The 110,688-nt window shown below is 34.1% G+C and overlaps 1 protein-coding gene across 3 annotated transcripts; it reads left to right on the top strand.

Moving 5' to 3' along the window:
- The first annotated feature begins 25,302 nt into the window (after window positions 1-25,302).
- LOC148945817 (uncharacterized) lies at window positions 25,303-98,780 on the top strand. Of its 3 annotated transcripts, XM_089098505.1 has the most exons (6): window positions 31,274-31,324; window positions 40,488-40,631; window positions 56,081-56,524; window positions 61,471-61,665; window positions 91,162-91,296; window positions 95,984-98,780. In XM_089098505.1, exons 3-6 carry the CDS (start codon window positions 56,135-56,137, stop codon window positions 96,290-96,292), a joined length of 1,029 nt encoding a protein of 342 aa, XP_088954631.1. In that variant the 5' UTR covers window positions 31,274-31,324; window positions 40,488-40,631; window positions 56,081-56,134; the 3' UTR covers window positions 96,293-98,780. The 3 variants fall into 3 exon arrangements, with proteins under 3 accessions (XP_088954632.1, XP_088954631.1, XP_088954630.1); XM_089098506.1 differs by lacking the exons at window positions 31,274-31,324; window positions 40,488-40,631 and adding an exon at window positions 25,303-25,373; XM_089098504.1 differs by lacking the exon at window positions 40,488-40,631.
- The last annotated feature ends 11,908 nt before the right edge of the window (window positions 98,781-110,688 follow it).

The following is a 110,688-nucleotide window of genomic DNA, read 5'->3' as shown; positions in this document are numbered from 1 at the left end:
TCCAAAATAATTCTTACAAAACAAAAATTATTCTATCGAAATTATTCCTTATAGATTTATAAATTAGATATTGTTTAGTATTGTTTATGCCCCATTTTAATATTAGTCATTTATTCTGTGTCCTTTCCCAAATAACGGGCCATTGAGCCCTTTGGGATATTGTTTTTTTTGGTTATTAATGGAAATAAATGAACTTGAACTTGAGCACTGATTAACTCTAAAATAGTTCTAACAGAATGAAAAATATCGAAAATTCGGACAACATCCCAGATACTTTTTATAGAAAACGACAAGTTCAGACATAATCTAAAATAATTCCTACAGAAAAAACAAATTATTCTTACGAAATACAAATACACTCTGCAAAATTTAAAATAGTTATAACAGAATGAAAAAAAGTTGGTGTGGAACACAAAATACTTGCTAAAAAAAAGAAAATTTTAACAACATTCCAAATAGTTCTTATCAGAGGCAACGCTATAGCGCTGCATATAGTAAAGGCCATATGGCTCCAATGTTTTATTATTTATTTATCTATTATTATTATTTTTTCTCCTGGGACACTTCCAATGGATAGGTTCGTCGTAAAAACTTCAAAGGGGGCTCATTTGATTGAAAATTGAGAGTTCTAGTGCCCTTTTTAACGGTCAAAATCGATTGGAAGGCAACGAACACCCCTTCCACGCCCTCCATTTCCTCAAACACATCGAATCAAAATTTTGAGATAGCCATTTTGTTCTACGCAGTTGATTTCCAGATATAAATTATTTTTTTGAGGATGACACTCCCCCACAGCCCTAAGGGCAAGGGTTGTAAGTTATAGGCCTACCATGAGGGCATATAAGCTTTTAATTGAAAACTTGTCGCAGCAACTTCAAAAAGGGATCATTCGATTGGAAATTCAAAGGGCTAGCACCCTTTTTAACAGTTGAAGGTGAATGGGGGGCAACTAACCCCCCTCTCACGCCCACCTTTTCCCCAAACACATCCAATCAAAGCCCCCCCCCCCCGACGCCTTCTTTTTCCAAAGCCATCTGATGAAAATTTTGAGATAGACATTTTGTTAAAAAAAATAGTTCAAAGGTCGGATAAGAAAAACTCCGGTGTCCATACAACCCCCCAGGGCCCAGGGGAAGGCGTTCTAAGTTATGCCCTAAGAATATGTATGGTTCTTATGAAAGGGTTGCTCGTATAAACATCATAGAGGGCTCATTTGATTGGAAACTGAAAGTTCTAGTTCACTTTTTAAGAGTCAAGAGAGTTAAGGGCAACAAGTCTCCTCATGCCCTTTTTCCCCAAACCCATCCACTACAAATTTTGAGATAGCCAGTTTTAAAATTTTTTTCAATAATTAGATTACAAAAATTCTGGTGTCAATACAGCCCCCCAAGGCCCAGGGGGTAGGCATTGTAAGTGTTGTCCTGGGGGCATGTATGGTTCTTATGAAAGGGATGCTCGTATAAACTTCAAATAGGGCTCATTTGATTTGAAATTGAAAGTTCTAGTTCACTTTTTAAGGGTCAAAAGATAGCCGAGGGCAACTAGCGCCCCCACACACACACCCGTTTTCCCTATTTGATAAAATTTTTAAAATAGCCATTTCATTAAAAATAATTCAAAGGTCAGACAAGAAAAACTCTTGTATCGGCACAACCCCCCATAGCCCGGACGCAGGCATTTTAAGTAATGCTTTGGGGGCATCTATCGTTTTTATGGAAGAGATGCTTGTATAAACCTCAGAGAGGGTTCATTTGATTGGAAATTGTAATGTCTCGTTCACTTTTTAAGAGTCAAAAGAGATAGGAGTGCAACTAGCCCCTCCCCCAACCCCCTCCACTCCCAAAATGCATCTGATAAAAATTTTGAGATAGACATTTTATTAAAAATAGTTTAAAGTTCGTCGTATGAACAGAATGAAAAAATAGTTGGCGCAAAAAACAAAATACTTGCTACAAAACACAAAACTTCTAACAATATCCCAAATACTTCTTATAGAATACAAAAATTTTAAACACAATCCAAATAATTCCTACAAAGATGAAATAATTCTTACAAAACACAAATATACTTTGTAAATTCTAAAATAGTTCATTTTATTCAATAGTTCATTATAATTGTTTATGCCATGTTTTAATATTAGTCATTTATTCTGTGTCCTTTCCCAAATAACGGGCCATTGAGCCCTTTGGGATATTGTTTTTGTTATTGTTATTTATGGAAATAAATGGAACTTCAACTTGAACACTGAACAGCTCTAAAATAGTTCTAACAGAATGAAAAATATCAAAAATTCGGATTACATCCCAGATACTTTTTATAGAAAACGACGAGTTCAGACATAATCTAAAATAATTCCTACAAAAAAAAACAAATTATTCTTACGAAACACAAATACACTCTGCAAAATTTAAAATAGTTATAACAGAATGAAAAAAAGTTGGTGTGGAACACAAAATACTTGCTACAAAAAAAGAAAATTCCAACAACGTTCCAAATACTTCCTATCAGAGGCAACGCTATAGCGTTGCCTATAATAAAGGCCATATGGCTCCAATGTTTTATTATTTATTTATTTATTATTATCATTTTTCTTCCCAGAGGCACTTCATATGGAAGGGGTCGTCGTAAAAACTTCAAAGAGGGCTCATTCGATTGGAAATTGATAGCTCTAGCGCCCTTTTTAAGGGTCAAAAGTGACTGGAAGGCAACAAACACCCTTAAACGCCCACCTTTCCCCAAACACATCCAATCAAAGTTTTGAGAAAGCCATTTTGTTCTGCGTAGTTGATTTCCTGATAGAAATTATGTTTTAGAGGAGGACACTCCCCCACAGTCCACAATGCAAGGGTTGTAAGTTATGCCCTGGGGGTATATAAAGTTTTTATGGAAGTAATGCTCGTATAAACTTCAGAGAGGGCTCATTTGAATGGAAATTGAAAGTTTTAGTTCACTTGTTAAACTCCAAAAGATATTGGAGGGTAACCAGCCCCCCAAGCCCTTTTTTACGAATGCATCCGATAAAAATTTTGAGAGAGCCTTAAGTTAATAATTATTCATAAGTCAGATAACAAAAATTCAGGTGTCGACAAAACCCCCATGACCTGGAGGCAGTCGTTATAAGTTATGCCCTAGGGCACATATGGTTCTTATGAAAGGTATACTCGTATAAACTTCAGATAGGACTCATTTCATTAGAAATCTAAACTTCGAGTTCACTTTTAATAGTCAAAAGAGATCCGAGGGTAACAAGCCCCCCCTCCCCCCCCCCGACACCTTCTTTTTCCAAACCCATCTGATGAAAATTTTGAGAAAGATTTTTTTTTTAAGTCAAAGGTAAGATAAGAAACCTCCGGTGTCAATACAACCCCCCGGGGGAAGGCGTTCTAAGGTATTTCCTATGACAATGTATGGTTATTATGAAAGGGATGTTCGTATAAACATCATAGAGGGCTCATTTGACTGGAAATTGAAAGTTCTAGTTCACTTTATAAGAGTCAAGAGAGTTAAGGGCAACAAGTCCCCCCATGCCCTTTTTTCCTCAAACCCATCCACTAAAAATTTTGAGATAGCCATTTTTTTTAATTGTTCAAAAATTAGATAACAAAAACTCCGGTGTCAACACAACCCCCCAAGGCCCAGGAGGTACACGTTTTAAGTTTTGTCCTGGGGGCGTGTATTGTTATCATGAAAGGGATGCCCGTATAAACTTCAAAGACGGCTCATTTGATTGGACATTGAAATTTCTAGTTCACGTTTTAAGGATCAAAAGATTTCCGAGGGCAACTAGCCCCCCCCCCACACCCCCTACTTCCAAAAGCCTATCCGTTAAAATTTTAAAATAGCAATTTCATTAAAAATAATTCAAAGGTCAGATAAGAAAAACTCCTGTGTCGACGCGACCCCCCATAGCCCAGAGGCAGGCCTTGTATGCAATGCTCTGGGGGCATATATCGTTTTTATGGAAGAGATACTTGTATAAACTTCGGAGAAGGTTCATTTGATTGGAAATTGAAATTTCTCGTTCACTTTTTAAGAGTCAAAAGAGATAGGAGTGCAACTAGTCTCCCCACCCCCCTCCACGCCCTAAATGCATCAGATAAAATTTTTGAGATAGAAATTATCTAGAAAATAGTTAGAAGTTTAGATAACAAAAACTCCGGTGTTGACTCATCCCCCCAGGGCCCGAGGGTAGGTGTTGTAGGTTATTCCCTGGGGGCACATATGGTTGTTATGGAAGGGATGCCCGTAAAAACTTCATAGAAGGTTCATTTGATTGGAAATTGAAAGTTTTAATTCGCTTTTTAAGAGTAAAAAGTGATCAGAGGGAAGCTAGCCCGCCTCCCAACACTCCATTTAGTTTTTCCCAAACACACTTCATATAGAAAGGGGTCGTCGTATAAACTTCAAAGGGGGCTCATTTAAAAGGGGGCAAACTTTTTTCACTTTGATATTGTTACTTTGATACCAGTTTTGATACTTTGATGAAAATTTGATTGTTTTTTTAAGTTTGATTTTGAAATAAGGAATTTTAAAATAGTTTTTGCAATAAAAAACGAACAAAAATTAACTAAAAAACTTTCCGAAAATAAGTTTTTAAACGAAAAGTAACGGCCATTTTAAACTTAAGCTCAGCAGATACAAATACCTGTTAAAATTGAAACTCAAAACGACCAGAAATTACTATTAAAGAATAAATGAAACCCAAAAACGAACATACATTAAATAAACAATCATAGGAAAAACATACAACAAGTAATAATATAAATGATTAAATAGATCTTAAAGCGAGTAAGGCTTAGATTGAATATGAAAATCAATCTTAAAACGAAAAAAATATTTTGCTATTGAAGTATAAATGCAACTTAATAATCGAACAGAAATTAAATATACAATCTCTGCAAACAAACGTAGAATAGATATTAATGTAAATTAATAAATAATTCTTAAAACGAGTAAAACTTAAATTGAATATGCAAATCCAGCTTGGAACGAACAAAAACCACTACAAACAAGAGTTTGTGTATCGCCTCCTTCTCTAACTGTAAAAGTCTAAAACCTACTGAGTCATTGGCGCTTTACTGAAAACTATATGCGTCTTGAACAGTCATGGAAAGTATAAAAATCATCAAATTCAATATTTGATATATAATGATATTAGTTGTAAAAAGATGCATAGGTTCAAGAATTTATTTCACTCTAATTTAGTTTTTATTTTCAATGCTGTAAGAACTGGAAAAGAAAATATTTGTAATATAATTCGTTCTCAGTGAAGCGCCAATGATACAGTACGCTTTTGGTTTTTATTTACAGTTAAGGAAGGGGGCAGTATCCAAACTCTTATTTGTAGTGAAACTATGCTCGTCTTGAACAACTTCAGAAAAAAAACTAATAAATTAAACTGAATATTTCATGTATGATGATATTAATTGCTGAAAGCTCATCAGTTCAAAATTTTACTATAATTTCAATGTTTATTTTCAATATTAAGTACAAAAGACAATATTTGTAAGAAAAACTGCTTTTCAGAAAAGCGCCCATGACGCAGTAGGTTTTATACTTTTACAGTGGGAGAAGGAAGCTATACCCAAGCTCTTGTTTTTAGTGATTTTTGTTCGTTTCAAGATTGATTTGCATATTTAATTTAAGTTTCACTCGTTTTAAGATTTATTTATTAATTTACATTAATATATATTGTATGTTTTGTTCGCATTGATTGTTTATTTAATTTCTGTTTGTTTATTAAGTTTCATTTATACTTCAATAGAAAAATATTTTTTTCGTTTTAAGATTGATTTTCATATTCAATCTAAGCCTTACTCGCTTCAAGATCGATTTATTCATTTATATTATTACTCGTTGTATGTTTTTCCTATGACTGTTTATGTAATTTCTGTTCGTTTTTGCGTTCATTTATTCTTTAAAAGTAATTTCTGGTCGTTTTGAGTTTGAATTTTAACAGGTATTTGTATCTGCTGAGCTTAAGTTTAAAATGGCCTTTTACTTTTCTTTGAAAGACTTATTTTTCTGAAAGTTTTTTAGTTAATTTTTGTTCGTTTTTTATTGCAAAAACTATTTAATAAGTCCTTATTTCAAAATCAAACTTTAAAAAAAAAATCTTCATCAAAGAATCAAAACTGGTATTGTACGTTTGTTTACATTGATTGTTTATTTAAGTTCTGTTCCTTTTAAGTTTCATTTATATTTCAATAGCAAAATACTTTTTTTTTCTTTTTAAGCTTGATTTTCATATTCAATCTAAGCCTTACTCGCTTTAAGATCTATTTATTCATTTATATTATTACTTGTTGTATTTTCTTTCCTATGATTGTTTATTTATTTTCTGTTCGTTTTGGGTTTCATTAATTCTTTAATAGCAATTTCTGGTCGTTTTGAGTTTGAATTTTAACATGTATTTGTATCTTCTCAGCTTAAGTTTAAAATGGCCTTTACTTTTCTTTGAAAAACTTATTTTTCGAACAGTTTTTTTTAATTAATTTTTATATTATAAAAAGCTCAAATGTAATCCAAAATAATGGCTGAAAAGCAAAAATTATTCTACCGAAATAAAAAATCAATTGAACAATTCTAAAATAGTTCTAACAGAATAAAAAAATAGATGGTGCAGAACACAAAATACTTGCTACAAAACACAAAAATTCTAACAACATCCCAGATACTGCTTATAGAATAGAAAAAAGTTCAAATATAATCTAAAACAAATCACATAAAACAGAAATTATTCTTACAAAATTCAAAAACACTTTCGCGCAATTCTAAAATAGATCTAGCAGAATGAAAAATAGCTGGTGCAGAACACAAAATACTTGCTACAAAACACAATAATTCCAACATCATCCCAATAATTCCTAAAACATAATCCAAAATTATTCCTACAAAACGGAAATGATTCTTACAAAATACAAAATACTTTGCACAATTCTAAAATAGTTGGTACTGAACAATAATACTTGCTACAAAACACAAAAATTATCACAACATCCCAAATGCTTCTTATAGAATACAAAAAGTTCTGACATAGTCCAAAATAATTCCTTCAAAACAAACAAATATCTCTCACGAAATACAAACATACTCTGCAAAATTTAAAATAGTCATAACAAAATTAAAAATAGTTGATGTAGAACACAAAATACTTGCTACAAAACACGGAAATTCTAACAATATCCCAAATACTTCTTATAACTTATAAAAAATTCAAACATAATCCAAAATGTTTCCTAAAAAAAAAAATTATTCTAGTGTGATAAAAAATAAATTGAACAATTCCAAATACATCAGCATCAAAGAGTATCCAAAATACTTCTTATAAAATACAAAAAGTTCAAACATAATTCAAAATAATTTTTAATAGTTACAAAATACAAAATACTTTGCACAATTCTAAAATAGTTCTAACAGAATGAAAGATCCTTGCTAACTGAAATGTCTACTTATTTTAAGCTAGGTTAATTTGTGTTCAGCAAGCGTGCCCGCAAATTTGTTAAACCAAAATGAACCTAGCTTAAAATCAGCTAAAAAAAAGGATTTTTGTATTTCGTAAGAATATTTTTTATGTTTTGTAGGAATTATTTCGGATAATATTTGAAGTTTTTCTATTCTATAAGAAGCATTAGGGATGTTGTTAAAATTTTTGTATTTTGTAGTAAGTGTTTTATGTTCTGCAGCAACTGTTTTCATTCTGTTAGAACTATTTTAGAATTGTGCAGAGTATTTTTGTATTGTGTAAGAATTGTTTCTGTTTTGTAGGAATTATTTTGTATTTTGTTTGAACTTTTTGTATTTTATAAGAATTATTTGTGATTTTTTTAGAATTTTGCGTTTTGTAGCAAGTATTTTGTGTTTTGCACCATTTTTTTTCATTTTTTTACAAGTATTTAGAATTGTGCAATGTACTTTTGTATTTCGGTAGAATAATTTTTGTTTTATAGCAATTATTTAGGAGGTGTTTGAATTTTTGTATTTTATAAGAAGTATTTTGGATGTTTTTGTTATTTGTAGCAAGTGTTTTGTGTTCTCCATTAACAGTTTTTCATTCTGTTATAACTATTTTGGAATTTTGCAGAGTATTTTTGTATTTCATAAGAATAATTTGTTTATTTTGAAGGAATTATTTTGGGCTTTGTTTGAAATTTTTTTATTCTATAAGAAGTATATGGGATGTTTTCAGAATTTTTGTGTTTTGCAGCAAGTATTTTATGTTCTGCACCACCTATTTTTTTATTCTATTAGAACTATTTTAAGATTTTGTAAAGCAGTTTTGTATTTTGTAAGGATTATTTCTGTTTTGTAGGATTTATTTTGGATTTTGTTCGAATTTTCTGTATTCTATAAAAAGTATTTGGGATGTTTTCAGAATTTTTATATTTTGTAGCTAGTGTTTCGTGTTCTGCACCACCTATTTTTTAATTCTGTTAGAACTATTTTAAGATTTTGCAAAGCATTTTTGTATTTTGTAAGAATTATTTCTGTTTTATAGAATTCATTTTGGATTATATTTGAACTTTTTGTATTCTGTAGGAAGTATTTGAGGTATTGTGGGAATTTTGCGTTTCGTAACAAGTATTTTATGTTTTAGATCAACTATTTTTCATTCTGTTAGAGCTACATTAGATTTGTGCAAACTATTTTTGTATTTTGTAAGAATTATTTCGGTTTTGCATGCATTATTTCGGATTGTGTTTGAATTTTCTTTTTGTATTGTATTGTAGTATAGCATAAAATCCAGGTGGCTTAATAACATATTGAGGGGCTAATAGCTCCAATAGTATATCCGTGAATGGGCGTTATCAAATCCATAACCCCTTCACGACTAGATTTCTATGTATTGGTTTTGATTTCTAAGGATCGTTCTGGATTTGTACGTGCTGTGGGAATAAGGAAACGGTTTATTCAAGAAAATATTTTAAACTCTATCTCTTTTTTAAGAATATTTTTTTTTAATCACTGGAAATAAGGAGAAGGGTTCATGAAATGCCAAGAAATATCACAATATAACAATTAAATGGCAAGTTCCCGCAGTTCAAATAAAAACGATGGTCATTTTAAGTTTGTAAGATTATTTTTGTGGAGAAAACGTTGAAAATGTCTTAGGTTTGATAGTACCCCCCAGAGGTTGCCATCAGACGGGTACATTGTACCACGCTGGATTCAACTGCCACGGTTCGTCAAAAGAAACACTATTGGGAAATTGTTTTTCATTTTAAACGAACAATTCTAGTGTAAACGGACATTTTTGCCAGAAAATGCATGCAATATTGTCTTATGTTTGATAATGGATGCCAAAGGGTACCGTGTGCCATATTTTTGTGGGAAAAGGGTTGAAAATGCCTTAAATGTGATAATGTATGCCAGACAGTGCCGTGTGCCATATTTTTGTTGGAAAAGGCTTGAATATGCCTGAGGCATGATAATATGCGCCAGAAGGCTGCCATGTGTCATAGCTATTGTCGATGACCAGCCATAGATTACCACGGAGGCAGCCACAAAAAAAATCTTCGAATCGGCAAAACTTGGAATAGAATTGGTGGGGGGGGGGCAGAAGGGAGGGATCCGGAACTGACGCAACAAGAGCTGGATTTGGAGCTGGGATTGGAGCGGGCATAGTGGGAACTGGGACCCATTCAACCGGGGAGAAGGCAGCAGAATTGGAGGTGGAACCGTTGCAACCGGTGGGCAGAAGCAGGAGAAGCGGAATTGGATATCATATCATTAAAATATTATCTGAAAAATGTCTTAACTATGATGAGGGGTACCAGAGGGTCATCATAGTGTGGCGTAAATTGACATGGTTTATCATGTAGGGTTAGCTTACGAAAACTTGAACTAATGGATTTAAAACATATTTTTTAACAAGAAAATATCTGGAAATTGTCTTAGAAATGATAATATGTATCACAGAGATGTCACAGGGGCAGCCATTTCTTATGTTTTAAGCAAGCTTAGATCATTCTCTATATATCCAAATCATAGCTAGCGCAATGGAAATGCCTAAGTAAAGAACGATGTTGGCACAATGCATTATTTTTTGGTTATTGGTTTTAGACCAGGACACTTTGAATCGAAGGAGTAGTCGGAGAAACTTCAAAAAGGGCTCATTCGATTGAAAATTGGAGTGGCTTATGCCCTTTTTAATAGTCAAAAGTGATAGGAAATCAACTAACACCCCTTCCACGCCCACCATTTCCCCAAACACGTCCAATAAAAATTTTGAGACTGTCGTTTTGTTCAGCGTAGTTAATTCATAGATAGAAACTATGTTTTTGAGGAGGACACTCCCCCACAACCCTCAGGGAAAGGGCTGTAAGTTATGCCCTGGGGACATAATAGCTTTTTTTTAGAAGGCGTTGTCGTAGAAAATTCAAAAAAGGCTCGTTTGATTGGAAATTCAAAAGGGCTAGTGCTCTTTTTAATAGTCGAAAGTGATTGGAGGGCAACTAACCCCCTCTCACGCCCACCGTTTCCACCAACACATCCAATAAAACAAAAAATTGCGAAGAAAGGAAGAAAACGAGGACAATTAACAGCCAGTGAAAAAATTGAAAAATTATGCAAATATTTCGGTCAAGACCTCCGCTTGACCGTCCTCAGTGCAGAATAAAACTGATAAAAATATAAAAACCAAACCTTAAAATAAAAGCACCAAACTAAAATTGGACGACACTTTCCTAGTAACGGTGAAAGGGTAACTGAATAAAAAACAAGTTTAAATGGCATTTCAGAATTTCATTTTGCGTAAAGTACTTTTAAAGGCTGATCGCTTCCCAGTTTGATTGTTATCGGAAACTCTATTCGATTGCACAATATAACTTTATGGATGTATGTAAAAACGATCAGAATTAATAATTTTGTCATAAATAGGACTTAGAAAAATTTCTCCAGTATCCCTATTGAGAGCTACCTTTTGGTGAATGTGCTTTTTTATTTCAACTGCCTCCCTGAAAACTTGCGTGAGACCTTTATCGGGGGCAACGATGGAGGCCTCGTCAAACAAAACGAAATGGTGTGGACTCTCCTATACAAGTTGCGCCAAGGCGGAATCAAAAACCTCAGGCCTTTGGCGTAGCCTCATTGCCTTGTCGATTGAGGACTTATGCTCAGATAACCTCTCCCCCAATTGCTGTTGGGTTCTACCAACATAAAAACAGCTACAAGAACAAGGAATTCTATAAACACCACTACCCAGAATGGGGCTGGTTTTATCTTTGCCGTTGTTAAAAAAGTTCTGTGTAATATTTGAATTTTTAAAGGCGACGCTAAGTTTATGTTTTTTAAGGATTCTTTTCAATTTGTCACTCAATTTTGGAATTAAGGGTAGAACAGTGAAAATTTTCTTATCATCCACCAATGGGACAGTATCTGTTGGAGTTTGTGGACCTGATGCCCTCCCCTCTGCCTTTTTTCGTCTTCTGTATATAATAGTCTCAAGTAATTTTATAGGGTATCCATTGCAAAATAAAATGTCCTTAATATAGTTCAATCCTGAGTCTATGTGAGGCTCTGAGCATATTCTTATTACTCGGTCAACCAAAGAAATACCAACTCCTCTTTTTATGCAGGGAGAGTGGCTGGAGGGAAAATGCAAATACCTATCGTTATGCGTAGGCTTTCTATAAATAGAAAATTCAAGACCAGGAGACTTATTGAAAATTAAATATCTAGGAAAGGAAGTTTGTGGTTATGTTCTAGTTCTCAAGTGAACTGAAGGTTAGAGTCCAAAGTGTTTAGATGAGTTAAGAAGGAGTTAAGTGACTCTCTTCCATGCTCCCACACGGAAATAATATCATCCACAAATCGACCCCAGAACCGGTGTTTCATCGGAAAATTTTCCAGAGCAGAGATTTCAATTAATTCCATATAAAAAGTTGCCAAAAATGGTGAAAGACTTGTACCCATGGATAAACCCCTAATTTGGGTGAAAAATTGATTATTATATCGGAAATATGAGGAAGAACTATTGCAAAGACGGACGAGACGCATAATATTTTCTATATCCAGTGTTTTGTAGTCTATTTGATCAATATTATCTTCTAATTTCCTTTGAAGAGCTAGTTCACATTTTTAATGTCGCAAGACGTATACATAGAAATGGCATCGAAACTGGCCAAAATTGTATCTTTTTTTATTTCAATGTCTTTTAATTTTTCAACAAGGTGAACTGAATTTCTTATGTATGAAGTTTGCGTATGCATAAGGGGGCGAAAAAGTGTTGACAACCATTTGCCCAATCTGGCAGTCGGAGAGCTATAAGAAGCCACAATTGGGCGCAGAAGGACTCCATCTTTGTGGATTTTTGGGAGCCCGTAAAATTTAGGAGCTGAACAACCTTTAGGGTAAAATAATTTATACATTTGTGGAGTAATAAGTCTTTCAATTTGCAAAATTCCTAGCTCCTTTCGTACTAAGCGTGTGAACTTATCGGTGGGGTCTGAATCTATGGACTTGTAAGTATGGATGTCGGATAAAATATCTGTAACTTTTGTATTATATGAAGTTTTATCAAGGATAACAATTTTATTTCCTTTATCAGCCCTGGTGATAATGATGTGTGGGTCTTTTTTTAAATTTTTGAGAGTTTGTGTTTCGTGAAAAATTTCGTGTGTACAACGCTGTAAAAATTATTGTTGATTAATAAGGTTCGCATGTTTTTTAGACAAATCAAAATAATCAAGAACAGACTTGGTCAAAAGCTTCCCGTAAGCCTGTCGTTAATAATTTCTCAGAGCACACTGGCTAAACATGATAAAACAAAAAATCGCGAAGAAAGGAAGAAAACGAAGACAATTAACAGCCAGTGAAAAAATTGAAAATTATGCAGATATTTTGGTCAAGACCTCCGCTTGACCGTCCCCTCTGGCAGAGGGGAGTGCATCAGGTCCACAAGCTCCAACAGATACCTTCCCATTGGTGGATGATAAGAAACTTTTCACTGTTCTACCCTATTTATGTCCCATTTATGACAAAATTATTAATTCTGATCGTTTTTACATACATCCATAAAGTTATATTGTGCAATCGAATAGAGTTTCCGATAACAATCAAACTGGGAAGCGATCAGCCTTTAAAAGTACTTTACGCAAAATGAAATTCTGAAATGCCATTTAAACTTTTTTTTTTTTCAGTTACCCTTTCACCGTTACTAGGAAAGGGTCGTCCAATTTTAGTTTGGTGTTTTTATTTTAAGGTTTGGTTTTTACATTTTTATCAGTTTTATTCGGCACTGAGGACGGTCAAGCGGAGGTCTTGACCAAAATCTTTGCATAATTTTTCAATTTTTTTCACTGGCTGTTAATTGTCCTCGTTTTCTTCCTTTCTTCGCAATTTTTTGTTTTATCATGATTAGCCAGTGTGGTCTCAAAAATTATTTACGACTAGCTTACGGGGAGCTTTTGACCAAGTCTGTTCTTAATTATTTTGATTTGTTTAAAAAACACGCCAACCTTATTAATCAACAAGAATTTTTACAGCATTGTAGAGTAAAGAGAATTCTTCCGAATTCTCTTCGTTTCCGCCTAAGCATAGGTACACAATCCGAAAGGCAATTTAGGGATAGAGTTGGTTTTCAGTCTTTAGTTCACATTTTAAAACACCAAAAAAAACGACGTTTTTTCCTAAGTAATACAATTTCAAAAACTCTACATTTTATACAGCAAAACCTTTCACCGACGGATTTTCAGCAGATTTCTAGAATAGCTCAGAATACATTCCGCCACGACTTTTGTATGGCTAAGGCTCGTTTATCAGAAAAGTTCGAAAAATTACAGTACGAAAAATTTCAGAATTCCAGATGTTTTCTTCCGAGATTTTGTCCTGGTCCGGCCATTGAGAATCTATCTTCTAAAGTTTTTACTCCGGAAGAAACCCATGTTTTGTCCAAGGGACCTAAATTTTGCCTACCTCAAACACAAGTGGATTTCGCAGAGATAGTCTCCAATGTGGAGGCGGGTATATTAGGTTCACGTGGTGCTGTGGAAAATCCAGATTTACTTCGAGGACAGGTGGTTAAGAATATTCTTGATTTCATTCCATATTCCTCAAGGTCAAAAAATCACGAAACACAAACTCTCAAAAATTTAAAAAAAGATCCACACATCATTATCCCCAGGGCTGATAAAGGAAATAAAATTGTTATCCTTGATAAAATTTCATATAATACAAAAGTTACAGATATTTTATCCGACACCCATACTTACAAGCCCATAGATTCAGACCCCACCGATAAGTTCACTCGTTTAGTACGAAAGGAGCTAGGAATTTTGCAAATTGAACGACTTATTACTCCACTAATGTAGAAATTATTTTATCCTAAAGGTTGTTCAGCTCCTAAATTTTACGGGCTCCCAAAAATCCACCAAAATGGAGTCCCTCTACGCCCAATTGTGGCTTCTTATAGCTCTCCGACTACCAGATTGGGGAAATGGCTGTAGACACTATTTTGCTCCCTTATGCAAACACGAACTTAATGCATAAAATATTTATTTCACTTTGTTGAAAAATTACAAAGCATTGAAATAAAAAAAGATACAATTTGGCCAGTTTCAATGACATTTCTATTTATGTGTCTTGTAATATTAAAAAATGTGAACTAGCTCTTCAAATGAAATTAGAAGATAATATTGATCAAATAGACTACAAAACACTGGATATAGAAACTATTATGCGTCTCGTCCGTCTTTGCAATAATTCCTCCTCATATTTCCGATATAATAATCAATTTTTCACCCAAATTAGGGGTACAAGTCTTTCACCATCTTTGGCAACTTTTTATATGGAATTAACTGAAATCTCTGCTCTGGAAAATTTTCCGATGAAACACTGGTTCTGGGGTCGGTTTGTGGATGATGTTATTTCTGTGTGGGAGCATGGAGGAGAGTCACTTAACTCCTTCTTAACTCATCTAAACACTTTGGACTCTAACCTTCAGTTCACTTTAGAACTAGAACATAACCACAAACTTCCTTTTCTAGATGTTTTAATTTTTAATAAGTCTCCTGGCCTTGAATTTTCTATTTATAGAAAGCCTATGCATAATGATAGGTATTTGCATTTTTCCTCCAACCACTCTCCCTGCATAAAAAGAGGAGTTGTTATTTCTTTGGTTGACTGAGTAATAAGAATATGCTCAGAGCCTCACATAGACTCAGAATTGAACTATATTAAGGACATTTTATTTTGCAATGGGTACCCTATAAAATTACTTGAGACCATTATAGACAGAAGACGAAAAAAGGCAGAGGGGAGTGCATCAGGCGCACAAGCTCCAACAGATACCCTCCCATTGGTGGATGATAAGAAACTTTTCACTGTTCTACCCTACATTCCAAAATTGAGTGACAAATTGAAAAGAATCCTTAAAAAACATAAACTTAGCGTCGCCTTTAAAAATTCAAATATTACACAGGACTTTTTTAACAACGGCAAAGATAAAACCAGCCCCATTCTGGGTAGTGGTGTTTATAGAATTCCTTGTTCTTGTGGCTGTTTTTATGTTGGTAGAACCCAACAGCAATTGGGGGAGAGGTTATCTGAGTACAAGTCCTCAATCGACAAGGCAATGAGGTTACGCCAAAAGCCTGAGGTTTTTGATTCCGCCTTGGTGCAACATGTGTACGAGAGTCCATACCATTTCATTTTGTTTGACGAGGCCTCCATCGTTGCCCCCGTTAAAGGTCTCACGCAAGTTTTCAGGGAGGCAGTTGAAATAAAAAAGCACATTCACCAAAAGGTAGATCTCAATAGGGATACTGGAGAAATTTCTCTAAGTCCCATTTATGACAAAATTATTAATTCTGATCGTTTTTACATACATCCCCAAAGTTATATTGTGCAATCGAATAGAGTCTCCGATAACAATCAAACTGGGAAGCGATCAGCCTTTAAAATTGCTTTACGCAAAATGAAATTCTGAAATGCCATTTAAACTTGTTTTTTATTCAGTTACCCTTTCAGCGTTACTAGGAAAGTGTCGTCCAATTTTAGTTTGGTGTTTTTATTTTAAGGTTTGGTTTTTATATTTTTATAAGTTTTATTCTGCACTGAGGACGGTCAATCGGAGGTTTTGACCGAAATATTTGCATAATTTTTCAATTTTTTCACTGGCTGTTAATTGTCCTCGTTTTCTTCCTTTCTTCGCGATTTTTTGTTTTATCATGATTAGCCAGTGTGGTCTCTGAAATTATTTATAACACATCCAATCAAAATTTTGAGATAGCCATTTTGTTCAACGTAGTTGAAAGTTCTGGAAATTAGGTCATTTAGGATGACAACCCCCCACAGCCCTCAGAGTAACGGTTGTAAGTCATGCCCTGGGAGCATATAAGGTTTTTTATAGAGAGCGTTGTCTTACAAACTTCACAAAGGACTCATTTGATTGGAAATTGAAATGGCTAGTGCCCTTTTTAATAGTCGAAAGTGATTGGAAGGCAACTAATACCCCTTTCACGCCCATCATTTATCCAAACACATCCAATCAAAAGTTCCAGATAGACATTTTGTTCAAAGCAGTTGAATGGTCTAGCAACTATATCTTTGAGGATGACACTCCCCCAACAGCCCTCAGGGTAAGGGTTGTAAAGTACAAATTATGTTCTGGCCTTGGAAAGGCATAGGGCGTTTGATCCCTACTCATATTAATTTCTGCTCGTTTTGAGTTTGACTCGGTTATTTAATGCAATTTACGTTTGTTTTGGGTTTCATGTATTTATTAATGCTGATTTGTGGTAGTTTCACGCTTGGTAGATTATTTGATTTTATTTTTGCTCATTTTTGGTTTAATGGAGTTATTTACTTTTCTTTGAAAAACTGAGTTTGTGGAAAAAGGTTTTTTAATTAATTTCTGTTCGTTTAATATTGACATAGTCTTTTCAGGGAAAAAGAAAATAATACTTTAAGTCTTTTCGTTTTTTTAAGACTTTATAGTTTGGCCATCTATTTGTATGCTGGAGAAAATTTTTCAGCAATTTTTAACAATATACACCCTTTTAAAAATCTGGACACAAATAGTAGTGTTTAATTTAGTTTCATACCTCCTCTAGTTGACCTGATATAGAAAACTTGATACCATTCGCAAAAAAAATCTGTTTACTTTCGTTGATACCTTGCATACACTTACGCCTTTTTTGATTTGTCTAAATTTTAAGAGCAGAAGTAGCCCTGAAAGTTTGATCATAATACCCTCAGTCGTTCTTGGGATACTGCTGAGATGCCTTATTGATAATTAACATTAACACAGTGCATTTTGATTTAATCTTACGGCAACATTTATTTTTTAAACATAATGGGCAATGGTAGGCGTGGGAGGGGGACTAGTTTCCCTCCAATTACTTTCAACCATTAAAAAGGGCATTAGCCCTTTCTATTTCCAATCGAATAAGCCCTTTTAAAAGTTCCTAAGACACCTCCTTCGATACAAAGCGCCCTGGTCTAAACAAAAAAAAAAAAAAATATAATAATACAGTGAACCCACATCGATCTTTACTATAAAATGTCGAGCCTTCCAATCACTTTCGACTGTTAAAAAGAGCACTAGCCCTTTCAATTTCCAACCGAATAAGCCCTTTTTGGGTTTCTACTACAACGCTTTCTATAAACACCTTATATATACCCCCAGGGCATAAATTACAACCCTTGCCCTGAGGGCTATGAGGGGTTGTCATCCTCAAAGACCTAATTTCCAGAACTTTCAACTACGTTTAACAAAATGGTTATATCAAAATTGTGACTGGATGTGTCTGGGGAAATGGTGGGCGTGAGAGGGGCTTTAGTTGCTCTCCAATCCCTTTTAACTATTAAAAAAGGCACTAACCCTTTCAATTTCCAATCGAATGAGCCCTTTTGAAGTTTCTACGATAACACTTTCAATAAACACTTATATGCCTCCAGGGCATAACTTACAACCCTTGCCCTGAGGGCTGGGGTGGGGGGGTGGAGGGGTTCTCATCCTCATAGACCTAATTTCCAGAACTTTCAACTACGTTGATGAAAATTGCTATCTCAAAATTTTGGTTGGATGTGTTTAGGGAAATGGTGGGCATGAGAGGGGGGTTTGTTTCCCTCCCTTCACTTTCAACTATTTAAGGGGGCATTAGCCCTTTTAATTTCCAATCGAATGAGACCTTTTGAAGTTTCTACGACAATGGTTTCTATAAAAACCTTATATGCCCCAGCACATAATTTACAACCCTTGACCTGAGGGCTCTGAGGGGGTTGTCATTCTCAAAGACATCATTTTTGGACCTTTGAACTAAGTTGAACAAAATGGTTATCTCAAAATTTTGATTGGATGTGTTTGAGGATATAGTGGGTTTGAGAGGGGTGTTAATTATCCTCCAATCACTTTCAACTATTAAAAAGTGCACTAGTTGTTTCAAATTCCATTTGAATGATTATTTTTTTAATTTTATACGACAACACTTTAGAAAAAAACTTATATGCCCCCAGGGCATAACTTACAACCCTTGCCCTAAGGGCTCGGGGGGGAGGGGGGGTGTCATCCTCAAAAAAATAATTACCAGGCCTTTTAACTATGTCGAACAAAATCGCTATCTCAAAATTTTATTGGATGTGTTTGGGGGAATGGTGGGTGTGAGAAGGGTGTTAGTAATCCTCCAATCACTTTCGACGATTAAAAAGGGCAAAATCCCTTCTAATTTCCAATCGAATGAGCCCTTTTTTTAGTTTCTACGCCACCACTATCTATAAAAAGCCTTATATGCCCCCAGGCCATAACTTACAACCCTTACCCCGAGAGTTCTGAGGGGTTTATCATCCTCAAAGACTTAATTTCTAAAATTTATATCTACGTTGAACAAATTGGCTATCTAAAAAGTTTGATTGGATATATTTGGGGAAAAAGTGGGCGTGAGAGGGGGGTTGGTTGTCCTCAAATCACTTTTGACTATTAAAAAGGCACTAGCCCTTTGAATTTCTAATCGAATGAGCCCTTTTCCCAGTTTCTGCGACAAAGCTTTCAATAAAACCTTATATGCCCCCAGGGCATAACTTACAACCCTTACCCTGAGGGCTGTGGGGGGGTGTGTCATCCTCTTAGATAAAATTTCCAGACCTTTCAACTACTTGGAACAAAATGGCTATCCAAAATTTTGATTGGATGTGTTTGGACAAATAGTGGGCGTGGAAGGGGTTAGTTGCCTTCCAATCAATTTCGACTATTAAAAAAAGCACTAGCCATTTAAATGTCCAACCAAATGAGCCCTTTTTGAAGTTTTTACGACAACAATTCCTTTAAAAAAACTTATCTTCCCCCAGGGCCTAGCTTACAACCCTTGCCCTGAGGACTGGGAGGGGGTTTCGTCATCCTCAAAGACTTAATTTCCAGAACTTTTAACTATGTTGAACAAAATGTCTATCATAAAATTTTGATTGGATGTGTTTGGAGAAAAGGTTGGAGTGAGAGGGGGTTTAGTTCCTCTCCAATCACATTCGACTATTAAAAAGGGCACTAGCCCTTTGAATTTCCAATCGAACGAGCCTTTTTTGAAGTTTCTACGACAACGCTTTCAAGGACCTTGAGTTATTTAAAAGAGTGATCTTAGTTGAGATCGTGTTGAGATCAGAATAGACTTAATGAAATACCTTAATCAATCAGAATGAACAAACTTATAAAAAAAAGAGAATTTTTTTTTAGAATAGTAAACACTGTCAAAATTACTACTCAAATCGAACTTTTTAAAACCTTTTCGCCACTGTTAGGCCAGAAACATCCACCGGACAACTCGAATACACACCTTCTTGCAAGGGAAAAAGGAACTAAATTTGATCAAAAATATTAATTTATTTGTCTTCCCCCACTTAAACGAAATTTCTAACGAACTTAAGTACCGCTGTCATCAGTTATAAGGTTGCCTTGTTCTGAGGGCCAGAAAAACACAGAAATAAACAGGAGGCTCGCTCCTTCAACCCTTTTTAACGTGTGGTTGTTGCCTTAAGCAGACTTTGGGTAACTTACAGTATTTGATTCTCTTCCTTACCGTATCGATTTAAATCTATAAAATTATTTACCCGAAGCTCTTAAGGGAACAATTGAATAATTTGGTAGGGTAATTGACAGAGGCGACTTATTTCTTTCGTGCTCAAAATTCGGTGACAACTTGATTTTATTGTAAAATTTGATATGAGTAAAAAAGTGGAAAAAAGTTGTTTTCCGTCTTATTAAATAGACATTCCCCAGTGGTTTTATTCGGATTTGATTTTTGAGGTATGTTGTGTGCCTTCAGTTCCAAGGAGGATGTCTCTACTGCCCAAACCTCGTCACAAAGAAAAAAGTTTATTGTAAAGATTAGGACTATTGAATAAATCTAATAGAATATACTTGAATAACTAATTAAGGCTTGGGTCTGTGGTATTATAATCCTTAGTCCAAGTTATCAAATAAGGTAAATTCTGCTAATTGGATTAGAAATGAGGGTACTACTATTACAAGTCTTATTTATTCAGTACATGTATTTCAAATAGATGCGATAATAAATTAAATACTTTTAAGGTGAGCTAAGAACTTCGGTGAGGAATAGCCTCGATTGATTAGACACAAATTTATCAGTTCAACACGAAACAAGGTATTTACTAATTATTTGTCTTAACAAGTATAAGTGGTTCTTGGACATTAGATAAACCCTGACTTCAACAGGGAAGACCCTTGACTGAATTTTCCTAGACTATGGGAGGAACTTTAAATTCTTAGCTCGACTGATAACACTTCCCTTTTCCCTAGCCCCTCTGAATATTCCCAATAATAAATAAAACAATGGATAAATTTTATAACTTAAAAAGCTTTCCCCAGGGGCTTTAGGGGGTCATTTTATGTCTAAAGACATATTTATTGGGCCTTTAAAGTATGCTGAAGAAAAAAAGCTATCTCAAAATTTTGATCGGACGATTTTGGGAAAACAGTAGCGTAGGAGGGGGCCTAGTTGCCCTCCAATTATTTTATTCACTTAAAGGGCACTAGAACTTTCATTTCGATTAGAATGAGCCTTCTCTCTATTGTCTAGGCCCACTGGGTCGATACGATCACCCCTGGAGAAAAAAACAAACAAACAAACGCGCATCCATGATTTTTCTTCTGGCAAAAATTACAAAATTCCACATTTTTGCAGATATGAGCTTGAAACCTCTATAGTAAGGTTCTTTGATACGCTGAATCTGATGGTGTGGTTTTCATTATAATTATATGACAGCGGGGGGGGGCCTTTCCCCCTTTTTTAGAAAATCAGACATATTTTCTCAAGCTTGTAGATTTTGATGGGCAAAACTAATTTAAACAATATTAAGCCAGATCGCTCCGTACTTACAGTTCATTACCGTGAATTGTTTGATTACCCATCAAAATCCAAACAGAGATTATTGCAATATTGCTCGTTTTTTCTGCGTTACCAAAAGTACTGTATTCCTAAAACTTTACAGTTTCATGAAATGCAATTAAACAAATAGAAAAGTGTTTTCAATTAAAGTAAGGAGCAAGTATAAAACTTAAAACAAACATAAATTACTCTTTTTATAAGTGGGACTGTCCCCTTCTCATCACCTTGCTCATTGAAAAAAAGTATTTTTAGTGTTTGGAAAAATCTTATCTTTCCAATTACAAAATTTCTTAAAACATTTGGAAAAAAAAACTTCACAGTAAACAGTAAGGAACTAAAAGGAGACAGCCTCCTTCATATAAAGAATAATCTGTTCAAATAGGTTTAAAATCTGTTTCTTGCTTTCAGTTGAAAAGCCCTTTTTTTTAATTTCTGATTGTCTTCCTAATACCCAGGCCTAATAGAGACATAATTTGGGGTACCTGTCCCATACATCCCTTGTTAATTGCTTTTAAAATATGCAAATCCATAATTGAACGTGTATTAGTACCATCCTACGTTGAAATTTTCAATTTAAAATTTGAAAACAATTTTAATTTACTTAAAAAATTGGCGATGAATAGTAGTTTTGGTAAAAAAGTCATTGTTAATATTACTACAAAAGAATTTCGGTTGGGTGAAAAGGAATACTATTGTCTGTGTGGATGGAAATTCTGCGAGACTTAAAATCTTCTGCATAACTGAAGCCATCACAACCCCTACAATAGGATTTTCTTATCGATATATACATTACATAGATTTGTTTAAATACATTGAAATATTTCATATAAATAGAGAAAGAAATTAACACCATTTAGAATTCCTGAAAAAATAAGTTCCTTGCAGTATTTTCCACCCCAAAGCAATTTCTGGCGGGGCTGATGATGACCTATCTTGCCTTTTCCACCTCTGTGCTGGTAGAAATGGGAATGTAACATTTGAGCAGTATAGAGAAAGAATTTAATCAGTTCCTATTCCTCCCATAATCAAAATATATCAATAAATAAATCAATAACTAGAAAATAGTTATTGATACTTTAAAATCAATTAGCTTCTCAGAATTTTAAATTGATTACAAATTCGTCCGCTTTGGGGTAAAGTCGTAGTTTGGTACCCTAGAATGGCAGAAAACAAGACTTTCCCCTGGCCCGATCTTTATAGTCACTTAAAAAAGAGCTTGAAATTTTTGTTTGAATGAGCTCCCTCCCAATTATTTTAGACCTTTGGTTTGATACAATTGCCCCTGGGGAAAAAACAACAAATAAACATCCATCGACAATGTTTTTTCTGAAAAAACAAAAATGTGAAATTCCACATTTTGAAGGTTGAAGTTTGAAACCTCTGTGGCCAGGGTTCTCTTATAGGATATTTCAAAAAGATCGCTAGCTTTTTTCGGGACGTTTCCCTTTTTTTCAAAAATCAGACAAATTTTCTCAGATTTTTGGTTTTGGTTGGGTAACAATAAACTAAAATAATTTTGTATATTGGAACCAGCATAAAAAGTCAATACTGCCAATGTAACAATTGTCATGAGGATTCCATTTTTAGTTTCGGTCACTTTTTCTTCTAATTTTTTTATCACAAACTATTTGATAAGATTATCTTGTGACGAAAATTTTTTTAACCTGTTCATTTTATTTATTTGAATAGGAATATAAAAAGAAAGAGGGTCAATTTGACAGCTGGATAGTAAGTTTAAATTTTGTTTTTCTTTCGCTATTCTATTTTTTTGAATGTCTGAATATATAAGGATTTAAGTTAGAGGGATAATATTGTCTTGTTATGAAAGAGATATATTTTACATGGCCGTTACAAAATCAAAACGTGGTATCTGTGCAGGTAGGATGATTTTGGAGCATCTCTACTCCTTCTGTAAACTATTCTAAGGCGTAGGAAATTGCATTAAGACAAGTCTACATTTGTTATAATCTACGGAAGCAATAAATCTTTCTGTAATTTTGTTTTGATTTTCTTTCAAGATTAAATGCATAATAATTAAATATTTTATTGATTAGATAAATTAATTCCTTTACCAGAAATCATTGTCATTTAAAATATACTGTATTTTGTTCCATTTTGCCTGCAATTTAATTGTTCTGTCTATTGGTGAGTTTTTTCCTGAAAAAATTTAAAAATAAACTTATTCCTACGGGAAAATATCCTGAAATGTATTTCTTGTCACCCAACCACCACTGCTATTTTGCCGTCTGGCCCCCACCTCCCTTGGAAAATTTTCTGCCGGCTCCGCTGTTGTTGTACAAGCCTCTGCCCCTCTCTATTAAATATAAATCATTTTCACTGATATTCCTTGCCGCGTTTCTGATTTTTTTTTCTCTAAAACACCATCATCAACTTCACAAATTATTTACTTAAGATTATTCTATTCATCTTTCATATTCCCAGATTTTAAGCTGTCCGATTTGGTATTAAACGGCTGCTGAAAAAATTTCTCAAATTTTAATTCTGGAGTCTACCAGCGTCCTAGCTTCCTGGAAAGTTGGTACTCTTCCTAGGTTTCAGCCTTAGGTGAATCCTAAGCTCTATTAGATGAGGATCTTTACTTTTAACATCAATCAGGGCACTCCAATATACCCTAGTAGGTTTGATTGATCTGGCCAGTACTCCTTTTAAAACAACTTAATCAATTAGTGTAGCTGGTTTACAATCATGTGAATACTAAGTTAACTTAAGGGCCATTTTATGACCAAATACTGTATTGGTAATAATTAAGTTATTATCCGTAAAAAAACTGCAGAAGTCTATAACAATTACTGCTTTCTTTTACTGCAACGAATTTATATAGGCTAGGATACCATCTATTTCTGTTTGATCGGCCCGGACATTAAAGAAAGCAAGGATTCAAAGAAACAAATTGATATTTTCAAGGATTTAGAGGGGCTTGACCTCATTTTCCAGTCGAGAGATTCTACTAAAATATTATTGAAGATGCTCAATGGTTTGCTCATTAAATTTCTTCAGCAAACTTCATCAACTGGTAGAGTCAACGACGAGTTTTCATGTGTCAGGAAATTTTTTAGACATGCTGTTAATCATAACTTATAAAAAAAAGGGTGTTCAAAAGATTACATTAGGGCAACTACTAGTTTTTACCTCTAAATACCAGTTTTTTGGTTTGTTTTTAAGCAATTCTTCGACCTTATTTTTGTCCCAAGATCAAGCAAATTCTTTTTTTCAATATTTCTCGTAGTTTTTTTTTGTTGTTTCCTGAAAAGTTCATAAGCCTTTATAATTCAAAAATCTTGATTATAGCAAAAAAAAATAATCTGTGATTGTCTTAGATCCAAATCCTTTGAATAATAACAAACACCACATTTACCTAATCTCTGCGGTTTTTCACAAAATTAAAGGCTTATGTCTCTAATTCAACTAAAGTGTCTAAAACTCTTCAAAATTATTCCTAGATCCCTTTTTAGGTTACTTAATAACTGCACAGTTATTTTTCCGATAAACCAGTATAATAAGCATTTGTTTCCAGATAACAAGGAATAAAAGAAAGAGCATTATTTGGGTTTGGGTTGAATCAAACACGTCTGTGAACGCATTCAGCAAATAAATAAAATTAATGCCCCATACCCCCAAACTGTAGTGATGAATGTCATATCTTCTCTTGTCCTCCTGTGGGCTAACAATGCTTTTAAAGTTAGTGACATCACCCTCATCAGCAAGCCCTTGACCTCTTAGGTTCTAGGCAGATTATGATATATTTAATAAGAAAATAGAACTGGTTAAAGCTTTCTCCAGTCGTAGATTAACAAAAACCACATTTTGTACCATTGTTAAGAAGAATAGCCGTCAAATGTTGAAGTTCGTGTTTTTCGCTATTTGGTGCTTTTTCAAGATTTTAGTTATTTAAGTATATGTCATTGCAGCCCTGCGTAGAACTCATCACTATCAATATCTAGTAAAAATAAAACATTAATAATTAGGCAAATCTCTAAGCCTAATTTTGAGCTAAGATATTCTACTTTTCATGCCAAAGTAATTTTATTTGTTCTATTTCACATAATATTACTATTTTTGATTTAATAGTTCTGCTCTGAGCCTTAATTCTGTTATTTTTTGTTTTTATGCCCAGTTTGCTAGATAGGCTAGGCCTTGGGCAAAAGACCTCTTTTTGGGAAAGACCACTTTTCTTTGGCATTCAAGAAGAATAGAGATGAATTTTTGGATAGCAAATTCCTATTAGCCACCTAGTTGACTAGACATTTATTTCTATAGGCTATATAATGTTTGACTAGGTTTTTTTCTCTATATAGGCTATACAAAGTGTAAGCTACTATTTTTTACTGCTCCTAAACACCAGCAACCGTACAAGAAAATCGAAATATATTTTCTTGATTATTATCGCTTCTAATCAGTAGTTGTACCAAACCTATCCTGCTCAAGTCATCCTCAGGGCTATACTGTGGTGTTTATCCTTCCCATAGTATAGTGCAGACGGTTTGATATCTATTTTCCCTTCTTATTTTAGTTTTATATATGTGTTTAAAGCTTTTTCCAATAGGCAATGTTCAGAAGTCCTCCAAAAAAAAACGTCCCCCCAGATCCCAAATCAAATTCCATAGTGAAAGATACCCATCCTGGCTGGTCAAGCACATTATCTGAAAGTTCTAATGATGGCTCAGATTCTGAGAATAGGACAATTATAAATGTAGGTACTAATGCAACCTAATGTAGGTCCTAAATGATGATAATGGGTTTCAAGAGGTCCTCTCTATAAGCTCTAAAAAAAGGAAAAAAATCTCCCCAATTAAAAGCATTTCCCCTCTCCCAGCCCAAAATCCTCCCTCCAAAAACTTACGAATTTACCTTAAAATTACTCCCACTACCCCCTTTGAAATAAAAATGATCACTGCAATAAGAGTTGCAATTTTTAAATTGCTTAAATCAATGTTCTCTCTTAACATTAACCGTGATGGATCTCTGCTTATAGCTGTAGAAGATCAGAAATCAGCAGATACAATAATTAACCTTAAATCCCTTCTGAATATCCCAATTATTGCATCTAATTGGAACCCAAAACAATCACCAACAAAAATTGTAGTTTATAATGTTCCCCCAGAGATATCTACTCAGGAGTTAAAAGAAGGCCTCTCAGATAGGGCTGGAAACACAATCCCAGTTGAGGATGTTACCCAACTTGGAAAACCTAACTCTACTGGCCTAAAAACTAGTAGATCCTTCTTATTCACACTAAAGGATAAAATTGATATCCCAGAAAAATTATTCCTATTTGGGCAAATCAAACCACACAAGGAATACAAACCTAAGCCTATTCAGTGTCAGAAGTGTTTCAAACTGGGACACACAACAAACAAATGCAATGAAATTCTCCAAGAGTGTAGTAGTTGTAAATCTTTCCATCCTAAAGAGCTGACAACTTGCAAAAACACCCAGCCTACATGCATCAATTGCAAAGGTTCACATGAATCTACAAATAAATCATTATGCCCTGCATACAAGAAAAGAGCTCTAACACTCCAAATATCAACAGAGAAGGCCACCCCATACCCCTTTGCAGCAATGGAAGCAAATGCTGCCCAACAATACCAAATAAAGCCTGTAATGAAACCAACGAAAACCCCCAAGTCAAATGCCCCAAATGCATCAAGCACCCCATATAAAACAACATCTTCTAAGCCCCCTAGCTCAAATCCCTATCAGAAGGAATCACCAAGCCAGCAAGCCTTGTTTTCCGGTGAGATGAGGCCAGCCTGGCCCTCCCTCCCAAGAAGAAACAAACCAGAAACACTACCTGGAATCAATCCCTTAACCAACAAACAGGATGCACTACCAAAAATGCAATCCCCAAATATATGCTTATTCATTCTAAACTGTAATGCAGTTCAGGCCATGAACATACATCAACTACAGAAAACAAAAATTATTGCAGAATTGGCAAAAATCTACATCCAAGATGATATGCTCATTCAAGCAAAAAAAGATCTTGCTTTACTTTTAACAAAGCTGAACATTGATACACAGTCATATGAAGAATAAATCAACAACACAACATTTATCAATACTCCATTGGAATGTAAGATCACTCACAGAAAATAAGCTAAATGAACTAATATCATTTATGAATAATAATTCCATTAATATTGCTTGCCTCCAGGAAACTCATTTAACCCAAAATCAACAAATTAAGTCTTTGGGATACACTATCCTGAGAAAGGATAGATCTTCAGAGAGAAAAGGAGGTGGTGTAGCTTTATTAGTTAATAATAATCTAAAATTTTGTGGCATCAATTTTCCAGATTTTGAAAATGATGTTGATGTAATTGGTATAAGTGTGTGGCTGAATAATTTAAAAACCTACATAATAAGCTTTTATAACCCTAATGGCCAAACTTCAGATGCCAAGGATTTCTTTAATTATATAAATAATTCTAATATGATAAAAAACATCATTATTTGTGGTGATTTCAATGCCCACAGCCTTTTGTGGGGGAATAAACCAGCAAATAAAGCTGGTAAATTTATTGAGCATATGATTTCAAATAATAATGAATTAGCTGTTGCTACCCCTCCAAACCTAAATACATATTTTAACCCCAAAAGTGCCAAATTCTCCACAATTGACCTACAAATTGTGTCTTTAAATTTTTTTTACAAAATTTACATAAATAAAATTGATAGTCTGTGTACAGACCACTTTGCTATAGTTTGCTCCCTAAATGAACCTGCTGAAACTTCTTCTCATACTTCCAAATATATCAACACTAAAGCAAATTGGTCTATTTTCCAAAATAAGCTAAATGATGAAATTACAAGTTTCACCCAAAGTTCATGCATTTCTAACACAACAGTTGACACACATGCTGAAGCCTTGACATCTTTACTAATAAATACAGCTAATCATGCTATCCCCAGGACAACACCTAAGAAAACATTCCCTAAACAAATTCCTAAAGCTTGGTGGACAAATGAGTGCCTAAATAAATGGAAGATAAAAAAGGCAGCTAGGACAGAATTCATAAAAAAACCAACACCTACTACATATTTAAAAAAATTACAAGCAGAATCTTATCTAAAAAGGACTATAATAGATGCTAAATATAAATACTGGAATAATTTTGCAAATAATCTCTCCAGAGAAACACATGAGCCAATTATACATAAAGTTATAAGCCACATATGTGGGAAAAAGACTTCTCCCAATTCACTCCTGTATGAGCTTATACATAATAATACCCATTATGACAATGATATTGAAAAGGCTAACCTATTTGCAACTCTTTTTGTTAATAAGCTAACATCAAACAATCAAAGCAATCTGTCCACAATTCCTATGAACCCTAGTTACCAACCACGCCCAGGATCCGAGTACATAACTAATCCATTTTCAATCCAGGAATTGAATAATGCAATACATCATATTAGGTCCAAAACTAGCAGCAGCTATGACAATATACACCCTACATGGATAAAGAATCTCACACCTTCATACAAACAAGAACTGCTAAATTGTTATAATCACGCTTGGGCATCCTCTAGGTTCCCCAATATATGGAAATGTTCGTCCCTCCTACCAATCCTAAAGAAAAATAAACCAAAAGATAACCCTGAGTCTTATAGGCCCATAATGATTACACCTGTGATGGGGAAAATAATGGAGAAAATGATTTATCACAGACTCCTCTGGTTTGTTGAGAAAAATAACATGATCCCACACACTCAAACTGGATTCAGGAAATACCACTCCTCAACAGATGCTTTCATTTTGCTAACAAATGCAATAAATGAATCTTTCTCAAAAAATAATATCCTAGTGGCAGCTTTCCTTGATTTTGAAGGAGCATATGACAATGTGAACCACCAAATCCTTTTAAATAAACTTGCAAACCTTGGAGTACCTCCCAAGCTAGTATCCTTTATTAAATCCTTCATAGAAGTGCGAAGTTTCATTGTTTGTGTTGGTTCAGCCTCTTCACCCCAAAAGACAATATCCAAAGGCCTACCTCAGGGAGCAGTCCTCAGTTGCCTCCCATTTGCCCTATATCTCTGGGACATGAACCTACCCCACACGAATCTACAATATGCTGATGATCTGGTGCTATGGTCATCTGGCAACACCTTTCAGATAGCACAGTCAAATCTGCAAAAGTCACTTTTCCAGTTTGAAAAATTCTCTCAACATTCAGATTTACCCATTGCACCCACCAAGTCAAAAATAATCCAATTTCACAGGAAGCGAAACCATGTTAATGCAAAACTAACTCTAAATAAAACAACTATTCCAGAGGATAATAATATTAATTACCTAGGTCTCATGCTTGACCAAAAACTTAATTTCCACCTCAACATTTCAAACACAATAAAAAAATTTTATAGAAAAGCAAATATACTAAAAAGACTTCTTTCTACACCCTGGGGTTGTAAGGAGAAAACCTTACTCCAGTTTTATAAATCACATATAAGACCCCATATTGACTATGGGCTCATTGTCTATGGTGCATGTGCAAAGACCCAGATGCAAAAAATTGAAACAACACAAAATGATATAATACGTCTCATATTTGGTCTTAGGAAACCCACAAGCACCAAGTTTCTGCTTATGGAGAGTGGATTAACAACAATAAGGGAGAGACGTAGCTTTCTCTTGATAAAACATCTTACAAAAATTGAATCAAATAGCTCACACACATTACATAATTGGTTAAGAAATCCAGCCATGTATAGATGTATTGCAAATGAGTATGCCAATATTCAAAAGAAGTTCCCTGTACCAGCAAAGTCTATTGCACCTACTTTCCCCCAATCCCCTCCATGGAATGGGTCATTTCCCATAATAAATACTGAATTTTCAAAATGGAATAAAGATTTAACCCCCATTGCTTTTGTTCAGAAAAAATTTGCAGAACTTAATACAATTACCTATAAAAATCACTTCCAAATATTTGTTGATGGGTCAAAAATGAATGAGAAGGTTGCAAGTGGTGTTTTCCTTCCTCACCTGAAAATTGCAATGGGCGAGAGATTATTTAATAATTTATCTATAATGTCTGCTGAGTTAAATGCCATAATCATGGCATTAGAACACCTTAAGCAAAACCAATCTTTGATTGAAAATTCGAATAATATTATCATTTATTCCGACTCTTTATCAAGCCTTGAGTTGCTGGCCTCAGCTCCTCAATATAAGTTGGACATTGACACTTATCATTGTCTCAGTATTATTGATAATCTTGCTTCAAGTGGCATAAAAACTTACTTTCAGTACATTCCTAGCCACTCTGGCATAAGTGGTAATCATCAGGTTGATGAAATAGCAAAAAATGCTATAAATATTGACCAGCCAAGTGGGAGACCAATCCCAATTAGAGATATTTACCGATGGAGGCTATCAGATATTAATTTTAATAAGATTAATCCTATCCTTTCCCCCTTTCCCAATAAGTATCTTTCTAAAATTTATCATAGAATTCGTTCTGGAACAAATGGACTAAATTTCCTTGCATTCTCATATAAGCTTTCTAATTCAAGTGGTTCAATTCCCCTGTCCCCTCTTTGCAGGCATTGTAATATGAATAATGAAACAATTGACCATTGCCTATTTGAATGTAATATGCTGACGTCTGCACAACATACCTTGCTTTCTAAACTGTTAAAATACTTCAAACACCACAAAATCCCACTATCAGCCAAGAGCCTAGCCAACTATACCTGCACACAGAGTATAGAAATCGACATCTATCATCTTATATTTGAACTCCTAGAGTCGAAAGATCTGCTGAAAGATATCTGAATATATCTAATAAATATGAGGCAATCAAGCCAGTAGCTCTGTAGCCCACAGAGTGAAGCAAAAGGAAAAGGGCTAAATAGTGTTACTGAAAAGCCGCCTGCTGTTAAATAGAAGAAGAAGAAGAAGGCAAATCTCTAAGCCTAATTTTGAGCTAAGATATTCTACTTTTCATGCCAAAGTAATTTTATTTGTTCTATTTCACATAATATTACTATTTTTGATTTAATAGTTCTGCTCTGAGCCTTAATTCTGTTATTTTTTGTTTTTATGCCCAGTTTGCTAGATAGGCTAGGCCTTGGGCAAAAGACCTCTTTTTGGGAAAGACCACTTTTCTTTGGCATTCAAGAAGAATAGAGATGAATTTTTGGATAGCAAATTCCTATTAGCCACCTAGTTGATTAGACATTTATTTCTATAGGCTATATAATGTTTGACTAGGTTTTTTTCTTTATATAGGCTATACAAAGTGTAAGCTACTATTTTTTATTAGCCATCTGGTGGTATCTCATATTTGAACATATGTGAGGGGGGGGGGTACAGTTCAAGGTAAATTTGCAGTAGGCCATATAATTTATCTAGCATGAAAGTGAAAACATCATTTGATGCTTTTTTTTTGCTCTTTCATAGGGTAAAAGACCTGTTTTGGGGAAAGACCATGGTCAAATTCTACTATAGCTAATTTTGGCTATCTTGGAAAGGGGTTAGGTTAGGAAAATAAAACTTTCAGGGATAGGTCTACAGGCTTAAAGTATGGGTCAATATCTACCAAATCATATTATTGAGCTAGGAATGAAGTGAATATGGTCAATATATAGAAAATCATATTATTGAGTTAGGACTAAAGTGAATACACCATTCAATGCCTTTTTTTTATGCTGATTACAAATATAATAAGCATTTCTCTTAGACATGAATTCCACCCCCCCCCTATATATGCCAATTCAGGGTTAGGTTAGGTATACCTTAATTACCTTAAATCACAGCTTGGAGTGAAATAAGGACTTTCAATCCTGTTGAATCACTCCTTGTGATGGCTGTTGTAGTTGGTTAAGTTCTGGTGGAAGATTCTGGTGCTTCCCAGTCAAACTTCTATGGTGTATCTCCACTCAGCATCCAGATGGCGTTTGAAAGCGTCTGTTGATTCAGCAGCAACAGTGTCCTCCTTGAGGTTATTCCAGAGGTTCTCAATCTGATTCGAGAAGAAATTGCATCTTGCTCCAGTTGTAGCGTGATGTTTGCGGATTCGTCTAAGGTGTCCTCGTGTTTTGTGGGAGGTGTCGATCTCCAGGATCTCATTTTCTTGATTGGTTGAGAGGAGTTTGTGCACCTGGATCATGTCTCCACGTTTCCGTCTGTATACTAAGGAGGGGAGGTTGAGTTCCTTCAGCCGTTCACTGTATGTCTTGTTTTCCATGCCGACAATCATCTTAGTGGCCCTTCATTGGATTTGCTCAAGAACTGTCTTGTCCTTTTTGAATCAAGGGGTGGCCAGTATTGTCCTCACCTCCAGTCTAGGTCTTACTAATCCTTTGTAGAGTTTGGTGATTACGTGTTTACTCCTACTGGTGATGCTGTGTTTGATGATGCCTAGGGCTCTACTAGCATTGGCTGAGATTTTTTGTGAGTGGGAGCTGAATTTCAACTGGGAGTCAACAATGACGCCAAGGTCACTCTCCTCCTGGACAGGCTCAATTGTGTGGTGACTTCCAGAATTTTGGGTCATGAGGTAGAAATGCTTATTATATTTGTAATCAGCATAAAAAAGGCATCAAATGGTGTATTCACTTTAGTCCTAACTCAATAATATGATTTCGTATATATTGACTGTGAATACACCATTCGATGCCCTTTTTTATTCTGATTAAAAATATAATAAGCATTTCTATCGGAAATGAATTTCAGCCCCCCCCCTATATAGGCTATACCGAAACCACCCTAGCCTACCCCTTATTTGGCATATATCGGGGGGGGGGGCTGAAATTCATTTCCGATAGAAATGCTTATTATATTCGTAATAAGCATAAAAAAGGGTTCAAACAATGTATTCACTTTAGTCCTTATTCAATAATATGATTTGGTAGATATTGACCAAAGTATGTCCCAGGAAGGTATTTTGAAGTACCTACCTCCACTCCTTCTCCCTCTAGGGGTCCTGAATTTTGCCTACATGACAGGTCTATTACCTATTGAAATTTTGACAAAACAACATTTTACCTTAATTTTCAGTTATGCCTATCAGTTTCTTTTTCTCTGGTTTTAGTTCTGATATGAGTAGAATTTTAAGTCATATCAATGGTTTTTTTTCAAAATTTAGGAAATGTATTTGCATATCTTTGAAACCTTATAAATTGGGATTGAGCAAAGTTATGAAGCTGAAAACAATTTTGTTGTACTTCATTTGGTATAAATTTAGAATTGTGGCCCATGGTAAGGGGACATGTTAAGAAAACAATTCTTACTTTAAAATATGTATAATGATCCTAGCTAACAAGTTATCCCAGGGAAGGGTAAATTTTTACCAAATCATATTATTGACTTACAAATAAAGTAAACATACCACTCAATGCCTTTTTCATGCTCTTTCCAAATATAATAATCATTTTTGTTAGAAATGAATTTTACCCCCACCCCTATTTATACCAATTCAGGGTATATATTAGCACATTAGGGGGGTAGGGGTAAATTTTATTTCTAATGTAAATAGGAGGTAAGATTAAAATTTCCCCCACCCCCTAATGTTCAAATATATACCCTGAATTGGTATATATAGGGCTGGGGGCTAAAATTTATTTTCAACAAAAATGACTATTAGATTTGTAAAGAGCATAAAAAAAGGCATTGAGTGGTATATTCACTTTATTTGTAAGTCAATAATATGATTTGGTAAAAATTTACCCAGGGGAGAACCTTTATCCTCAAATCTTTCCTCTTCTTCCAACTTCAAAGAAAGAAATTTTTTCCATGCTGTAAAAGAAATCTGTAAATCTTTTGACATTGCTGCTATAAATTGTTAGCATTCATCCTGTATAGATAGCATTCATCTTGGTCATTGTTAATTCTGTTTTTTTTTTACCAATAGATAAAGCAGTGGCAAAAATAAAAAAATTGCTATAAATACACATATGCATACAGAGTATATACCCCACCCCCTAATGTGCAAATATACAGCCAAAATTGCATTTTGATTCTAAATATAACCTTCATTTACATCACAAATAAATTTTGCCTCCACCCCCCTGATGTGCCAATATATACCCTAATTTTGATATATTTAGGGGTTAGGGTACAGTTGATTTGGTTATATTTAGCTTCAGAATGCAATTTTTGTTATATATTTTTGGTGGGGGTATATACTCTGTATTTATATGTATATTTATAGCAATATTTTGTATTTTTGCCACTGCTTTATCTATCATTAAAAAAAAAACAGAATTTACAATGACCAGGATGAATGCTAACAATTTATAGCAGCAATTTCAAAAGATTTACACATTGGTTGAGAGCATGGCAAAAATTGTATTTTTTTTCTTTTAATTTGGAAAAAGAAGAAAAACAGAGGAAAGACTTGATGATAAAGGTTCTCACCTTGGATCATATGTTAACTAGGATCATTATACATATTTTAAAGTAAGAATTGTTTTCTTAACATGTCTCCATAGCAGGGGCCATAATTCTAAATTTATACCCTTCATTTAAGCAGAAGATCTATTTTGCAAAATTTTGCTTTTATAACACACAGATTTTTAAAGGTCATCAAAGGCCACTCCTTCACCCTCTAGAGGGAGAAGGAGTGGAGGTAGGTACTTCAAAATACCTTCCTGAGACATACTTTAGCCTGTAGACCCATCCCTGAAAGTTTCATTTTCCTAACCTACCTCCTTCCCAAGATAGTCAAAAGTAGCTAAAGTAGAATTTAAAAACAATTTTAATAATAACCATATTAATGCATAGCTTAGATTTTTAGCTTTTCTTTGATAATTACAATTCTTCCCAATTCCTCTTTGGTAATAAGATGTGAGGGTTTTAGTTTGACATAATTTTTCTCAATTGGACACTGTTTTTTTTTTTACCCTAATTCATATAAAATACCTTCAGGGCCCCTTTTAGGGCTCAAGATGCAATTTGTGACAGAAGCAATTATTGTATTTTGAGAGAGCATAAAAAAGGCATCAAATGACATTTTCATCTTAGCTAAATTATAGTGCCACCTGCAAATTTACCTTTGAACTACCCCTATTTTACTTCAGCATGACCCAATGGAATTGTGGACCCAATCACCTCTCCCTGGAGCCAGCCCAGTGAGAGTAATTTGTCATCATAAATTCAAAATGTGGTCTCAGTTTTGACTATTTATTAGATAGAAAAGTAAAATTCTAGTTTAGCTATTTTTTGCTATCTTGGAAAGAGGTTAGGTTAGGTAAATGAAACTCAGTAATGAATCCAGGACCAAAAACATACTCTGGGAAGGTATTGCCAGGCTTCCATGTTAACCCTCCTCTGATTTCAAAGTCTTATAAACTTGCCTACTTGACAGGTCTATACAGAGCCTATAAAAATTTTGACAAAACAGCATTTTACCTTAATTTTCAGTTATCAGTTTCTTTTTCTCTGGATTTAGTTCTGCAAATGCAATTCCTATCATTGGAGTAGAATTTTAAGCCATATCAATGGTTTTTTTTTGTAAATTTAGAAAATGTATTTGCAGATCTTTGAAACCTTGTAAATTAGGATTGAGCAGTTGTGAAGCTGAAAACAGTTTCACTTTTATAACACAAAGATTTGAGGTAGATTTTGTAGAAAGATTAGAGATAAGTACTTCAAAATACCTTCCCAGGATATGCTTTAGTCTGTAGATCCATGCCTGAAAGTTTCATTTTCATAACCTTACCCCTTTCCAAGATAGCAAAAAGTAGCTAAACTAGAATTTTACCAAAAGAAAAAAATATGTATTTAATATTTGTGATTGATACAGAATAAATATAAAGCAATAGAAGTTACGTTTTTAGAATCATAATTCTATTAGCTTTCTGTTAATATGCAAATAAAATGGAAAAACTGAAAGTATATATATGGTCCTAGGTAAGTCAATAAACTAATAATTTCAAATGTTTGATATTAAATAATTTTAATAATAACCATGTTGATGGATAGCTTATATTTTTAGCTATTTATTGACATATACAATTCTTTGTAATTCCTATTTGGTAACAAGATATGAAGGTTTGAGTTTTATATAATTTTTCTCAATTGGAAACTGGTTTTTTACCCTAGCAGCTTGATCATCCCACTGCAAAGTTCTTTATTAGGCTTTTATCAATCCATCTATGTTAATTGTTTTGTCAGTAAAATTTGACTGTAGCTACTTTTGGGTACCATGGAAAGGGGTTGGGTTAGGAAAATAAAACTTTCAGGGATGGGTCTACAGGCTAAATTATTTTTCCAGGAAGTTATTTTGAAGTACCTACCTCCATTCCCTCTCCCTCTAGAGGGTCCCGACCTTTGATGACCTTCAAAAATATGTGTTTTATAAAAGTGAAACCATGCAAAATAGATCTTCTTTTTAAATAAAATTATTTTCAATTTCACAACTTTCCTCAATCCCAATTTATAAGGTTTTGAAGATATACAAATACATTTCCTAGATTTTGAAAAAAAGCAATTGATATGGCTTAAAATTATATACAAATAACAGGAAAGCATTTTCAGAACTAAAGCCAGAGAACAAGAAACTGATAGGGTGAACTTGGGTAAGTCTGACCCAGGGGTAACTCTGACACCCCCATCTTATCTGGTTTAGTGATTAAAATGTCTATGGTTCCATATGCAAACTTCTTCCTTTGGCTTGGGTACTTGACAACAGCCTTCAATATTTCCACCATTTTCAATTGTTATATCATAAAGGAATTTCAAAATTTTGTGGAAGGCATTTCTGTTGGCCACAAGCCAGGTAGGAATTTTTAATTGATAGTGGCAAAGAATAGAGAAATGATAAAATGATTCTAAATAGCTGATAAGTTAATAGGATAGTTTAAGTAATTACTGTAATTTATTAGTGTTTTGTTCTCAAATCAGTCAAGAGATACAAGGGGTGTCAGTATTACCCTGGAAAAACACGAATTTGGGGTAAATCTAACATGTTGCACTTACCCCATACAGGATAAATTCCAACACAGGGGTTGGATTTGCCCCAACATGGGGGTTAGATTTGCTCTGTGTATACAATGTGGCTAGTTTTTTGCAATTCTAGCCTAGATATCAGCATATTTGCCAACTATTCATAATGTTGACAATACAGAGTAATCTGACCAGTTGCAGTATTCACTGTGGTTCACTCTTGTTAAATTCTGACTCTATATTTTTTTGTCTCAACATATCATTTTACCTTGGCTGGATCAAACTTTGCCTTGTCAATCACATTGCAGTTGATATGTGCTGGAATAACAATATACATATTTATACATATCATATAGCACACTGCCCTCCTCTTAATGTCTCAGCACCCGGGACATCCAATAGGCAGAGAATTGTTAGGGAAGCTGCAATAATCATTTTTGTAGAGGCTTTGAGAGTGTTTGAACAAAAAGAGAAAGAGAAAAAAGAAAAGCTCTAGAACAAAACAGGGAAAGTAAAAGAGAAGACAATCAAGCCAAGGCTGAAAAAGAAAAAGAAAGATGATCTTCCCATTGAAGACTCTGACATTTCTCTGGGTTCCTCAACTGACCACATGGACATAAGTTATACTAATGATAGTTAGAATGAAGAAGAGCAGCAAAAGAAGCTAAAAATACAGCTAAATGGATACTATGCTGTAGCATACAATAGCAAACATGATCAACAAGGCTGGTATATTGGAAGAGTGCTTGATTTTCCTGACAAAAATCTTGTTTGCATAAAATATCTTTGCTGCCTGATCCTTGCTGACTATTCATATGACTGGCTAGAAAAAGATGACATTGACAAAGTCAAAGAAAAATACATCTTTGCAAGACCATTAAAGCTTTCTGGAGCTGGTCCCTTCACTCTACCATCATTCCAAATTTGGCTTGTCATTACTCTGGACAAGAATCACACTAAGAAGCACAAGTGATCAAAAGTTTGCTTTGTTGACTCTCTCCAATTCTGATTGAAATTGTTTTTTTCAGTAAAAAATTTTTTTGAAGTAAAAAAAAAAATCTTATATTAATTGAAATTACAATTTTTCCCCATTATTTGAAGTACAATTTTACCTTTTTCATATTTACAATAATTCTTCTTCTATTTAACAACAATAAAAATTTGAAAAATACCATTCTCAGATACTTCTTCTATGTATGGGGTAAGAGCAACACTGTCAGAATTACCCCATAGTAAGCAGAAAACCTGTGTTACTCTGTGGCACATTTAAACTAGGCCTAATCAAGAAAGTTTTTGTTTTGTACAGTTTGCCTGTACATAGAGGTATTCTATATTATGTCTTAAGGTGACAAAATTTTTATCTTTTCATATATAGGATCTGCCCAGGGGTGTCAGATTTATCCCAGACTAGGGGGCAAGTCCAACCCCTCTGAGATAAATGTAGTAAGTCACAGAAACAGTAAAACTTGTGAACTTTCTAGATTGTGAAGAATATTACTACTATGACCGAGAACAATGTCAAATAGTTTTTATTGTGCTAGCAACTCCAGAAAATTTTTGGGACCAACTTAAGCCGAAAAAACTCGATAAAGGGTCAAAATTACCCAAGTTAATCCTAACTGAAAATTAAGGTAAAATGATGTTTTGTCAAAATTTCAATAGGTAAGACCTGTCATGTAGGCAAATTTCAGGACCCTCTAGAGAGAGAAGGAATGGAGGTAGGTACTTCAAAATACCTTCCTGGGACATACTTTAGCCTGCAGACCCATCCCTCAAAGTTTCATTTTCCTTACCTAGCCCCTTTCCAAGATAGCCAAAAGTTGCTAAAGTACAATTTTACCATTTTGTCATTAGTTTACAGTTATCACTCCTTAGAGTCTAGTCCTTTACTTTTTATCACTTTCTCCCTAATATGCAAATATAGGCCTAGCTTATAAGCAGAAACATAATTTGCTATGGGAATGGGGGGATTGACAACTGGGTAGTTATCCATATTAACAGAGTATTCAGATAGCTAAGAAACAAGTTTATCCCCAGAATCAGAATTTCATCATGAATCCAAATATGACATTTGGTTTCTGTTGTAAACTTGATTTTAAGGCTTTCACAGACCCTTAAAGATGATAAGTTTTTCTCTTACTTTAGACATGGCTTATATACCTGCGTTATTGTCAATCTTTTTAAAACTGGTTTACCCTTAAATTGAATCAATGGTTACAAAATCAATCAATGGAATCAATGGAAAATGTATAATATAGGCTAGGCTGTATATTAGAGTAAGGTTGGAAAGGATAAATTAGGATAACTTCAGTTAAATCAAACTGAACTTTTGTTGGAAACAATTGTCATAATTTGGGTTCAGGATGAAATTCTGATTCAAGAGGTAGGTTTATTTCTTAGCTATCTGAATACTCTTGATATCAATATTTACTGTCAACTATATTACCCAGACCTTGGTTCAACAGCCCTTCAGACCTCAGTTTGCCCCCCCCCCCAGCTGGAATTTAGTTTCTTCAAAAATCTTATCAAAACTAAGATAGGCCTATTATACTGTTAAATAGATTTCACTGTAAAGAATCTGTGCTGGTATTGATGAAATCCAAAAAGAGAAAAATGCATGGAGAATATATAGGTCTAGTTAATTCATAAAGTCAATAAAAAAAAGAATCAACTTTTGTATCTCTGACATCCCAGCTCATGGTTATATTGGGACCTAATTACATTGTATCACAATTTCCAGCAAGATAAGGTAGTAATGACTTCCTGCAGATTCCTTGCTGATGGTATTACAACTTCAGTTGTCATTTGAGTCCTATTTGAGCTTCCAGTCAACATTGGCCCAATCTTTGTTGATCTGAGGTTTTAATGAGTCTATTGTGACACCTTAGACTGTCTGCAACAAATTGGGCAAACATGCAACTGTATGTGTTTTTTCATGCTTGTTCTGATTATAATAATCACATCAGGCTCCTTGGAAATCCAATTTTAAGCCCTTAGTTGACTCTTAAAAATGATACATTCCCCCCTCCTTTTTGGCTATATACAAAGGTTAAAAGCAAAAATTGCTACTATATTATATACAGAATAATTTAGTTAGTTTATTTTGAATGTAGCTCTGCTATAGTTTACCCTTCTTCCCCTTCTTTAGTATGCAAATATATATCCTAAACTGTATATTTCATATGTTTTCTGGTTCTTGATTTTGTCACAGTTGATTCAATTTACAGGTACATGGGTATAAACAAGAGTGGTACTAAAGGCAAAACACAGCAATTTAAAAAAAAAATTATAAATTGCTTATTCAATTGGATCATGATGAATTATTGCCTACACATTGTATAACTTTAACAAAATGGAATTATAATCAAATAGTAAGTTTTTTTAACCAATATTATAACCCTTTTCAAAATAATAAAAAAATGTCACATCTGTAAGGTTCTATAAAGGGCTTAAAATTGAAAGGTCTAGTACAGTAATTATTATATTTGGAAGGCATTGAGTGGTTTGTTCATCTAATTAATAGTTCAGTATAGAAAAATCTTCAAATTGACATGGAGTCATGGGTGCCTGTGGGGGAGGGGATATTCCTCCGTTCAAATCAGGGACTATAAAGTAATTAGGAGGAACTGAAGGAAAGATGGCAGATTAGGGGAAAATCATGGAAAAGATTTGTGTTGGCCCATGGTTGGCTGCCTGCCAATTGGTTTTGACCCTTGCATGGGCATAGGCAGCATATTGTCTAGGGGGGGGGGCAGTCGAGAGTGTGATGGAGGGCCTTTTATCAATTGCTTTTCCAACCATCTGTTTTTTCAACCATATCTAATGTAAATTTGAAGGTATAGGGGGGGGGGCACCTGCTTCCCCCCTCCCTACGCCCATGGACCCTTGATAGGTGCAATAAAGTTCTAATTTGTGAATGAATGACCTCTTTCTGGCTTTCCACAAACGTGGTGTGGTTGGAGTTAAAAAGAAAAAAAAATCATAATAAATTTGATTACCATGATAATATTTGCTAATCAAAGAGTCAGACCTTTATGGGGGTCTCAAATATGTACTTGTTTTGAATTATAAGTTAAACATCCAAGTGTAGTACATAAGAAAGGTCACTTAACTATATAAAAAGATAGAAAACAACATAATAAGGGGACTTTCTCAATAAAATATGTTGTCAAATTTAGCATGCATGAGTAACCATGCACCAATATCTGAAACCACAATAAGAAGAAATCTTTAATTTTGTATTTTCGCACAAAATAGATATGTTTTTTTTGTGTAATATTATTATTGTTTTTTTATTACTGGGAAGTGATTGCGTTGATCTAGTAACTCACTTCAAATTTTTTTTATTTTTTTATAGTTATGAAGCATAAACTTGTAAAATATATTGGTTTTTATCAATCAAAATTAAAGTATCAATATGACTCAGTACACTTGCAGCCTTTCTCAATAATGCCCAGTACTCTTCTTATTTGGTTTCCTTACTCTTAGTTTCAATTCTTTTTTTTCATCTAACTTCTTGAAAATGCTTTAGTTTTCAAACAGTTTGTGGTATCAAACTGTAAGTAAGGAGCAATGCAGCTCAATAGTAACCAACACTCTAACGAACAGAGTCTTGATAACACTAGATACATCAAGATAATTAAACTTTGATGCTTCTTTGAAATATACAAAATTCATCAGTTCTAATATTTCTCATCAAAAGTTACAAGCTTGAGAAAATCTGCTCAATTTTTGAAAAGGGGGGAAACACCCCAAATTATCAAGTGGTTTTAATGTAGTTCATAACATCAGATTTAGCATATCTGAGAATCCTACTGTAGAGATTTCAAGCTCTTATGTACAAAAATGGGAAATTTTGTATGTTTTTTTTTTTTTGCCAGAAGAAAGATGATGGATGCATATTTATTTTTTTCCAGGAGTAACTGTATCAGACCTGTGATCCTAGAAAATCGGGAGAGGGTACATTTAGTTGGAAACCAAAAATTCTAGTGCTATGTTCAAGTGATCAAGGTATTGGAGGGCAACTAACCCCCTCCCATGCCCCTTCTTTCCTTAAAGTTGTTAATCAAAATTGTGAGATAGTCATTTTGTTCAGCATAGTTGACAGATTTACTTACTATGTCTTTCGGGATGTCTTGACCCCTACAACCCCAGAGGGAAGGGCTGCAAGCTATGAACTGTTTTCGTTCTTTACATATGGAACTAGTTATTGGGAAATATACATGTATTTTTTTGAGAAGGAGGATTTTCTGTGGTGGAGGGATATTGTCTACAGAGAGAATTTTCCGTTTAGAGGGAAGTTTTTGGGGCTGAGCTTTCTGGATTTTTTTTTTAATGAGGGATTATTACCAGGAATAATTTTCAGTGGGGAAATTATATGTAGGACAAACTTTCCATTGGAGGGGGGTCTGAGGAAAACTTTTCTTGCAAAATTTTGTTCTGAAAATTACATTTTTACATCACTAAGTTATCCAGTTACAGCACAGGCTATTGCTTTTTAGAGGAGACAAAGGTACAGTTAGTTGCTGAAAAGAAATTCCCAGGACACAATGAAAGCTCTGGACATATTCCTGAATATTTTTATTTGTCTAAAAATTTTAATTTGTTTTAATGTATCTATTTTTTAAAATTCTATTTTTGTTAATAAATACATAACAAAACTCCAACACCAGATAGCAAAAAGCTTTTAATCTTGAATTTACAATTCAATGTTTGTTTCAAATGTAGTAATTGCTGCCATGTTTTGTTTCTGTCACTGCTAGTGAGACCAGCTATAACTCTAGACTATATTGCTTGTTTGCACAGTTGTTTTTTGAAAGGAATCCAAGTTTTTTAGGACTGGGCAACTTGTTTTCACTGTTTTGTTGCATACCAATCTCTATAAATCTGCTAGTTGAGTATGTTAGGCTTACTTATCTATAGTTTAATCAGATGCCTTCATCAGTCCCTTTGAAAGTTGGCAGTACCTTTGCCACCTTCCATGAGGTGGGTACTGTTTTTTCTGTTATCAAATTATTGAATAAATGAGAAAGTACCTTCTGTCCTATTTTTATCTGTTTAGCTTTACTTCCATCAGGACCAGGAGAAATATCTGTTTGTATTTCTGTGAGAAGTTAAAAAACTTGATGTCTGATATCCCATTAGGGATACAGCAATTGTTAAATTGCTTGTGTAGGTTGTTGAATTGAAGAAATGTATGTGCTAACAAATTACTGAGGAATTCTACCTTCTCTATTGGTGTTAATGTTTTTCCTCCATTAGGTTTGGCAAATTCAGGTACTCCTGCACAACTAAACCATTTTGAATTCACATGTATCTAGAACTTTTTAGGAGCAGTTTTTGCTCGAAGTGCCAGGTGTTTCTCTTGTTGCATTTTCAGCTTTTGAAATTCTACCTGGGAGTTTATTACTAGCTTTGTAATATAGGATCTTTTGTGTTCTGATCTAGTTTCTTTGCATCTTAAGATTATCATTCTTTAGTGGTTGATAAAATTTTCCATGCTTCTCTTCATTTCTAGAGTATTTATTCCTCCTATGTCTGCTTAGTGGTAGTTTCTTCTTTGGCTCCTCCTTCTTGATCTAGTTTCTTTGCATCTTAAGATTATCATTGTTTAGTGGTTAATAAAATTTTCCATGCTTCTGTTCATTTCTAGAGTATTTATTCCTCCTATGTCTTCTTAGTGGTAGTTTCTTGTTTGTCTCCTCCTTCTTGATCTAGTTTCTTTGCATCTTAAGATTATCATTCTTTAGTGGTTAATAAAATTTTCCATGCTTCTCTTCATTTCTAGAGTATTTATTCCTCCTATGTCTGCTTAGTGATAGTTTCTTCTTTGACTCCTCCTTCTTGATCTAGTTTCTTTTCATCTTAAGATTATCATTCTTTAGTGGTTTATAAAATTTTCAATGCTTCTCTTCATTTCTAGAGTATTTATTCCTCCTATGTCTGCTTAGTGTTAGTTTCTTCTTTGACTCCTCCTTCTTGATCTAGTTTCTTTGCATCTTAAGATTATCATTCTTTAGTGGTTAATAAAATTTTACATGCTTCTGTTCATTTCTAGAGTATTTATTCCTCCTATGTCTGCTTAGTGTTAGTTTCTTCTTTGACTCCTCCTTCTTGATCTAGTTTCTTTGCATCTTAAGATTATCATTCTTTAGTGGTTAATAAAATTTTCCATGCTTCTGTTCATTTCTAGAGTATTTATTCCTCCTATGTCTGCTTAGTGGTAGTTTCTTCTTTGAGTCATCCTTCTTGATCTAGTTTCTTTGCATCTTAAGATTATCATTCTTTAGTGGTTAATAAAATTTTCCATGCTTCTGTTCATTTCTAGAGTATTTATTCCTCCTATGTCTGCTTAGTGGTAGTTTCTTCTTTGACTCTTCCTTCTTGATCTAGTTTCTTTGCATCTTAAGATTATCATTCTTTAGTGGTTAATAAAATTTTCCATGCTTCTCTTCATTTCTAGAGTATTTATTCCTCCTATGTCTGCTTAGTGATAGTTTCTTCTTTGACTCCTCCTTCTTGATCTAGTTTCTTTGCATCTTAAGATTATCATTCTTTAGTGGTTAATAAAATTTTCCATGCTTCTGTTCATTTCTAGAGTATTTATTCCTCCTATGTCTGCTTAGTGTTAGTTTCTTCTTTGACTCCTCCTTCTTGATCTAGTTTCTTTGCATCTTAAGATTATCATTCTTTAGTGGTTAATAAAATTTTCCAAGCTTCTCTTCATTTCTAGAGTATTTATTCCTCCTATGTCTGCTTAGTGATAGTTTCTTCTTTGACTCCTCCTTCTTGATCTAGTTTCTTTGCATCTTAAGATTATCATTCTTTAGTGGTTAATAAAATTTTCCAAGCTTCTCTTCATTTCTAGAGTATTTATTCCTCATATGTCTGCTTAGTGTTAGTTTCTTCTTTGACTCCTCCTTCTTGATCTAGTTTCTTTGCATCTTAAGATTATCATTCTTTAGTGGTTAATAAAATTTTCCATGCTTCTGTTCATTTCTAGATTATTTATTCCTCCTATGTCTGCTTAGTGATAGTTTCTTCTTTGACTCCTCCTTCTTGATCTAGTTTCTTTGCATCTTAAGATTATCATTGTTTAGTGGTTAATAAAATTTTCCATGCTTCTGTTCATTTCTAGAGTATTTATTCCTCCTATGTCTGCTTAGTGGTAGTTTCTTCTTTGGCTCATCCTTCATGATCTAGTTTCTTTGCATCTTAAGATTATCATTCTTTAGTGGTTAATAAAATTTTCCATGCTTCTGTTCATTTCTAGAGTATTTATTCCTCCTATGTCTGCTTAGTGGTAGTTTCTTCTTTGTCTCATCCTTCTTGATCTAGTTTCTTTGCATCTTAAGATTATCATTCTTTAGTGGTTAATAAAATTATCCATGATTCTCTTCATTTCTAGAGTATTTATTCCTCCTATGTCTGCTTAGTGATAGTTTCTTCTTTGACTCCTCCTTCTTGATCTAGTTTCTTTGCATCTTAAGATTATCATTGTTTAGTGGTTAATAAAATTTTCCATGCTTCTGTTCATTTCTAGAGTATTTATTCCTCCTATGTCTGCTTAGTGGTAGTTTCTTCTTTGAGTCCTCCTTCTTGATCTAGTTTCTTTGCATCTTAAGATTATCATTCTTTAGTGGTTAATAAAATTTTCCATGCTTCTGTTCATTTCTAGAGTATTTATTCCTCCTATGTCTGCTTAGTGGTAGTTTCTTCTTTGAGTCCTCCTTCTTGATCTAGTTTCTTTGCATCTTAAGATTATCATTCTTTAGTGGTTAATAAAATTTTCCATGCTTCTCTTCATTTCTAGAGTATTTATTCCTCCTATGACTGCTTAGTGGTAGTTTCTTCTTTGACTCCTCCTTCTTGATCTAGTTTCTTTGCATTTTAAGATTATCATTCTTTAGTTGTTAATAAAATTTTCCATGCTTCTCTTCATTTCTAGAGTATTTATTCCTCCTATGTCTGCTTAGTGGTAGTTTCTTCTTTGACTCCTCCTTCTTGATCTAGTTTCTTTGCATCTTAAGATCATCATTCTTTAGTTGTTAATAAAATTTTCCATGCTTCTGTTCATTTCTAGAATATTTATTCCTCCTATGTCTGCTTAGTGGTAGTTTCTTCTTTGGCTCCTCCTTCTTGATCTAGTTTCTTTGCATCTTAAGATTATCATTGTTTAGTGGTTAATAAAATTTTCCATGCTTCTGTTCATTTCTAGAGTATTTATTCCTCCTATGTCTGCTTAGTGGTAGTTTCTTCTTTGACTCCTCCTTCTTGATCTAGTTTCTTTGCATCTTAAGATTATCATTCTTTAGTGGTTAATAAAATTTTCCATGCTTCTGTTCATTTCTAGAATATTTATTCCTCCTATGTCTGCTTAGTGGTAGTTTCTTCTTTGACTCCTCCTTCTTGATCTAGTTTCTTTGCATCTTAAGATTATCATTCTTTAGTGGTTAATAAAATTTTCCATGCTTCTGTTCATTTCTAGAGTATTTATTCCTCCTATGTCTGCTTAGTGGTAGTTTCTTCTTTGACTCCTCCTTCTTGATCTAGTTTCTTTGCATCTTAAGATTTTCATTCTTTAGTGGTTAATAAAACTTTCCATGCTTCTCTTCATTTCTAGAGTATTTATTCCTGCTATGTCTGCTTATTGATAGTTTCTTCTTTGACTCCTCCTTCTTGATCTAGTTTCTTTGCATCTTAAGATTATCATTCTTTAGTGGTTAATAAAATTTTCCATGCTTCTGTTAATTTCTAGAGTATTTATTCCTCCTATGTCTGCTTAGTGTTAGTTTCTTCTTTGACTCCTCCTTCTTGATCTAGTTTCTTTGCATCTTAAGATTATCATTCTTTAGTGGTTAATAAAATTTTCCATGATTCTCTTCATTTCTAGAGTATTTAGTCCTCCTATGTCTGCTTAGTGGTAGTTTCTTCTTTGACTCCTCCTTCTTGATCTAGTTTCTTTGCATCTTAAGATTATCATTCTTTAGTGGTTAATAAAATTTTCCATGCTTCTGTTCATTTCTAGAGTATTTATTCCTCCTATGTCTGCTTAGTGGTAGTTTCTTCTTTGACTCTTCCTTCTTGATCTAGTTTCTTTGCATCTTAAGATTATCATTCTTTAGTGGTTAATAAAATTTTCCATGCTTCTCTTCATTTCTAGAGTATTTATTCCTCCTATGTCTGCTTAGTGATAGTTTCTTCTTTGACTCCTCCTTCTTGATCTAGTTTCTTTGCATCTTAAGATTATCATTCTTTAGTGGTTAATAAAATTTTCCATGCTTCTCTTAATTTCTAGAGTATTTATTCCTCCTATGACTGCTTAGTGGTAGTTTCTTCTTTGACTCCTCCTTCTTGATCTAGTTTCTTTGCATTTTAAGATTATCATTCTTTAGTTGTTAATAAAATTTTCCATGCTTCTCTTCATTTCTAGAGTATTTATTCCTCCTATGTCTGCTTAGTGGTAGTTTCTTCTTTGACTCATCCTTCTTGATCTAGTTTCTTTGCATCTTAAGATTATCATTCTTTAGTGGTTAATAAAATTTTCCATGCTTCTGTTCATTTCTAGAATATTTATTCCTCCTATGTCTGCTTAGTGGTAGTTTCTTCTTTGACTCCTCCTTCTTGATCTAGTTTCTTTGAATCTTAAGATTATCATTCTTTAGTGGTTAATAAAATTTTCCATGCTTCTGTTCATTTCTAGAGTATTTATTCCTCATATGTCTGCTTAGTGGTAGTTTCTTCTTTGACTCCTCCTTCTTGATCTAGTTTCTTTGCATCTTAAGATTATCATTCTTTAGTGGTTAATAAAATTTTCCATGCTTCTGTTCATTTCTAGAATATTTATTCCTCCTATGTCTGCTTAGTGGTAGTTTCTTCTTTGACTCCTCCTTCTTGATCTAGTTTCTTTGCATATTAAGATTATCATTCTTTAGTGGTTAATACAATTTTCCATGCTTCTGTTCATTTCTAGAGTATTTATTCCTCCTATGTCTGCTTAGTGGTAGTTTCTTCTTTGACTCCTCCTTCTTGATCTAGTTTCTTTGCATCTTAAGATTGTCATTCTTTAGTGTTTAATAAAAATTTCCATGCTTCTCTTCATTTCTAGAGTATTTATTCCTCCTATGTCTGCTTAGTGATAGTTTCTTCTTTGACTCCTCCTTCTTGATCTAGTTTCTTTGCATCTTAAGATTATCATTCTTTAGTGGTTAATAAAATTTTCCATTCTTCTGTTCATTTCTAGAGTATTTATTCCTCCTATGTCTGCTTAGTGGTAGTTTCTTCTTTGAGTCATCCTTCTTGATCTAGTTTCTTTGCATTTTAAGATTATCATTCTTTAGTGGTTAATAAAATTTTCCATGCTTCTCTTAATTTCTAGAGTATTTATTCCTCCTATGTCTGCTTAGTGTTAGTTTCTTCTTTGACTCCTCCTTCTTGATCTAGTTTCTTTGCATCTTAAGATTATCATTCTTTAGTGGTTAATAAAATTTTCCATGCTTCTGTTCATTTCTAGAGTATTTATTCCTCCTATGTCTGCTTAGTGGTAGTTTCTTCTTTGACTCTTCCTTCTTGATCTAGTTTCTTTGCATCTTAAGATTATCATTCTTTAGTGGTTAATAAAATTTTCCATTCTTCTGTTCATTTCTAGAGTATTTATTCCTGCTATGACTGCTTAGTGATAGTTTCTTCTTTGACTCCTCCTTCTTGATCTAGTTTCTTTGCATCTTAAGATTATCATTCTTTAGTGGTTAATAAAATTTTCCATGCTTCTGTTCATTTCTAGAGTATTTATTCCTCCTATGTCCGCTTAGTGGTAGTTTCTTCTTTGACTCCTCCTTCTTGATCTAGTTTCTTTGCATCTTAAGATTATCATTCTTTAGTGGTTAATAAAATCTTCCATGCTTCTGTTAATTTCTAGAGTATTTATTCCTCATATGACTGCTTAGTGGTAGTTTCTTCTTTGACTCTTCCTTCTTGATCTAGTTTCTTTGCATATTAAGATTATCATTCTTTAGTGGTTAATAAAATATTCCATGCTTCTCTTCATTTCTAGAGTATTTATTCCTCCTATGACTGCTTAGTGGTAGTTTCTTCTTTGACTCCTCCTTCTTGATCTAGTTTCTTTGCATTTTAAGATTATCATTCTTTAGTGGTTAATAAAATTTTCCATGCTTCTCTTCATTTCTAGAGTATTTATTCCTCCTATGTCTGCTTAGTGGTAGTTTCTTCTTTGACTCCTCCTTCTTGATCTAGTTTCTTTGCATCTTAAGATTATCAATATTTAGTGGTTAATAAAATTTTCCATGCTTCTGTTCATTTCTAGAGTATTTATTCCTCCTATGTCTGCTTAGTGGTAGTTTCTTCTTTGACTCCTCCTTCTTGATCTAGTTTCTTTGCATCTTAAGATTATCATTCTTTAGTGGTTAATAAAATTTTCCATGCCTCTCTTCATTTCTAAAGTATTTATTCCTCCTATGTCTGCTTAGTGGTAGTTTCTTCTTTGACTCCTCCTTCTTGATCTAGTTTCTTTGCATCTTAAGATTATCATTCTTTAGTGGTTAATAAAATTTTCCAAGCTTCTCTTCATTTCTAGAGTATTTATTCCTCCTATGTCTGCTTAGTGATAGTTTCTTCTTTGACTCCTCCTTCTTGATCTAATTTCTTTGCATCTTAAGATTATCATTCTTTAGTGGTTAATAAAATTTTCCATGCTTCTGTTCATTTCTAGAGTATTTATTCCTCCTATGTCTGCTTAGTGGTAGTTTCTTCTTTGAGTCCTCCTTCTTGATCTAGTTTCTTTGCATCTTAAGATTATCATTCTTTAGTGGTTAATAAAATTTTCCATGCTTCTCTTCATTTCTAGAGTATTTATTCCTCCTATGTCTGCTTAGTGTTAGTTTCTTCTTTGACTCCTCCATCTTGATCTATTTTCTTTGCATCTTAAGATTATCATTCTTTAGTGTTTAATAAAATTTTCCATGCTTCTCTTCATTTCTAGAGTATTTATTCCTCCTATGTCTGCTTAGTGATAGTTTCTTCTTTGACTCCTCCTTCTTGATCTAGTTTCTTTGCATCTTAAGATTATCATTCTTTAGTGGTTAATAAAATTTTCCATGCTTCTGTTCATTTCTAGAGTATTTATTCCTCCTATGTCTGCTTAGTGGTAGTTTCTTCTTTGACTCCTCCTTCTTGATCTAGTTTCTTTGCATCTTAAGATTATCATTGTTTAGTTGTTAATAAAATTTTCCATGCTTCTGTTCATTTATAGAGTATGTATTACTCCTATGTCTGCTTAGTGGTAGTTTCTTCTTTGACTCCTCCTTCTTGATCTAGTTTCTTTGCATCTTAAGATTATCATTCTTTAGTGGTTAATAAAATTTTCCATGCTTCTGTTCATTTCTAGAGTATTTATTCCTCCTATTTCTGCTTAGTGGTAGTTTCTTCTTTGACTCTTCCTTCTTGATCTAGTTTCTTTGCATCTTAAGATTATCATTCTTTAGTGGTTAATAAAATTATCCATGCTTCTCTTCATTTCTAGAGTATTTATTCCTGCTATGTCTGCTTAGTGATAGTTTCTTCTTTGACTCCTCCTTCTTGATCTAATTTCTTTGCATCTTAAGATTATCATTGTTTAGTGGTTAATAAAATTGTCCATGCTTCTCTTCATTTCTAGAGTATTTATTCCTCCTATGACTGCTTAGTGGTAGTTTCTTCTTTGACTCCTCCTTCTTGATCTAGTTTCTTTGCATCTTAAGATTATCATTGTTTAGTGGTTAATAAAATTTTCCATGCTTCTGTTCATTTCTAGAGTATTTATTCCTCCTATGTCTGCTTAGTGGTAGTTTCTTCTTTGTCTCCTCCTTCTTGATCTAGTTTCTTTGCATTTTAAGATTATCATTCTTTAGTTGTTAATAAAATTTTCCACGAGTCTCTTCATTTCTAGAATATTTATTAATCCTATGTCTGCTTAGTGATAGTTTATTCTTTGACTCCTCCTTCTTGATCTAGTTTCTTTGCATATTAAGATTATCTTTCTTTATTTGTTAATAAAATTTTCCATGCTTCTCTTCATTTCTAGAGTATTTATTCCTCCTATGTCTGCTTAGTGGTAGTTTCTTCTTTGGCTCCTCCTTCTTGATCTAGTTTCTTTGCATCTTAAGATTATCATTCTTTAGTGGTTAATAAAATTTTCCATGCTTCTGTTCATTTCTAGAGTATTTATTCCTCCTATGTCTGCTTAGTGGTAGTTTCTTCTTTGATTCCTCCTTCTTGATCTAGTTTCTTTGCATCTTAAGATTATCATTCTTTAGTGGTTAATAAAATTTTCCACGCTTCTCTTCATTTCTAGAGTATTTATTCCTCCTATGTCTGCTTAGTGATAGTTTCTTCTTTGACTCCTCCTTCTTGATCTAGTTTCTTTGCATCTTAAGATTATCATTCTTTAGTGGTTAATAAAATTTTCTTTGCATTTATTTATTATGTCTACCACTATGTCTGCTTAGTGGTAGTTTCTTCTTTGACTCCTCCTTCTTGATCTAGTTTCTTTGCATCTTAAGATTATCATTCTTTAGTGGTTAATAAAATTTTCCACGCTTCTGTTCATTTCTAGAATATTTATTCCTCCTATGTCTGCTTAGTGGTAGTTTCTTCTTTGGCTCCTCCTTCTTGATATGGCACATTATTTGTCTTTGACCTCTGTGCCATATGCAATCAGCAAGCTTTTTGCATCTGTCATTGATAATAGTTCTATGAGGTACAGCGAGCTGAGTTCTTTTGCTTGCCTAGCTGTATTTAGTTGTAGTGTCTAGTTATATAGTGGTAACTATTACCATTAGGTAATAGTTACCACAAGTCCAACAAGACAATTTGTTTGACTTAAACTTGTCTGGACTGAGTCAAGAACATTTTCTGCCTGGGTATGCCTTAACAAGTTGGCTCCCTTACCATCTCTGTAAAAAAATTGTCATTTAGGGTTTCATGAACTTCATAGTCCTGTATTGCATCAACAATTTTCTTAAGTGCAGGTAAGCTGAAGATGTTCTTAGTAATTCATTAAACTATTTTCACAATAGGTGCAATGATGTTTACTTCAAATAGGAGTTTCATTGCTTCTTTGTATATACTACTTCCTAACTAATTCATTTTTCTCTTTTGATGCTAGCAAATGGGATTAAGTGAATGTCTTAATTTTTCTACCCTTCACCAGTGCTTTTTTTTAGTACTGCAAGCAAGTTGGCTATTTATTTCTCACCTGAAGTAATGTCCTCCTTTTTGGAAACTCCTTTGCATGGTATGGGGCCTACATAATTGTAGTTACATGGCGTGCCCAAGAACCAAGTAAGAATCTTGGAAAATTGTGTGTGTAGAATTATGTTTGATGCCAGTAGCCATATAAATCCTTTATCTGCCATCCAAATGAAAAAAAAAATGCTTCCTCCAATAATTGCATTTCCACAACCTAATTTACTGTTAACTAACATTGGTAAAAATTTCTCGAACAAATTGGATCATTGTTTGAAAAAGTTGCTGGAGAACCTCAAGGTGGTTAGGTCCTATGCTTACAATTTAAAAAGAGAATTCAGGACTGCTAATATTATTTTACAAATTAGAGACAAAACTTAATCCAGCAAATTGGAAATGGCAACTTTTTCAGCTATTCTAACTTGATCAATGTGTTGATTTCCTTTTTCTGCCTTGAGAGTCCCTTAAACCCACAAACAATCCCTGAAATTCTGCTATCTATGCTTAAGCTTTAATTTGAATTTTCCGCCCAATTATTGCAGTAACCTATTAGCTAAGAATTTTCGTTTTTGCTGTCTTGGCAAAACAGCTATCAATTGGACAACAGAAAAGTCTATCTGCTGTTTTTAGTTTACAAGGCATGTTCATCATTAGTATAATCATTACAATTTCTTTTCTTCTCACTAAATTCCTTGTTTATTGGGGTGCCAGATTGCTATAAATCTTCCTAATTGCGCGGATAAAATTTACTTAGGTCTTCTACACCCTTATTTACTTGACTGAAATAGGCATTGCTAAAATTATAATAAGCTTGGAATCTTAGCTTGATAAAAGTACCTGTCAGAAGCTCATCCGCACAGGGGAAATGAGGAAGACAAGTTCGTTTTTAGGTAGGCCTACTGTGGAAACATTGCCAATTCACAAGCTGTATATCAAACTTGGTTTTAAGTTTATGGAAAATACTTAGCCAATTGGTTAAATGAGTTATGAGTAATGAGATGGAAGTTTTAGAATATGAGTTTATTTCCTGTATTCAGTGAGAGCAAGTCTCAGTGAGAAGAGATCAATAGAAACATGTACAACATATGAATCAAAATATTATCTGAATTTAGTGAAGTAAGAATTTGTTTCTACATTGCAAAATTTAGAAGAGATTATAAAGTCCTCTTTTATCCAGGACATTAATTGTTCTAAGGTTGAGCTTATTTTATTCTAAGTTGATATGTAGCTTGGTCAACGCTTGTTCTTACACTCACTCAGGATTTAGTTTGGTTTAGCTATGAGTGAAGATTCAACTTTCTTTTGCATCAAGCTTTTTTCTAAGGTTGAGCTTATTTTACTCTAAGTTGATATGTAGCTTGGTCAACACTTGTTCTTACACTGACTTAGGATTTAGTTTGGTTTAGCTATGAGTGAAGATTCAACTTTCTTTTGCATCAAGCTAATTTTTAGCAAAATTTGAACATGGCTTTTTTTGTATATCATTAGGTGTTAGCTCAGTGAATAAATCTGTTGCAAGTACATAATGCATTTCCTATGCTATTTGGGACCTGCATTGTTTTTGCATCCCTTTGCAACTTTACTCATGGTTACTCGCATTCAGGACTTAATATTCATTTTGTATTTAGTCACTTTTCAATTCGTTATGACACTTACCCAGGACTATCCTTTGTCCTGGACCTAGATCCATCTTGCACCAAGGTGCAATATACCTACCTTCCTCCTAAAAATTTCATAATTGGGGAGGATGGCTCACACTTCCAAATCGTTTGTTTAGTTGAAAAGATTTAAACTCTTTAAGGATTTAGGTTATAAGAATGTACAACATGTTGTGTCTGTCCTACTAAGATGTGTCAAAAAATTGCCTCGTTGCAGAATTTGACAGAAATTACATTTTTACCCTAAAGGCATAATCGTAAAACCTTTTGATGTCTTAGAATGAAAAAAAAAAATATATCTCGAAATTGCATGTGGGCCTAAATTGCATATTATATATAATGATATGAACATCCATTATAGGGATGTTCATAATTGAAAATAGTAAATATTTTTTGTGACAAACACTGGCCCAAAGGTGTCTTACCTTGAAGTAAAAATTAGAAAGTTATGAAGTGTAAAATGGGATTATCTATTCACTGCTTTAACATTTTGTAATCTGTTTCAGATTGCTTTAGGTATCCCAAATGCAGTATTTGGGTTCAGTATCTTCACTTTTCAATATAATAAATCCTTCTAGTCATTTTCTGAACAGCTTTTTATAGTTGTCTCATTTCATGTTTTATTGCCACATGAATTAACTTTTGGTTTAGATCTCCCACCCAATTTAAACGGAATGGGTGGTTGTAGATACCATACATTGGTATCCAGTTGTAAATACCCAGAAGGTGTAGTTGATTCACTTAACCACCAATTCTAACTCTCACTTCAATTCTTGGAACTTTAAATATAACTGCTCCAGCTCCCAACATTTTCTTCAATCATCCAATACCTCACCATTCCTGTCAAATGTTTATTGTCCTTTTCATGTTCTTAATTCAGGAGGTGTTTGTCTATTTCCTATCAGTTTTGAGTGATCTCATAAAATCTTTTGAAATTCCCATTAATTTGTATTTGCAATAGACAAATTCCTTCACCTTATCTTTGGTAGATCTTTTTAGTATTAACCTTATTGATTTCCCAAAACCCACTACCTAGGGAGCTTTTGAATAATTTTGACATTTGACAAAAACAAGAAAGTACAAAGAAATATAACTAAGACAAAACAAGAAAAAGTTGTCAGCTTGTCGAAAAAAAAAACAAAGTAAAGGGACAATAATTTTGCTCTATCGTATTTTTTGTATAATTTTTTGTTTAATTATATTTTTTATATTTTTTCTCGTTTTTTTTGGTCAAATTTCATGTATAGCCAGAATGGTCTTAGAACATATTTAACATAATCATCTTTTATGGACCTTCTAGCAACAGAATTGTTGCTCTTTCTGCAGTGGTCCTTTTGTGGTAGATTTGAGGATTTTTCCAGGGAAAATGAGTGTGGAAAACAAAACGTTTTGGTCATTATTTCAATTTCGTATTAGAAAATTTTCTGTCTATCAATGCATGCTGTTTCAATTTTTAAATAAATCAGGTAATTAAATAGCTAAGTTTATTTCTGTAAACAATGGAGATCCCCCTCCCATAGAAAAATCCGAAAACCTAGAGTTTTTGTTGTTGTTGATATCTTGGTCAGGAATTACTATCAAGGAATTACTATCAACTCAGCCAGAGTCGACCCAGCTCTAAATGGGTACCCGGAGAAATCTGGGGAAGGTAAGCAGGAAAGATATATGAAAGCACAGGATGGCTGCCCCCCCCCCCCCCCCCACACACACACACACCCATTAAACTTCCTGGCTGAAGACCGCGAAATGGAGATCAGCACCACCGGTTTGGTGCTGACATTAAGGGTCTACTGCGATCATGCTTGCTTACTTACTTACTTTTATGCTTACACAGTTTATGATGCACTGTTAAATGATAATATCTAGCGATAAATATTTTCATGTGTACCACTATCTACTAAATCATTTTCTTTTCATTTCAGAAGAGTATGGTGTTATTGTTCAAGGACATTAACTATTAAGAGAATGACAAGAGAATGTCTAAGGATTTTGTTCCATTTCCTGCAGGAAATCATGTAAATTCTAATAAAGAACCGGTAAGAAATCATAGGTCTTTACATTCTGTGTCAGAGTTATGTGTGAAAGACGAAATAGACGACTTACTAGAGGATATATTGAAGCTACAAGCCAATTATTACATGGAAGGAATTAGTGAGTTTAATATAGCTGGGTCCCAGAATATTGATGGACAACAGAATGAACTAGCTCAACATTCTATGGGTTCTCTTCCATCCTGGGACTCTCATGCTGTGTATAGAGTGGATGGGGATAGCTATGATCATGAGCAAGGTGTTAAAAAACTACATTTGGTGTGTGACGTGGGATCAGTGAAAAATACTCATGGATACCTGAGACTGCTCTTACTTGTAAGTTATTTACTGAGATTTCCATTCATATTTTTACATTGATTTTTTACACTATTTCTTCTCTTCTCCTTTTTTGTTGCTTTTACTTTATTTGTTGTATTTCTTTCTTCTGTTGATTGATTTCCGTTGTTTGAACCTGTTGATTTTTTGCACTATTTCTTCTCTTCTCCTTTTTTGTTGCTTTTACTTTATTTGTTGCATTTCTTTCTTCTGTTGATTGATTTCTGTTGATTGATTCTGTTGATTGAATCTGTTAATTTTATGCACTATTTCTTCTCTTCTCTTTTTTTTGTTGCTATTACTTTATTTGTTGCATTTCTTTCTTCTGTTGATTGAATCTGTTAATTTTTTACACTATTTCTTCTCTTCTCCTTTTTTGTTGCTTTCACTTTATTTGTTGCATTTCTTTCTTCTGTTGATTGATTTCTGTTGATTGAATCTGTTGACTTTTTGTACTATTTCTTCTCTTCTCCATTTTTGTTGCTATTACTTTATTTATTGCATTTGTTTCTTCTGTTGATTTATTTCTGTTGACTGAATCTGTTTATTTTTTGCACCATTTCTTCTCTTCTCCTTTTTTGTTGCTTTTACTTTATTTGTTGCATTTCTTTCTTCTGTTGATTGATGATTTTTTACACTATTTCTTCTCTTCTCCTTTTTTGTTGCTTTCACTTTATTTGTTGCATTTCTTTCTTCTGTTGATTGATTTCTGTTGATTGAATCTGTTGACTTTTTGTACTATTTCTTCTCTTCTCCTTTTTTGTTGCTATTACTTTATTTATTGCATTTGTTTCTTCTGTTGATTTATTTCTGTTGACTGAATCTGTTTATTTTTTGCACCATTTCTTCTCTTCTCCTTTTTTGTTGCTTTTACTTTATTTGTTGCATTTCTTTCTTCTGTTGATTGATGATTTTTTACACTATTTCTTCTCTTTTCCTTTATTGTTGCTTTTACTTTATTTGTTGCATTTCTTTTTTCTGTTGATTCAATCTGTTGATTTTTTGCACTATTTCTTCTCTTCTCCTTTTTTGTTGCTTTTACTTTATCTGTTGCATTTTTTTCTTCTGTTGATTAATTCTGATTGTTGATTGATTCTGTTGATTTTTTGTACTATTTCTTTTCTTCTCCTTTTTTGTTGCTTTTACTTTATAATTTACTTTAAAATAAAGATAGGTATTTACTTTAAAATTAGGGCTACCACCAAGTGAGATTTTCTACAGCAAGTCACAAATTTGGAGAAATGTCAGAAAAGGTCAGATTTTCCTATTTCTTGGCAAGCTCACTGCTGGTAACTAAAATAGGCCGAAATTAAGTTTTTGGCGCGAAAAGTGTCTCATATTCCTTTTTTTCAAAATAAGAATAGATTTTTCTCTTTGTTCCTTTTTGGAAGTTCTCAACAAAACTACCACACCAGAGACAAAACAACCTAGACAAAACTACAACAGGATGACTGAAGACACGTAATTTAAGAATTATTGTTGTAAGATTCGTGTAAAATTCTTACAACCATAATTGTTTGTTTTTATTCGCGTTTTTAAAGATAAAAAAACACTTTAAAAACGCATGTAAAATTTCTTTATTTTCATTTTTTACGTTTTTACAAGTCATATAAACATTTTCTTTTTTTTTCTTGGGGGGGGGGGGCAAGAGGGGTTCGTATCTGGATAGTCAAGAGGCATGAGATATATAGTATTTTTTTTATCAATCTTTTTTTGGGGGTGGGGGCAACTGCCCCCTTGCACCCCCAAACAACGCCCCTCGATATGACGATTAATAAAAAAATGCTGCACATCATAAAGTAAGAATTATGTTGTTTTAGTTTTTTCCGTCTTGTACAGAGCTATATCCAAGGGCTGTAAATGAGACCATAAGGGGGGGGGGTGCATTTGTGAGTGAACCGATTATTTTTTTAGCAAGAGAATAAGAAAAAACATCAATTAACGTAGTCACTATGTCAGTGATGGAATCATGTAGCCTATATCGTTTGCCAAAAATTGTAATGGTGACTCTGGTGCCCTTGTTGAAGCTCTATTTGTTATCCTAAAATATTTTGTTATTAATGATATATGTGTAAATAAGTTTCGAGGTTTTTTTTTTAAGATTTCTTTGTTCTTATTAATCTAAATCTTGTAAGTACTTTCTCAATTTGAGGTTCTTAAACATAATGTAGTAAATACCTCTCATTAATAGGTTGGTAGACATTATATCTACTTTTGGGTACTTGTGTATTATCCTGAACACATTCAAGAAGTGAAGTTAGGTTAATCATAATGAAATATACCAGAATATGATTAAAATATAATACTTTAGTAACAAAATTATGGAAACTACAACAAAGAATAATGGAAAGGTTTCCACCCAGAATGAATTATATTAACTACCTAACCTAATCACCTCTATATATTAAGTATTTAATTAAAATATACCTGCATCGTAGTCTACTTCATGAAATAATAATATAAATTATAACGAATGCTAGACCGGTTTTACTCAGATCAAACAAAGCAAACTTCTTGGGTGTGTTCGGATAATACACAAGTGCCAACTTTTCTTCTGTTTATGTTTTTGTTACTGATGTAAACTACTTTCTGTACTCGGATTCACTCCTAATTCATCACTTGATCAAACAGTTTGTGGTAACGAACTGTAAGTAAGGAGCAATCCGGCTCAAAAGTAACCAAAACTAAAAAAAAAGGAATTTCGATATCAATAGATAATATCAAAAGAATCAACTTGTTATGCTAATTTGAAGTATACGAAATTCATCAAGTTTAGTACTACCCATCAAAAATTAAAAATAGGGAAACAATTTTTACGCTGAATTGTCCGCAAGAATATTTTCGGGGGGGGGGGAGGGGGTTAGTGAGGATGGAACTGTCTGGAAGGAATTTGTGGGGGGTGTTGCACTTTACATTGGATGAAATTTTCATGGAGGAGTTTCCCGTGAGGGAAAGGGGGGCTTAAGTTTTTTATAACTAAAAGTAAGAAGCAACATTAAAACTCAAAACGAACGTAAATTATCCCATATATGACGTGTTGCCCCCTCTTCAATACCTTGCTCTTCACGCTAAAGTTTTACTGTGTACCCTTTTTTTAAAACTGCTACTGAATCACAGGGGCTGTTTATGTAGAATAGGAAGCTTTTTTAAAAGTTCTAACAGCTTTAGCGTAAAGAACAAAGTATTGAGAAGGGGGCCACCCTTCGTGTATGGGATAATTTCTGTTCGTTTTGAGTTCTGTTGGTCCTCCTTACTTTCAGTTAGAAAAACTTTTTTTTTAGTTTAATTTTAAATCTAGGGAGAATGGTTATAGAGAAAAAACAGTGCAAAAGGCAAAAGGGACCAAATGTGAATTGTGTGCCATATCAGGGCGTATCTTGACATTTAAAGTGACGGTTTTTCATTAGCTAAAATTATAAGGAAGTCTTTGCTTCCATAAATTTACTGCAATCTCAAATTATACAGAAGTATTGTGACATAAGATAAGATATAGCCGATATTAAAAAAAAAACACAACAAAAATAACTCGATAAGACAATCACAGATCCCCGCAAAGGCTCCATGGCCCGTAAAGAAGAAGGATCACCGAACAAAACCTTTGAGAGAGAAAAAAGGAAGACAAAAGAGAAAAACAAGCAAACAGAAGGAAAGAGAGTTCATTCAAATATGACAAAACCCACAAATGCAATTAGGCAATGCCAGACCCCACAGACGGGGCGAAAAGAAAGATAAAGAAACAGATCTGCATTCAATAAATTACAGGTTAAAATTAATCTATAGGAAATCAGGTTACTCTTTGCAAGTGTTGAGTTTTTGGGCAGAACTTGAATGTTTACTCTTGTTTACTATTGAAGATTATAATTTGTATTTTCAAATTCACAAGTAAGCAAACAAACAATAGTTATAACAAACAACACTTACAAGAATCAACAAACAACAATCATTTAAGCATATAAAAGGGCAAAACGTCTGCTCACAAAATAGACAGAGAAAAAAGGGAGACAATAGAAAAAAAAACAACCAAACAGAAGAAGAAAAAGGAGGAAAGAGAGTTCATTTAAATATGACAAAACCCACAAATGCAATCAGGCAATGCCAGACCCCACAGACGGGGCGAAAAAGAAAAATAAAGAAAAAGATCTGTATTCAGGTTAAAATTAATCTATATGAAATCAGGTTACTCTTTGCAAGTGTTGAGTTTTTGGGCAGAACTTGAATGTTTACTGTTGTTTACTATTGAAGATTAATATTTGTATTTTCAAATTCACATTTAAACAAATAAACAACACACAGCAAACAACAAGCAAACAAACAACACGCTCTGGAGAAAACATATGAGGTTTTGCTATCGCATGAAAGTCCACGTAACTACTTACCTATTGACACGACTATTTAAAAAAAAAACTCAGTTATTTAAATAATTCTGTTATCAGTAAAACGAAAATAAATAAATCATAATCTTTATATAAAAAATTAAAATAACAGGATTAAAATGATAATAGATAAATAAAAATATAAAAGAAAAAAAAATCCAGTCTCCATTACTCTTCAAAAATCAACTCCCCCTCCCCGTCTGTAAACCATCGTATCTCTTAAATTTTTTTTTATTTGTATCTCTTTAATTGCAAAAAAAAATAGAATCAATCAACAGAAAAAAGAAATGCAACAAATAAAGTAAAAGCAACAAAAAAGGAGAAGAGAAGAAATAGTGCAAAAAATCAACAGAAGAAAGAAATGTAACAAATAAAGTAAAAGCAACAGAAAAGGAGAAGAGAAGAAATAGTGCAGAAAATCAACAGAAAAAAGAATTGTATGCAAAAATAATTTCAAATAAATAATTAGCTCTATTTTATTTAAGGTCGCAATGCGAATTCGGTCCTTCGGGGCTTGTGATAGACGTTTTTTGAAATAACTATCTTAACTCTAATTATAATGTTTTATTGCAGTTTTTTTCTGTCGTTTCACTGACTTACTGCTGTAGCTTGGAAGTGGAAAGCGGTCATATATTTAACTTGCCGTTTGGGATGATTTTCAGATGGTTTGCCATCTTCTGTATATACTCCATATTTTTGGTCATTTTATATTTACTATCAGATCTTTCAGGGTTGTCATTATACCTCGAACTTGACTGGGGATCGGCGGTAAGTAACCCCCATTTTTTACTTGCTATTGATAGGACACCTGAAAGTATATAAGTAAAATCTTAGATGGTGGATGCTAAGTAGGGAGCATTAGCGTTAGTTGACCTGCTTGACTGAAATTATGGCTGATGGAGTAAATTTCTAGAAAACCAAAGCAGAAAGGTATCCCAAGTCTTGGAAAAATCAAATTTTTTGTGCTGAAATTTCTTTCATTCGGCTTTTGTCTATTATTTCGCTTGAAAAAAAAAACAAAAAAATTTGATATATAATATTTCATATATTTTGTATAATGTTTCGTATATTTGATATTTGTTTCATGTATAATTTATAATAATTCAAATATGTATCATATATTTAGAATAATATTTCAAATAATACAGCGGAAAAAAAGCTTTTAGTAATATTAAAGGTAAGAAAAGTTCGGCTTCTGGTCCTGAAGCCTTTATCAATGGAAAAAAAAACGAAATAAATTTAAACAGAACACGCGAAGAAAAAAAAACACAAACGAAAAAAAAGGAATTCAAATCTTATTAATGTCTAGTATGACAAATGTTCGCCTATTCAAATAGCCACACTTCAAACAAAATCTGGAAAACTGTGTTTTCCCTGGTATATCACAATAAAGCGACAAAAGGGACGTGGTTTGGTGCTTGTTTGTCAATGAACAACAAACAAGGAACAGTGTCCCTACTGAAGCTTTATTGTGATTTACCAGGGAAAACTGTGTTTTCCCTGGTATATCACAATAAAGCGACAGAAGGGACGTGGTTTGGTACTTGTTTGTCAATGCACAACCAACAAGGAACAGTGTCCCTACTGAAGCTTTATTGTGATTTACCAGGGGAAACTGTGTTTTCCTGGTATATCACAATAAAGCAACAAAAGGGACGTGGTTTGGTGCTTGTTTGTCAATGAACAACAAACAAGGAACAGTGTCCCTACTGAAGCTTTATTGTGATTTACCCGGGAAAACTGTGTTTTCCCTGGTATATCACAATAAAGCGACAGAAGGGACGTGGTTTGGTACTTGTTTGTCAATGCACAACCAACAAGGAACAGTGTCCCTGCTGAAGCTTTATTGTGATTTACCAGGGGAAACTGTGTTTTCCCTGGTATATCACAATAAAGTGACAAAAGGGACGTGGTTTGGTGCTTGTTTGTCAATGAACAACAAACACGGAACAGTGTCCCTACTGAAGCTTCATTGTGATTTACCAGGGAAAACTGTGTTTTCCATGGTATATCACAATAAAGCGACAAAAGGGATGTGGTTTGGTGCTTGTTTGTCAATGAATAACAAACACGGAACAGTGTCCCTACTGAAGCTTTATTGTGATTTACCAGGGAAAACTGTGTTTTCCCTGGTATATCACAATAAAGTGACAAAAGGGACGTAGTTTTGCTGCTTGTTTGTCAATTAACAACAAACAAGGAACAGTGTCCCTACTGTATCTTTATTGTGATATACCAGGGAAAACTGTGTTTTCCCTGGTATATCACAATAAAGTGTCGAAAGGGACGTGGTTTGGTGCTTGTTTGTCAATGAACAACAAACAAGGAACAGTGTCCCTACTGAATCTTTATTGTGATATAGGCTACCAGAGAAAAAATATAGCTTTTCTGATTTTGTTTGATATGTGACCATTTGAACATTTGTCATATAGGACATTGTTAAAATATTATACTCACAAATAAAGAACAAACTGTGCCCCTGCTATAGCTTTGTTGTGATATGCCAGAGATCAAATATAATTTCTCTGATTTAGGATGGATATGTGGCTATTTAAATGGTGAAAATTTGTCACATTGGGCCTTATTTAGATGTGACTTCTTTTTTTGTTTTCTTTATATATTAAGTTTTTTTTTATTATGTTTTATGTATATGTAATATGTACACATTTATGTATATGTTACGTATATGTAGACTACTGTGTTTTATGTTGTTGTTTTTTCTAATAAGCTTAGATATGTGAAGCTGAAATAGTTTCACCTATATTATTATTGAACAAAAAAAAAAAAAAAAAATTTCAACTAAAAGTAAAGATTGGTATTAAAACTTAAAGCGAACAGAAATTATTCCATATTTAAGAGTGGCTGCCCCCTCCTCAACCCCCTGATCTTTGCGCTAAAGTTTGACTTTTTGTCTCAATTCTTAAAGAACTACTGCTCAAACACAGGGGTTGTTGAATTTGAATGAGAAGTACTTTTAAAGAACTTTACGGCCTCAGCTTAAAGAGTGCGAGTTGAGGCAGGGGCAGTTGCTCTCATATTCAGAAAAATTTCTGTTCTTTCTAAGTTGTTACGTCGCTTTTTACTTTCAGTCGAGACAACTTTTATTTTTATTAAAATTTATAACGAATTTTCAATTCATACCAAGAAATACTCGTCCCTCCCCCTCCCCGTGTAAAATTTCCCCTGGAAAATGCATCCTCCCCGGAAAAGTTCCGTATATTTCCCAATAACAAATACCGCTGCATGTATAAACAATAAGTAAATATCCTAACTTACAGTCATTTCCCCGGGGGCTGTGGGGGTTCATATCATAGCCGAATGCATAGTTATTGGATCTTTCAGCTACATTGAAGAAAATGGCTATTTCAAATTTTGATCAGACGACTTTGGGGAAAAATCGGCTTGGAAGGGGGCTAGTTGCCTCCAATCCTTCTGGTCACTTAGAAGGGCGCTGAAACTTTTAATTTCCCTTCAAATTATCTCCCTTCCGATCTTCAAGGACTATTGGTTCGATAAGATCACCCCTGGAAGAACACAGAAAAAACAACAAAAAACAAACACGCATTCATGATCTTTCTTTTGGTAAATGACCTCTACAGTAGGGTTCCTTGACTTTTGGGTGATATTTCCCCCTTCTTCGAAAATCAGGCACATTTTATCAGGCCCGTAGATTTTGATTGACAATATTAAATTTAATAAATCTTATATATTTGGAATCATCGTAAAAAAACATTGTTTTGGTCTCTCTATTGCTATCAAAATTCTGTTTTTTAGAGTTTCAGTTACTATTAGACCGAATCACTCCTTACTTACTTTAAAAAATATTATTTGAGATATATCCATTTTTCTTTATTTTATTGGCAAATGGAAAGGCATTGGGTTCTAAAAAATTATTTACATTGCAAAACTACATTGGTCTACATTTGTACAGGAGTAATATTTGTTTATTATGACAATTTAGTTGTTAAATTATAAAATTGTATAATCTATGTTAAGCAATTTATTAGTTTAAATAGTCAACTTTTAATTGGCAACTAGACGATTTTTGTATGTAACAGTGACTGTCCTCTAAATTGATAGCTAGGCCTATATTTTTTTTGCTCATTGGTATCAAAATCCACGAAAGAGACAGTCCGCAAATATTATCCATTACAGTAGCTTTTGTTTGTTGAATTTAAATGAAAACCAGATAGAAAGACAGAAAAAAAACGCAAGCATTTCGCATGTTTGAGACAAGGGGTCTTTGGTTTGAAAGAAACCTAAGAAAATAAAAGAAACAAGAAACCAAAAAAAAAAAATTAAAAAAAATAAACTAAAAACCAAAAATTAATTTTTTTTTAATAGGCTACTGTTTTAATTAGGCCTAATTGAAAATTTGCTTGTCTTTTTTTCTACTTTTTCGGTTTCTTTTTTTTTTAGGGTTTTGTCTGTGCTGAAGACACCTTGTTTGTTTGCTGGGATATTCACTTTTGTCTTTCTGTTTTCTTGCCATTCTGCCTTGCTTTATATTCATCATTTTCATCAGTCTGGTTTTACGCTTTTTTATTTCCCGCTTCCTGTTTTCTTTTTCTATGCTAGAACAAACATTTGGATTTGTGTTTGCTTAAGAATAAGATTTAAATGGGTTCCCTCGAAAATGGAGTTATAATGTCTTTTTTAAGCTGTATGCTTGTTTGCAGGATGATAAATCGGATTTGTAAATATGCTTTGAAAGGATTCTGAAATAAAAGGCTTAGTTTGTTTTCATATAATTATTTCAAAGCACCAATTTTATGAAATGATTATAATCTGAAAAATCGATTTCTATTGTGTCCCCCTAGTTTTACAATCAATCCCAGTTGATTGAATTTTACTACTTACCCTCTTAAAATCTCACTGAAGGGCTTCTCTGAATCCCTATCCATTTCTCCTATTTGCCTTTAAGATTGTCAATTTGTTTTCCGATGTAGCCTAATTGTATTGAAAATCTAATGTCTCTCTTCAACAAGAGTTTATTCTACTTCCTCCAATGGGAGGTAAAATTTTGTGAAATCTCTCTGAAATCCATACCTCTATAATAGAGGTAGTATAATATAGGCATTCTTTAACTTTTAAACTTACCCAACAAGAACAGAGGCCCTATTTTAGTTGGGTAGGTTTAAAAGTTAAAGAATGTCAAGTTGCTCAATGCCTATCTTATACTTATACTTATGCTCTTATGCTTCACATGTGAATTCCCTTAGGGAAGAATTTTAAAACTTTATCTATTGATAAATTCGTTTCAAAGGTCATTTTGAAATCTTTGTTCCTTTCTTCTATTCGTTCCTAAAAATAACACTCTGGTCAAAGTGAGAAATTCGGGGTAAAAAGCTAAAATTCGATTTAGTATCAGTGGTGTTATTTTACCAAAATCCTGGGGGGGGGGGGGCAAAGCTCGACCCAATTATCCAAATCGAATGACAGTAAAAACTAAAAAATAAGCCATTTGGTACCATAAAGGTACTGTTTAGTACTAAAAAGGTACTGATCTATTTCTGTTGATGCTTGAATTATGCAGGCCTATCTTAATTTTGACAAGATTTTGGAAGAAACTAAATTTCAGCTGGGGGGGGGGTAAACTGGGGCCTGGGGGCAAACCGAGGTCTGGGAGGGGCAGTTGCCCGCCTGCCCCATAGCAAATTACGCCCCTGTTAATGTTGCTTGTTTGTTTTGGGACGCATTGGGATATTTTTTTATTTTTTTTTTCAAAGCCCTAATATTTTGTCGTTTGCAAGTGAAGAGACTTAGTCGCCTTTTTGTAGTGCAAATCGCCTGAAGGCAACACAGTAGCGTAATGCTTTATCAGTTGCTCAGCTTACTTTGAATATCGGTACTTCTTGAGAAGACGTAGTGGTAATAAATCTCACGTCGCTCGTTCAACAGAGTGTATTCAACTTTTTCAAATAAAATACTTCAATAATAGGTAATACTATACTAGTAATACTATATTATAACTATAGGTAATACTATACTTTAATACTGATAGGTAATACTTTAATGATAGATAATATGTACAAAATGGTATATGTAATACTTTAAAGAAAACTACCAAAAATATACATCTGATTTTCTGAATATCAAGGGTGTCAATATGTGGGAGGGGGGGTTGAAAGGGGTAGCTGCCCCTCCACTGTCCCGGAATTTTCAGCAAAACTGAAATACAATATGTCCCCTACCCTTACACTTTAAAAAATAATGACCCCCCCCCCATTTTCGTGAATCGAAGTCACTGCTGCTGATATATAACTTTACAAATTTAAAACTACGTCGCTAGCCTATTCCCAATGGTGTGACGAAGCAATTCTAAGCTCAGGCGACAAGGGTGTATTTTTTCCCCCATTCCCCGCCTCAAAAAACCCTAACCAGTTTTTTTTTTACTATTGGTTAAGTTTCACATCCTTACCATATACCCTTGCCATATACCATTGCATATATTAAATACGTAATCAAACCTAGGTACCTCCCCCCCCTAAATCCCAAAATACAACAGTTTAAATATAGTTCTCAGATTGAGAAACCTCTGAATACTTGTTTATACAACATCAGATAGCGTCAAATCTTTGCTTTTGTTGAGTGGATGCCTCGGGTTTTCGTGACTGGCTTTTAGAGGTGTCCACATAATGGGAAAGTATCGAAACTTATTTGTCTCTAAAATCACCAATTTGAAACTTTATCCAGTGGGTAGGGTTATATAAAACTATTCCGCTTCTTCAGCAATGCTTTATTCAACTTACTCAAATCCCAGATATCACTTAGGGAAAGTCGTAAGAAATGTTTACTTACTTATTATTGCAAAAAAATCCCTTCTAATCCTAAATCAGGGGTTAACGTACATGTAAGGGTAAAGACTTAGGTGTTCCCGAAATCAAAATATGTGTCCCGGGTTCCCAATCCTTGGGATTTTTCTCTGAGTTTTAGAATTTTAGTCTCTAAGGTAGGGATCTTGGGAATAGTACTTATTAAAAAAAATAAGTTTTTTGAACTGATAGTAAAGAGCAACGTTAAAACTTGAAAAGGCCATAAATTATACCGTATATCAGGGGACTGGTCCTTCCGCAACCTCTTGTTCATTATGCTAAAGTATTGAAGTTTCTTAAAAATGCTTTTCATTAAAATTCAACGGCCCTTGTGAAAAATTGTGGCAAAAAGTCAAACCTTAGTATAAAGAGCGAGGGATTGAGAAGGCAGCCTCCCCTCATATATGGAATAATTTCTGTTTGTTTTAAGTTTTAACGTTGCTCCTTACTTTCAGTTGAAAAAAGCTTGTTTAAAAAAAAAAATTAATTTCTGATCATTTTCTAGTCATGCCATCAAATCCCTATCCCCCTCCGTGGGAAATTTCCACCAGAAACTTCCCTCCCGACAGAAAATTCTCCACGTGAAAAATACCTCCTCCTAAATGCTCCGTATGTTTCCCCAAAACAAATAATATATGTATGCTAAATAATGGGAAAATTGTATAACTTACAACCCCTTCCCCAGGGGCTGTGGGAGTTCATGCCATCCACAGAGACATTACGGTACTGAACATTTCAACTATGCTGAGTCAAATGGCTATCTCAAAATTTTGATCTGACGCCTTCGAGGGGAAAGGGGTGCGGGGGAGGGCTAGTGGCCATCCAATCTTTTAGGTTATTAGAAAAGGCGGTACTCCTATGTTAAACGAACTCTTTTATATACTGCAATGGAAACCAGTCGCGAAAAACCTGTCTTTGACGGGTTAATTCAAGACACCGCTATAGGGTGAGACAATGTATGGCGTGGTTTTCTTTGCGTAGACGATATTTAAACTGTGGTTTTTTGGGGTTTAAGGGGGGAGGTACCTAGGTTAGGTTAGGTTACGTAATAATATATGCTATGCTTTACGCCCCACCCTCCTAACGTGCAAATATATAGCCCAAATTTGTTTCTAAAATATTATATATTCATCCTATTTTATTTCATTTAATTAGCATTAACCAAACTAGCACTATATAAATGAGTCCGTTTAAAATAGGAGTACCGAAAAGGCAATAGAAGTTTTAAATTCTGTTCGAATGAGCATTCTCCCGATCTTCTAGGTCCATTGGTTCCATACGGTCGGCCCGGAGGAAAACAAAACAAACAAGCATACCTGATTTTTCTTCTGGTAAAAGATACAAAATTCCATTTGTTTGTAAATAGGGGCCTTTGCAGTAAAGTTTTGTGATATGCGAAATCTGACAGTGTGATCTTCATTTAGATTTCTTGAATTTTTGGGGGGTGTATCCCCTTTTTTTAAAATCAGGCAAATTTCGTCAAATTTTGCTAGTTTTTAATGCGTAACATTTAACTTAATTAATTAAAATTTTGAATCAGTGTAAAAAGCCAATTTTTGGGATGTGTTAATTGTTGGCAAAATTCCTTTTTTTATTTTGGGTTACTCTTGGGTCGAATCGCTCCTTATTTACCTTTCATTACCGTGAACTCTTTGATATATTACCATTATTCAACATCTTGGAATATTTTTCAACCTTAAATTGTTTTGTGAGTGAATCTCATGATATGGTTAAATCCTCAATAGCTGCCCTGGTGATCGTGGGGATAGGGGAGGGGGATTAAATAGATACGCCAGAAAGTGGATAAATATATGAAACATACTGGACATTATTAGTGTAATCATAAAAAGCTTGAAATATGAGAGGTTGTTAGGCCTACCTGGGCAGGTTTTACCCTCTTCATACTTATCAGTGAGATCTGTTCAAAGTAGCCATTGTCAAAAAATGTTTAAGGCTTTGTGTAATTTGTGAAAAATGAAGAAACTGTTCTTTACATGTAGCCTATTAAAAACTCATCTCTGATTTTGAAAACAATCTATTTGGCATATTTATTCATTAATTAAGGTACATATTCCTTCTGAAGCAAACGATTTTGCGATAAGCCTGCAGCTGGATCTTACACCAAAAGAATAAGATACTTGTAGGCTGTCATTGGATTCATGAATGTCAGATCTATCCATTCACTGAGACAAAATTATGACATTACGTATATTTTTCTATAGAGGAGGACTTGAACTTTAAAAAAGAAAAGAAAATTGTTCTTTTTTTAAACGATTTTCAACCAATTTTCGGTGACTTTTTAATCGAAAAGATAAATTTTGTAGATGGGTAGAATTGAGTCTTAGCTATGGAATGATAATAAAATTGTCATCTTTCGTTGACACACTAAAACCGTAGACAAGGGCGTATCTAGGATGTTTTTTTTTTTTGGGGGGGGGGAGGGACTTACAGAAAAAAAACTTTAAAAACGGGTACTTGTGTCTTATAGCCACCACACTCAAGTTCTGTCGAGAAGTGAAGTTTGGTTAATGCTAACGAAATAAAACAAAATATGATGAAAATATAATACTTTATTAACAAAATTATGAAAACTACAACACAAAATTATGAAGGGGGGAGGGGGCACAACCGTATTATATTAAATACGTGACCTAAATTAACCTAACCAAAATACCCACTAAGTATTTAATTAAAATGTAGCTACAGTGTAGTTTCCCACCGAGCCGGAGCTGATATTGTCTGGTATAAAGATCATGGAAACCAGTTATTGTCTCATGCTCGCGACACAAGATCTTGAGGGCGGTGGTTATAGAACAAAAGTACCCAAAAACGCATCAAAACTTATTTATATGCATTCTTGTTACGTTTTTTACGAGGCGGACAAATATTTCGATTGAGGTTCAAACCCTGTAACCTCTCCCTTGATACGGCCTTGACCGTAGGAGAGAAGAACAATTGCATACCAAAACTGGCACAGGGAACATACGCCTTAAAACAAGGCCGTACCCAGAATTTTTTTCAGAGGGGGTTTTACTCAAGTTTTTTTTTTTAGGGGGGGGGGTTGGGTACACAAAAAACCTCAAAAACGCATACAAAATTTGTTTATGTCCATTTTTGTTATGTTTTTAAGAGTCAGACAGACATTTCGGGGGGTGGGGGGGTCAAACACCCTTACCCCTCCCCCCTGGATACGGCCTTGCCTTAAGACATCAAAATTCATTATCAATATCAATTCTGGACGACCCGTAGGCAATATTGAAACCAGTTCATACCATACTTTTGTATAAACCATTTTGACTTGTACCAAATGGAAACTTGTTTGATTATAGATTAAAAAAAAAGTATTTTTTTATTTCGTTTGTCATGAACAAAGATAGTTTGTAATACATTATAATTACCGTGACACTCGTGATTCCTCAGCTTTGTGCCTCAGTCAAAATAAGAACAATGATGTCTTCTCCGTAGGGAGATCTTCATTAAGTTGCTATCTTACAACAGTTTGATTCTGCTGTAAACCGGCGAAAGAGAAAGTAATTCCTACTTTTAGGATTTGTTCCCTCTTCACTCCTAATGGGATCGATATTCTATATCCCTGGGATTCTTCTTGTGGTTATCTAAATTTCTCTGTTGACTCTTTGGTAGAGTCAGTCAAAACTTAAATTTGGGAAAATTGAGAGGGAAAAAATGGCGGTTTTAAGGTGTTTTTAGATTTGATTTATTAAAACTGGAATTTGTATCGTTCGGAAATTTCTGGGGTGGGTGTATTTCTCATTTCTAAGACAAATCCAAAAATTTCATTTTTTTAAGTATTGCTTAAGGTATAAATTATCTCTGTAATATTTTGGTATGTTACGGTCCTGTACTCATACGATTATAATGCCTCAATATAAGTTGAAAATTTTTGCTGTCACTATCATAGCTATCACTATCATATCACTATCATAGCTGAAATTCAGCTTCGTCCTGTGGTTGAATTCCATTTTCAAAACTACTTTTCGTTTTTGAGATGAAGAACTACATCGAAAAGCGTGTGCAAAATGTAGGGTAAATGAATATTTTGACTGTTTTTTAATCAAGTTTAAATCCCTCTCTAAGAAAAGCGTAAATACTGCCATGATTAATGAATATATCTCAAGTTAATGAATCCAATGATATAGCCTAAGTATCTGTTTCTTAGGGGGCAAGCTATAGATATAGGCTTGTCGCATAAATCGTATTTTTCACACGAGGGGGCTCCCACTTTGAGAAATCACATACACCAGATGGCGGGTGGAATGCGTGGCAAAAGTATGCCAAGTGATTGCGGGAACTGTGCCATGCGAAGTGGAGCTGTGTCCAACTTGGCGGAATTGTTAGGCACACTTGGCGCTCTGAGATGCACACCTGAAGGCGGAAAGTGGGAGACCAGTTCTACAGGGAGCATGAACCTTAAAATACTGAAAGTAAGTTTATACAACGGGGCAAAGTAATACTATCGAAAGCTCATTTTGTTATAAGAAGTGTTTTTCTAGTTATTTTTTTTTTTAATTCCCCTTACAAAATTGTACGTTAGGTCGCTTGTATCCCAATGACAAGAGCTATGGTATCGCGTAGGCCTACTATGCACTATTAAATAAAAAACAAGTTTTTCAGTTGAAAATAAAGAGCAACATGAAAACTTAAAAGAAAGAGAAATTATTCTGTATACGAAGGTGGCTGCCCCTTCCTCAACCCTCGCTCTTTATGCTAAAGTCCTAAAGATCTTTAAAAATACTTGTCATTCAAAATCAATGGATAATATGTTCGAGAAGTCTTTCCTAAAGGACCAGGACAAAAAGTTAAACTTTTTATCGATCATGTGCAATTCCAATAGTGTACTATTCTAGGATCCTATGCCAAACTGCTGATATTTTTTAAAGAATACATATGTGTTCTAACTATCTCAATTCAAATTGGTCTCCTAAAATTATTGTTTTTGAATTAGAAAAGAATGTGCCGTCTCTGAGATATCGCATGTACAACCTTCTGACAACCTTGGATGCACATAGTGTCTTTTAATTTAGCTCAATATCCCCCTCAGCATGCCTTGACAGTTTTATCTTGATGCTCTAAGTAGTTCTTGAGATATTGTAAATACGTTCTTTTTACCATCTGGATGGACATAGTGTCCTTCGGTGGAGTTTAACACCTCCCTCAATTTGCCATGAAAGTTTTAACTCTATACCTTTAGCTATTCTTGAGAAACTGCAGGTACACCCTTTTGACAACCTGGATACACATAGTTTCTTTATTTTTTTTAAATTTCAACATCCCCACTTTATTTCAACATGCCATAAAAGTCTAAATGAACTTATCAGTTCCTTAGGTATGACACTTACACTCTTCTGAAAACCTTAGTTCAACAATAAGTGTCACTGGGATATTCCACTGACGCCCTTTTAGCAGTATGGATACTCATGATTTCGTTTGATTTAGTCAAAGGAAAGAAATTACATATATTCCTTTTACTTAGAAATAAAAAATAAAGTCAATGAAGAGCGAACAGAAATTAATACAACTAAACAACTTTCATAAAAATAAGTTTTTGAAGGAAAAGTAAAGAGCTGCATTACATCTTTGACGAGTAGATTTACTGTCAAATAATAACTCAAACTTAAAACGAACAACTATCGAATTACTATTGATGAATAAAACAGACCCAAAACAACCAGAAATTACATCCGACAGGAGTAGAGCTAAATAAGTCTACTAAAGGCCAGATCGTCATTTTAGCTTTACTGATAAAATTAAATAAAAAAACAAGTTTTTCTTTACTGAAAGTAAGGAGCGACATTAAAACTTAAAACGGACAGAAGTTATTCCGTGTATGAAAGGGGCTGTATCCTCCTCAACGCGTCGCTCTTTACGCTGATGGGGCAGAGGGGACAACTTCCCCTCCGTTCAGTTTTTCCCCAGACTCCAGTTTGGCCCATCCCCCCACCCCTCCCAGCTGAAATTTAGTTTCTCCAAAAATGTTGTAAAAAATAATACAGGCATGCATAATTCAAGCATCCACTGAAACAGGTAAGTTTTCTTTAGTAAATCTTTACCTTTTTTATTACTATACGGCTACTTTTTCAGTTTTCTCTGTCATTTTCACTTGACTTAGGAAAATTGGCTCCACCTTTGCCCCCCCCCCACAGGATTTTGACAAAAGTACGGCATGATGGGATATGGATTTAGAGATCTACTCAGAGTTTCGTTGCAAACATGAACTGGATGACCTCTATTCCCTTTTGAATCAAAATACTTGACCAAATACCTTCCTGGGACATGCTTAAAAAAAATGAGTGCATCACATTTACAAAAAACAGTGAAATAATCTGAAAATTATCGTCTAGAAGGGAGAAAACCATACTTAAAAAAACAACACCCAAGCATGAATCGAATGCAAGACACTATTTCAAAGTCGAACGCTATATCCACAGGTCGACGCCTCTAATAATCGGATTTGATATGTTAGTGCCGTTACCTTAATTGCGTAGCTTATTAAGGGGGCTTGGAGGAGGAACATACGAGAGGTGTTCTTGCAATCCTCCAGTTACGGGCTTTGGACCATAATTATTACAATGATGATTTCGTTTTATACTTCCAAGCTAGAAGTGACATCAAAAATGTATTGTTTTTCGTGCTATATCACAATTACTGATGGTAGAATTGATAAACATTACGTAGATATGAGCAATAGCTTTTAAATGAGCCATTAACGTCACTATAAAAAATGCTGGTAGGCCACTAGCCCCAGCTTTTCCACTTGAGACATGACACCAAAAGTGCCGTTTTTAGTGCCATTTGGAACTTGCTGATAGTTGAATTTATGGGAGGACGTACATACGAGCAATATCTTTTATATGAGTTATTAAAAATATGTCTAAATACCCGCGATAACAATACGCCGATACCGATACGCGTGATTTCAATTTGTCCGATAGTGACACAGTGTGCAGCCCTTTCCCCAGGGACTAAGGAGGGTCATATCATCACCAAAACGAAAGTTATTTGACTTCTGAACCATATTGAACAAAATGGCTATCTCAACATTGGGATTGGATGACTTCGGGGGGAGGGAAAAACAGATGGTTGCAGTTACCGCTGCAACCATGATTAAGGGGGATGGGTGGGGAGGGTAAACAGGAGGGCTTATTGTAAACCTCCAGGGAAGAGTTTGGAACATGATTATTACGATGATACAGTTTTATGCTTCCAAGTTTTTCCACTTAAGAAATGGCACCAAAAGTAATATTTTTAGTGCTATATTTTACTTACGGATGGTAGAATTGATAAAAGCACGTACATATGAGTAATAGCTTTAAAATGCGCCATTAAACACCTCTATAAAAAGTTCTCGTAGCCCATGGGCTCCAACCTTTGCACTTTAGACATGCCACTAAAAGTGCCATTTGGCACTTGCAGATGGTGGAATTTATAAGAAGAACGTAGACATGAGTGATATTAGCTATTAAATATCGGTGTGCAATGTTTTGGTAGCCCGACAGCCCCAACCTTTGAGAAATGGCACAGAAAGTGCCAATTTCAGTGCGATGTGGCACTTGAAGAGTATAGGGAAGGGTTCTTGGAAATCTCCAGATAATGGCTTTGGACCATAATTGTTACAATGGTACCGTTTTATACTTCGAAGTATTTCCACTTAAGAAGTGGGACAAAAGGTGCCGTTTTTTGTGCTATTTGGCACTTACGGATGGCAAAACTGATTAAAAGCACGTAGAAACGAGCGATAGCTTTCAAATCAGCCATTAAACATATCTCTAAGAAGTTCTGGTAGTCCACTAGCCCCTAGCTTTCCCGCTTGAGACATGGCATCAATTGTGCCATTTTTAGTGCCATTTAGCACTTGCAGGCGGTGGAATTTATAAAGAAAATGTAGATATGAGAAATAGCTTTTATGTGAGCTATTAAGCATCTGTCTTTTATAGCCCGCTAGCCCCGTCCCTTAAGCATTTTTGTGCTATATGGCACTTGCAGATAGTGGAATTTATGAAAAGCACGTAGATGTGATAAATAGCTTTTGAATGAGCTATTAAGCATCTCTCTATGATGTTTTGGTAAACCTCTAGCCCTGAAAAAAAGGAGACAGATCAGTGCTACCCATGCAAAAAAGATTTTCCTTGTTGTTCAAGGTTGGAGACTTCCTGAGTCTCCAAGGTAATTTTCCTAAAAAAGGTTTTCAACTATGCTGATTCCAATGGTACAATTTTCATTTTGATCTGACGCCATTTTCAAGGGGTTTCAGGTTTTTTTTCGAAATTACCATAAATTTCTTTTCGCAATAAACTTTTATTTTTAACACGAACGGAAATAAAATCTGATGGTAATTCTGATGTCTTATGGTAATTTTTTGTTTCACTAGGCATTTTTGTTTCTAAACGCGTTTTTTAACTTTTGGTTACTATAGGCTGTTGTTCGCTCTTTACTAGGTTGCAGCTACCGCTGCAACCATGATTAAGCAGTTTACTGTGGTAACGAACTTTACGTAAGGAGTAACTCGAGCGAATGGTAACCGAAGCAATAAATCAATTTATTTTGATAATGATGAGTAGCATACACCATAAAAATTCGATTTTTATGCTGATTCTATAAAAACAATTTAAGTTCAATTTTGCCCATCAAGATACGAGTCAATAAAGTTTGCATGATTTTCGAATAAATCGAGAAACACCCCCCCAACAATACAAAGAAAATCACACCATTAAGTTCAGCGTATCAGAGAATCCTACTGTAGAGGTTTCAATCCCTAGCCACAAAAATTAGAAATTGCGTAATGTTTTCCACCGAAGAAAGGTCACGGATGCGTGTTTATTTTTTGCTTTTTCTCCTTGACATGGAACATCTCGTGTAGTTTTATCAATTCTTGAGTGTGCTTAGAAAACTTCTTTTTCTTCTTAGCATCATCGTGAGGTCACAAATGCTATGAACGAGAGAGTAGCTTAATACAAAATTGAATTTGCCGCTGAAGCGGATCTGGAAGCAATTTTTTGAAGTGCCACTTTGAAATAAAATCGGAAATCTTAGACGATACGTTTAGTATCTGGGAAACGCTAATTGATTTCCGAACTTCAAGTTGAGATTCAATACAACTTTCTTTGGATTCTAGATAAATGGATATCCGGTAACTCGATTGAAATATAATATTCAAGTCAGATGCACAGAAAATCGGAAAAAGCAAAATAAAAGTCGACCATAGAACAAGTTTTATACCGAATTCGGGTGCTATAAACAAGCTCAATGGATTTTGAAAGATATCAGTACAAATTTAAAAAAAAGGACTGAATTTGTTCGTCATCACATAAGCCTTGGCATATATACTTTTGGGTGTGCCCCCTCCCCTTGTCACTTGTAGACACTCTTAAGGTTTTTCAATACTATCTTGTATGTTCTAATAATATTTCTATTTTTTCGTTGTTTTTTTTGTGCCGCCCCCCCCCCCTTCTCGTTTAATTCTCATGTATATTCATTTCAATGGCTAGTTTAGCCAAGTCTAATTTTTACATTTTTGGAGATTTTAGCATCAGATACCCGAAAATGATAACCACTTTTTGTCACCGACCGTAAGATAATTCGTAGGAATCTACTTTGACTAGAATGGGATTCGTTTTCTATAAGAAAGAAAATGCATTCAAATAAACAACAGAAATTAATTTTCCTCAGGATGTTCTTCTTTACTTTAGTTTACTTTATTAATAAACACGATTATAACACTTCACAATTTACAACTACTGAACTAATGAAAAAAGCTAAGTTTTTGCTGGCGTCCAGTAAAACGGCTAGCCATTTAAAAAACACACAAATGAACTAAATAAACTAAAAAATGGAGGGGAAAAGCAAACCAAACTCCTCACTTTATCAATTTCAAATTAACTTCTACCTCCCGACCTCCCTACCCCAGGACCTCCCATCCACCCGTTCCTCCCTACCATCTCCATTCACCCTACCACTCCATCCACCCATTCCTCCCTACCACTCCCATCCACCCATTACTCTCTACCACTTCCATCCACCAGTTACTCCCTGTCACCCCAACCACCCAAACCTCCCAACTACACCTTCCTCATCAAAAAATAAATACTATTAATAATAGTAAATCAAATTAAATTCACACATTTATTAACCATTTTTTAATAGATATTCTTTTACTTCGCTCTGTGTCTGTTTTTATGGACTTGGCCAAACTGGTCTCTGAATGGCTCTTTGTCGTATGTTGTAAGAGAAGACGTCCAGACAAGGTGAGGTCTGATGATGCAAGAAGAGTACAATTGGAATACATTGATTAAATTTGCCATTGAAGGAGATTGTCTGAACCTTTCGGTTATTTCTCACCCTGGTACCCCAATAAACGGCCCAATGTGGTGTCATACCCCTCTTAAATTGACTGTCAAGATACTATCAAGGACTACCCACTTGCTTACTGCCCTAGTACACACTGCTAATAATGCTGCATCAACTCTAAATCAGGATTTCATTCCCCTAGAATTTAGCTCCTTTGTATTCAAGGGAATATGGATAGCTAAAAACCCTTTTGTTAGAGGACGCCGCAAGTAATCAATTGATGTTTATTTAGGTACCAGAAGTGAATCGGCTTTCATTCTGCCATTTAAAAAGTGTAAATAGTTTTCTGTCAATTCTATTCCCTATGATGTCCCCATTTTTTCTTAGTATCGTACGAGGGAGTTCCTCCGCTCGCTTACCCTTAGGGTAGAAGCAGTCAATGCTTAGCCTTTTTAAGGCCAGGTTCTCTTTAAGTAGAAAGCCACACTGCCTTTCCATGACGTATAAACAATAGTTTAATAGGGACAAATCCTTTATTTGACAGTGAAACAACAACAAAATCTTTGAATATTTCAGTCGCATATAGGCTATAGTGACCGTCTTCAGTAGATAAACCGTCTTCAGTCTTCTTCAGAGTATATCTGCTGAAGACGGCCACTGTAGCCTACATGCACGCCTACATGTAACCGATATATCGAGATATTTTGTTGTTCTCACTGTCAAATAGAAGGATTTGTCCCTATTGAACTATATGAACTATATTGTACCTATTGAACTATATTGAACTGTTATTTGTACTCTTCTAAGTTTACTCTGAAGTGAGATTCGAATAAGAATTGGATTAAGAGCTGTCGAGATCCAAATATATAGTGTCAAAACGAGATTAAAAATGAGGAATTCGTTCGAAACTAAAAAAAAGAATTCATTTGAGTTAAGAAAAATCAGAACATTTCTTACCGGCAACTGCTTAATATATTCATAATTCACCAATAGCTCGGTTAGCGTCGCTTCATTTTTCGTTTTTTGAAGTTGCATTGCTGCTCAATTAGTACTAATTTTCAGTGTGCGTCGTTAGGTTTTCGAGGTTGCGTTGTTTTGGAGTCGAGTTTTGAATTTTATTTTGTTTCTAGTCCCTTTTCGTCAGATATTTCCCCTTTTTGTAAACTTAACTTCAACTTTCCTTTTACTTGTTTGGTTTTCTTTAGTTTAATAGAAATCTCCGAAAAACAAAATTTAACTTCAAACGAATTTCCATAGCGACGTGTTTTACTGACGAAGCTATGGAGATTTTTGTTAAAAAATGATCCGGACAGCGGAAGAAGTTTTCAAGTGTCCCAAACGGTAGTTACGAATATCAATTGCTACAAGGAAATTTATTTTGTGTTGAAAAGAAAGCTGTTCAGCAAACACTGGACCAATTTTTTTTTAAAGAAAGCCGACTTACGACAACAACCATTATGGATTCATTAGAATGTGATTAAGTTTGATTTTGTTTTTCTTAAATTAATTGAATATAGTAGTTTATTTTGTTTTAATTGGATACGTTTTTTTTGTTTTTTTTGTATGTATGTAATAAAATTTTACATTATTATTGTTTTTTAATGTTTACTTTGTTAATTTTCTTTTTGAAAATTAGTATTTTCGTAACCCTGTAACCTATCTTCAATCCTTACCACAGTAAAGAGAATTTGAATTCACTGCGTCGTTTCATTTTGCGTCGTGTTTTTTTGGAACGTAACCCCGACGCGAGGTATTGGTATACTTATTACAGACATAAAAGCGTTAGATCATCAGGCTATTTGATGCATGTAGGCATGATTTAAAAGGGCTGAGCTATTTGTCTGTCCAGAAGTAAAGAATAATATTATTGCCTTTTTAAAATGCGTCATAGAAATAAGCCAATAGAATTAAAGACTACTTTTTAGGAAGTTTTTTATTACAGATATTTTTTTACCTTCACTACTTCTAGTTTTTTTTTTTACTCTAAACTACAGAGAAACAGAGGGACTACGTGTAAGATATCTTGAGGCTCAAAAGCTCTTGTTCTCTTTACTGGCTTAAAATATCACGACAAAAAGTTGGGTTTTAAATAGATTGGGCTATTTACCTTTCTTTTCTAAAAGAATAAAACAGTGCGTGATAACGAACTATAATTAAGGAGCGACGCAGTCAGTAGTAGCCGAAACTTCAGAAAACAGAATTCTGATATCAATAGATAAATCAAAGAAATCGGCATATTATGCTGGTTCCAAATATATAAGATTCATCAAGTTCGGTGTTACCTATCAAAAGCTACGAGCCTGAGAGAATTTGCCTGGTTTTTGAAAAGAAACCGAAACCCCCTAAAAGTCAAGGATTCCTAATGAAAATCGCACCGTCAGGCTCAATGTACCAGAGCACCCTACTGTCGAAGTTTCAAGATCCTATATACAAAATGTGGAATTCTGCGTATTTTTTGTTTTTCCCAGGAGTGATCGTATTGAACCAGTAATCCTAGAAGATCTGGAGAGGGCTCATTTGATCGTAAATCAAAGTTCTGGTTCATCTGAGTCTTGGACCAATTATTTTAGTTGTAACTATTATTTTATAACTTTACTTTTAACAATTAACTATTTTACATTATTTTACTAATTTTTCTCGTTAGTTAGTTTATCAATTATGACTCGAAGCGATGACTTTTAGTCCATATGTTTTTTCTACTCCTCTAAGTTAGGAAAAATGGAAAAATTGACGTTCCTGCTTATGTCTTTTTCATGTGTTAGGCTTATGACCGTGCCACATCACAGTCAAATCTATCGATAAAGAACGCCAAATATCATGAATTTATCATGATAAAGAACGCCAAATATCATGATATTTGTAATATCATGATAAAGAACGCCAAATATCAAATATCTACTCCTCTAAGTTATGAAAAATGGAAAAATTAACGTTCCTGCTTATGTCTTTTTCATGTGTTAGGCGTATGACCGTGCCACATCACAGTCAAATCTATCGATAAAGAACGCCAAATATCATGAATGACAAAGTAATTTTCTTGATTTTAGCGTCACACTTGTATTTAAAAGACAAAAAATTAAAACTGCAAGAAATTAGTTTAAAGAGTTTGCACCAACAGTAATTTGTGTCCAACTGTTCTCTACTAATACTAAGTCTTCTTAACTTTTGTCAGATTCCTCTCCCAGATAGAAAAACCGCTGTTCTAAGTTTCCATCTTTTCTGGTTTTAAAAGTTACGCCTTAAACCTTGACTTTGTTTAGTCAGTCAAGAAGTTTATGTTTGAAAGTTGAACAATGGTCAACTCGAGAAATTACGAACGGCGAACATAATTGGCGCTGTAGTCATGCGTAATTTTGATTTTATCGGCAAGTGTGACTATAATGTGGCACGGGCATTAAAGTGAAAACTTATTTGTTTTTGCTACATTCTAGTCAGTTTATCGCGCTTTGTTTCAGCCGTTCTAGCTGAGTGGCTGATAAGCTAGACTTGTCCTTTGGGAAGGGGGCTCGAATCCTGCTTTTACCCATTATTTGGTTTGAAACAAGGGTCAGTAACCAGAGTCAACCCTGGTCCAAACGGGTACCTAGAGAAATTCGGCGAAGTTAAACTGGAAGGGCATTTGAAAGTACAAAATGGTTGGCCCCCTAACCTTCCATTGCACTTCCTGGCTGAAATGCCAGAGAAAGGAGATCAGTATCGCTGGCAAGGCTGGGAAAAAAAACACACTTTAAAAACGCATAAAAAACGTGTTATAAAGCATTTTATTACGTTTTTACGAGTCGGAAAAATATTTTGAGGGGGGGTGCAGGCCTGGAAACGGCCTTGATCGACGGTATGGATTGCTATGAAGGCCGTATCTTATCCTTTACTTTACCTCATATTTTGAGGGGTTTTATGCAAGAAAAATATAAACGAGAAGTATAAGATTATTGTTTTCAGACCGGTTCATACGGTAAGCTAAAAAGGCTGAAATATTTATGATTGATTTTGATTTCGACTGGCCTAGATCGGCTATTGAGATTTTTTGGTTTTCTTCAAAATTATCTTTAAAAGGTAAGAATGCATCTAAGTAGGCGGAGAGTTCGCTTAGTAGCTGGGAAACGCTAATCGATTTCTGAGCTAAGATTGAAAAGTTGATATTGCTTCTTTTCTTGACGTAGCTGTTTGATTCAACCTTTCCTTGATATAGCTTTCTTATATCTTTCAGTTTTAAAATATATAAGTAGTCCAGTTTTGTTGCCATTATAAAATGAATTGCTTTAGGAACTCGTCAAAAGGGCTCTCATTATCGAGATTAAACTAAAGCAAAGAACTTGTCAACAAGGGAGGGGGGTAGCAGCACTAACTTCATTAGTGGTAATTTATATTTATATTAATTTTGACTTAGGTACTTGTTTGTTAAACGAAACACACTCAAGAATTACGGTGTCTAAGATCTGAGAAAAATCGGCTTGTCTCTGGAATCGGTTATGATTTGCTTATTTTGAGTGAGAAAACTACCATGTGGGTATATTCTAATTTACTATTAAGGGGTTAGGTTAAGTTAGGATAGGTTAGGCATTTAATACAATACGTTCTGCGCGGCCTGCTTTCCATAATTTTTTGTAGTAGTTTCCATAATTTGTTTCTAAATTATTCTATTATCGTCATGTTTTGGTATATTTCATTAGGATTAACATAACTTTACTTCTTGGGTGTGTTCCGTTTAACAGACAAGTACCTTGACTTCTTATATGAGTTCACTTTTGCTTGTTTTAAGCTCTAATATCGCATTTTAATTTTCACTGGAAAGTTTATGTGTTTTTTGCAATAATTTGCAATTTAATTTACATTATAATTTAATTTGCAATATAATTTTTGTCATAACGATTAAATTTTATATTGTAACTGGCAATGGTTTATTTTCCGATAATAATTTTGATTCGATGCCTTTTGATTCGGACTCCGCAGGAATAATCAAGTGCATAAATTTAGTAATTCGATTAATTTTAAGGGGTTAGGCTGTGTTCATAAAGAGCTTATATTTTTGAGATTGAAATTATTTGCACTTATTTCGACTTTACTGAAGGTCACTAAGGCTAGGAATAAGTGAAGTTGAAAAGGTGACGTTGGGCAATGAAAAGATTGATCAGGTGGGCAGCTTCACTTACCTTGGTAGTATTATTAGTAAAGATGGTGGGAGCAGTGAAAACGTTAAAAGTAGATTTATTTTTGAAAATTTTCACTTGCAAAAATAGCAGAGGCTAGACTCTGCTACCCCGGATAAACTTATACAAACTAGATTAAAAAATATGGAAGTCAGCTAACAACATGGTTATTTCTTTGTCATCCCTGTCATAGTTGAGTTATTCTCAACGATGTTATTCTTTGTTAATAGTTATTCTTTTATGATGTTTCATAAGCAGGCAGTTGTTGTGCCCATGAGCAGGCAAATTTTGGAGAAGAGGACATTATGTTTCTTCTCTGCTTTGAAAAGAAGCTGGTAAAAAACCAAACGTGTTTTTTTAACTTCTGAGCCTACCTTTCTCTTTAATATTTTTCAAAAATGTAATTTTTCAGCAATTTGTATTTCCGTCTTATTTTTATTATTCCGGTCTTTGAATTCTTATTCTATATTAATCCATTTTGACACTTTTACTGAAATAAATATAAAAAAAACAAGTTTTTTTTAACTGAAAGTAAGGAGCGACATTAAAACTTAAAATGAACATAAATTATTTCGTATATGAAAGGGGTTGTCCCCTCCTTATCGTCTCACTCCTTACTCTAAATTTTTTATTGTTTTAAAAAAACAAAGTTGTGAGAAAGTCAAACTTTAGCATAAACAGGGAGGTGTTGAGGAGGGGACAGCCCCGTTCATATACGGAATAATTTCTGTTCGTTTTAAGTTTTAATGTCGCTCCTTACTTTCAGTTAAAAAAACTTTTTTTTTATTTAATTTTTGAACGTTTTTGAATAAATGCAGGTTTTGATCTTGGCTCACAGTAGGCTACATGAATAATTAAAACAAAATTTTCATATTAATTTACTTTTATTTGGTTAAATGGCTTTCTCGAACCTTGTTTAATTTTATTTACGAACGTTGTTATTAGTAATAAATATATGTCACTTACGAATTAACTTACGTAAAGAAATTATATATTAATATATTTTTATGCGTATATTAGGGGATTCGCACACTAGTCAAAGACTCGATATTTAAGAAAAAGTTCAAATTTTGCTTAAATTCTTTAAAAATGAACGCTTAATAGCAAACGCACTTAATTAGAATAAATAGATATTATGAAGTACTAAAAAATCTCTGGCTTAAAGAGTGAGGTATTGACTAGGGGGTGAACCCAATCATATATGTAATATTTTCTGTTCGTTTAAAGTTTTTATGTTGCTGCTGTTGCAGTTGAAAAACTTGTTTTTTTATATTTAATTTCTGATCATTTTTAAAATGATTCTGGGAAGTCCGGCGTCCCCTTCATAGCAATGTCCCTTCCCCCATGAAAACTTCCTTCATGGAAAGATCCTCCCACATAACCTCCGACCCCTCTCCCACTACCAGGAAAAATATCCCCTGAATACGTCTGTACTGTATACTTCCCAAAAACCAATTCTATATGCTAACATTGGGTAAAGTTCATAACTTTCAGCCCTCCTCCCGGGAGGTTCGGTGGATTAAGTCATCCTAAAAGACATACTTTTAGTATTTTTGAACATGGTGAACAAAATGGCTATCTCAAAATTTTGATCAGGTGACTTTGGGGAAAAAAAGAACGTGGGAGGGGGGCCTAGTTGGCCTTCGAATTTTTTGGTCACTTAAAAAGGGCACTAGAACTTTTAATTTCCATTCCAATGAGCCCTCTCACGATTTTTTAGGACCACTGGGTCGATACGATCAGCCCTGGAAAAAAACAAAAACAAATAAACACGCTCCCGTGATCTTTCTTCTGGCAAAAAATGCAAAATTCCACATTTTTGTAGATAGGAGCTTGAAACCTCTGCAATAGGGTTCTCTGATACGCGGAATAGGATGGTGTGATTTTCATTAAGGTTCTATAATTTTTAGGGGGTCTTTCCCCCTTTTTTCGAAAATTAGCCAAATTTTCTCAGGCGCTTAACTTTTGATAGGTAGGATTAAATTTTGTGAAACTTATATGTTTTAAATCAGCATTAAAATCTGATTCTTTTGATGCATCTATTGGTATCAAAATTCCGTTTTCTAGAGTTTTGGTTACCATTGAGCCGGGTCCCAATAACCAATACTGTATGTTAACATTGGGTAAAGTTCATAACTTTCAGACCTCCCTCTGGGGGCTTCGAGGGTTTAAGTCATCCTAAAAGACATAGTTATAATATTTTCGACCATGCTGAACAAAATGGCTATCTCAACATTTTTATCGGGTGACTGGGAAAAAAATGAGCATAGGAGGGGGCCTAGTTGCCCTCCATTTTTTTGGTCATTTAAAAAGGGCACTAGAACTTTTAATTTCCGTTCCAATGAACCCTCCAACGATATTCTAGGACCACTGGGTCGATACGATCACCCCTGGGGGAAAAAAAAAAAAAATAAACACGCATCCGTGATCTTTCTTCTGACAAAAAATGGAAAATTCCACATTTTTGTAGATAGGAGCTTGAAACCTCTACGGTAGGGTACTCTGATACGCTGAATATGATGGTGTGATTTTCGTTCAGGTTCTATAACTTTTAGGGGGTCTTTCCCCCTTTTTTCGAAAATCAGCCGAATTTTCTCAGGCGCGTAACTTTTGATGGGTAAAACTAAACTTGATGAAACTTGTAATTTTAAAGTCAGCATAGGAATCTAATTGGTCTAATATATTTACTGGTATATAAATTCCGTTTTTTAGACTTTCGGTTACTATTTACCTTGGCTACTCCTTATCCGTAGTTTTGTATCACGATGTGATTGATATAAAATTGTCGCCATTTCACGCTATTTCATGTCATTTCACAAATGAAATGACAATTCGTACTTGTTTAGTGTTGGTTTAATGAGCAAAAATTAATGAATGTTTTTACCCAACAAATTTACAATATTCTACAATTTAAAAGGGAAATAGCAATCAAGATCAGCATGTAAGATAGCGTGCTGCTAGGCCAGGCGAATTTCAACGAAGAATTAAATACGGTCGCATTTTCAATATGTATCATGGACATTTTGTAAAAAACTGCATAAGTCCTGAGATATTGTGGGGGCTAAGACCAAACATTCCCCTCCATTATGTACAAACCAGATTTCGTAAGAAATTTTAGAATTATTTATTCTAAAATAAGTTCTAGCGTCCCTTTTAGGCAACAAAAAAGATACTACTACTTCTAACAGCAAAACTGGGTACTCCACGTGTTTTGACTCATGAGCGCTTGAAAATAAATCACTTATAGTTGTCGCATTGCCAAAAGCAGGGCTTTTTGGCTTCATGGCTCCTCCTGCCGAAATTTATAAGTGTAGATAGATGTCACCTCTTTTGACTTGATTTTGTTCAAAAATTATTCTAGGCATAATTCTAGACGATTATGGTACCGTACTGTCGTATTTTAACATAGTATTAGAAAGAAAAACATAGTATTTTTTTTTTACATAGTATTTTATAGAAAAAACATAGTATTTTCCCCAGAAAAAAGCTGTTTAACAAAAAAACAATATACAAATATAGATTCATACTTACTTATATATTATTACATTCAATTATGTATTCTAAATAGAAATTAATTAATTTATTTATTATTTAAGGGAAAATGCATACATGGGATTGTTTTGCTGCTTCCTGGTATTTTACAAAGTAGTAATCCAACCACAATATTTCGTGTTGATGTGTACATAGATAAAATCTTAGGAAGAAGGAAAAGTTTATACAATTAATTATTATATAGAATTACAATTATTTCCTCGCTACATTAGGTATTTTTTCGCTATGTATTATGTTTCTATGTGCTTTGTAATTTGTTCGATTTGTGATTTCCTTATTTGGTACTTTCGCATTATATGGGCCTCTCTAAAGAAGTCATGTAAGATATACTAGATGCTACAGTCAAACGGGCGTTGAAAAACCCGTTTTGATACAAGATGATTCAAGACACCGCTGAGGGAAATACTTCGTCTAGCGTTGTTTTAATTGCGTATACGATAGTAAACTGTGGGTTTTTTGAGTTTAGATGGGGAAAAAGGTACCTAGGTTAGGTTAGGTTACGTATTTAATGCATGCAATGCTTTGCCCCCCACTCTCCCTAATTTGAAAATACGTTGCTCAAATTTGTTTCTAGAGCATCATATTGCCATGCTCTTTTATTTTATTTCATTATTATTAACCAAACTTGACTTTTTAGAAAGGCCCATATAATGCAAAAGTACCCCTTATTTTTTATAAGTTTTTGTGTGTAGCCTATATGGCCCATGGGTTTTTGAAATATACGATCTATATTGTCTATTCTTCTTCCTTTCTATCTTTCTCTCTTTCTTTCTTTCTTTCTCAAGTGCGTAAATTTAGTAATCTTAAGAAATTTTAATTTCTTAATTCCATTAATTTTTTAATTCCATTAATTTTAAGAAATTAATATCTAATCGCTTGCCATCATTCCACTGCTACAAACAGTTGTTTAGGGAAAAATGTAAATTGCATTTCCTTCTGAAATTCATCCAAAGCCCCCCCCCCTCTTTTGGAAGAATAATGTGATTCCGTTCACCCTGGAAGTGTTGGTATTTTGTGCATCTGTCTCTGTAGTATGGTCGTCAGGATTACCGAGATGGTATGTCTTGACTCCAAATTCCAGTGTTTCTTTACCTTGCATGCATATAATAAACTTGAAAAATCCTCTTAACTTTCTTTCAAAGAGAGAGAAAATACGTGTTTAATCTATCCGCAAATCTCTGTCTATCTATTCTATCAGTAAAAGAATATTATTAAGAGAACAGTTCTAAGATGTTAGAATTTTCTCTTAATACAAGTGACAACAACATGTTTAGAAGCACTTTACTCTGATGACGAAATAAGAGAAAAAAAAGGCTCTTATTGGAATAGGGATGAGATTTATGTTCAGTCGTTTGCAAGAATTAACTCGTCTCGCTCTCATTTATTTCAGGAAAGAGGGAGGAAGGTGACAAAGAAGGGGTACTTTGTTCCAGTCTTCATGTTATCGTGAAGGGGCTTAGTGCGAATAATTGGATTTTCTCCAATAGAATATGATTCAGCAAATTAAGGAAGAGCTATGGAAATTCTATATTAATAAACGAAAAATTTAAGTTAAAAAAAGAAACGATGGGGCTGAGGCAAGGCCGTACTCAGAGGGGAGGGGAGAGTTTAGGGGGTTTGAACCCCTCCCTCCCCGAAATGTTTGTTTGACTCGTAAAAACATAACAAAAATGGATATAAACACATTTTTTATGCGTTTTTTTAGGGTTTTTTTGTGTAACCCCTCCCCCCCCAAAAAAAAATCTTTGAGTAAAACCCCCTCCGAAAAAAAATCCTGGGTACGGCCTTGGGCTGAGGTGGTTTCGTCTTTTCGGTAATTCAAGAAGAAATAGATTGGCACTGAAGACAGTCACAAACGGAAGACAGCCGCCCAAAGTGGTATACAAAAATTTGGGACCTTTGCCATAGGGGCTGCCTGTGTTATATCCCCCTCCGTCTGATGGCACATTTTGTTTGAACATTCGATTTTTGCGAGTGAAATGTCTTATCTTCAAATTTTGATTCGATTCAGTGAGGGGGTTGCAGGAGTACCTGGGTATTAAAAAAGAGCATGGGATGAGGCTATTTGACCTACGATGGCTTTTAAAAATGGCTCTAGAAGTTTCAACCTCCGATCTAATGAGTCCCATTTTAAGTTTCTGCAGCTATTCCTTCTTTACTAGGTGACTGGGGAAAAAATGATACGTGGGATACACGTTGCATTTTACTTATTTAGCGCTACTTAAACCCTTAAACACTGAAACTCTTACTGTTACTTAACTGTTACTTTACTGTTACTTACTGTTACTTTAACACTGAAACTCTACTGTGTTTCAAACAGTGGAAGTTCTTTAAGACAGTGGAACGACATGGTTTCCCAGAAAGATGCTGTCTCGATAAAATAAGCTCTTTTTGCTTCATTTCTTGTTTTGTGTCTACTTCTTTATGCAGAAGATCTCCAAATTGGTTCGAACTTACTCCCCTTGCTGTTGTAATACCACCACTAGCCGTCCTCTTATTCTTCTTTCTTTGTGTATTAATGCGTGTTATATCTACTCTTTTTTGTTCTTTTGTAATTTCTTCTTTATGTAGATGTCTTCTTTACGCCTGTAAATGGGCTCAAATATGTTCGAAACATACTTGCTGATTTTGTAAAACGTTTTGTGTGTGGTCGTATGACCTTCTTCAGCGTAAGTCATGAAACAGCACGCGTATCTTGAAGACGGCTATTCAGAAATGCCCTGTTGTAATTTTCACTAGTAAAAGAAGATTTAGAAGCAAGGTATTTGCTTTTGGTCATAGCACTTTTTTGAAACTTAGCTGGGTCAATTAAAAATATTTTGTTAGACAACATGTAAAATGTTTGTTATTTTATTTACTTCGATCTATCTCTCTCCCTCTTTGCTCACTCTTTTCCTTACTTTCGCTATCTCTCGTTTATTTAGGGGAATTATTTTTTTATATTTTTAATGAAGCGCTGCTGGGCGTTATAAAACTGAAGGACTTGAGTGGTTTCTACCGACATCTATTTCGACAGAAAACATGAGAAGAAATGGAATTAAAAAAGGAATCAGAAGAAATAAAAAAGAAAACAGAATAAATAATAAGGAAAGAAGTTAGAGAAAGGTCCCCAAGACACTCTGGAACTGGAAGTCCCTCGGACAAAAAACGTCAATATCGTCGTCGTAGTAGTGAAAGTTCTACAAGTGACTGTCAAATAAACTCCGAAGATAAAAAATCGACCGAAGCAAGTCGAAGTACGATACTACCGATTTTTGCAGTGATTGAGACATAAGGATAAGAAAGTGACAACAGGAAGAGGGCTCTAGCAGTAGTGACACGGAGGAGAAAAAGTCAATAGAAACAAAGAAAGAGAACGGAGAAGCAAACAAAGAGAAAAACCAAAAGTGTCATTTGGAAGAAAATAACTGTCGTCGATGTTTTTCGTGAAGAACATGAGAAATATTTTAAGAGTTGATCTTTTTGTTTGTGTGTGGCGAAATGGTTTGTAGGTGATACCTCTCTTTTGCAATACAATCCTGGTTCACAACAGAGAGAGTTATCGTCATCCGACAAGTGTACAGCTTAAGTTGACTCGGGAACAGTGACAGGGGGTTCAGGCCTAATTAACAGGCATAAGAAAAGATAATATTTATTTTTAAAGAGTATCAAAAGCTCTAATATATCCGAACTCGCCAGTAAAAGTAAGGAAAACAAAGAAACACATTAGACACCAAGACAAAAGTTAAAAAATCAAACGAGCATAAACATGGTCAATAAAAGGGTAGCACAAATGAATGAAATTTAACATTAAAATAAAAATCCATGTTCAAAAATAATATTTCATAATACTTTATGACAAGCAACTATCAAAAAAAAGAAAGAAAAAAGGCTGAATTTGCATTTCAAGTCAAACACTTAAGGAATCAAAACGATAGAAATCAAAAAGTCAAAATGAAGAATCAGAAATATTGACGATTGAAGAAGGGATTGTAAATTTCAAGATAATTAATTTCTGATTGATCTGACGTGGGGAAATTTAGCCGAAATAGTTTATTACCAAAATTCTTTTGCATGTGTGTACACTCTAAAAGCAACCTAGTTCAGATAAACCGAAAATAATTTATCAGCTTTGTTGCTTTCTTGCAGGATTTGTCTTCCAACTTTTGAACTACTCTAGTTTCTGATGTTTCCATCCAAACAAAAATACAATAGGATATTCAAAAATACATCAATTTATTTCACTTCCAACTTTGGAACTACTTTAACCAAGTGGTTTTCGATGTTTGAATCCAAACAAAAACACTATATGGTATTCAAAAATACTTAGAATTTTCATTCAGGGAACAAGCATTTCGACATTTAGTGCGTCTTTAATCGATTATATTAAAAAATGTCCCATTTATTTCATTTTTCATTTATTGTTATAACCTATTTATATACTCTTGTTTACCCTCTTCTTTTTTCAGAATTGCCTGGTTTTCACATCTCTGAGTGGCTGTTTCATTTTGATTTCAACCCTCATTATTTGTTTCACAATTTACAAAATGGACGGGTATTATTGGCTGCCAGAGCAAGCCAAACATGAATTTTTGGTTACAGCGGTAAGCTTTTCTAATTTTTGAACATGTCAAATGACAAGATTTTATTTCAAAAATCAAATGACAAAGATTTGTATCTTTATTTTAAAGAATATTATGATTTAGCAGTATGTAAGAAACAAACTTACCGTCCTTCTCCATTCACAAAACTGTTTTCCGCAAGTGAAAACGTTTTCAACCCTTAAGAGCGGGGAAGGTATTGGAGCATTTCGTCTACAGCAGTACGGGGTTAAAGTCCACTATTTTTCTTTTTATCCATGGGGGAGAGTGATCACCAACACTTCCCTCCTCCAAACTCTGTTCAGGCGTTGTTAGTCTGTTGTTTATCCGTAGGAGAGGATTTTTATAAATTGCACACTGTTATCTAAATAATTTGTATTAACTTCGAGTTGTGGACCAACACTTTATACTTGTATATAAAATTCTATGAATATCTCTAAAAATGGCTTCCAGGTCCAAGAATTGCTTTGAGATTCTTTGCTCTTTTTTAATATTCAAGCAAAATCTTGTTGTAAGCAATGAAGAATAAATGAAGAAATCCTTGGTACTATGGCCTTTAATATCCCCTAAAATGACGTAATTTAAGCTGTAAAACATTTCAAAAATTAAATGACTTTTGAATTTAACAATACTTGATAAATAATTTAATGTTCACTTTCAACTAAACTACCAAAATTATACCATTGTCCAAAATAAGGCTTTTACCAATGCTTCCGTGTCAAACTCAGCCATAGTCCCAATTTGTCGTATTTCTGGAATACGGTCACGCCCGAGATGCGATTATTTGTGTTGTTCTTTGAACAATAATATTGAAAGAAGGTGTTGGAAATGATTGCTTGGCAACGGAGGTTTCAACTTTTTTTAACTTACAAAACGTGTTTATACACATGTATAAAACGTGTTTTATACAAACGTGTTTGCAATTTAGTCTTCCAGTTCAGCATCTATAGAATCTTTGCTTAACTTTTCGTATTTTTAAAACAAATTTGAAAATGATAAAATATTAAATAAATCTCCAAAATTTATGTCATCTCACAATAATTAATCTCTTGTAGTCTAATTTACAGTCTATTCTGGAAAGTTGCTACAGAGTTCCCTAATCCACGGCCTAAGATGCAAATAAGACTAATAACGCTGCCGGTTTCCACTTGTTCTGTTGACAATACAGAAATTTTTCTTGAATCATAAGGCTTATATTCCCTGTGAAATGCACGGTTTCCCCACAAGGATACTTGCTGTTGGGAGCTACGGCTCCCAACAAGGATACACCAAGGATAAGTTTAGTATAGGAATGTATCCAACAAGGATACAACAAGGATAAGCTCCCAACAAGGATACAACAAGGATAAGTATAGTATAGGAATGTATCCAACAAGGATAAGGTCCCAACAAGGATAGGTTTCCCAACAAGGATAAGTTTAGTATAGGAATGTATCCAACAAGGATACAACAAAGATAAGCTCCCAACAAGGATAGGTTTCCCAACAAGGATACAACAAGGAAACAACAAAAGTACGAAGAACAAAAGGGAAATCTTTTTGTAAGACAGTGGATATAATTTGAATGAATATTACGGCCCTATGTCCAAGGGCCGTCCTCAGCAAGACAAAAAAATATATGAAAGAAAAAAGACTCACAACAAAATGCGACCAATAAAACCAAAAAAGTGAAAAAATTTTCAAAGCAGTCCTAGCATTATTACTTCTGTGAATCTTAACCAGGACTGATAAAAGTTAAGGTGAAACAAAGGCTATTCAATGATAAGAAAGAAAAATAAATTAAACACACGTTCTCATTGCTAATCCAGCTTTTTTGGCAGCTAGCCTTAAAGGTCTTTTTGCGGCCGGTTCTGTGTTCGTGTCTATTGTCTTATTTGAATATTCTGTCAGATAACTTTTAATTAAATTTGTGTATATAGTATTTATTGTTTATTACCCAAATTCCCTATTTGAGTGAATATTTTATATTAAGTCTGATTTCAATTTCTTCTCTGATTACATGTTTTATGCCTAGGTCATTGCTAATAAGGGCGGATTCATCAAAAAGTATATTGTGGTTAGGATTTTCAAAAACATGGCTGCCTAATGCAGAATCAGAGGAAACGGTGGAAACATTAGAATTTAGAGCTTTGACAATATCATCTTTATGCTGTTGTATGCGCTTTTCTAAATTCTGGTGTATTCTACCTATATAATATTTGCCATAATCGCATGGTATTTGATAGACCCCTCTTTGGTGTGTAACTGGGGTTTTATCTTTACCAGAATTTAGAAAATTTATTATTTTAAAATCATTTGTGAATTCTACATACAGATGATTTTTTGTACAAACTTTTTTAAGATTTGTAGTGATTTTTGGAATATAGGGTAGGTAAATTATGCTTAAGGGCTTGTCAAAAATCTCACTCGATCAACTATCATTAAATTTACAGGAATGCCATTTCAGTTTGAAGTTAATTACACTATTAATAATATAGGTTACCCATTTCCAAAACGTATATCCTTGATAAAGTTTAATTCTGCTATGATGTGGGACTCAGAAAAAATATTTAGGGCTTAATCGACGAGGGATATTACAACTGCTCTTTTAACTTGGGGGGGGGGGTTTGATGTAAAATGCAAAGATCTATTATTTTGTGTTGGTTTTCTATAAATAGTAAAATTGAGTTTATAGAAGCTACGAATAACTAACACATCTAGGAATGGGATTTTATTTGCGATTTCGATTTCTAAAGTAAACTGTAAATTTTTTAACAGCTCCCAACAAGGATAGGTTTCCCAACAAGGATACAACAAGGATAAGTATAGTATAGGAATGTATCCAACAAGGATACAACAAGGATAAGCTCCCAACAAGGATTGGTTTCCCAACAAGGATACAACAAGGATAAGTATAGTATAGGAATGTATCCAACAAAGATAAGCTCCCAACAAGGATAGGTTTCCCAACAAGAATACAACAAGGATAAGTATAGTATAGGAATGTATCCAACAAGGATAAGCTCCCAACAAGGATAGGTTTCTCAACAAGGATACAACAAGGATAAGTATAGTATAGGAATGTATCCAACAAGGATAAGCTCCCAACAAGGATAGGTTTCCCAACAAGGATACTTGCAAGTTACGGCCATAACTTGCACCCAAAGGGCGTGATACTTATATATCTGGATTCATTAGTCTCTGATTTATCCTTTCATCATGCCGGAATTATAGCATTACTTTGCCTTTTTTTTCTAGAGAATAGTTTTAGACTTGTTTAAATGGAGGTGGTCCCACTTTCAGAATGCATGCACACCAGGAGGCGCGTGCCAAGGGTGGCGGATTTGCGTGGCACACATGCCGTTATAAGGGTTCTAGGCGTTTACCCACCCGGCGACTACCCCCCCCCCCGGTAAATACCCCCTGAAAAATACCGCCCCCGCGGAAAATACCCCCCCTCCCCGAGGAAAAAAAGGCTTTCCAAATTTGAGAATTTTATTTGAGTTTAATTTTTTTAATTTCCGAAGGGGGGAAGGAATTTTGATACTTACGTAAATTCGAGGACACACCGGTTTTTTCGTTATTTTCTTAGTTACTTTAGAATTAAATTTGGGCTATAGATTTGCACATTAAGGGGGGGGGGGATAAAGTATAGCGGGTCTGCATGCAAAATGTATTTGTTACATTTATTCTGCATATTAGATAAATAGATAAATAAGGGTATTTTAAAACCAAATATACGGTCATAAACACAGTAAAATAACATAAATGAAAGGCACAAATAACATAAACCTTGATCAGCAATCCTCATAAAAAACTTAAATGAAACACTACATTAACCTAATAATAGTATTTAATACTTGGAAAAACAGTCATAAAAAAAACATTTAATACTTGGGAAAAACACTTAAATGAATTTTTTTTTCTGCTTTTTTTTTTAGTTAACAAAATTTCCAGATACCTCGCTATTCTTCTGTAATTTTTTAGTGGCCATATACCTAGAAAGAATTGTTTTCTGACTTCAAACTATCCAAATACTTTATCCCCCCCCCCCCCTTTAGTGCAAATATATAGCCCAAATTATATATTTGCAATATATTCTGTCACTTGTCTTAAGGCATAGTTGCTAGACCTTTCATTTATGCTGACTAAAATGGCTATCTCAAAATTCTTGTCAAACGACGTAAGGGTAAAGGGGTCTGGGAGGGAGAGTAGTTACCATGCCAAGTATTGTCAAACGCTAGATGACAGATGGTGCTGATGTTTTTTTGTTGCACTAGGGCCAGTTCTCTTTCTCAGAAGTTACCCATATTCTTTGACTTAGTCATTCATCCACCATGACACCAAAAAAAACTGACAAAACTGCCCGTTTTATGTATCGAACTTCTAACCTAGTAGCAGTTTGTTTGTTCACATGGAGCTCTGTAGACCTATCATCACTGTTTCTTGTATTGTTTATTGGTAATGAATTTATGTTGATGATCTTTAATTTTGATGTTTAATTTGGATGGGCTAAAGGGAATCAGGAGGGATTTTTCGTTGTTCGTGAAGGTTCCATACCAAAGAAAGTTTATTTCATTCTTTTTTTGGTTTTTTCAGTCTATCCAATATAGATTCCACATAGGTTATTCCGTTTTATATAATCTTTTATGTCAGTTTTGTTCCACAAATTGTTTAGCAAATAATAGATGGACTTTTTATTCTTTTTTTAGATTCTTGGTTTCATATGTGCAATAACTTCATTCGTAGTTGCTGTCTCAAACTCTTCCTGCCAACTACGTCGTCCAACTAGACCCACTTCACTTCCTATTAACGAAACTCTTATTAATCATCATGAGACTGCACCTAATGAACAGCAAGGTGAAGCTCCTATAGAACTGCAAAATCCTTCCGAATTTACAATGGCTATCCAAAATAGGAACCCTTATAGACCAACAACACAACCGCTTGTTAGACACTCAGTATCATGGAGCGATGGTCATCCGTCATATTTTGGTCGTGGATTACCAATACAACGGTAGGGTAGACGTTGTGACTAGTGATTATTATACTGCTATATATACCATCTTGCGTTAAGGTGTTAAAAAGGAATATATTGAAAGCAAAAAAGAATAATCGGGCTGAAAGAGTTATCTGATGTGGAATATGGAAGTACCATCTAGCGTTAGGTTATTATATGTGAGATAACACTTGTTCGTAAGTTCCAATGAAAAGATGAGTTCCGACAAGGTATTTTTTCCTAATATGAAGATAACCAATGTTTTGCCAGTCGGATCAACAAAGCTTACAATTGTAAGATGAAACGAATTATTTTTTTTATTGACAAGAAACGAATGTGTTTTACGCCATTACGTCATTTGATTTTAGTTTATTGCTTTAATTTATTTGATTTTAGTTTATTGTCATTACGTCATTGAATTTTATTTATTGACAAGAAAGCAATGTGTTTACGTCATTGCGTCATTTGATTTTAATTTATTGCTTTAATTTATTTGATTTTAGTTTATTGTTATTACGTCATTGAATTTTATTTATTGACAAGAAAGCAATGTGTTTTACGTCATTACGTCATTTTATTTTAATTTATTGCTTTAATTTATTTGATTTTAGTTTATTGTCATTACGTCATTGAATTTTATTTATTGACAAGAAAGCAATGTGTTTTACTCATTATTTTTATCAATGGTATATTGTCTAAAAGTAAGCATGATACAATATCTTTTAAAAGCGGAACTAGTTTGGCAAAATAAAATATAAAATTTTACAGGTTTTTAACCCCCCTGCCCTATTTCGATTAAAACTCTACCTCCGACCCTTTACCTCCCAAGGAGATTTTTACTAGCCTATAAGTAATATGCTTGTTAAATGACAATGCTATTGAGGCACTTAGTTTATTCATCTCTAGCCTGACTAAAATAGAAACTCCAATTTTGCATCATTCATAATTCATTTGAATGCAACAATTTTTATTTTAATAATTTATTCGTATCTTATTTATTTTATGGTTTTTTTAATTTATTTTAAATGATATTTTGATTTTAAAAATTATTATTAACTATTTTAAATAATCTTTATTATATACGATTATAAAAAAAAAACAAGCAAACCGCAGAGAAAATAGCCCTGCTGGAGTCATGAGGCTTATACAGTTTTTGCCATATTGGCAGTGAGGTGGTGAAAGAGGGTTATAAAATGCCTCAATAAGCTCTCTATCTGCAAAAGATGCTCACGTAATGAATAGCTAATAGATATGTCTACCAGGATTACCGTTAGCAAACGACAATTAGCACACGCCTCGGTAGCACTAGCAAAAACGAGGTAGTTTACGTATTAAATGTAGGGTATCATTTTACCCTTGGTTATCCTAGGGTATATATTTAAACAGCCGTGGAAGAATTACTTTTTCCCTTGTGACTAAAAACCAAGAAGAGATAAACAAACAAACGTCCACAAAAAAAATTACAAAAAAAACGTTAGGAAAAAGCATTACAAAAACAAAAATTAAAGATTAAGAATGCTGACTAAGCAAGCTAGATACGAAGGTTTTTTTTTTATTAGAAATTGTAATTTTTATCGAAGTTGATAAATATACCTTAGGGTTTATATTTAAACAGCCGTGGAAGAATTACATATTCTCTTGTGACTGAAAACCAAGAAGAGGTAAACAAACAAACGTCCACAAAAAATTTGACAAAAAAAAACGTTACAAAAACGTTAGGAAAAAACATTACAAAAATAAAAATCAGAAGATTTAGAATGCTGACTAAGCAATTTAGATACGAAGGTTTTTTTTTGATTAAAAATTGTAATTTTTATCTAAGTTGTATCCTTAAGTTTGTATCTTAGTTAGTTCACTTAAAATTGCAATCTTATAATGATAACATTAAAAAAACAAGAGATAATAATTTGTTGTCCAACATCAGTTTGTTCCAGCAAACATGCCCCCCTCCCGCCTTACTCAACCTCCCTCTCAAATATATTTGCTTGTTGTTTTCACATATGTAATATTTTTATGTAATATTTGTAATTAAATATGTTATGTAATATTTAAAATATTACACATTTTGTATGTTCACATACAAAAAATAATAATAATGATAACGTTGTCCCAGGTGCAAGTTTTTTGCATCCTGACAATGACAGTAAGACGGAAGTATTGTCATGATTATGAATCAGCTGCATCCTCAGAGAACATCAACTATCTTCCGAACCCTTTTACCCTTTGAGTGACAATAGTTATACACCGATATAGATCTAAGACAAACATTCCAGTTTTTTTAAAATGAAATTCTAATATTTTTTGAATTTGTGAGCAATTCTTATCGGAATTATGAAAAAATTTCATCCCCCCCCCGCAGAAATTATGCGTGCATGGGTTCAATCCTACTCCTAGGTTAGTGTTTGACAGTAATAAATTGTAGCAACTTCTTTTGAACGCACGAGCTCAAATCTTTTTTTCTTATCTTAAATTTTTAATTCTCTAATAGTTACTTTTTGCTTACATTACAGTTCCAGAAACAAGAGCGAATATTTTAAAGTTGGTTTAATGTTAACATTAAGTAAAAATTTAATATTTTAACATTAAATTCTATTATTTTTATGTATTATACATGTGTACACATATGTAATATTTTATATTTGTATATATATATATATATATATATATATATATATATATATATATATATATATATATATATATATATATATATATATATATATATATATATATATATATATATTTTACATATACATATATAATATTTTTTATGTAAATATTTTTAACTTGAAAGGCTAGTTTAGTGTCCTGAAATGACTTCACTGTGCCAAGTTTGTTGCCATCTTCTAGTTTTGTAATTCGCTTATAATTCCTTGCAAGGTTGGGCTCAGTTATGACTGTATTAGGGTTTCTTTAGGGTATGTTTGCCTGTAACGCGCGTAAGCCCACCCATATGGTTTAAATTAATTTCAATAATAAAACTTTAAATGGTTTAAGTTAGCTTCTGGAAGGTGAAGGGGATATTGTCACGCTATATCACATTTCATTATTTTGTATTTTATAGGATTTTATATTCTTTTGGGGATGTAACTAAATTGACGGAGCTTAATCAAGTGTTTTAATTATGTAAATGGAGGGTAATATGTATCTTGAGTTGATTATCAAAAGGACGTATCTCCATAATTATAAATTTTCAGAAGAGCAAAAAAAACTCGTAACTATTTTGTTTTGCTTCCGGTAACCTTGAAACAAAAATGGATAGATATGTAAAATCAATACATACCAATCCATTTTGTTTTATGGTTATTGAAGGGGAAATAAAAAAGATGTGAGGTTTTTTGCACTTCTGAAAATTTACAATTATGAAGATACGTCCTTTTGATACGCGACTCATGATATATACTACTTAAGAAAAACAAATATGAAAAGAAATCTCAAGAAGAAAACAAAGGGGACTACAGCCAGTAGAAGAAAAAGACCAACTGAAACGACGTAGATGTTTCACCTGTATAAAATAAGGCGTCTTCAACGCCAAAAACAAAGAAAAAAACGAACAGAAATTACAAATCGCCGAAATTACAAAACGAACAGAAATTACAATGAATAACCGACTCAAACTCAAAACGAGCAGAAATTAACATAAGTTGGGCTATGCCTTCCCAAGGCCAGAACATAATTTTCACTTTACTGAAAAAAATACAAATGAATGTGCATTGTCAGTTTAATATACATATACTGATATTTAGTAATCAAAATATTAATATTATTTGATTTATTAAAGTTTTGAAAGCAAAAATATTTATATTTATTTTCAGTAAAGTCCAAATTGTGTTCTGGCCTTGAGAAGGCATAGGAGTTTTGAGCCCAACTTATGTTAATTTCTGCTCATTTTGAGTTTGACTCGGTTATTTATTGTAATTTCTGTTCTATCTAAAGCTAACCTAAAACGAAACAAAATACAAAACCAAGAAATAAAAAAACCGATATACAATTGTTGCTGCTGTTGCTATTGGGCATCACAGAAGCTAAATAGAGTTGCTTCAATGAAACCACTGTAGCAACTCAATGGGTAGTCCTATTTGCGCTCTTCTCGAGATTTCAGTTTGTTTTTGTCATGGCTGGCCAGTTCACCTTTAGATCTTTCATACTACTCAAGATCTCCTGTCTCTGATCTCATTTTATATAGCCTATCTCTGATCTCATTTTATATAACCTTACTGCATTTTTAATATAATTTTTGTGGTTGTAATGAAGAAGTAATTATAATAATTTATGTTTGTCCTTTTTAAACTCTTTAGATGATTCACTTTAGTAATTAATAGGTCTCTTAGGGAAATGTAGGTTAATTGATTGAATTGAAAAATTAATAATGTGACTATTGATGAGCAGGGAAGGGGGCAACTTCCCCCTCCAGACCCCAGTGCACCCCTCCCTCCCCAGCTGAAAGTTTAGTTTCTTAAAAATCTTGTCAACACTAAGATAAGCCTGTATAATTCAAGCATCCAGAGAAACGGCCCAGTTTTCTTTTGTATGCCTTTACCTTTATGGCACTATATGGCTCAATTTTCATTTTTCACGGTCGTTTTCAGCTGATTCGGGAAAATTGGCTCCAACTTTGCCCCCCCCCTCCAGATTTTGACGAAATTGCGTCACTGCTAAGCATGAATGTTGGAAATCTACTGGCTTCATCTTCTTGCTCTAGAGTTTTATATGAAATCGTCAATTGCTGGATTGTATGTTCAGGGTTTTCTCTCCATGAAAACGAAACTCACTGTCCTACCAAGAAAACAGTAATACTGGAATTTTATTTAAATAAGGAGAGTTCAGTTTGAGAGGGTTCGTACCAGGGCTGGTACGAAGTTGCCCAAGTTCCAAAACTGAATTACATTTTGTACTCAGTCTAATCATCAGCGAAAACTAGAATGAATACTATCCAAAATCACAAAAACAGGGAAAAAATATCGACTCATGTGTATATTAATCTGATTATATTGAGTCGAACATCATGTTAAATTAATAAATCGAATATATCTAATTAATAAAATGTCATTAATTACCATCCCTTTCTTGCTAAAGTTATCGCATAATATTTGTGGATTGATTGCCATTTTTTTCTGCTATTTAAGTGTTATTAATTATTATTGTGTAAACACAAGGGAGTGAAAATTACGTTAATCTAAGTGGCATTTCATTTTATTTAATTGTTTGCGTATATTTAATGTTTTTCTTTATTTGTGTTTATATACCTTTCCATTTGGTCTAGGCCGTCCATTCTTGTAGGATATTATCTATTAGATTAGAGATTTGGACTGTGATTTGTCTTGTATGTTGTGCCCCTTTTTTTAAATATTCGTTTTTGATAACGTGTAGAATGGATAGAGGCTGAAAAGAGTGTCAAAACTGTATTTTTCTTGTATGTGAGAAGAGCTCATTCAAACTCAAACATTCCTTGGCATGATTTCTGATTTACTCTGGAAATTATTATGTTGTACATATTTTATACTACGAACATTAAAAATTCTTTAGAATGGAATCGGATGGGAAGATAGCGACTAAATCAAATTTAAACGAATATTTCGGTAGTCGTTTTCAGTAAAGAATTAAACTACTTGAACAACAGCAAAAAGTAAACTAAATTAGAATGAATCTGCATGGTCGTTACGTAAGTTTGGCCAAGCCCAAACGATATAGAAAAATAATATAGCTAATATTTATTCTTTGCTATTATTGTCTATCTAACGGTTCTGTTAAACTTTTAGGAGTACCTATAGGGGAAAATTTTTTAACCTCAAATACACCTAAATATGCACAGAGGTGTTTACCATAGCCCACACAAGCTTGGCTCACTGGGTCTAATGTTATGTATTATTGATTTCCATATATTTGATGGTATAGTATTTTCCATCATGGGAAATATGTGTTGCCAAATGAAGGACAATTCTATCAAAGAATACACGTTGGCTTGGGAGTTGAACCCAAGTGCCTTCCGCAACTAGTTAAAACTCTTTTCTTAGGCAATTTGGCATAACGGGTAATCTTTTCGTGGCACTTCTTCTGCCATCTATAATCTGCCTTCCCTAGAAATTACTGTAGTGAAAAGTCATTAAACATCGACGGTGCAAGTTTCAGATTCAGTTCGCACGAGCCGTTTGCTAATTAAATTTCTGAATAACAAACAAAAATAGGTTTTACTACTGCTTGTGCGAGGGGTGACTTTTTTTTTCGGTTCCTGTAAATAATAATTAATTTTGGAGTTTTAAATATTTCCTTTTGATGTATTCTTGGAAATTATACTATAAATTTTTTTTTTTTTATTTAAGACAAGTCAACAGTGAGCCAAATTACTATTGTTTTTTTTTTTTTTTTTTTTTTTACAAAATTAAGCTAAAATTTTTAAAGAAAAAGGTGAAATTTAATTTTTGTGCTGCAGGATAGAAAAATTTTTAATAACATAGTTTAACAATGCTTCTTCAAAAAATATACATGGCAAACTTATAATTTGATGTTCTGTTTCGAAATAATCCTTATAGTGTGCCAAATTTATTTCTTTTGACCCTTTTTTCCCTATTCCCCCTTTTCTTTAATCTACTTTCTAATAATTGTGAATTTTAATAATACCTAGTAATTTTGTATAATGTGTAGACACGTACACATGGAAGGGGTGTGGGTTTTGGCCTGTAATACACCCCCCCCCCCCTGTTTTTGAAAGATTAAGAAGGGTACGATTATTCCTATTGTTCTTTTATTTTTTTTTAGGGTTTTTATTTTAAAATACCCTGCCCCCCTAAATATCTCCTATAATAATCCCCTATAATATCATTTTTTACGCCCCCCCCCCCAAAAAAAAAAAAATCTTGCATGCAACCCTGATGTTGATAATCTATACCTTGGACTAAATTCAGCAATTCAAGTAGAGTGCCATGATTGTTCATGTTATTTTAGCAAAGAAGTTAAAATCAGGCAACGCCTTCGGGGTCTCTTTCTAAAAACCCATGATCCCTTGGTTGAAAGTAAATGATAGTTTTTTGTAATATAAAGATATTGTTTTCCTCGCCAAAATATACAAAGGTCAAAGCACAACCACACAACTTGAACTAAGTGTCTGCAATATGGTGCAGCATGGTGCAATACCACCATGCTGCAACATCAAATCCGAAATGGCTTTAAAGTTTCCATGGTTTTTAAACTATTTCAAGAAAATGTTTGAAAATTTTCAAACCCAAAATGGTGCTGAGAAATATATACAGTATACATAAATTTCTGAGGAAAACACCTATAATTTTCGGGGAAGTTGGAGTAAAAGAGACGTTTTCTGTAATAGTTTTATTTTATTTGTTTATTTTATAATATCCTATTGACACTTAAGTAGCCTTTGGTATACACGTAGTGTGTAACGATATAAGAATATTAGTAGTTTTTCTGTGGTAGCGAGTATGGTCAGATTTTGTGTCTTTGTAGATGTATTTAAAGTAAAATATACAACTTTTTTTACTGTACAAAATGTTTAAATTTAGGATTTTTGTTAGTAAGGTGTTACTTGTTGTGAATTTTAATCTCCAAAATCAGTTTAAAACGTTAATAATAGTTGATATATAGTAATGAGCCAAAGGTAAAATGCTAGTACTTGGAATTAAAAATTATATGTTTTGTATCACAGGCATGGCTATGCTTCCACTTGTAGGTCAGGCATATTCACACAGTATTGACTACGAGTTATTTTTGTATAATTAAGACAGGCCAATGCTCTGGCCACTATATAGTTAAACTTATCGATGAAAGCAATGACGTATGACTACAGTTGGGATGATATATCCCGCGCGCAATTTTGTTACTTGGGCCATGTTCAATTACCAAGTGTAATTTCTTTTTCACTTTTTAATTATTTAGTTTAATACTAATATAATTTTAGTCATTAGGAGGAGGTATGGTAATTGTGTGCTAAAAAATTTGGGGTAATAAGGTAGTTTTAGTTTTATTAATTTTTTAATTAATTATTTTGATACTAATGTAATTTTGTTTTATTATGTAACTGTAACCATTATGAGAATGTATGGTAATTATGTGCCAAGGTAACTTGGGGACGTGGAAAGGATTTTAATATAAACTATAATACAAACATAAACTATATAGAAGTATTTAGTATAAACTCTACAAAAATTGTTTTCTTTACCTTTTCTAATCAGAAGCTTCTGAGCACACAAACGAAATGACGGATATTTGCGGAAGTGATAAATAAGAAAAAAAAATTATCAAACAAGCCGGCTTAGTTACATAAACACAAATAGATAAAAAATTTTACTGAAAGAAGCGTAAAATATTTATTGAAATTGATTAAACAAAACCCAAATTTCAATAGTAGGACTTGGAATTTCAATCATTCACATAGTAATGTGAAAATTTTTCTTTAAATTCATATGATAAGGACTCTTATTAGTAAACCCATGCTAGGCACACTGGATATAGGGATGCAGCTGGAGTTTTAAGTTCGGAGGAGGGATTTAAAGAATGTGTCGACAAAATCGTCCCGTATGCCGACAAATGCAGACACAAGCTAAATTTTCCAAAGTGTTGACACGCGGAGGTGACACCTTGGATCCCCCCCCCCCCAGACACACACACACACCTTACAACACCCCCTCCCCCCTTAGCTCCGCCCCTGACTGGACATCATCGTTTTAACCGATTGAATCTTGGATCTTTCACCCACGCAAGTGAACATTTATTAAACAGAAATGTATGGTTTATGGTATCCTTTTTCGTTCGTTTGGAGTCACCAAACATTTAGAACATTGCTGAACTAGGTGTGTATTGACAACAAATAGACCTTGACTTCATTTGACTCACCTCTACTGCTCTCTCCACCATGGTCAGACTTAGCTGGTGGCTCCACCCCCAAGGACTGGGCAAGCAAAAGTTACCGGAAGAAATCTGGTGCCATCCTCTGGGCAAGTTGAGGATAAAAAAATATATATATATCGGCCGATAACCGATGTTTTTTCCGATATCCGATAATGACACTGACCCTCATATTGGCCCGATAATACCAGTCGGCCGATGTATCAGTCGGGCCCTAGCCTCTAGTTTGGCTCAAGCTAAAATCATAGTCCTAGTTCTATGTAAGCCTCTCGAATCAATTTATTACATCAAATCAATGGAAGTAATCTTCAAAGAAATCTTCAAAATAGATATTGGATGTTGTCAAAATAGGTCGACAGTTCAAAGAGACATTGTCAAAATAGGCCCACCCTTTCCCCACTATGAGGCCATGTCACCAGGGATTCCCTTTCAGGGCAGGGATGGAGGAAGAAGCTTGTGACAGAACGGAGAACACGGACCATCTTCTGAATTAACGTGAAATCCACATACTGCTTCTTTTTTTTTTTACCAAGTATCCCATTGTCATAATCCAGACTCTACATTTTGGTATTAGCATGCAGGACGTGTTGCTTGTTCATAGGATGTTTGTAGCGATAGTTCGGTACAAATGAAGATTCATGTCAATCTCTTGAAATGGTTTGAAACTCAAAACTAGTATCATTCATTTGTTTTCTTATACCTAATGATTTTTTTCTTCATAATTATATGTTATTTGTTTGGAAGGCTCAAAATAATCATTAATTCGCGTAATACACGTGAAGATGTCAAAAGATTCAGGTGGTAACAAACTGTAAGTAAGGAGCGGCTCGGCCCAATAATAACCGACACTCTAAAAAACGGAATTTTGATTTCAATAGATACCTCAACACACTTGGCTTTAAAAAAAAACAATTTTTTTTTAAACTGAAAGTAAGGAGCGATATTGAAACTCAAAACGAACAGAAATTATTCCGTATATGAAAGGGGCTGTCCCCTCCTCAATGCCTCGCTCTTTACGCTAAAATTTTGTTATTGTTTTAAAAAATAGAGTTGTGAGAAAGAGTCAATCTGATTCTTGTGATGTATCTATTGGTATAAAAATTCCATTTTTTAGAGTTTCGGTTACTATTCAGCCGGGTCGCTCCTTATTTACAGTTCGTTACTACGAACTGTTTGATTCCAAATATGTAAAATTCATTCAGTTTAATGTTACCAATCAAAAGCAACGAGCCCGAGGAAATTTGCCTGATTTTAGAAAAGAGAAGAAACATCCCCAGAAAGTCAAGCAATCTTAATGAAAATCACATCATCAGATTCAGCATATTAGAGAACCCTACTATTAAACTATCAAGCTCATATGTACAAGAATGTGAAATTGTGAATTTTTGGCAGAACAAAGATCACGGATGTGTGTTTATTTGTTGTTTTTATCTTTTTTCCCACCGGTGATCATATCGAAGCAATGGTCCTAAAAAATTGGAAGATAGCTCATTCGAACGGAAATCCAAAGTTCTAGTGCCCTTTTCAAAGGACCGAAAAAATTGGATGGCAATTAGCCCCCTGCCATGCTCATTTTGTTCATATAGTATTTGTTGTTGAGAAATATGAAGAAAATTTTTCGGAGTAATTTTTTACGGGTAGAGAAGGGAGGAGTATTTTCCACCGGTAGAATTTTCTGCGGGGAGGAAAGTTTCTGATGGAATTTTTTCACAGGGGAGGGAAAGTGATTTCCTGGTATAGTGTTAAAAACGGTCAGAGATTAAATAAAATCAAACAAGTTTTTTCAACTGGAAGTAAGGAGCAAGATTAAAAATCAAAACTAACAGAAATTATTTCGTATATGAAGGGGGGTGCCCCTTCTTCAATCCTCGTTCTTTACGTTATGGTTTGGCATTTTGTCATAATTCTTAGGAAATACTACCCAAACACAAGGGCCGTTGATTTTGAATGGGAAGTGTTTTTAAAGAACTCTAAGACTTTAGCGTAAAGAGCAAGGGCTGAGGAAGGGGAAGTCCCACTCATATACATAATAATTTCTATTCTTTTTAAGATTTAATCTTGCTCCTTATTTTCAGTAGAATTTTTTTTAAAATTTAATCAAACAATTGGTTGTAACGAACTGTAAGTAAGGAGCGACCCGGCTCAATAGTAACGAAAACTCTAAAAAATGAAATTTGGATACCGATGGATGTATCAAAAGAATCGGATTTTTATGATGAATTGAAATATATAAGTTTCATTAAGGTTAGTTGTACCCATAAAAAGTTACGAACCTGAGAAGATTTGCCTTATTTTCCAAAAAAGGGAAAAACACACCCTAAAACTCATAGAATCTTAATTAAAATGACACAATGAGATTCAGCGTATCAGAGAACCCTACTGTTGAGGTTTCAAGCTCATATCTGCAAAATTGTGGAATTTTGTATTTTTTGCCAGAAGAATGATCACGGATGCTTGTTTGTTGTTTTTTTTTCCCAGGGGTGATTGTATTGACCCGGTGGTGCTAGAATATTGGGAGAGGGCTCATTCGAACGGAGATTAAAAGTTCTAATGCCCTTTTTAAGTCACCAAAAAATTGGAGGGCAACTAGGCTCCCTCCCCCGCCCATTTTTTCTCGAAATCGTCTGATCAAAATTTTGAGATAGCCATTTTGTTCAGCATAGTTGAAAGGCCGAACAAATATAACTTTAGAGATATCATGACCCCCCAGAGCCCCTGGGGATAGTTCTCTAAGTTACAAAATCTGCCCATTGTTTATATATAGTCTTTGTTATTGAGAGGTATGCATACATTTTTGGGTGCGAGAGGGCCAATTTTCTACTGGTGGTATTTTCAACGGGAATAATTTTCCATGGAGAGGGAAGTTTCCAGGAGGTGAATTTTCACTGGGGGAATTTGACAAATCCTATACGAAATTCTTTTTAATTGTCTTACATTCTCTTTGCCGATTCAATTTTGCATGTGGAGATGTTCCGCGGGAATTATCCGGGGGTTATTTTCCACGTGTTTTGGTTTCCGGAAAAAATTTCAACGGAAGGGGGTATCTAAGTATACTAATTAGAATTTTTCATGCTGAATCGTCTGCAAGACATTTTTTGCGGGAGGGGGAAAGGACTTTCAGCGAGGATTGAACCAGTAGCGTCATTTCATTCTGAACTAAGCGGGGGGGGGGGTCTAAGCAAATTCTATGGGCCCCCTTAATTGGTCAGCTCACGGTTGTTGAAGAGCAATATTTCTTCATAGTGGTCAGCACAGGTCTCTCCCAAAATCGACTAATAACAGTAAGAAGCAATTTAAAAGTGTTTAATGAATACAAAGATAACTTAAGTTGGAAAGTAATTCAGAGTTTTATTGTAACACTGAGAACCGAGAAGGTCGCATTTTTCTACAAATATTTCTCTGACCATATGCTTTATATTCTTTATGTAATAATTTTATATATTTAAATATATTTTCTAACCATAGCATTGAAGTCAAACAATTTCAAAAGAGCCTTTTCACTAAATATCATTAGAGGTGTATCAATGTAAGCTTCTTTGTAATGCAATGCTACACTAGCTAGTCGGCTAGAATTGGTAAAGTGCGGGGAGCATTCACGAAGCGACTTTCAAACTTGGAGCACAATCTGTCTGTCACAAGAAAATGATCCCTTCTGAAAGCATTTTTAGTTGGTTCTTTCACTTTAGCAAGATTATTTTTTCCCAAAGTCGACATGTTAACAAAATCGAATAAGCAGCAAGCTACTTGCCATGCACGCTTTGGTCTTTTAAACGAAGAATCATAATTCTAAGAGTTTTGCGAAGGGTCTTCAGTGAGACTGCAATTACAAGAAAGCTATTTTGCATTATGAAAGGTTTCCTCAAAACCATCGTCAGTTCCCTTGTCTATCATTTTATCTCGTATACCTACAGTAAGACCAGTCACTAGTAGAAAAAACTAGGTCTAACTTCTGCAGCTGCTAGGACAGAGTTAATGGCGCAATTTTTTTGTTTAGCTAAATTGAGTATAAATATAAAATCAAATGTCTGATGTATGGTTACGAGTCCGTGGGCCTGAGCTGCAGATTCGCTGTCACTAGATATTCTGATAATTGATAAAAGGGCCAAAATACAGTTGTATCTATTCAGTACTTTGTTCACCAATCTATTCCAGTTTGCCCATCTTGTAGTAGATGACTTCTCCAGCTGAAGACCAGTTATGCCAAAGGCTTTCTGAATATTCAGTTGGTAGGGTGTACTACTATTTGTGATTAAACAATACTGCTCTTGAAGAGTGGAGAAAAAAGAAGCCATTCATCTCAAGTTCTGAATGGAATCACCCAACACGAGGTTGAGTCTATGAGGATGGGAGTTAATGTAAATTGCATGTGGTGCAGTTGATATAGTACAGGCCTGCCCACCTGAAAATTGGTCGCTTATGACACTGCCCTGGAATTTTCAAAGAAAAATGTAAAAAAAAACAAATTTTCACCCTCTCTGGATGTTCACCAGCAAATTCTCCTCCCCCATCGTAAAATTTCTTGAACTGACACCAATTGATTAGTCTGAGTTTTTCTTTTAATGCTCAGGTTGTTTTTGTATAGCTCTTATCTGTTAATGTGTCATGTTTCCCACTTTTTTTAAGTTGGTTCAATCTACCCCCCCCCCTGCTGATAAAGCCTTTCGTTTGTGAAGTGAAGATATTTGGCCTTTGATTGTCAGTACAATTTCTTTTTAACTGTCTTATTAACAGATCTTTTCCTTTTGCATATTCTGGTTTTGTTACGATCTTTGGTGCGTGAGATTAAGTATTGTTCTTCAAGATCTTTATTGATTCTTTGAATAATCCTTTTATATAATATATTCGTCTTGTATTTCTGATCTTTCCTGAAATCTAAAAAAAATACTGGTCAGAAATTCCCACTTTGATTTTTTCAAAATTAAAGAAACTAAATTTCAAGACAATTCGAGAAACAAAATTCATGAAATAATCATTTTGAATGATATCAAATTTCAAATTTAACATATTGACTGGAGGCAAAGAAAAAAAAGTACAAGGAAGTTTCAAAATCCCACACGGTCTGGCTTCTATTAATAATAATACGTTTATGGCTACTTGGAATTCAAAAAGTCTGCCATTGTACAAAATAGTCTTTTATTTACCAAGTCGAGAAAGAGTGAAGACCTGAGTCACAAACGACTCAGAACAGATTCACGAACAGTCCCAAAGAAATATAGAGTACATAGTACGTATATGTGGAGGGGGTCACTACTCCATCGTAATTATAATTTATAATTTGATTGAGGAACCTGGGTCAATTACTTTATTGCAATGGAAGATGGTCATCGTGGCTGTAACATCAATAAAATAAAATATTTCACGATATATGAAAAAGGAATATTAAATTAATATGTTTGGGAATGAAGCCCTCAATTTATTGTTGTGAAGTACAACTATATAGAAGCGAATTTGTTTTGATTGAGAACACTTTTTTATGCAATTTTTTTTCACACTTCAAATCAAAGCGACAGAAATTGTGACAATTGATTTGGGGCCCCTTCTAAAATCAGAGTGGGGCTATAG

This window comes from Artemia sp. Qi Xiang Cuo, chromosome 12 (genome assembly GCF_049724085.1).
Source record: "Artemia sp. Qi Xiang Cuo chromosome 12, ASM4972408v1, whole genome shotgun sequence".
NCBI classification, from domain to species: Eukaryota; Metazoa; Arthropoda; class Branchiopoda; order Anostraca; family Artemiidae; genus Artemia; species Artemia sp. Qi Xiang Cuo.
This window is presented reverse-complemented; position numbering and strand designations above follow the sequence as displayed.

What these genes read in the sequence shown, in the direction of transcription:
- LOC148945817 (XM_089098506.1), top strand. Translation starts at nt 56,135, where the DNA reads ATGTCTAAGGATTTTGTTCCATTTCCTGCAGGAAATCATGTAAATTCT. An exon ending in ACCTGAGACTGCTCTTACTT is followed by an intron (nt 56,525 to 61,470) that starts GTAAGTTATTTA and finishes GTTTTATTGCAG; the next exon opens with TTTTTTTCTGTCGTTTCACT. An exon ending in AACTTGACTGGGGATCGGCG is followed by an intron (nt 61,666 to 91,161) that starts GTAAGTAACCCC and finishes TTCTTTTTTCAG; the next exon opens with AATTGCCTGGTTTTCACATC.